Genomic DNA, 143,402 nt, shown 5'->3' with positions numbered 1-143,402 from the left:
GTGTATGCAAGGCTGAACTCATCTAATCACATTCAGAACATAGAATGCAGACTTATGGAGAAGGTCTAGGCCCAGAGAGGTTGAATATCTTATCTAACATCACACAGCTATTGAGTGAAGGCCAAGAAGAGATGCTGGAAACAAACCGTTGGGACCCCTGTATCAAGTGTCCAACCAGAAGGTGGGGCCTGAAAGGGATGCTAGGAGAAGTGGCCCGTCTGTCCCCCTGGAGGTTACAGAAGGGACACTCCACACTCAGAGGCATCAGGTGAACTGAAGATGGGAGGGTGATGTCCAGCACCCTCCCTGGGGCCCTCCGTGATGACCTGGCCTCTGCCTTCCAAGCACACCTCCCACCTCTTCTCTCGCTGGCTCTGCCCCTGCCACCCTGCTCCTCTGTTAGGGCAGCGAGTCCTTCCTACCTCAGGACCTGTCCTGTTCTTACCCTCTCTGCCTACAACATGCTGCCTTGATTCTTGCATGACTGACAGTTTCTTGTCATCCAGGCGCCTCATCTCAGACGTCACCTCCACAGGAGACCCTGCCTGACCACTCCGCTGAAATCGTCCTGGAATCACCACTCTCTGTCACATAACACGGTCACTTTGCATTTCTCTGAATTTACTACTATTTGGTTTTCTTATCCATTTACTTTCATATTATTGGCCTCCCAGCGCCCAGCAGTCTTCACAGAGCGGAGGAGGACTAGTACTGACCACTGGGTCTCCCAGGGCCTGGTGCCGAGGTGCCCTGAACAACATCTCTCGAAAGAGTAAGAGTTGTTAGGAAGACGAAGATGGAGGGAAGACCTTCTAGGACTCCAAGTGGAGGGAACAGTGGCTTTCAAAGGCTTGGGATTTTGAGAGGTCAGGGTGTGGCCAGCCATCTGGTATGGCTGTGGAATCCATGTTGAAATGCAGAGTGGAGATGAGTGGTCGCATGGGCAGGGCCAGTCCGCACAGGGTCTGTGTGCCTACATAAGGGCTTAGGGTTTATCCTGACAGGAGGCCAGTGCAGGACTGTGGGCAGGGCTGTCACTGTCAGACCCTCCTGTTTATTGATCAATTGGTTGAGCATGAAGAATGGATTCGATCAGGGGAAAGGCAAGAGGCAGGACAAGAGATTGGAGGGTGCTGCGTGTCTAGATGAGGTGACAAGAATCTGAACACTTGTTAAGCCTGGGCTGTTGCCCATGACTCTTAGGAGATCCTGTAGTGACCACCTTTTGTGCGTGTATATATTTGTTCTTCAGGCACATCGGCCTTGCTCTATTGGCAACAGGTATAGACAGTCCTTGCCCACCCCGTGGCATGCCTAAGGCATCCCACAGAGGGACAGTGGCCTGCTGGCTTGCTCTTGGCTGTCCTGGGGTGGTCTCCAGTGCCTGGGTGTTGACACCTGGGAGCAATGTTGGCCAATGGCAAAGTTGGAGGGTGAACACCTGAGTCTCCTCACACCTCTGGGGATAGGGATATACTCTGAGGTATATCCTGCACCATCCCTCAGATGTCCCCAGTGGATGGAGCCCCGGTGTCCATAGTGGTAACTTGGTCATTAAAACCCTCCTAGAGTGGATTCCTCCCTTGTCTCATTTCCCCCTCCCGCTCAGTTTTCCTTGATCAATTACCAAATGAACCACTTACATTCCCAACTTTGTCTCAAAGTCTACCTCTGGGGGATTCTAGCCTGAGAGACTGTCTGTGTCCGCACAGCCTGCTGTTATAGAACGTTCAACACGGAGAGGCTTACAAATGACAGAAATTAATTTCACAGTTTTAAAGGCTGGGAAATCCTTGATCCCAGGTGCCAGCAGATCTGGTGTCTGGTCAAGGGCTTTTTCCTGGTTCAAAGATAGCATCTTCCTGCTGTGTCTTCATGTGGTGGAAGGGGCAATGGGGGCTCTTGAGCACGTTTCATGTAACTTAATCCCTTCCCAAAGGTCTCACCTCCTAATACTATCACCTTGGGGTTAGGATCTTAGCATATGAATTTTGGGAGGGCACATATATTCAGTCCATAACAGATATTGTTCCTCAAATATGTCATGTCATACACAGTCCTGGTTTAGTGTATTCGCATTTTCTCTTTCTTTCAGTGTTACTCTTCCCTAAGCTTTCCAGACGTTTCACACATTCACCTCTTTAAATCTGTCCTGAGGTGATCAGTCAGGTTGGGTGAGGGTATGCTGAGGCAACCATCAAACCCTTAATCTCAGTAGCTAATGCAACCATGACTTATTTGTCCTCCCGCTACATGCTGGCTGGGGTTAGCCGAGACGTTCTGCTCCTCAGAGTCCACTGGGACCAAGGCTGATGGAAGCTCCACGGCACCACAGGTCCCACGATCACCACAGCCTCATCGAGGTTCCCTTCGTTTCTGCTCATATATCCCAGGCTGCAGCAAGTCAACGGCTGTACCTTACAGGTGTCAGAGAAGTGGAATTCTACCTTATGTCCAGGAGGCAGAGCGCTGGAAATGTTTGGTCAACAATCTTACTGATGTCTCCTTCGTCTCAGGAGAGTTGGCTCTGACACCCTATTTAAGATGGGACCCCGGGTGCTGGCTGTGCTCTGGGTCATGATGTGAGTTGCTGGTTATGTGTCCTTTGAGAAAATTTGTTGAGTGCCACACTTAGAATTCGTTCGCTTTTCCTTATGTGCATGATGCTTCAGTGAGAAGTTGGGAAACCTCACGGGGTGCCGGCCATGCCTTCCCTCCTTGTCCACAGCATTTATCACCTTTGACTCTCCTTCTCATTTGTTTGTCTCTCCCATTGGAATGGAAGCTCCACGCAGAGAAGGCATTCCCCAGGTTCCCCCCACCCCCTCATTTAGCCTTTTACTGCTGTTTGACAGTATCTGGTGTGTGGCGGTGGGCACTCTGTATGTATGCATTAAATAAATCAATGTTGGAACCAGATGTGATATTAAGAATATTTCATAACTAGAAGGCCCAGGCATGATCCAGTGGGGATGGCTGCTCGCTGGGAACCCCTGGTGCCACCTTATTGAGCACACGGGCTGGGAACCTGGCCCTGACGACTCAGCCCTGACTAGGAAATGAAACGCAGCAGCTGAAAACCTCATACTCTCTCTTTAGCCACATACTGAGCACAGACATTGCCAAGGCGAATGTCTCGGTTAGCATAGCTGTAATTTTTCAAAAGGAAGGGGAACTCACACCTCCTGAGCATTTAAACTTGTGCCAGGTCCTTGTGGCTGGGCCATTTATAGCTATTATTTAATTTAATTTCATGGCCTACGTTGTTTTATTTCAAAATAAAACTACATTGCAGACTCCAACCTTCTGTTTCCTCAGGGCCTCTCTTTCTGTCAGTGTGCCCACTTGAGCTTCACACCTGGCAGGTAAAAGGTGCTCTGGAGACCTCAGTGGTTGATTAAAGCCAGGCTGGGAAAAGTGGGCTGCCACGGGGAACTACCTGGGACAGGAGCTCCTGCCAAACCAGAGAAGGCCACAGAGGGAGCCAAATGGGCCTCCCTTCCTATCTGTGTCCAACCTCATCTCTATGTCCGACACCTTAGAAGGCTCTGTCCAAGGCTGAGGTTGGTCCAGGCCGGCCTGGAAAGCGGCTATTCTTTCGCCTCGTCATTATCGTTGTTTTATTGAAGCAGTGCTGGAGAATACTAAGCTCACTTTTTATGAATTTTGGCTTGCTTCAAGACCAGGCCTCTCAGTCTGGCTTGGAAAATGACTTTAGCATGAACTTCATAGACTGCCCGCGTTGTCCCTTCTTCATTCACTTATTGGGCTCCCCAGGACGTTGGGGAGTCAGCCCAAGAACTTTGCAGCATTTGGGTTCTGTTTTCCTTTTTAAAGATCATGGTTGGTGGTGACTTCCCCAGAAAATAAGATTCTTCAGAATCAAGAATGGATGATGGTTTCATTTCTGTATCCTTGTCCCACCATCCCAGAGTTTTAGAGCTGAAAAAAAAATATTAATTAAATCATTCAGAGGTCAATTGGCAAATCATTATTGGGCATCTTTTCATATTCCAGGTACTGAGTCAGGAGCTAGGGATGCAGGAAACAGATGTGTGTTTATTCCACTGGTCATTCAACAATTATCTACTGCATACGTACTGAGGACCCTACCCTGTGCTTGGTACAGAGAAAGCAAGACCAATAAGGAATGATCTCAGTCTTAAATCTTAGTGGTTAAGGACATGAACTTGGGAGTCCAAATTCCAGATGGGCCTTCTAGTAATCTGGGTGTCCCTGGACAGGTTAACCCAACTCTGTGTTTTAGTTTCCATGACTGTAAGATGGGTATGGTAGTAACCTCTTATCTTAAGAGATTGTTGTGGGCTGGGGATGTGGCTCAAGCGGTAGCGCGCTCGCCTGGCATGCATGCAGCCTGGGTTCGATCCTCAGCACCACATACAAACAAAGATGTTGTGTCCACCGAGAACTAAAAAATAAATATTAAAATCTCTCTCTCTCTCTCTCTCTCTCTCCCCCCCCATTCTCTCTTTAAAAAAAAAAAGAGAGATTGTTGTTATGAAATGATTAAATGTCAGGTTTGGGGAAGAGTATCTAGGAAGTGTTCATTCAATGTTAGCTATTATTTTGAATACTACATCCATTAATCTATCCAGGGAGACAAAGAGGTCAAATCCCATATGTGATAAAATCTAGATTGCAGGAAGCATTACGGAAACTTAGAGAACAATGAATTCCTCTGACGGAACAAGTTTCACAGAAAAGGAATTTGGGGGGATGGAAAGAGAGGATCGGGGGGGAGGAATTGGGGAAGGACAGTTGACAAAAGGGATGAGATGAGCAAAGACATGGGTGTTTGGGGGACCGAGATGTGATTCAAAAGACCAAGAAAACTGGAGGAGTGTAGAAGGTGAGGCTGGACCATCTTAGTTGGAACAACGGGGACCCTGGAGCCAAACAGACCTGAGTTTAAATCTTGGTTCTGCCACCTCACACTCTGATGCCCTCTGTAAGTTACTGAACCTCTTTGAGTCTCTGTAAAAGGATAATAACACACCCATGTCATACGTACAACCCCGACTTTCCAAGCCTTTCGACTTGGGTCATTGAGCTGTCACAAAAGAATCTTGCTTTTTTGTTATTTTTTTCCTCTTATGGAACTGCAAGCTAGTTTGGAGTTATCCCCAACTATTTCTAAATGGCCCCAAGAAAAACCAAGCCTGTGCTCAGAGGGCCCTGTGCGCCACATTCCTCTCTTTCCTCTGGCTCCTTTGAGCTGCTTCAGTTGCTGTACCAGGGCCGCTTTGGGTTCTCAGGTCTGCCTCGGCCTGTCTTGTGCTGCTACAACAGAAGAGAAAAGGATTGGATCATTTGGAAAGAAAATACATTTATTCCCTGCAGCTCTGGGGTTTGGGGAAGTCTAATATCTAGGTGCTGATACCTTCTTGCTGCGTCATCTCTGGTGGAAGGCAGGAGGGTGAGATAGAGAGCAAGAGATTGAACTTGCAGTCTTCACCTTAAAACCAGCATTTACCCACTCACAAGGGTGGAACCTGTGTGGTCTAGTCACCTCTCAAAATCCCACCTCCCAGTGGCGTTGTGTTGGAAATTAAGCTTCCAACACATTCTTTTTTGAGGGGATACATTCAAATCATAGCAAGGCCTCACAGTTATTTCAAACAACTCTTTTGGTGGCTTTCAGGGTAGCCCCTTTGTTCCTGAGTCCCCGGCATGAGTCAGAGACAGTTTGGGGATAGAATCCCATGCTCAGAATCCTCCTGCAAACTGTGATACTGTTCTCTTGCCTTCATCCTTCTCTTGTGAGGTTTTATAGTCTCTCTTCTAGTTCTTTAAGAACATGACTTGGGGAGTAAGATAAGTAGGTTCAAGTCCCAGATGGGCCTTCTTAGAGCAGAGTGATCCTGGACACGTTAACCCAACTCTTTTGTGTTTTAGTTTCCATGACTGTAAGCTGGAGATCATAGCAGTCCTTACAGGATTGTTGTTATGAAATGACTTAAATGTCAGATTTTTGGAATAGCATCTTAGGTCATAGTATCTTAAGATAACAGTACTTTTGGAATCGTATTTTTGAGTTATGTATGTTAGAGAGAAAGTGTATGAATGCATGAGCCATGAGCCCCTTTGGCAGTTTGGAAGAGCCTATGACTGTCTCCTCATTCTCAAAGTCATAGTCAAAGCTGATACTACTGGAGTTTGCTACTACATTCTAAATGGGGAAAAAAAAAGCCATACTTTGATTATAGGTTAGGAAAAATAAAGATCTAATTTTTTTTCCTTTCCAAGTTGATGGACTTCCTGAATTCTATCCATCAGCACTTTGGGATATGGGGACTTTAGAGGTCCCAGATATATTTTAGGTTGCACAATAAACTATCCTAAAGCTCATGGCTTAAAACAACAACATTTTATTAAATCTTACATATTTACACGCAGGAATTCAGGCAGAACCTTGCTAGATGATACTGCCACTTCACACGTGTTAACTAGAATTATTTGGTGACATTCATCTGATACCGTGTGCCTGCTCTGGAGCCCCCAAGAGACCAAAAACCAAAGCAGCAGCCACGAGTCCTCTCAAAAGGTCAGACCTAGAATTGGCATCAGGTTACTTCAGCCATATCCTATTTGTCAAAACACCCACAGGCCCAGCTCAGACTCGGGGGGAGGTGAAATAGATCTCGCTCTAAATGGGTGGAATGTCAAAAACTTATGGTCATCTTTAATTTGCCACACCAGATTGACTCTTGGCTCCTTTAAGGTGGCTTATTTCCCAGGTCTCTGGTCCCTTATGCACAGAGACTTCTGGCAGGCTAGTCCCATTGGTCTGATGGACAAGTCACATATGTCAAAATGTTAGGTCAAATATTATTTAAATGCCTTAGTTGTAACCCCCTTACATTCAAAGGACCATGCAAAGATCAAATATGAGAATTCATGTAAATCCCCAGGACAGAAACTCATGCTTGGATAATGAAACTCCATTTCTACCCCCCACTCCGCGCTTATTTCCCCCCACAAAACTATACCAAATACACTCAGAATTCAGAGAAGAAAGAGCTCTCTTTAAGTCAGACATCAGGAAAGTTTTTCGGGACTCAATAAGATTAACTAATATTTCTTTGGTGCCTTCTTACAGGCACATCTCATTTAGTTATCTTCTTTCAAGTCTATGAAGCTGTTATTGTTGTTTTCTCTTTTTCAGATGAGGAAACTGAGGCTCAAAAACATTAAATAATCTGTTCATAAACAAACAGTAATAAGTGTTAGGTGAAATTTGAACCCAGACACTGTGATTCTAGAGCTATGTCACAAATTATCCCAAATTTACCAACCTACAGCCACCGTGGAATTTACAAGCAGCATAGATGGGTATTAGGAACCTCTCATTCTGGCACAGGATTCTCATAAGGTTGAAGTCAAAGAGTCAGCTCACACTGTTGTCATCTGAAAGCTTAATTGGAGTTGAAGGATCTGGTTCCAGACAGCTGATGCACACGGCTGACAAGATGGAGCTGGATGTTGGCGGGAGGTCTCAGTTCCTCACCATGTGAAACTCTCCTGAAGGCTGCCTGAGAGTTCTTTCAACATGGCGACTGGCTCCCCACTGAGTGAATGTTCAAAGAGAAAGCAAGAAAGCAGTTGCAGTGATTTTTTTTTTTGTTGTTGTTTTTAATGATCTAGCCTCAGAAGTCATGCACCATCATTTCCATCATATTCTTTGGATAATACATATCAGCCCCATTGAGTGTGGAAAGGTGTTACACAAAGGTGTGAATACCAGAATGTGAGAGGGGGAGCCATCTTAGAGTCTGACTAACAATGCACCTGTTAGCACATAGAAGGTACTCAACAAAATATTTTGCATTTTTGGAATGGTATTGATAGAAATGGTAGATTTTTGAATTGAATCTAGAAAGCTGGGGAGTATATTAATAGTTAGAAAAGACAGATAGTATGAGTCGATCATTTTTCTTTGCTTCCTCATCCCTAATCTGTGTTTTTGGAGGGGGGGTACCAAGGATTGCACTCAGGGGCACTGGACCACTGAGCCACATCACAGCCCTTTTTATTTTTTATATAGAGACAGGGTCTCATGGAGACCTTAAATCATTGCTTTTGCTGAGGCTGGTTTTGAATTCATGATCCTCCTGCCTCAACGTCCCGAGCAGCTGGGATTACAGATGTGCGCCACCACGCCTGGCATCCCTAATCATTTTGATCATCATGAACTGACATCAACATTGCTGTTGTTATCACCATCATCATCATTGTCATGCTAGCGAAGTCTTAGACTATCTTTCGTAGGAGTTTACAATGTACGATTTCAAAGATATGAACAAAATACATTTGAGTTCACACATTTAGAATGTTAAAGCAGTGGCTATTTTCATGGAGTGAAAAAGTGAATTTACTCTGGGAAGCCAGTCTCAATTGAGACCTACAAAAGGAGGGAATTAGTTCTTTACCTGAGGGATTTGATGGAAATGAAATATATAAATGAAAGAGGGCTAACCCCAAATGTCCTTGCTGTGTGTTTCCTTGGCATCCTGAACCTGTAATTTCTTGTGAGTCAGGATGTGAAATTTGACTTTTGGTATTTTGGCAAAGTTCCCAAGAGTTGAGACCGTCTGTATAGTACAAGCTAAGAAATTGTGAAATGAGTTTTGTTTAAAAAATTCTTTGCTCATCATCCACAAAGAGGATATACATGGGGTACCAGGAAACTGACTGAGAAAGAATGGAGAGTGAGTAGTCTTGTTGAGAAAATTGTCAATTATGTGTGTGGTGAGGGTGAGGAGAGAGATGTCTCTCTCGCCTTCTTCAAAGCCATGTGAGAAGGGCCTCTGAGAATCATCTGGAAAAATCCCAGGCATTGAAGGGACTTGGAGACTGGCATCTGATTCATGCCTGGAGGGTCTAAAGGAGAGAGGCTGAAGATTCTTCTGGCAGCTTTGAGCTTTGTTAGGCAGGCACTTTAAGTGGATAAGGTCATCCTAGGGATTCAGCCTTGAGCTATTATAAGCTATGTTGGTGTTTGCTTAATGATTTAATGTGAGTGGGGAAAAGGGAGTATCTGAAATGATTTATGTTGAGTTCGCAGTTTTTATAGGCCAAATATCAGTCTGTTTTGTGCTGCTATAACAGAATACCACAGACTGGGTAATTTATAATTTACAGAAACTTGTTGGCTCACAGTCCTGGACTCTGTGAAGTCCAAGATCAAGGCACCCGCAGGTTTGGGGATTCTGATACCAAGATGGTGCTTTGAACGCTTCATCGTCCATTGAAAAGAAGTGCTTCATGTTCATAAGGCAGAGGTGGAAGGGCAAGGAGGCAAAGGGGGACTGGGCTCACACTTTTTTAAATGGCATTGATCCCAGTCATGAGGGTAGATCCCTCATGGCCCTACGATGCCTCAACGATTCCACCTTCTCACACATTCAAGTCATAGAGCCAAGGTTGAGAAGAAGGCTCAGAAGAACCTGGCCGAGTTTGGTCTAGCAGGGAAGCTGTCAAGGGACAAGGTGACCCCAACAGGGTGCTTCAACAGTAGAAGGTGCTGGAAGTGACGGGTGGGAGATTTGCTGGAGGAAGGATGGCCTATGTCAGGAATCACAGGAGGCCACTTCCATTAATAGTAAGAGGGAGTCGAAAGGAAGCCACTTGACAGCAAGAACCCTCATGAGACAAAGAAGCAACCCTTGGGCCACTGCTAAGACCAAGGACATCAACTAGTACACATGGTCCTACTTCCGTAGGGTCTTCTCATCTTCTTTTCCTCTCTTACCTCACCTTCCTGTCCTCTGGGTCCCTTGTCCTGGTGCCAGAGGAGCCTCAAGAGGCACAGTGAGTGGCAGAGGAGGGCAAGAATCAGGAGCCCCCACATCCCTGCTTCTCGACGGCTCTTACAGAGTCTGAGCTAGTCCTGGGTGAAAATGGGGAGAACTTTTTCACTGGATAAGAGTTTGCAGTCTTGACCCCAAAACATGGGATTTTATGAATTATCAAAAAATAAAGAGAGGCTATTTTCTCCATGCTTAAGAATGACGAGATTAGCGGCAGGCTCTATCTAAAATAGGTCAGATTTCCAGAACAGTTTTGTTTCTGGTTTCATTGCATCTTTCCAGAATAGGAAGAGAGGGCAGGTTTGAAGAGACAAGGACGAGAGAAATAAAATTGCTTTCACTGACTCCAGTTCATTCAGTAAGTTGGTTATGTTTATAAAAAATCTTCTTCTCTTTTGCTGGACTGTGAGCTCTACAAAGGCAAGAAACCATGTGGATCTTGCTCAGCGTGGGATTCCTGGCACCAAGCACAGTGTGCAAGTCATAGTAGGTGCTCAGTAAATCTTTGTTTCATTGCACTGAATTGAGTTGAGGGGTTTGGGTGAATGCAATGTCTAGCTGAGTAATTTAGTGAGAGACAAAGAAACCATACCTTTGCTCTGTTTAGGGTACCAGCAGGGGCACCATTCTGTGAGCTCTGAGCCAGTCCTGCTCTGCTGCCAGTTGGCTGCTTGTCCTGGGCGAGGTTATCCTGGGCTTCAGTGGTCTGGTCTAGAAAATAACAAGGTCAGTTTTGGATGGGCAAGTGGATTTCAAACGAGGCTGCAGATGAGAAGCATGTGGGGAACTTGGTGATCACACATGACTGGGACTGAGGTGTCCACAACAGGCCCCAGAATCTGCAGTTTTGGGCATTTCTTAGGTAGATCCGATGTACAAACATGGAATCACTGTTTAAGGTGATCTCTAAGGTCTGCTCATGACTGAAGGGTCCAAATCACTTTTCTTACCTGAAAAATGGGAAAAATCTTAGTATCTGCCTCACAGGGATGGCATCGGGAGCAGTTGAGATGATATATGTATAAAGGCTGAGAGAAGCTTCTGGCACATGCTACTGACTCTGAATAGCATCTCACTGATATTTGTCCTCCAAGTAGAATTGTCCACTTTAAAATTGGTTTTAAACCCCAAATAGGATGCCAGATCTTTTGTTGTTGTTGTTTTATTTTATTTTATTTCCTTACATATTTCTAGCCTGGGCCATGGGCCTTTTCCCTCTCTTGTGTTTGTAATTATTTTCTCTGCCAAATACTTTCTTATCCCATCCCACCCGCAGACCAGGCTGGTAGTTGTTTTCCTCTTCTACTGAAATCATGGACGTTCCTCACTCTTTGTATAGTTCTCCAGGCAAACTTCCACCGTACCCCCGAATCAATGTCCCCAGCACCAAGTGCCTAACAGAGCCCCTGGCATGCAAGCCAAGCTTTCTATAAATTGCAAAGCAAGCTTAATGAGGATTTGGGGCAGTGGGTGTCTGTGCTTCTGTGGTCAAGGGCCTGCAGGCAGAGGGGTTGCTATGGTCCTGGTGAAATGTTGACCTTGGTCACGCTCAGCTTCCTGGCTGGTTTTCATTGCATCTTGACTTGGCCAAAGTCAAACATTTTGTGCTGGGCCAGCAGTTGTGAAATCTTGGGCAGATCTAAGTGGTATTGTGTGTCTATTTTTAGATGTGTGTCCTTGGGGCCACAGAGAATGGGGGGTTCTGTGGTATTTCACTGCCTCTCTGGGGCTTTGCTGTCAGGGAGTTGACCTCATTTTTTACTCACCATCAGTAATTGACTGCAGAACCATCTCTGGGCTTCTCTAGAACCATCTTAGACTTCCCCCCCCTGCACCCTCCCATTGCTGAGCTGTGTACACACTGCCTGGATTCCCAGATGGAAGAGGAAATTGATCCTGGCTCCAGGTTCTGCTCCAATACCTTTCCCTATAGCCACCAAGAATAGGCTAAAGACCAGTGTGTCTCAACTCCCTGCAGGTCCCTGCTTTTGATGAGCTAATAGCAAAGGGAAAATTGGAATTGGAGAGAATGAAATTTGGAGGTTTGTTCCAAGGTTTGTCAGACCCTGTACAAAGTGAGTGGCAGAAAACATGGCTCTCGCTCACATCCTCTATTCTCACTTCCCCTTTATTTACCATCATTGTAAGACTTGGCCAAGTAGATTGTTAGCAGCCTGTTACTTTGCCTGCGTACGCTAGCAGGTTATAAATTACTATGGCCCAGGTACAGGGCAGGAGCTCAGATAATATTTGCCAACTATGAGTAAATTTTGAATAAGTTACATAAGGACTGAGTATCATTCACCATTTATTTCTAGTTTAACATGGGATTTAGTGATGGTAGGTGCTCTGTGATATTTGGGAATGAATGAACTTCAGTATCTGTGGTCTCTAAACCTGGCAGTGGATTCAAATGCTGGCTGGATAACCATACGGCCAAATTGCTCAGTTTCCTGTCTGAACTTCACTTTCTTCATCTGCAGAATAGAGGTAATAATACCTATTACACAGGGTTGTCTTGAGGGTAGGGAGATACGGTGCTAGTTAATGAAGACATTCAGTAAAGGGAGAGCCTCAGAGAGTCAATGAGGACTTTGGGAAGAAAAAGAAAACAGAAAGAAATTTTTCTGGGTGGTTAAAAATTTTAAAAAAATATTTATTGAGTGACATATTTCTCTCCACTCTCCACTTCTTTTGACTATCCAAATCTTCTCTATAGCATCGTCCCGACTCAAAATGTGCACGCTGATTGCAGATACTAAGTCTAAAATCCCTGGAGCCACAGGGGAGAAGGTAGGGACAACAGCAAAGATATGGTGAGGGTCCTTGAAGGGAATAGAGTTTTCCCAACTCTCTCAACAAAGTATTCCTCCCTTATCCACAGGGGAATCTTCCAAGACCTTCAATGGATGCCTGAAACTTCAGATAAGTCATAAATCCTGTGTTTGTTATGTTCTTTCTGTACATATGTGCTTACCTATGATAAAGCTTAATTTGTACATTAGATACGGTGAGAAATCAACAATAATTAATAACAAAATAGAACAATTATAACAATATACTGTAATAAGAGTTATGGTAATATAGTCTCTCTGGAATATTCCATTTGATATTTTTGAACTGTGGATGACCATGGGTAACTGAAATCACAGATAAGGGAGTACTGCTCCAGCAGCCATTATGGGTGACCCCTTCTGGATTAGAGACATGGAGACCCAGCTAGGAAGACTAGAGAAGGTTCCTTCCTGCCTCTGATTTTCAGCTCTGGGCATGTAGGACCCTTTGACTCCATGGAGGGATCCTTTACTGTAGTGACTTTGAAACAGGATACAGGTGATGGATTCAGAAGTCCAGTCCCAATCCCAGGACATTGGGAAGCTAAGACCCAGATTGGGAGCAGAGACCCAGATGCCTGGCCCACATCTGGAAGATCAGTCCTAGTTGTACCGAGGTAAGTAGGGTTTTTAGACTGTGACTTCTCTAAAATCCTTAGTGGCTGCAATCAGCATGCACACTTAGTGTTTGGACGAGGCTATAGAGATCTGGGTAGTCAAAAGGAGTGAAGAGTGGAGAGAAATATGTCACTCAAGAAATATTTTTAAAAATTCCCTAACTACCCAGGAAATCAAGTGATAAAGTTTACATAAGTATCAAATCTACAAGTGTCTGCCTTCTTCTAGTTATTCAATAGCCATTACTTCTTTTTTTTTTCTCCTTTGCTGGACAAATCAGAATGAAAGGAGCCCCCAACTCCCCATTCCACATCTAAATGACCAAGTCCAAAAATGTCGTGGCGTTGAATTTCTTGCGCTGGTTTCCAAGGCAAGAAACATACTGTTCTTACTGGGTGCCTCAGGAGAAATAAGCTCGGCCGATGATGCTGGAGAAGTTCCTCTCTGCCCCATCACCCAGCTCTCTGTGCTGGGAAACATGTTGCTTGAGTGAACTAAAGAGCACAAACAGAGGACCACCATGAACAATCTTTCCTTCCTCACCAAAGTGGAGCTGCTGGGATGCGGCCTGGGTGCAGGGAAGAATGCTGGACCAAGAGGCCAGAGTCCTGGTTCCTCACCTTTGCGCTACCATGGGTGGTCCCCGTGATTACGAACAAGTTAACTAATATGGCTTCAGTTTCCCATCCATCAAATGAGGTGTTTGAACCAAATTACCTCTAAGGTCTTGGCAGGGAGACTGAGGATGCAAGAAGAAATTAATTGGTCACTGCCCTTGTAGTCAGAGGACCATGCGTTCCTGCCCATTGCCATGAGACTCAGTGCTTCCCACGGATGTTGTGCTTGGACACAGACTAGCTTTGGTCAATGGAATGTAGGCAGATGGGACAGAGCCATCATTCAGCAGAATCTTTAACAGTGGGCTTCAGATATTAATCTGATACTTTCTACCAGGAGACTAAGCTTGGTTCCTGGAATGTGGTAGATATTTGGAGTGGAGCCACAGAGTGGACTCGATCTGTAACTATTACCTAATGTGAGTGAGAAATAAACCTTTGGTGTCATAAGCCACTGAAAGCTTAGAACTGTTTGTTTTTTCAGCCTTACCGAAAATGGACTGGTACAGTTTCCAAAGTTGAAATTCTGGTTCTACTTGCTCTAAAGCAGAACGCTCTTGGTCATTCCTCCTCTAGATGGCATGATTTTGCTTAAACCAGATACAACTGTATCCAGTCCAGGATCCATCTAGCCCATCTGCAGCCAGGGGTGCAATATCATCAGAACTCCATCTCTCTTCACCTCTGGATCTTGCTTTATCATGTCTGGAATCATTCTCAGATGGTATATTGGTGGCGAGAAGCTTCAGCATTAATCTCTTGTAAATCCAATCCAGCCTTACAAGGCTTTCACCAATAGGGTTTAGGCACATCCCAAGATTTACTCTGATTGGACCAACTTGGGTGACTCATGCTTGAAACAATCCCCACAATTAGGGGAACTGATAGGTTCACCTCTGAGCCAATCACTGTGGTTTAGGGAATTCTGTGCTCTGATTGACTAGGTTTGGGTCACATGGCTGGCTTCCTTGTTTCTAAAAGTTTCCTGGAGCTTGTCCTCCAAAAGAAATCTCAGCTGTCTTGCCGGAAGAAAGGGGATGGCTGTTGAGAGGGGAGTCAGCAAATGAGCATTGCACTGATTGTGTCATAAATAAAACCCACCCACAATTTTCAGGATCAGATCCCAGCTCTTTGACCTGACTTTCGCTGACTCATTCCCTTTCCCACCTCCAGTCAATCTTTTCCTCTCAGCAAGTCATTCTCTTGGAGGTCAAGAGACACCTGGATTGGACATTCTCTGAAGAACAATGACGACATGTCAGAACAGGATTAGGAAAACTGGTGTTTTTAAAATGTCTGGCTTGACTAACTCTTTAAATTTATGCACATGCATTATGTATTCTGGGTTCACAGAATCTCATTTGGTCATTAGGGCCCAGAGCCTGAATCTGGGGCCCTCTGTGAGGACAAGGCCCAGGCTGAACGGGGTTCCAGCCACACGCTAAACCTCTCCACTCCCTCCAGTTCCGGGGCCCTCTGTAGTCACACCAGTTACAGTTTCCGCAGAGTGTGTGCTTTTTGGAATCAAACATTAGGAAAACAACAAAATGGCACAAATTAGTACCTGTCCTTCAGCCTGAGCAACTTAGTGAGGCCCTAAGCAAGTGTAAACAGCCATAATTCTCCAATGACAGACTGACCGATTGGATTAAAAAGCAAGACCCAATTCTCTGTTGCCTGCAAGAAACACATCTCCTTGGCGAAGACATATACAGACTGAAAGAGAAAGGATGCAAAATAATATTCTAAGCAAACAAAATCTGAAAGCAAGCGGGAGACGCTACACACATACCTGGTGAAGCAGACTCCAAACCAAAATTATAAGAGACAAAGAAGGACACTACATATTGGTAAAGGGAACAACCCAGAAGAAAATCTAATTGTAAAGATATAGGCTCTAAACAATGTTGCACTCAGTTCCATAAAACAAACACTAATCAATATAAAGGGAGAGATAGGCTGCAAAATAATTTCAACACCTATCCTACTCTCACAAATAGGTCATACAAACCAAAAATTAAAATATATATATATATATATCAACAAAGAAACAGCAGAGTTAAACTCCACTGTAGATCAAATGGGCTTAACAGACAGCTACAAAACATCCCAAGAACAGCAGAATCCACATTCTGTCCAGTAGTTCATGGACCTTTCTCCAAAACAGAAACTATCTCAGGCCATAAAGCAGGTTTTAACAACAATAACAACAACACAAAAGCCAGAAATAAGTTCTTGCATCTTATCAGATCATAATGGAACAAACTAGAAATCAACAGCATGAGAAACTACAAATGCATGGAGACTGAACTTTTCAATGATCAGTGAGTCACTGAAGAAATCAGCGGGGGTGGGGGGTGGGGGGTCGGGCGGGGGAGGGAAACTTAAAAGTCCCTGGAGTCAAATACAAATGGAAATACAACCAGAGTCTGTAGGACACAGTGAAGGCAATTCTAAGAGGAAGTCTTAGAGTGATGAGTGCCTACGTTAGAAAACCAGGGAGATGCTGGGTGTGGTGGTGCACGCCTGTAATTCCAGGAGCTTGAGAGGCTGAGGCAGGAGAATTTCTAGTTCAAAGCCAGCCTCAGCAACTTAGTGAGACCCTGTCTCTAAAGAAAAAAATATTAAAAAAGGACTGGGGATGTGGCTCAGTGGTTAAGCACCCCTGGGTTCAATCCTGGGTATCAAAACAAAACAAAACAAAACAACAACAAAAACCCTAGAGAGAGAGCAAATATATACCTAACGATTCCTAATACCCTACTTAATAATGGAGAATAAAGGCCACTTATATTTGGAGTTACTATTTCAAGATAGGTCTTAGAAAAACAGGAACAAAACCCAAAAGCAATAGAAGCAAACAAATAATAAATTTCAGAGCTGAAACTAATGAAAAAGAAATTAAAATAGCAATACATATGATCAATGAAACAAAGAATTGGTCTTTACAAAGATAAACGAGGTTGATAAAACAAACCCTTCAAAAGAGAGAAAAGACATAAATGAACCAAATTAGAAACAAAAAAAGGGCATAATACAATAGATATCTCTGGAATCCCCGAGAATCATTAGGGACTGTTTTGAAAATTTATATACCAATAAACTGGAAAATCTTCAAGAAATGGCTAAACTTCTAGGCACACAGCCATCTGATTTTTGCCAAAATTGCCAAAAACATATATTGGAGAAAAGACAGCTTCTTTAACAAATAATGCTGGGAAACTGCATATCCATAAGCAAAAAATTGAAACCAGATCCTTATCTCTCACCCTGCACAAAAAGATCAACTAAAAATGGATCAAAGACCCTACTGTAAGACCTGACGCTTTGAAACCGCTGGAAGAAAGCAGAAAGGAAATCCTTCAAGACTTAGGCACGGGCAACGATCTCCTGAAAAAGATTCTAGTGGCACAGGAAATAATAGCAAGACCCTACCATTGGGAATGCATCTTATCAAAACCTTCTGCACAGCAAAGGAAACAGAGAGAGTGGAGGGACCGCCTACGAAACAGGGGAAAATCTTTGTCAGTTGCTCCTCTGACAGGGGATTGATTGACATCAGAATATATCAAAACCTCAAAACCTTAACCCTAACATCACCCCAAATCAATAAATGGGCAAGTGAACTGAAAAGATACTTCTGAAAGACATATGAATGGCTCATCATTATATGAAAAGCTGTTCCACATCTGTGGCACTGGAGAATGCCACCCAAAACTAAATCGAGATTCCATTTCTCCCCAGGCAGAATGGTTATCATCAAGAATACAAAAAGCAATAATCTCTGGTGAGCATGTGGGGGGAAGGAATCCTTATACACTGTGGGTGGGAATGTAAATAAGTAAAGCCATATAGACATCAGTATAGAGGTTCCTCAAAAATCTAAAAATAGAACTGCCCTATGATCTCACTACACCACTTCTCAGTACATAACCTAGAAGAATTGAAAGTCGGCACACTATAGAGACACCCGTATGCATGGGTTCCTTGTGGCATTATTCACAATAGCCAAGTTATAGAATCAGCCTAGGTACCTGTCAGTGGGTGAAAAGCTAAAGAAAATGTGGTATTGATACACAATGGAATACTAGTCAGTCATAAAGAAGAACAAAATCATATCATTGCAAGAAAGTAGATGGGACTGAACATCAGAATGTTAAGCCAAAAAAGCCAGGTATAAAAAGATGATTATCACAGGTTTTCCATCATATATGGTGGAATCAAGGGAAAAAATAATAACATGAAAATACAGAGACTATGGAAAGGAATAGGGGGAGGGGAGTGTCAGGGAGGATAACGGGGATGGATATAAGCAAAGTCTGTTACTTGCATGTAGGGATATGCCCCAGAGAAACCATTATTTTGTATAATTAAAATGCACTAGTAAAAAAAAAAAAAAGAACAAAAAACAAAGTGCTTTTCTAAATGCTGTTTCCTAGCCTTAAATGTGTTCCTTTTCCTTTGCTTGGTTGAATTCATGCCCTTTAAACACAAGCAACAAGTCCTTCAAAAGACTGTACTGGCAACACCTTGACCATGGGCTACTAATCACTTCATGTCTTGGATTCCATAGGAAAAAGTGATTTTAGAGATCATACAATAGGTAAGTTTCTTTATTCATGCATTAAGTAACAGTATCCAGCAGAAGATCCAGTAACTACTATGGTTTTGATGTAATGATCCAAATAATGTTATTTTGTGATTTTTGCCACCAGTGAAATAGGAAATGAGACTATCTGTGATTACCATTTGTGGCAGTCTCAGATAAAGCTACACACTGTGGGTTGTTGCCAACGTTTGTAACAGAAGATCACATAGATGTTGGTGAAAATTAAGATAAAGATTTTTTTTTTCTAATCCCCAATTCAGGGAGCCCCTCAATTTGATCTACAGGTTAATGACCTGGCTCTAGCTGGGTGTGGTGGTGTACACCTGTAATTCCAGTGGCTCTGGAGGCTGAGGTAGGAGGATCATGAGTTCAAAGTCAGCCTCAGCAACTTACCAAGGCCCTAAGCAACTCAGCGAGACCTTGTCTCTAAATAAAAAATATTAAAAAGGGCTGGGGATGTTGCTCAAGGTTAAGCACCCCTGGGTTCAAACCCTAGTAACACACACACACACACACACACACACCCTGCTCTAGTCTCACTTAGCTGTCCCTGACCCAGCATCTGGGTTTCTGTTTCTCCTTCCCTCTATTCTCTCCAGGCTGGACTGAGACATGTGGGCACTCTAAGCCAGCACTGCTGTGGATCTGGATTGTCCCCTCAGGGTCACGTATTACAGACTTGGTCCCCAGTGCAGCAGAGTTCAGAGGTGGGGCCCTTGGAGAGTGACTGGATCACTAGGGCTCTGACCTCGTCAGCGGATTAACCTGCTCAGAGATTCGTAATTTGAATGGACCATTAGGAGGTGGTGGAAAGTGTGAGAGGTGAAACCTAGTCGCAGGCAGTGGGTCCTGGGGGCGCACCCTTGGGGACGAAATCTTGTCCCCAGCCCTGTCCCCCTCTCTCTCTGCTCTCTGGCTGTCAGAAGCTGAGCAGCTTTCCTCTGTCCTGTCCTTGTGCCATGAAGTCCTGCCTCACCTCAGCCCAGTGCAGTGGAGGCTGCCACCCTGGACTGTTTTTCTGAGGGGTTTGTCTACTGACAGGAGGGTTGGGGGATGAGGGAGGATGGAAGGGAGGTTCGACCTCTGCTGGGAGCGCCCAGCCTCAGCACTGCTCTGCTGCTCGGTCAGGGTCAGCCCAAACTTCCCCCAGCCAGATCCCCACACTCTTTAGAAAGCCATTTGTGTTTCTAAATTGCCGATCAAACCTGTAAGTTTGATCCTTACAGGTCCAGCAGTGGAGGATGTTCTAGAAGCCTCTTTCTTCTGGGGCTATGTCTACTTCCCTAGTATTCAAATCACCTTCCCTTAGCCGCCCAATGCCCGCCTTTCCTTCCCGACTGGAGCACGGAAGGGCAGGCCTGGAGGGGGGAGGATAAATCGCAAAGCCAGCGAGTTTTTCTTCGTTTTCTTTGTCACAAGTGTCATCTGCTTAGATGGATCTTTCCCTTAATCTAGAGTGACAGTAATCACGGATCTGTAGCTAGTTCTCCTCTGGTGGACTGAGGTCAGATCCCAGGGAACACGTTATACACCTAAGATTTTGGGAAGAAAACCTTCTACGGAAAAGCAATAGTTAACGGTGAAGCTCTCAAGAATGAGGCCCTAAAATACTTGACGAGGCAGAGAATGAAGAAAGATTCATTTCGCCACCTGAGAGGGAATAAAATATTGGTTTTCATCTATTTGTTTTTACCACCAGAAGGTTTTAAAAAATTGACAAATGTATGCAGCTTGTTCATGGTTTTAGCCCGGGGCCCCTTTCACTCAGGCACTGGGGACCTCCAGCCCCATGGCAGTTTGGTTCCAGTTTAATTTGGTGACTTTGGGACAGGCTGCTCTTGTTCCCAGGATGCATTGGCTTCCTCTCGGAGCACCCGGCTCCTGGGGTTCTAGCTGTAGACCTTGGTTTATGGATGTTGGGAGCTGTAGATTGTGGGGTAGACCAGATGTCCTAGCAGGTGGCCCGTCTGTTTCTCAAGATATTTAAAACTTGAGAAAAGGCGGCCTACTTTAAAATGTCAGGGAACTTTGTGGCAAAAAAACAAAAACAAAAACAAAAACGAACAATCTATATTTCTAGAGTTTTGAGAAACGAGTAGGCTTGGCAAATGTGGGCTCGTTTTGCAGGTTCCAGTGCCTGACTGGTGTTGCGTGGAGGCCACCAAAGTTTCTGGGTGGGTCATGGTTCTCTGCTGGCTGTGGCCACCCTCTGCCCTCGATGCTGAAACCCTGCAGCCTTCCCTTTGAACTTGGGAAACAGGCCCGAACCGTCCGACTTGTGCCTGCCTCTCTGATCTCCCCTTGGGCCAGCCACAGTAACAGCAAACACACACACTGTGCCCTGGGAGGGAGGCACCATTACGGCCTCGTGTCACAGGGGAAGAAAGTGAGGTATGGAGGGGTCACAGAACTTGTTCCAGGAACACGGCTGGGAAGAGCCAGGGCTGGGATTCGAACCCAGGCGGCCAGTGGCTCAGAGGCTCTGCCCTTCACCAGGCTCCGCCCTCCCTGTGTTCTGGTCTCCCAGTTCCATCCTACCTCAGGCCTCGTGGCCGTGGATCCCCCTTCCCAGCTCTTCTTCCTGCTGGGCCCCGAGCTCTCGGCATCTGAGCTTCTCGGTCTCCTTGTTTAGGTTCCTTTTCTCTCACGCAGTGTCCTCTGACAGGGGCTTCTGGGATGATGACAATGCTCTGTTGCACCGTCCAGCATTGGTGGCCCTCAGCCACCCTGGTCATGGGCACTTGACTGGTGTGATCAAAGAAGTGAATTACTTATTTTGTTTCATTTTAATGAATTCAGTTATATTTAAATAGGGACCAGGGACAAGAGGCAACCCTACTGGACAGCCCAGCTCTGGGGTGTTCACCTCATGTTGGACTTACCTTCCCTTCGGGGGGTGCTGGCGGATTTTTCTGCTTCTCTCAACCACAGCTCACAAACCCCACAGGGTGGACAGGCAGCTCCTGCTCCCTGGCCCATCTCAGAATTGGCCAAGTGGACAAACTCACGGGCTTTGTCTCCACAGAGGAGAAGGTGTTATGGGGGGGGTCACCTGACACCCTAGGAAGGGGCCGACATGCAATAGCATGGACACTGGGGTCAGGGCTGTATTTGAACATGGGCTCCCAAACTTAGGAGCTCTGTGAGCCTCCGTTTTCTAAGAATTTTTCAGGAAAAAAAAAAAAAAAGGGAGATTTTCTGCCTCCGAGGATTGTGAAGAATCACTGAATTACTGGCGGTGATAACAGTCAGGATTCTTTTGTGAGTTGATGGTTCTGAGTTTCCCTTGTGCCTCTGCATTTGGCAATCTTGGCGAGCTGTGGCACAAGGGGTCAGGGCATGGGGGCGTGGGGTGGCCCGCGGTGGCAGGTGCCTCCCCAGCACCTGCTCTCAGTCACGAGTCTGAGTCGTGAAACGCTGTGCTTCGCCCGCCCCGTCCTGGCCCGTGCTGCCAGCTCTCCTCTGAGTCCAGCTGCAAGAACAGAGCCCACCCCCCTGTGGGTCGAGCCCCTTCTGGGGACAGCTCTGGGCAGCCGGGGCCTTTGTGGCATCCAGGGGGCCAAGCCCAGCAGAACCCGGGGACACCTCCTTCACAATAGGCCAGAGGCCCTGAGGCCTGGGGATGGGCAGGGCACCAAGTGTCCCCGAAGGGGCCGGTGACCCTGCCCATCGCTCTGGTGACCTTGCTGCTGCCCCCGACCTTGTTCAGCTCAACTAGCCACTGTGAGCCCAGTCCAGCTGTGAGAGGTCACCTCTCTCCCCCGAGGCAGGAGGCTTCTCCTTGGAGACTCCTCTTTGAGGGTCTTAGACTCTGAGGTCAGCAGGGGGAGGGGTGGAGGGGGGTGCGCAGGGGGAGGGGTGGAGAAGGGGGAGAGAACCAGCTCTGGGGGACAGGGGTCGTTTCTGTCCAGGAACCAGGACATCTGGGGATTTGTAATCTTGAGGCGGCCCTTGGTTCCAAGGTCACTCATACCAGTAGTGATCACCAGCATCTGTCAAGCATTCAGAGAACGCTGGGCATTGTTTTAATCACTTTGTCCTTCAAAATGGATCTATGATTTAATCCTATTTGAAACCTAAAGGAACCGAGGAACAGAGAAGTGAAGCAACTTGCTCAGAATCACACAGTAAGTGGTAGAGTCAGGATTCCAACCGAACAGTTGGACTCTGTAGCCCAGGTCTTTATGAAGTGATAAAGCCAGATCCTCTTATTGAGTAGGTAGTTATTGGGAGCATCTTTGAGGTTCTGGCACACCCTGCTCATTTCCTAGCTGGCACATTAGAATTCTAGAGAAGGAGCTTGGAGGATTTGTTCAAGGACTTGTTCAAGGAAACTCATGCCTGGACATTTGGTTGAGCTCCTGCTCCTGTCACGTACTGAGGGAAAATCAGGACATGTCTATGCTAAGGCAACCAGAATTCTGCCTCCAGGGTGCTGGCCAAGAGAGCCTTCAGCAGCCTGCAGGGAGATGCTCTGCGAAAGAAGAGTCCAGAGGGCAGGGAGGCTGGACAGCCTCTGGTGGACACACACCATGCATTGATTGCTGACCAAAGGCATGTTCTCTGCATCAGCCGGATCATGCGGTTTTGAGATGTCTGATCCAGGGAACTTAGAGAGCCAGAGAAGGGCTAGCTGCAGCCCCATTGAGAAAGATGGGGGTGGAGAGCTCAGGAAACCGGGAGGAGCGTGGTGTAGGGAGAGGCCGTGGACTCCAGAGATGTCAGTCTTGAGTACAGATCCGGCTGCAGGGCTGAGGGTGGACAGGTCATTAGAGACCATCTCCTCATGTGGACAATGACAGCTGTCCCGTGTGTGTGAGCAGACCTGGGTGGCGAAGCACCTAAACCCCTCAGGTCATCTCCACCTAGGGTGGCTAAAAACACTCTTAAAATCGTTAACTATGGTTCAAAAGTGTATCAGGTAATGTAGACGCTGTGTGAATGAACAGGTACGACTTGGCAGAAAGATTAGAGAAGGCTTAATTAAGTAAACGGACACAGATTTCTTTCTGCAGGACTTTTCAGTGTCTTTCGGTTCTGGATTCTTCTCTAACTCCATCTCCAGTCGAGCTTCTCAGGACTCCCAACTCTGACCTTTTTGAAGAGGACACTTTCCTTTTTATTTAGGTTTTGATAACTATTTTCCCCTTTATGTTAGAATCTAAGTCCTTGGCATCTCTTAGAGCACCTTGACTGTTCACTCCTGAGGTGTCTAATCGAGAGGATCGGTGTGTGTCCCACAAGGTGCCCTGAGGATAGAACAGGCATCGGCAGAGCTAGCCTCACCGTGTGCGGGTGACTTCACACACACGACCTTATTTTATTTGTCCTGCAGCCATGTGTCATTGTGTTATCCTCATTTTGTAGACGGGGAAACTCCTGCTCAGGGAACTCATATATCCAAAGCTGCCCGGGTGGTGTGTGTCCCTGCTGGGCTCAAAACCAAACTCCGGCGGATTCCGCAGTCCACGCTCCTGGAGTGGTGGGCGAGATGCAGAACTTAGGGATGCTGGAAATGAAAAGTGACCAAATACAGAAACGAGCAGCTGTTTGAGCAATGAAAAGCAGAGGAGCCCCAGAGAGAGAGAATGAGTTGCTGGCCCTGTGCGCTCTCCTGGCCAGAGTGCGGGGGCTGGAAAGAATTGAATAAATGAAGTTTATTCAAGTTTTCTAAAGTTGACATGCCAATAACATGACAACCTGCATCTAGATTAAGGGATGGAAAATGGGGGTAATTGAAAGAAATTGGCTCTTTCTGTCTCCTTTGGCTGCGCCCTGGACCTTACATGTGTTCACTTTGGATCAATTGTGATATTCCTGCTCTGTTTCTAGTTTTTTTTTTTTTCTCCTCTAATTTCTGAAAAATGACTTTGAAGCCATTTTCTGAGGAATGACTTGTTCCTTTTCCATGGGGCTATTTTAATGATTTAATATGACTTAGTGTCATTGACAATAATCCCTTGCATACTGGAAATCAACTCCTTTGGGGACAAAAATCTTGCTTTCTCTTCCATCCAGGGCTGACCAATCTTCTTTGTAAGAAGAATGAAATGGAACTTAGGAGAATTAAGAGAAGAGAGGGAAAAAAAATGGGAAATGCTGGAAGTCAAAGCGTTTGGGTCTAATCCTAACAGAGAAAAGATCAGAGGCACCACCTAGCTGTGTGTCATAGGGCAAATTTCTTAACCTCTCTGGGTATTGATTTCCTCATTTGTGACATCATCTCTTAAGATGTCTCTGTAATATTCCATAACTATGAGCCCATTGTGTGTGTACAAGATTAAAAAAATTCCACAATACAACCTTAGGCAAGAATGGGGTCCGCATATTGGGTTGGGGAGGGGATTTGGGTGGGGCTCTCCATAACATCCCTCTTGGAAGATTAGTGATGCTCCCCAAACTCTGGGTCCTTTGCCTTGCAAAGGACATTGGCACAATCGTTATTACAAGAGGGCTTCAGTCTCAGCCTGGACACTTTTCTTGCTGTGTGACCGGGCCAAATGACATCATTGTGCTTTTAAAAAGTATCTTGAGTATTGAAATAGACAGGATTCCTGCTGCCTATGAACTCTCAGGTGTTTCTTATCTCTAAGATGACTCTAAATCAGTTATTTATTTTTTGATGTGTAAAACTAAAATAATAAAACTCACTGTGTTTCGGGAAGGCTTTGGTGAGATCACATGTGAACAGTGCCCTCTGTGTAGCAAATGTTCAATAAGAAAATAACAGCCCAATGTAGGTGCTCAACAAACACCTGCTTATTGCCTGTGTGTTGCTGTGGCTTCCCACTCCTCCCTTGCCCCAGGCCCTTTCTGAACCACAGGCACCCACAAAGGCATTCTTCTCCCTTGCAAATGTCCCTATGGCCCACTTGCTGTCTCCTTTGAGCCTTTGTCCCAAAGCAGCTGCCCCTTCCCTGGCACCTGCCTGCCCAGCTGGCCATTTGGTCCGGCCAGTTTTTCCGACATGCTCTAGTTCCCACATTCCCAGTGAGACTGGAATTCTGGAAAATAGACAAAGAAGGAAAAAAATTTCAATCTTCATGAGTCTAAAACTAACAGCCAGATACAGTGCCCATAAGTGCTTAGGTCATATTCTCTCCCATTCTTTTTATCTACAAGAAATGTGTCGAAACCCAATTGGGGTCACAGGACACTTACAACTGTGCACCCTGACTTTTCCTATACCGTGGTAAGAAGCCCTTCAGGTGCATGGTGGGCATCCCCTACTCCATCAGAATGGATGGCCCACAGCTTCTCAGCCTTTTCCTTTTTGTCCATCTGGAATATGTTTGTGGAGGGGCCCAGACGGAGCCAGGCACCACTAGACACTTAGGATATATCTACTATTTCTAATATCATACATGATCCTGGGTTAAACAATCTTGAACATAAGAAAAGTTTTTTCAAAGTTGGAGATTATCTTCTTAGGTGAGATTCCACTTTCTCTCTTTCCTTTTAGGCCACCAGAGGTGAACAGGCAGTTGACTGTGGTTAGTGCAGAGATGAGAGGTCTCTGAGTCAGACCCATGGGCTCGGCCCCACTGACCAGGAATGGAACTCAGGGGCAATTAACCACTGGGCCACATCCCCAGTCCTTTTTAGTATTTTATTTAGAGACAGAGTCTCACTGAGATGCTTAGGGCCTTGCTAAATGGCTGAGGCTGGCTTTGAACTCCCAATCCTCCTGCCTCACCCCCCTGAGCTGCTGGGATTACAAGCATGCACCACCGCGCTTGGCCTAAGTTCTTCATGTTAGCACCCTCTTGCCTTCTTTTGAGATTTCTTGCAGCTATCACCTCTTCTCGAGTTCTGCTCCCCGCCAGCCTCGTCTGTGTCCCCCGCTCTCTGTTTCCCTCTGTCACCTCCAAGCATCACTTTGCAGAAGCTTCATGGGCCACTTGCCTATCCCTTACTCCCATTTGTCCCTGAGCTATCCATAGGGTACATTCCAAGACCCCAGTGGATTACTGAATCTATGAATATTACCAAGCCCTACCCACAAGCACTGCCATACTGAGACAGTAGGTCTAGTAACTAAGATGGCACCTAGTGACTAACGGGCAAGTAGGATATACATGGTGGACTCACGGGATGAGAGGGTGAGTCACATCCTGGCAGGACAGACCAGCATGGTGCAAGATTTCCTCACATAGAATGGTGTGCAATTTGAAACTTATTAATTATATATCTGGAATTTTCCACTGAATATTTTCATACTGCAGTTCCCATGGGTAACTGAAACTGTGGAAAGAAAAATGGCAGATGGGGGCATGCTGTAGTTTGGCTCTTGAATGTTTCCCTCAAACCAATGTTTCAGAAGGTGTGGTTAAGCCTGTTGTGTTGTTGGGAAGTGGAGTAGTCACTGGGAGATGGGACCTAATGGGCAGAAGGTGAGTCACTGGGCCATTCTCTTAAAGGGTGCTATTGGACCCCTTCACTTTCTCTCTTTCCTTTCAGGCCACCAGAGGTGAACAGACCTCCTTGTCCACATGCTCCCACCATGATGTACTGTGCCACCATAGGCTCACAAGCAATAGGGCCAAATGACCATAGACCAAGACATCTGAAATTGTGAGCCACAATAAACCTTTCCTTTTTATAAGTGGTTTATCTCAGATATTTTGTCACAGTGATGAAAGCTGATCAATACAGGGGGACTACGTACAGGAAAGAGGGCAGCCACCTGGCCTGACTCCTTCAGTTTCCTTGGGTCTCCCACAGGGCTGGGTTCATAGAGGTGCCCCCCCGCAAATGTATAGAATGTATTGATGAATCAACTCATTGATGAAGAACTAACTCAAGGACTGAAGCAGGAAGAGGTGTTATGATAGGAGCTTTCGAACTCCAGGGTCAGGCTGGTTAAAAACAATAACAAAAAATCCCTAAAGCTGACTGCAGTGGGATGCCAGATGCCAGATGGTATTGTGAGCATCTCCTCTCCATCCCATCCTATGGGCAAGCAAACATCCCAACAGCACATGCCTGAGGCTGCTATTCTGCCATCCTGTCATGTCTATGAGATTGTCATGCTCTGCTAAGTGAATAAGCCAATCCCCTAAAACCAAAGGCTGATAAGTGGAAGTTGGTCCATAAGGGGCAGAGGCAAGGGAAGAAAGGTGGAACTTTGGATTGAGCAGAGGGGAGAGAGAGGAGGGGAGGGGAAGTTGGAGGGGAGATGGTAGAATAAGATGGACATTATGACCTCTATGCATGGGTATGATTGCACCCTACGTCACATACAACCAGAAAAATGACAAGTTGTGCTCCATTTTGTATAAAAAAAAAAGCAAAACAAGATTGTCATGCTCTGCACAATAGCTGTGCCCATGTAAAAAGACAGAAAGAAGAAACAGGATGCACATTACATCCACTGTTAGGACGGTCAGGATTCCTATGAGGTTCTTTCCATTAAAAGACATATAATCATTATGATTAATAATTCTTTCTGTTAGATTTTGATATTGCAAAAATGCAGAAAGTTACAAAGAATATACTAAACCTCCACGTACCTATCACCTTAGATTACTGTTAGCATTTTATCTAATTGGTTGCAAATGACATCATACCGATGAAATTTTAAAAGTTGAAGATCAAGTCCAAGTCCTCTTTCTCCTTCTTTCTCAACTCTGTTTACCTCTCTCCTCCCTCTGCCTTCCACACCTCGTGTACCATGGGCACCTGTAATGGGTCGGGGGCTTTCTTCCTATCTGTCTTTTATACCTGACCCAGTATACTCCTGTACAACTTCTGCACTTACCTTAAACCTTAGAGAGAGTGAGAAAAACAAATAAGGTACTTTTCTAAGCTCGATTCCTCCTCTGTTAGATGGCAGAATGAGAGGCCACAAATCTGTTTAAGGTCTAGAACTTTCCAGTAGGCATCCCTCGGAAGAGACTGATGGCTAGACCTGGAGTTGCCTCATAGGGCGGGGTTAAGTGTCCAGTTGGAGTCCACATGTTGAGCACAACCAGACAAGTGACAACACTTGGCCCTCCATATTGGCCCTCCGCATCCGTGGCCTCTGCCGTCTCAGATTCAACCAGCGTCAGATTGAAAACGTTTGAAAAGAAATCCCATCTGCACGGCACATGTCCTCTTGTCATTCTGTTCCCTAAATAATGTCGTAGCACAACGGTTTACACAACATTTACATTGCATTGGGCATTGTAAGTAACTTAGAGATGATTTAAAGCACACAGAAAGATGTGCAAGTACTACCCCGTTTTATTTAAGGGACTTGATCATGTGTAGATTTGGGTATCCATGGTGGGGCGTGTCCAGAAACAAATCCCCTTCAGAGGCTGAGGGACAACTATAGATTTATAGTTTACAGAATCTGAGGTACCTCCTTTATAGAACCTCATGTGATCTTCCCAGAAGCCCGTGAAGACAGAATTTCACCCCCATTTCCTGGGTGAGGAAACTGAGATTTAGGTAAAGTGACATCTCAGATTACTCCGCCAACATCAGGCACAGCTGGTTGTGAACCGTTGGCTCCCAGGGCTCCTGAGACGAGGGACAGCAGCTCACTCGGGTCTGCGGGCCAAGGCTCTTGAGCTCATTAGCGAGGGCTTCTATTTGATGTTCTGTTTTCTTACACTCACTCATAATTTTTCTGAAAATTTTTCTCCTGAGGGCAACATTTTCCATCACGAAAGGTGATTTGTTTTGGAAAAGTCTGAGTAAAAACAGCTCTTCTATTTCTTGGTTTTCAGAGAATGGAAAAACACATGCTCTTCAGTTGTATTTTTTAATAGCTACTTTAAGAAAAAAGACACAGTCCCTCGTAAATTATTTCTTCTTTGTTAATCACCCCAAATGCCATCCAATTGTGTTTCCAGAGAATAACTGGGAATGGGAGTTAAGAAGCTGACTAATTTCTCAGCATATTTATTTACTTTCCGTATGAAATCCGCATTCTCTGTTTCAGAAAAGCAAACGTGCTGTTTCTCAACTTTGAATTACTTAACGTTATCCCTGGTCCAGGAGACTTCTGGGTGCTTTAGGGCATTTGGGTAGACTCGGTTCTTATCTATGACATTTTCAACTTCCAAATCTGGTAAGATGGGCAAGGCTGTAGGGAGCTGCCTGAACTAATAATGACTAGTACTGGGATAGCGCTCTGCGACTCGAAAAGCCGGTTCACATGAAGGATTTCATCAGACAGCCCTCTTGAAAGTAGGGGAGGGGCCTTCGTTGTCCCCATTGTACAGAACAGGCAAGCAGGGTGCTCAGTGACAGAGTGACTGGATGCAGTCACCTGACCCCCCCCCCATGGAGGTCATCTGATTCCTGGATCTCGCTCATGGCGCGGGGAGGCAGGAGGATCAGGGCTGGACTCCTGTCTCTGATGGGGACCACCTGGACATCCTTAACAAGACGGACACTCACCTTCTGTAAGCCGCACGTCCTCATCTGCAGAAAGAGCAACTAGAATCCTCCCAGAAGGGACGTGAGAGGACCGGCCACCTGGGGAGAGACCCCAAGAACCAACGTCTTCCATCAAGGTCAGCAAGTAGGGGCCTTCTGTGGGAGGACCCTGGGGTGTCTCAGGAAAACCAAAATGTGCACCCCTCCTCCCTCTCCTCGTCCCTTCCCTTCCTCTCTTGCTTCCTCCTTCTCTCCCCTCGCCCTCCCCTCTCTTTCTTCTTTACTTCTCCCGAAGACCCTGAGGCCTCTCATCTCTGCTTCTTATTTTCCCCGTGTTCTTCCTTTCCTCTTCCCGCGAGTTTCGCCTGCTTCTCTGGACACAGGATGCAGAACTGCCACATTAGTTCCCTGCCATCTTGGTTCAAGGGCCAAAAGTGAAGAGGCAGAATCTCCAAGTGTCAATGACAAAGGAAATCTCAATTGACCCAGCTTGGGTCGGGGTTCATGGAGATGTGGCCAAGGTGGTGTGGGGCCGGCCTTCACAATATAAGCTACAGTGACTTGCTTTTGCAAGTCAGGTACCCTGCCTGCACCCCTGGGGTGGCATTTAGTCTTCACAGCGACCCTTGGAGGCAAGCGCAACAAACCTCACTTATATATAGGAAATATACATGGAAAACGAGGCACAGAAAGATGAACCCGTTTGCCCAAGACACAAAGGTAATAAGAGGCAGAACCAAGATTCGCAGCCTGGTCTGTGTGACTCCACATCAGGCTGCGCTACCTAGGAGATAGTTACTGCTCATTTGAAAGTAAATGAGTGACTCCATCACGTTATTTGAAGATTCAAGAGAACAGGGGCACGCCATGGTCCCTTCGCAACCCGAGTGTATTCTGATTACAGATGGCTCATTCTTGGGTCCTAGTTTAAAGCATCTCTCAAGCCTGTCTCAGTTCTGTATCTGCTGGCTTTCCAGCTCCCCAATTCAAACCCCAGCACAGGACACCCTCAGCTGGATTCCACCCCCAACCCCTACAGCTGGCACTAAAGTTCTTCCCCAACACAACATAAGTGACAACACAGGACTTCACCCACGGGGGGCTGTGTCCTGTGCAGACCCTCATGTGATGGGAGGTCTTGGAGGGAGGGCACATGAGAGGCCTGCTCCTGACCACGGGGGAGTCTAAGTGGGCTGTGATGCTCATGGTTCCTGCTAGGGCCCCACCATTTGCTCACCTCTGCTTGGGCTGGGGAGTGAAGCGATGGCAAGGCATGGGATCCCACCCCGTTCCTAGAGCTTGGCTTTTTACTTGCTTATCTAGGAAACAGGTGAAGTGTGTTACATCCCATCTGACAGTAGGGGGCGCCAAGACAGCTCCTGAAGTTTCCTGGACCCTTGAGGCAGCGACAGAGACCAGGAATGAACAAGTCCCTGGAAACGCACACAGAGGGACAGCCTTAGCATCCTTTGGCTGGGCTGGTGCCTGTGTGAAGCGACCCTACAAGGACCCCAAGGGCTGGGGAGGCCTGTTTTCCCTCTGGGCTGGAAACACAGCCTCTGCCTGGAATGGGAAGACCTAGCTTCGTCCTCTGTGACTCTTGCTAGCTGTGTGACCTCTCGGGTTCCTCCTCTGAAACGGAGATAATGAGGGACACTTTACAGGTGTGTCCTGAGGATGGAATGAGATAATGGCTCGAGGACGCTTTCTTCCCTCTCCGGCCATCCCTCCCCTTCCAGCCTCCCTTGAGGGACATCTTCTCTCTCTGCCTGAGGGCCCAGCTCCAGGGTCATCACCTCCAGGAAGCCTGCCCAGATCCACCACAGCTGTATACTTCCCCTCCTTGGGGGCCTCCTGGCGAGGTATTCTGAGAGAGGCATTTGTCTTCCTGTCAAGTTCCTCAGAGTGATCGCACTTGATTAACAGTCCCCATCTTAACAAGAGGAGTTTTGCCTGGTCGGGCCTCTTTCTTCAGCCTCCTCTGCAGCTAGTGTGGCCGAGTGACCTCATTGTGCTATGGACGGAAGTTATGTGGGAAAATCTGGACCCTTAGTGAGGAGGGTCTGTCCCTTTCCCCTCTGTCCTTCTTCCAACCTGCTGGGATGCACGTTTGGTGGAGAGCCATGTTGGATCCCCTGTGGGAAGACAGTGCCATCTCCAGGTACCACACACTGGGGGCCTAACTATTGTTATAGATACTCCTTGCCCCACAGTTCTGGAGGCCAGAAGGCTGAGGTCAGGGCGTTGGCAGGATGGTTCTGAGGGCTACGGTGGCTCTTGCGTGCTCATTTGCTCCCTGTCTTCCCTCTGGCCACAGGCAGGTTGGACGAGGGCTCATCCACTCTGGTCTGACTTCATCTTAACCCGAGAACGCCAGCAACGATCCTGTGACAGATAAGACACTGAGGTACGGGGGTGGGCTGGGGACAGACGCGTGTTGGGGCACAGTTTAACCCACGCTGGCCTCCTAGTAGAATCTGCTGTACCCCCTGGGTGACTTCTCGGGGACCAAGGTCTTATTCTGCTAGCTCTGGGAGCTGCCTGGGCTGAGAATGGCTCCAGGTTGAAGGCAGTCTTTGGATCCGAGGTCGAACCCCTGTCCAAGGACTCATCTCCGTGGGTTTGAGGTCTCACCTGATCTTGGACATCCTGGGCACCCTGGCTTCCTGGCTCCTCAGGTGTTGGCTGGGACCTGGACCACCTCAGCCCCGCTCCTCCCTCTCCTCAGTCTGGCCGCGTACCCTCTTCCACAGGTGTGCATCCTGAGCACGGTCATTAACACACATCCTGCATGCGGCTCTCCGTCCACTTGGGGTCCACTTCTTGGAGCCCAAACTGTGACATGCCATGAAGAACCCAAAGCTGAGACGCATCCTGTGTCCCTGACACCAGGGAACAGCACTGTACGGATCACACCCGGGCTGTGGTGGGGGGGAGGAAGACAGCTCCTTTGTTCAGGTGGTTGCTCTTCTCGGTCTGTCCCTGAAGGCCAGCAGGGGCCATGGGGACTTGCTGGAATCTGCAGACGGTCAACTGCAATCAGCAGATTGCAATCAGTCAGACCGACTCTGACGGTCTTCCTGACCTGGATTTTCCAGCTTTTCATATTCTGTGAATGCAGCACAGTGGACAGAGGTGTCCCCTAAGTCCCTCTGGGCATCACTAAAAAATTCTCATTTTGGGGTTTTATCTAAGACATCTTAACCCCAGGAGGTCACCTTGCAGCTAGCAGGGGCCCCCATCTGCAGCAGGCATTTGGGGCACACTGTGCGGGGGAGACTCGTTGACCCTTGGCTCTGGCCTCGGTCCAGCTCTGAGGGCACCTCTTCCCACCTCGTTGTTTCTCTGGGCTTCAGTTTCCTCATCTCTAAAACAGGACGGAGCTATGTGAAAGTGCCTCACTCTGCCGGCTTCAGAAAGTTCCATGAGGCCAAATTGAGCCCAGATGAGGGCCTCGGAAAGGTCAGTAGCCCTGTCTAAATACACAAGGTGCCATTATCATGATTGGTTTTGACATTAAAAGGCTGTTTTGGTCACAGGTTGTGCGAACTGATGCTTGACAGATGGTGCTCCCAAGCGTTCCCAGGGGCCTTGTTACTGGGGGATTTTCCACTGAATGCAGTTCTCTTTCAAAGTTCTGTTTTGTTTTGAAACCAGAGAGCCAGCGAGGAGCCTGGGTTAATCCTGGATGCGGGCTGAGCAACTCAACTGGCTGAGTGGGGGCAGCCTTTGATTCAGAACAGAGCCTTTGGTTGACCTGGGGAGAGATGGTCTTTCAGTCCCTAAGACAGCTGGCCACGGTTGGCCACATGTGAGCTGCAGGCTTATTGAAGTTCCCAGAAGTTTCTGGGCTGAATGGAGCTCAATTCTTTGTCTTGATATATTTTTCTTTGGGGCAGGTGTCAGGGAGGGTGGGATGACAGCATATTGGAGTAGGAGGGGACTTTTAGCTACTTAGCTACCTTACCCAACTTTTTCATGTCATTAAGCATGATACATGGACCAGAGAGGTTTAGGATCTTGTCTAACATCACACAGAGAATTTGCAAAAGAGGAGGGGACTTCTTCCAGGTCTGGGGCTGTTAACCACCCTACAGAGGCTGTTGACAGCAGGTACCCAGAGGTCTTGTCAGAACTGGGGAGGCCAGGACTGGGACTGGCACCTCCCTCTGGTGTGGTAGATCCTTGTTAGATGAGCTGATACCCGGAAGTGGCCATGAGCAGTCACCTGGCTGAACCTGCTGTGAAGTAAAATAGAGCTGATGATGGTCTGAGGTCACTGCCTTCCGCAGATGCCCCAGTGCTGACCTGAGATTCCTTTATTACAGCCCCTCTTTGGCGCTGCCTTTCTAAGATTCATCTGATGAAAGTGCAAACACAGAATTTCCCTGTGCTCATGTGTGAAGGCTCGACCAGGTCACTCCACATCATGCACAACCACGAGAATGGGAAGCTATGCTCTAAGTAGGTCCACACACTTCTGCTGTCCTGGATGACTCCAAAGAACAATAAAAATAAAAAGTAAAGTAGATACAAAGAAGGAGGAGGAGGAGGAGGAGGAGGAGGAGGAGGAGAAAATGAAAATCCCTCTGGGAGCAGCAACTCCCCGCACCTGCCCCTCAGGATCACGGAGCAGGTCCTGCGAGAATCAGCCTGAGCCCCCTTGGGAGAAGGTGGGTGAGGGGAAGAGTGCAGGTGGGATGGCTGGCAGCTCTGTGGGGAGGCCCCTGCCTGGGTGAGGGGCATTTACCCCTCTTTCCTGGTGACCTTGGCCTGACTTCTGACTTGGTCTAGGAGCCCGGGGAGGCCAGATGCTCCTCAGACCTGCTTCTGACTCCTTCCACAGATGTGGGGCAGGGCTTCTGGAAGCAGAGAGACCTCCTGCCCAGTCAGAGGGTCAGCTGACCATCTGGCCTTTTCAGGGGCATCGGATATGTCTTAAGGGCCCTTCCCAGGCACGAGGCCTCAAGGTGGCGTTGGCAGAGAGCAGAGGTGGGGCTCAGCTACAGAGAAGGCCCAGAAGGTGTGGGGGAGGGTCCTTACGGAGGTGGAGGAGGCCCCTGCCCCTTGGGTGATTTCAGGGCCCGTGCCTCTTGGCCTCTGAATAATCCTGCCGCTACCATGGGCTCTCCTTCTTGTCAAGGGATAGGCATGTTTTGGAAAAAGAAAGAACATTAATAAAAATTTAAACTCATGTATAACATAAAAAATTTAGAAATCCGCTAAGGAAAAAACCCAATCAGAAAGCCATCTCCTATAATCCTGTTGCCCATAGAAAACCACTGTACACATTTTGGTTTGTTCCTCCTAGTATTTGGGTTGGTGTGTTTGAGTCTGACAAAAACTGCCTTTTTTCCTGTGCAGGTCTGGTCCCTGGAGAGCCCTGGCAGGAGGGATCCCAGTGCAGAGCGTCAAGGGATACAGGCACAATGGAGGTGCAATGGCAGCACCCCTGGGCTAGCGACAGTCCAAGAACTCACCTTGCCTAAGGATGTGAGGAGGGTGGAGAGGTTCTATGTGGACAGGCTGTGGTCACACAGCAAGCCCCAAAGAAGGCTCCATGGCCATGGAAGGAAGCTGCCAGCCCCTGCTCCTCACTGGAGCCTCCCATTGGCTGTGCAGTCCATGGGGACCAGCCTCTTTGGCTGGAGGAAAGAGAGGACAGGGATTGGCAAGTGAAGGGTCAGCATCTTCTTTCTCTCCTGGGAGGAGCACGTGAGGGGCCAAAGGGGACAGTGCCTTGGTGGGGCTACTCCATACTGAGTACAAGTCAAGGATGGAGAGGAGGCCTCTCCCCACCCGCCTCCGTCTGTCTCTCTCTCTCTCTCTCTATTGATCCTGTGAGTCTGTCTATAAATCCTTCTAGGAGACACTCAGGCAGCGCAGGTAACTGCTAAGTGCAGCCTTTGGAACCCGAGCTGGTGAGTCCTTGAGCACTGGCTGGACCACCTCATGGCTGTGTGAGTTTGAGCCAGTTATCTACCTCTCTGTGGCTCAGTTTCTTCACCTTGCAATGGGACCAGTGCTGACTGTGAGGAAGAGATGAGTGAACACTGAGAAGAAGAGTACCAGACACACGGACACATGGACCCACGGACACATGGACCCACGGACACATGGACCCACAGACACATGGACCCACGGTAGGTCTTGTTCAGAACCTGCCAATGGTTGAGTACTACTTTCTGCTTCTCTCTCTTTTCTCCGGTCTCCCCCCAGGCTAGATGCTGCCCCCTTCACCTCCTCCACGGCCCCAGGGATGACCCTTCAGAGGGTCTTTCTTTGGACTTTTTCTTCCAGGTCGGCCTTTGAAAGTCCTCCTTGGGAGGGAGGGATTCTCACGTAGGTGCTAGGAATTTGCCAGATCTTGGCAGGAAGGAGATGGGTACTTAGCTCAGAGCCTGAAAGAAAAGGGGAGGGAAGGAAGAAAGGGGAGGAGGTAATCACAGTAAAAGGCACTGAGGGAGGGTGGTGTTTGAGACCCAAGGGCCAGCTTGCCGGGGCCACCTGTGCACTCAGTTGGCCCCCTGGCTCCCTTCCCACCAGCCCCACTGCCCGAACTGCTGGGTGGCTTAGGGGACCAGCCATCCTTGCCTCAAATCCTCTTTCCCCCTCATGGGTACGCCCTGGGAAAAGTTATTTTTAAAAGCCTCGGTTTCCTTACCTGTAAAATGGGAATAACAACCCTTCATTTGCTTCCAGCAAGATTAAATGGATGATGCATCTATGTAGTTGCTAGAGTGCCTGATAGAAAAAAAAATGTAAAACAGTACAGGGCCATGAGAAATAAAGCCAAGCGACTTGAACGACATTTCTAAAAAAAAAAAAAAAAAAAAAAAAGAATGGCCTATGAGCATGTGGCGATCTGCCCAACATCATTCATCATTTGGGAAATGAAAGTCAGAACCATAATGAACTATCACTTCATACCCGCTCGGATGGTAAAAAAAAAAAAAACCCTCCACAAAAACACAGAAAATAACAAGTGTTGATAAGGACACGGAGAAATTGGAACCCTGTGCACTATTGGCAGAAATGTAAAATGGTGTAGCCACTGTGGAAAACGGTCTGCTGTTTCCTCAAAAAAAGAAAGAAATATGGGATTACCATATGGTTCAGCATTTTGATTTTTGGGTACACACAGGTACCCCGAAGAAATGAGAGCAGGAACCTGGAGAGATATTGGCCCACCCACGGCCACAGCCGTGTTGCTCGCAATAGTCAAAAGGCAGAAGCGGGCTGGGGATGTGGCTCAAGCGGTAGCGCGCTTGCCTGGCATGCGTGCGGCCCGGGTTCGATTCTCAGCACCGCATACAAACAAAGATGTTGTGTTCGCCGAAAACTAAAAAATAAATATTAAAAATTCTCTCTGTCTGTCTCTCTCTCTCACCTCTCTCTTAAAAAAAAAAAAAAAAAAAAAAAAAAGGCAGAAGCATCCCAAGCGTCCGCGATGGATGATGCATAAACAAGATGTGGCTGACGCGTAATGGAACGTTGTTCATCCTCGAAAAGGAAGGGCCTTCTGACAAATGGAGAAAGCCAAAGATATGACGCCAGTTGATATAAACCAGACACCAAAGCTCAAATGTGGTGTGACTCCACCTTGTGCAGGTGAATCCACGGGACAAGCAGTTTCCAGGGGGTCAGGGGAGGGGCTGGGAGGGTTATTGCCTGATGGATACTGAGTTTCACTTGAGAAAGATGAACAAATTCCGGAGGTGGACCGTGATATGTTTGCACACCAATATGAATGAACTCACTGAGGCTGAACCTTAAAGATGTCCGTAAACGTGGCAAACTTTATGTCATGAATGTTTTACCACCAAAAAGCAAGCACAAAGCAAAACCAGGAAATTATAATAACGATGTTAGTAACAACAATTATGTCCTCTTTGAAAAGCAGATCCTGTTTTATTTTTTTGCGGGGTGAGGGGTGGTGCTGGGGATTGAACTCAGGGGCACTCGACCACTGAGGCACATCCCCAGCCCTATTTTGTATTTTATTTAAGAGATAGGGTCTCACTGAGTGGCTTAGCACCTTGCTAAGTTGCTGAGGCTGGCTTTGAACTTGTGATCCTCCTGCCTCAGCCCCCTGAGCTGCAGGGATGACAGGCGCGTGCGCCACACCTGGCCTGATCCTGTTTAACATTCTGTTCTTCCCTGCCCGGTGCCAGGCTGTCAGTACATAAAAGCTTAAAACAAGGCAAAACGAACTCCACCTGGCCAAGAAGCAGAGGTACAGGGTAGTTATGTGGGTTTTCTCTTCCCCTTGTTCACATCCTTTTCTGCGTCCTTCTGAATGCAGATCCTGTGTCTTCTCACCATATGATTTCCTGGGCCTAGCCTTGGGCCAGCTTACCAGAATTTTTAAAATGCATAAACCTCAAAGGGCTCTTCCTAAGAGCTACTTGAAGAAGAAAAAAAATGCACCTTGAGGTTATTGACTTGGGGTATATAAAAACAGTGAGGCAAGGCAGAAGCTAATAAAAAAACCAGCCCCTCTTTCCTGGAGCATGGGAAGCCACCCCCAGTTTATTGAGATATCCTGTTGGGGAGCCACTCAGGCGGAGGAGCTGGGCTTGAGAAAGCAAGGTTCTTCTGGAAATGCAGAGTCCTTGACCATGAATGAAATCCAGACAGGTTGCTTCCAAAGGGACCAGCTTCATTCCGCTTGAATCACCTAAGAGGCTTTCCTGGTTCTTTGCTTCCTCCATTGAACATTCCTTTGAAAGGTTCTATTTCTGGGATACACAATAGTCACTTCCTGGTAAAGCAAGATTTGTCACAGGTTTGAGAGCTGCTGCATTAAAACCCTTGGAGATGGAAAGAGAGACCCCTTTGCCTATTTGGAGCCTTCTGGGGTCCTTTTGCATCTTTTGCTGACCAAGTGACTTTGGCCACCTCACTTCTTCATCCTTAAGAGAGTCTCATAGCCCTCCTTATGCAAACCAAAGTTATCGTTTGCTAACAAAGGACTCTAAAACTTAGTGGCTTAAAGAAGCAGCCATTCATTTAAATCATGAGACAATGTATTGATTGGTCGTTTTTCTTATCTGGGCTCACACACCTGCAGTATGACCCAAGGACTGGCTGCAAGATTGAACCATTTTGGGTTAATTATGGCCTTCAGGTCAAGGTCATGGAGTACAAATTTACAGGGGACCTCATACATATGTGTGAGATGGGAGGTCAAGAACAGTGGGTAGTTACCCCAACACTTATCTGTGTGGTATCTTAGAGCAGAGGTCCAGTGGTTTAACAGAGACCTTAAAGAAGAGTTTAGATTCCATGTAACGGTCCAGTTATAGGAAGCATAGGCTTGAGAGAGTGAAGCCACAGTACCAGTACCCTGGATAAAACCTTGGTGGGCTGGTGTCTTGACATCCACCATCCTTAGGATTTTACCTTCCTCCCGTGGAGCATTATGGTCTACTGCAGCATCACCTTCCAGTAACAAGGTTGGGGACGGCTAAGAGAGAAGGAATATCATTCCCTTTAAGGGCATGACTCAGAAGCTGCCCATATCTCTTTTGCTACATGGTTTAGAACCTAGTTACCTGGCTGGCTGGGCAGCAGGGGAGACTGGGGGACACAGGCTTTATTCTGGGTGACCATCTACCCAGAATAAAAATTAAAAGTCTGGCATTCTCCCACTTGGAGAAGAGGAGAAGGGGAAGCCTGTGGGAACCATGAAACTCCTGCTCCAACATAATAATTCCTACGAGTTGTTCCGAGGAGCCAGTGTTGGGGTGCATAGAAAACCAGGCAAGCACAAAATCAATGCACCCCTCAGTCTTGGTTTTATGAGCCATGAAAAGCCTTCTTGGTAGTGTTTTTAATTCTAAGGCTGGGGTTAAGAAGCCCACTTCAGAGTCCAAATCTCACCACTGAGTATTCATGTGCCCTGGGGTGAATCATTTAACCTCTTGGGGCCCCAGTTTCCTCAGATAAAATGGAGCTCATAATGTGGCTACCTCACTGCTGTGGAGTGAGTCAGTCAAGACAATCTGACTACAGTCTGGCGTGAATCAGCGTTCCACGTATCGTCATTACCTGTGGTCCCCACTGCCTGACGGCCTTCAGCGCCTGATTCCCTAGTCAGACCCTAGCTGAATTTTAACTTCGAGTGGAAACCAAATCTCTGAGGACCCTTCTCGGCTGCCTTCCCACCCCCAGCTTCTTTCCTCTTTCCTGCCTCCCACCGTGGGGCCTGGATGTACCAGGTACCCAGCCTGCTTTGCAGCCCAAGGTGGCTCTGTGATCAGGTTCCGTGGGGAATGCTGAGAAATGTTTCTATGGCTCCTAGAAGGACAGAATGACCCAGGAAGGGAGATCCCCTTTGTCCTGGATGACTCTCAGCCCCGCCCCTTCTTAGTGTGAGAATGTGACATCTGAAACTATGGCAGCTATCTGTAGCCACGAGATAACGATAACGACCCAAGGGATTAGGAAAAGCTAAGAATAGTAGAGAAGAAGAATAGAAGGAGCCCAGTGTCCTTGACCCCTTTGTTGAGCTGCTGAGCCAACAATTGACCTCCAGGCTCCTTGTCCTGGGAGACAATGGCACAAAAGCATCGTGGTTTCAGGAACTTTTCCTTGACCCCGCTGGGCCTGGTTGCTAAAAGAATCCTGGGGTCCAGGAGGAAGGTGAACTTTCCCTAAGGCTGCTCAGAAGAAGTGCCATACATTAAAAAGGCTCTTTCCTCAAAGGACCCACCAAGTGCACCCCCTTTTCTGGTGACTGCTTCAAAATGGACACCAATGGTTTGGATCTGTGCTTTCTGAGGTATTAAAAACAATTTAGAATCATACTTTTGGGCTTCAGTTCAGCTTTGTTCAGCATTTATTTAGCACCAACTGCATCAAAACGGCAATAGCACTCGTGGTACACAATGAACAAGAGACCCAGCCACCGTCTTTAAAGAGCTCACAGTCTAGCTGGGAGAACAGGCAGAGAAGCAGATAATGCCAACAGAACATGGTGTCAAAATTCAAAGGAGGGGATCCCGCCACAAGGCAGGAAGTGAGGGAGCCAATCAACGCAGGAGAGAGAAGAGCTATTGAGCATCACGTTTTGGTGTGTAGATTGTGTCTGAGACATTTAACTTGAAGTCCCAGCTCTAAGACCAATATCAACAGGTGGGCTGCCTGCCTCCTGTTTGATCAGCTTCAGCCTTTTAAGGTAGCCTGGTTCACACATCCATAAGTGAGAAAGAGACAGACAGATGGAGACAGAGAGAGGGATGGGGGAACAGGGCCAGCAAGGGCACCAATCAAACCATTGATCTAGGATCAACATATTAGGCTTTTCTTATTTGCAAGAGTGTGAACTGCAGTGCCCCAGGAAGCCAATTCTAGGAGAGAAATTCCTCACTACAGAAGCCCTGATGGCAGATGGCTCCAGAGCAGGGGCTGTGCTGACCCACCCCTTCACTATTTTCCTAGGTGACCCTTGAAGATCTTTGGCTAGAGACTCTGGATCACACTGCGGTAAGAACTCATCCTTATTACTAGATTCAGTCTACAACAGAGGCAAGAGAGCGACCATTCCTGCAGTGATTCTAGAAACCTTCCTGGACATGAAGGCATGGATAAGGCCTTTTATCCCAAAGCAATAAACTGGGTCTCCGCATCCCTGGGTTGTACATCTATGGATTCAACGAGACGTGAATTGAAAACATTTTTTTAAAATTTGTCTCTATAGAATAGGTACAGACTCTTGTTATTATCCTTTAAACACTCCAGTCTAGTGATTTTTTTGGCATAGTGTTTACATTGTATTTCGGTGAGACCTGCAGGAATACTTAGGTAAAGATAGTGGGGGCCCAAACTCTGTCCTTGCTGCATCTGTGCTGGGGCAGGTATGTGCCAAGGGGACTGCTCACCGACCGGCCTCTGCAGTAGGTCCTCGCCTGTCGCATGAGCTACCCGGGGAACTGCCCACGGCCTCCTCTTTCTCAGTGCAGGGACCCGATCCCCGGGGACCAGAGTCTATCGTCACTTGCCCTCGGCCCCATAGGAGTTGCTGGTGCTGCCTGGAAGAGAGGGCTGTCTGCACACCCCGAAGCCCAGGAGTGAGAGCTGGGCACGGCTGAGGGACTGAGCTGTATGGACATACCCCAGGGACACGTTCAGTTCCCTAAGTTCCCTTCCAACATGATGAAGGCCCTGAGGTGGCTGCTTTTTTTTTTTTTTTTTTTTTTGTTCTCGTAAGAGTAGTTGTGTGATGTGGCGGGAAGTATTGGGAGATCACTAATCTAATAAATAAGAATGACTACAACACGGTTAGCCCTTCAGAGTTGGCCAAGAGTTTTTGCATCTGACTTTTCAACTCATTCACCTAACAGACCTGTTGGGGAGCTCTACCCTTACTGTGATCTTACAGATCATAGGTAGCGACAGATGGCCTCCTTCTTGCTTCGTATCTGTTTTCTTCCATCATATCACCCCCCCACCCCCACCATTCCTCAAGGTCTTTGAGCTTTATTCTAGGAGTTTGTAAGTTTTTTTTTTTTTTTCTAAAGGGCCAGATAGTAAATAAATACTAGCAGCTTTGGAAGCTGTCCATACAATTTCTGTTGACACTGCACCCTGTGCCTCAGGGCTCCAGAGCAGGCACAGAAGGACACAGATAAATGGCATGGCTTTAGTCCAGTCAATCTTTCCTTAGGTCACTCAGTTCTGAATTTCATATGATTTCTCAGTGTCATGAAATATTCTTCTTATTTGATTCCCCCTCCCCCCAGCTACTTAAAAATGGAAACACACCATTCTTAGTTTGTAGAAGTCACAAAAATAGGTGGTGGGCCATAGTGGTCCCCCCCCCCCTCCATCTACCTTTATCTGTAAAGCCGGGGAGCCGTGACCCCTCTGTGTTAGACGTGCATGAATCTGAGGGCATCCCACAGATCCACCATCGCCCTCCTATCAGACTTAAAAACTTCTCTGGGTCTCAGTTTCCCCGTCTATGAAATGAAGAGTTGGTCGCTTCAGGCCTAAGAATCTGATAGAATGAATTTCTGCCAACATCTTCTCAATCAAGAACTTCCCTGCCCCTGCCCTGAGGGCACCATGCCTGCGGGGTCTCCCCTGAACACCCACTCCCTGCCTTTGGCCAGCTTCTTTTTCTCAGTCCTGGTTGTTAGAGAAGTTTTGCGCTTTGACTCGCCCAGAAGCAAACTCGGTTTCTTCTGTTGGAGAAGTTTTTCGAGGGCAGAGACTCAGCCACTGGGTGGTGCTGTGGTAAGATGTTTGTCCTGGTAAAGGAGAACTCGGGGTTTAAAGACAGAGAAGACAGAAGGTGTGTTGGGAGGGCGGGGTGTCCTCCACACCTGTGTGCCCACGCCCTCTTCATGTGGGCGGTGGGCGCTCTGAGTTCAGATGTTTCAGGAATCCTGAGGAGGACGGCTGTTTGACAGGGACCAGGAGAAGACGGGTCTGGTAAGGCCGATTAACCTGCATCCCCATTCCCCAGTTGTCCCTGTCTGTCCTGGACCACATCGTGTGTGATACGTGGCTTTCTTTTGGAGCCATTAGACATACAATCGAGTGGCCTTTATCTTTTAGTGAACTGACTTTTAATGGTGTTTGTGTGAGATGTGACATGGCTAAGGTGTCACTAAAAGCTGCAAGACGTCAGGTTCAAATCTTATTCTCTTGGCATATCATGTGAAGAGTAGGGAAGATCAAAGTATCTAAGTCCAAATAAAATGTCCTTCCAAGGATGCTTTTTGTGAACGCTGAGGGGAGGTGGTAGGACTTAGGACAGAGGACTGGCTTATGTCATCTTTGATCCCAACCCTGGCACCAGGACGGCGTCATCCAGGATGCTCAGTTCATACAGTGCTGAGTGCAGGCATGAGCAGCTGGGGGTGGAGCACCGTGAGGGGAGGAAGATCCAAAAGGTACCCGGTGGGCGAGGGGCTTCCAGGCAGGAGGCTGGGAGAGGGAGCTGGAGAAGCAGCGGCCCTTGAGAGGGATCCGGGGCACACTCCTCATCCGCCAGGAAGCAGCTAACACGTCCCTGGCCAGTTGGCCGTCTGGGCAGCCTGGCTCCACCCGAGCCCATCTGCCAGGCCCGAGGCTGTCTTAGGGCTCTGTGACTGCTCCAGAGCAGGTGGACACAGAGCTTCTGTCGTCACGGGCGCTCTGGTGACCTGCCTGGAATGTTCTGCCTCTCATTCTTGCTTTTAGAGCCTTAGTCCCTGGTGACAGTAAACATAACGGATGTGGCCTGACACTGAGCTGCCCCAGGTCCTGGCAAAGCGGGACCAAAGGTCCTATCTCCCATGGATAAAAAATACAAACAAAAACAGAACAGACAGATACAGGCAGTTCCGTAGGGGATCCAGGTCCCTGACCTAGTTTTTTTTTTTGTTTGTTTGTTTAGAATCAAATTACTTAGAAAATTATAATTGCTTACATAGTTGTTATAGACCTAGTAGAATAAATCTAATAATAGTATCCTATTTAAGCAGTAATGATGGCAGTTTCCATCTTGTCGGGGCTCACCAAGTGCTGATAAAGGCACTGTGCTGAGCATTCATGAACAGTGTCTTAGTCCTGTAAGGTATGTGTGAACCCTGCAGGATTTTACCACAAGAAGTGTTCCTCGGCAAGTGTCACTAGATGAGGGAGCTGAAGATCAATCACTTCCTGAGGTCATAGAGCTAGCAGGCGGAAGAGCTAGAACTCAAGCATCTGTCCATCCATCCATCCATCCATCCATCCATCCATCCATCTCACAAATACTAATTGAACACCTACTACCCGCTGGCTACCAGGGATTCATGTGAGAATAATAAAGATAACAGTCCCTGCTCTGTGGAGACAAACACAACACAAAGGTAAATGACATCCTGCATTACATGGAGGTAAATGCAATAATGAAGAATAAAACATCAACCAGAGGAAAGTGGTGGGAAGGGTGGGAAGAGAGGGGACTGTAATTTTCAACAGGGAGGCCAGAAAGGCCCCACAGAAAAGGTGATGGCTGAGCAAAGACATGGAGGTGCTGGGTTACTGAACCATGTGGATAGGAGAGAATTTTGCTGCTAATGGGGAAAACTAGCCAATGGGTGCCCAAGGAAGGTTTCTAGGGATTCACCATTTCTCTAAGCTCATTTTCAGTCTCTTTCCTAGGATATACATTTCCAGGTTGGGAAATAGAAAATTAGGGAAGAAGTTAAATGAGTTCATCCATCCATCCATCCATCCATCCATCCATCCATCCATTCATCCATCCATCCATCCATCCATCCAGTGTTTGTAAGGGACCCATTATAAGCCAGATCTCTACTGCCATTATAAAGAAGAGTTAAGATCTAGACCTGTACTTTAGGGTGTAGTAGCCCCTAACTACATGTGGCTATTGAGCACTTGACATGTGGCTATGAGACTTGAGAACTAAAAATTCTATGCAATTAAGTAAGATTTAAGTTCAAATTATACAAAACTTGAAGCAGTCTAAAAATGTTCTTCTGCTAAATACAACTTTGTTATTTTGTTGGGATTACATTTCAGTTTAACCACTGAAAATTTAGCTCTGTATTGAGATTAGTGTAAAATACACTACAGATTTGGAAGATTTAGTACAAAAAGAGACTGTGAAGTATCTCCTCAATGAGTTGTTCATATTGAGCACATACTGAAATGATGCTGTCGTGGACATATCTGGTTAAATTACATTTATTATTAGAATTAATTTCTCTTGTTTCTTCTTTTTGTTTTTAACAGAATAGTTGGAATTATAACTATTAACAGAATAGTTGGAATTATATATGTGGCTCACATAATGTTTTTGTCCTGGCCCTGGCCATTCCAGAGCTCCCAGGCGACTCGGGGAGCAGGGCACACAATGGAGTAATTGTAGTACCATGAGGTAGGTGCTACAATAGACCCAGGAACAGAAATGCTCTGGGGAATGAGGATTGAGCCTTCAGTTCTGTCCAGCGCAGGGTCAGAGGGGAGGTGGCATCTTCCACCAGGTCTCCTCTTTACAGGACAGGAAAGGAGGAGTCTCAGGCATTGGGCACAGCATGTGCAAAGGCCAAGAGGCATACATTGGCAAGAAGTGCCCCTGGGATGCAGGGAGCTTGGAGGAAGGAGGTGATGTGGGGTCAGGAGAGTCCTGGTGGGGTCAGACCAGGGAGAGAAAGAAAAGGGAGCAACACTCAAGAAAGGACAGGAGTGCCATTGGGACCCCTTCACGCTAGCCGCCATGCTTGCTCCCAAATCAGCCTATTCATTGACTCCATTGCCTCTTTGTTGAACACCTACTACGTGCTAGGCATTGTTACAGGTTCTGCTCCAGAATTATACACCAGGGAACAAGATGGACAAACCCTGTTCTCACAGAGCTGACTTGCAGGTGACATTGCTCAGGACAAGGAAGGGAGAGAACGAATCAAGGTCGGAGAGGTTGAATATCTTGGGAGAAGTCACATTCTGGTGAATAGTACGGCCAGGATTCCTTTTTATCTGGTCCTGGGGATTGAAGCCAGAGGGGCTCTACCACTAAGCTACATCCCCAGCCCTTTTTATTTTTTATTTTTTGAGACAGGGTCTCGTTGAGTTGCCGAGGCTGGCCTTGAACTTGAGATCCTCCTGCCTCAGCCTCCAGGATTCTAATCCTGTTTCTGCTGCTAATAGCAGTGCTCTTATTGCCCTGTCATGCTGCCCTGTGTCTGGCTAAGGAGTTTGGACTTTGTCCGAAAGTCACAGGTATCAGCAGAATCCTGGAGGAGGGGGACACAGGGTCAGATGTGCACTTTAGGAATGGATGATGGAGGAGGAGGGATGATACTGGGGAGATGGCCTAAGTATAGATGCTTCTTAGATTTGTCACAGCCACCTCCTCCTCCCCCTCGAATCACGTCCCTCCTTGCCCAGGTTTATTTTCAATGCAGTGACCAGGGAAAGACTTTACAAGCCCAAGTCTGATTACAACACTGATCTAATCAAAATTGGCCAATGGCTTTCTGCAGGACTCTGTCCTCCATAGACTGAACTCCTGTCACTCTCCTCCCATTTTGCTCAACCACAGAAGTTTTGCTTTTTTCTTTTGAACATGTCAAGGATATTCCTGCTTCAGAGCCTTTGCATGTACTAGTCCCTCTGTCTTGAAGATTATTCCCCAGATATCAAGATTATATACCCCTTGCTGTCTTTTTTGAGGTGTCTGTTCTAACATCAACCTTATCAGAAAGCCTTCCCTCCCCACCTCCATTATTCTCTATTCTCCTAAACTACCCAATTTTTCTTGCTGACCCTTATCACCATCTGACAGGCCAAGCATTTGTTTATCCATGGCTCACTGTCTGTCTGCGACCCTAATGAAGAAAGGGACTCTTGGTTCACTTCTTTATCCTCAGGACCTAGAATCATAATGGGCCAAGCTGAGCCCTTTGTTAATATTGTTGAGTGCATTAGTCTCCTCGAGGAGGTAGGAAAGAATTTTTTTATATTTCTTCCTACCCTCTGTTTAGCTCAGTGAAGCCACCAGCCGCTTCCTTGCAACCGATTGGAGGTCTCCTCCCACGTGGCCCAGAACATCCTGCACGTGATCTATCCACTCTGGGGACTTTCTGGGGGCCACTCTTCCCAGGGTGGTACCCGGTTGTTGTTTTCTGTTCTGGAGTCCTGCCAGTGCTTTCCCGGTTGATGGGAATTTATCACATTTCAGTTTCTTTTTTGAATAATAAAGTCTCCTAATGAACCCTTGTTGTTCCTTCCCTTAGGAGGAAGCTATCTTGTTTTTCAGTTTGAAGTTCAGGGCAGAGAAAACAAGGTGGATGGAAGGGCTGCCAGTCATCCCGTTGCCCCGCCCCCTTCACATGTATACAAAGGAAGGAGGAAAAGAAGGAACGTGCAAGGAACTTAGAGCTGAAATCTCCAAAAGGAATCAAGAATGTCAGTGCTGGAGGGTCGTATAGATCATCTCCTGTCCCACTGATTGTCCCCCTACTATGGTGGATACCCCAATGGATGCTCTTCCCAAGGGGACCCCTCTGCCATCACAATTACTAAATGAAGGACATAAGTGGCAGGAAAACTTAGTCTGGGTTATTTCAGTGGAATCCTGGTAGGTGACACCAATTCTATTAATAAAATTCTTGGAACGAGAAGTATTTCAGGTTTCCAACTTTTTTAGATTTTGGAATATTTTGTACATAATAAGCTATCTTGAGATGGGACCACGTAGAAGCATGCAGTTCCTTCATATTTCACATATGTGTTCTGCACAGAGCCTGACGGTAATTGTACGTAGTATTTTAAATAATTTTGCGCATGGAACAGAGTTTCCCTTTGTAGTATTGTGTTGGTACAGAGTGTCAGATTTTGGAGCATTTTAGATTCTGTATTTCTCAACCTGTTCTTCTGTTTCCAGTGTCACCTATCAAACCCGGTGAAGACTTTTTCTTTTATCCTTCATACATGAAATCATTCCAGTGGAGCGGTGGTAAAAGGTCTTGACAGCTGCCATTATTGGGTGCTGTTGCATCTCTTGCTGTTCTAAGTACTTTTTCTTTTTTTTTTGCAGGGAGGGCATTAACTAATGTAGTCCTTGTGTTAGGTTTTTCATTACAGGAAAAATATATGTGAGATAATAATAAAGTTATCAAGGGAAAACCTTTATCTTGGCTCAGTTTTGGAGGCTTCAGACTATGACTGATCAGCCCTGTTGCTTCTGGGCCTAGGATGAGGCAGCACATCAAGGTGAGGAGTTCCTGGTGGAATAAAAAGCTGCTCTTTTCAGGCCCCGGATGGGAAGGGGTGAGGAAGAGACTGGGTTCCCACAATCCCCTTCGAGGACACCCCCCCCCAGCGACCGACTTCCCACTAGGCCCCACCTCTTAAAGGTCCCACCACCTCCTAAGAGTACTGCACTGGGCGCTGGACCTTTAACACCTGGGCCTTGGGCAGTACTTAAGATCCAAACTGTAGGAGTCCATATTCCAGTAGCCTGGTTTCTCCCAAGTTTGGAGGCTGGAGGCCAGTTGAATGCTATGGACTGGGCTTAGTACAATGGCAGTTCAGGAAGAGGAGGCAGTCCTTCACTGCACCAGCACACCCTTGGTCTCCAATGCCTGGCACAGAATAGGAAAATACTATGGAATGAGTAAATTTGTTTTGTACTGTTTCAATAAGACTGTTGGATATTCCTCTTATTTGATCTTTGATACATGAAACACTGGAAAAATTCAAGGAAAACCTGATCCTGCCCTCTGTAATCGACTTTCCCTTGAAACAAGAAGATCCAAATACAAAAACATCATTTTTGGTTCTCATTGTTCCCGGGGCCACTACAGTTTTCCACTTCCCATTTCATGTGTAGTACAGACTTAGTGTAAGCTGTGTGTGTTAGTTATGGCAGCACTTGTGCAATAACACATAGAACCTCTAATTTCAGAGACTTAAGGAAGCAGAAGTTGATTTCTGCTCATGTACCAGTACAATGTCCTGGTCAGAGAATGGTGTTAATCTTCAAGGTGATGTAAGGACCCACGTTTCTTCTACCTTTAGCTTCACCACCCCCTGGGGACTTGGAGTCCTCTGTTTCCAGCTGAGGAAGGTGGAGAAGGCATAGAACTTTTTAAACAGCCTGGTCTCACTTATGCTCATGTTCCTCTAGCCGGAACCAGTGACATGGCCCATTTGGCCGCAAGAGAGGCTGGGAACTATATTCCCGGCTGAGGAGCTGTCAGCTCCCTATTGATGGAGGAACATGAGTCTTTGGTGGACAATTAGCTTTCTATTGCCATAGTGAAGAATATGCATCTCCTGCTGTTCTAATTGTCTGATTGTTGTTTAATGTGACCTTGCTCACCACACATCAAGTTAGAAATGTCATCATCTAGGGTAATGTTACAAACCTCATCTAGAAAGATGGAAGAACAGTATCAAGCAAAGCATGGGCATTACTGCACAAGCCTTGAGATGGTAGGCAGCTTGGAATAGAGGTCAGAGCAAAGCTTTAGAATCAGAGACACGAGTTCAAATCCTGATGCAGGCAGGTACTGTCTGACCACGGCAACTTACTTAAACTTTCTGAAACTCAGTTTTCTCTAGAATGAAATGGGAATCATAACACCCACCTTGTAGTTTCATGATGGTTAGAGGTAGTGTGTATAGGTGGATAAATGGCATTAATATGTTTCCTGAGCAAAGATTTCTCAAGAAAGCAAACACACCTTTCTTTTAAATTGATTTGGAATATCAAATGTAATCAAGGACAGGTAATGAGCCTTATGTAAAATATAAGATGTAGGACAGTGTGGATGTTATGCTTCCAAGTGCAGATGTTACAACTTCTTTCCTGTATTCAGCACAAAACCAGAAATCAGAGTCTAACCAAGCAGCATGATTAAATTGCTTGTAATTGCTCAGAATTCTAGGAGCTGTGGAAGAAAAGAAATAATATTAACAACTGTGATTCATCAAGTGTATTAGACCCCTTAAACTCCACACCAACCCTGTGAAACATATGGTGACCCCAGCCAATGACACATATATTGTTATCATCATCTACAAATGAAAAAACTGAGACAGAGTGGAAAAAATAATTGTCCAAGATCATCAGAGAAAGTGGTGGAACAGGGATTTAAATCCACTTCGTGTGACTCTGAAACTCACACTTTTAACCAAGGAGCCTGGGCCCTGGTTGGAGGAAATGCTTTCTCTGTGTGAAAACACTCACACAATGCATGATAACATCATGCTGGAGGAGAGTGGTTCAAATTATCAATGCTGTAGGAATTCTGGCTGGAGAGGAAGTCTCAGGGCTTGGGCATGACTGCATGCCAGGCATTGTACTGGGTGTTTTTCATCCTTCCCATTTAAGGAGAGGTGGCCTGGCATATATGGAAGTCAGGGTGAGCAAGAATTTTGGAACTGGATAGGTAGGGTTTTGATCCTGGTGCTGCAAAGTACTAGGCCATTCTGATATGACTTCCTCAACTGAATATAGGAATTATAACAGCTACCTTACAGAGGAGGGATTGTCATAAAATGGTACCAGCATATGATAGGTGCAGTCTATCAACAGACATGGATTAAGTCCTTTGCACTTGGAAGTATCAGTTAGGTTATGCCGCTGTAACAAACACCCATTAAATTCATGGTTTAATCCAAGAAAAGGTTAATCTTTACTCACCTGACTTTTCTAATACAAGCTATCTGGCAGTGTTCTACCACCTTTACCTAGACACCCAGGCTCTCTAACTCTGTACTCCCCTGATAGTCAAGATAAGAAAAGAGAAAAGCTTTTTTTTTTTTTCTTCCTTTTTAAACATTTATATATGACAGCAGAATGCATTACAATTCTTATTACACATACAGAGCACAATTTTTCGTATCTCTGGTTGTATACATCCTAACTCTGAAGTCTCCATGTGGAAAAAGCACAATTACTTGTGCCTTCATTCTATTGACCTCCGCAAGTCATATGGCCACATCTAATCTGAAGTGGGTTGGGATAGCAGATTTCTACCATATCTCAGGGGAAGGAAAAGAACAGAAGATACTTGGTGAACAATTTTAATTACTACTGCAGAAGCAATGTGTTTACCTGAAACACCTATCAGGTAATTTCTGTTTAAGAAGAGGAAACTGAAGCTTTGAGAGGTTAAGTCATTTGACCAAAGTCATGCAGTCAATTCACTGGGAACCAGGACTCACTCTGCATATCACTTACTTGATTCTTGAATTTACACACAGTTATTTGTATAAAACCAGAACACAGGGGTGAGAGTGTAACTCAGTGGTAAAATATTTGATTCCCCACACTGGGAAAAAAGGCAGAAACAGTTTAGGATGGGGGCAGAGAGGTCCTGCAAGTGTGGTGGACAGAATAGATTTGAATAAACATTAACTTTGCCTATGTATTATGTGGTAGCTCTTAGGGAAGACAGGAAGGGGCAGAGGGGTTTAACGTCAAGCATCAGTGGAAATAAAGTTTGGACAGATTGCTAGAACGAAGCAGAGGCACGTGTGTGGAGATATGACTGGGGTGTTTTGGGCCATTACTAGGGCTGCAGGGAGGAGTTTCCGGGGAGGAGGTTCCGGGGAGGGCAGGCCGTTGCCAGAGCCCAGGGGAGTCCAGTGTAAGGTGATAAGGGGTAGACAGGAGTGAAGACAGCAGGAATGCGGAGGAAGGGATGAACCTGGGAGCTGAAGAGGAAGCTCCAGGGCGTTCACTGGTGGAAAAATAAAGAATTGCCAGGCGATTTGCAGAACGCACCGCTCTTGCACCATTTATTAAAAAAAAAAAAAAAAAAAAAAAAATCCCCACGCCTTTTTTCCCCGTTGCCTTCTTCCTGATTTTTCCCTTTGGAGAACCGGGACAGCTCCCATGGTTGGAGGGTTCCTGACTGACCCTCACCTGGTGGGGTACGGTTGCTGTCGCCATCACCTGGATGTGGCCCTTCCAGTTAAAGGAAAACTCCCAAGGCTCCTTGGGGGCCAAGATCAAGAGGCCTGCAAGTCGCCTTTTGCGAGGCAAAGGGGATGCTCTGCAGGCCCGGGCCCCTGATCCATCCCAGGTCCCTGATTAGTCCACTGCTGATGGCTGCTTCGCGGCAGGGTGGGCCTCTCCGCGGATCCAGCTTCGTCTCCGTGCCATTTCTTCCACACCCCCAACTCTGCTACCCTCCCAAGCGGCTGTGCCCGCCGGAGTCCTGGACCGTGTCGGAGGGCCCCGGGTGCAGCCTCGTAGCCTCCCTTCGTCCCGACTCCGCCTTTCTTCGGGCCGAAGCGCCCCTCCTGGGGTTTTCCAGGGCGCGCAGTGGCCCCCGCAGGACGGAGGTGGGGGCCGGCGGGCGGGGGTGCCAGCCCGGGCGGCGGGGGGGGGCCTGACTCACCGCCTGAAACCGAACACCGCCGCGCCCCTCCCCCAGCCCAGCTCCGGCCTGGCGGCCGCCGCGACACCAAAAAGAAAATGAAGAGGCGCCCGGGCCCGTGGAGCCCCTGGCCGGACCGCGAGCGGGTGCCGGCGGCCCCCGGCTGGGTGCGCGCTAGCTTCCCGGGTCCCGGGCTCCGCGAGCCGCCGCCGCGCCGCCGCCTACAGGAGCGGAGGCCGAGCGGCCCGAGCCGGAGGCTGCAGCGGCGGCGGCCGGGCCGGAGGGCCCGCGGTAGCTGCAGTGGGTGAGCCCGGGAGCGCCCGGGGAGGGGGCGCCCCGGCTGGGATCCCCCGGTACCCCCGGCCAGCCGAGGACAAAGACCCCCGGCTGCCGCCGTGGCCTGCGCCGCGCCGCACAAAGGGCGAGTCGCGACAGGCACCCAACCCCCTCCCAGCCCGGGGTGGCCGGGCCGGTGGCGGCGGGGAGGTGGGGAAGCCCGGGCCGCGCCGCCCCTCGCTCCCCTCCCCCGGGGCCGCGGAGCGCGCCGCCCCCGCCCCCGCCCCGTCTGCGCGTCCGCCCAGGGAGGAGTTGGGGGGGCGCGGCGCCCCACATAACACTCCCCCTCCTGCGCTCGGAGCCACCCCTCTCCCCTCCCTCCTGCAAACACCACCGCCTCCCTGCCACCGCCGCCACCTCGCTCGACGCTCCGCAGCTCGCCGCGGCCGGGGGGCGGTGCGCCGACCGTGCGCGCCGGGGGCGCCAGATGTGCAGTCCCCGCCGCCGCCAGTGACCCAGCCGCAGCCTTAGCGGGAGCGGGCCGCCTCGCCAATGCTGCGGGGGCGACCTTGAGCGCACCCCGGCTTCCCACTGCGGGGACCCCGACACCCCGAGCGTTGTGCCGGGTCCTGCCCTCTGCAGCCCGGCTTTTGGACATGGAAGGGGCCGCTGCGCCCGCGGCTGGGGACGGCCCCGACCTGGGGCTGGGGGCGCCGGGTTCTCCGCCCGAGGCGGCGGCCCGGGCGACTGCAGCTCCCGCGGTGGCTGCGGCCCCGGAGCCCAGGAAACCGCACGGGGTGAAGCGGCATCATCACAAGCACAACTTAAAGCACCGCTATGAGCTTCAGGAGACCCTGGGCAAAGGCACCTACGGCAAAGTCAAGAGGGCCACCGAGAGATTTTCGGGCCGAGTGGTGAGTGGGGATGTTCCCGGAGGCGGGGGGAGCGCTGGCTCCTTGCAGCTGCAGACCAAGGGCGTGCGGGGCGGGAATCTGTGGGCGCTGGGGCTCTCCTGCCAAGAGGGGGCTTCTTGAGGGTCCCGCAGACAGACTCTTCATTTTCCTCCCGGGACCCCGTGACTCAGGCGTGTGTCTCTTGAAACACTTGTTACATCCTGTCTGCACATATTTTGGGGTGTTCTCCCCTTTTATCCAAACAGCAAAGTAGTGGCTAGGATATGTGAACAGTTTGCAGTTTTGGGACAGTAGGGTCTGCCTGCTGGACACATCAGATCATGCCCCCGAATGAATTATTACTCAGAAAGACTCATCCCCCTCAGCCCAGAGCTGGTCCCTCAAGTCTATGTCCTATAGTTGTCTCCCTGTCCCCCCGCCCCCCTGCCCCATTTACCCACAGACTCTGCATCCCTCCACTGATGCCCCATCACCCGATGCTGTCCCTGCAAAGGAGGGCAAACTCCTGCCTGTTTTTTAAGAGAGAAGGTTAGGAAGCAGAAACGAGGGCTGCTACTGCATGCCTGAGGATTGTGACAGTTTGCATAGTGACTTCTGGGAAGACTGAAATGCCCCCGGCATGGTAGCCACTCAGATGCAGCTCTTGAGTAGTGCCGCGGGCTCCCTTGTGTTTCAGGTCCTGACCTCAGGACTACTAAATTGCTTAAGGGGTCTGGCCAGCTGCCCTGTGACAGCTGAAACCTTGCCAGGGTGCCAGTACCATTTGCACAGCTCCAAGAAGTGCTTTGAGTGCCTTAGTTTTGTCCCCGTCTTGGTTTGTTGTCATTTTTCCTTTCTGCAGAACAGGCCCTTGAAATCCACACGGCTTGTGGCTAGAGAGTTGGGTTCAAAGTGACTGACTGTTGCAGAAAGATTTTGTGTGGTGTGTGGCAGAACATTAACATGGTTCTTTGATTTAAAGCAGATCAGATGTAATTTTAATCGATTTAGGGCCAAAGTCAGAAACTAATTATGAGGCTCCTTATGTGCACTTTTGGGGGTGTTTCAAGGCCCAGGGTCGCTAATAAATCTAACAGATGGTCACAGGGAAAGCAAAATGAGCTATCAACTGAAGTGCCAGTGTTGACATTTTACTTTTGCATTTGTGTAGGGACAGTTCTGTTGGAAAAAAAAAAAAAAAAAAGGGCTACTAATCAGCAAGGTCCAGCCCTTAAATTCTCAAATATCTGGATGCCTGGATAACTTCTTCATTTCTCAGATTTGGTATTTGTGTCAATACAACTTAATCTTATTATTTAAAACAAAGTCTATTATTGATTAATTGGAAATTCAGGATGGAGTCCTTTTTAAAAAAAGCTTCCTCTTTAATAAATGAATTGTGGCATGCAAGTTGAAACTTTACCCTGCCCAGGTACCATTTTTGCAGGTTGAAAATCCTAAAGAGGATATGGTTGGGAAGATGTCCTTTGAATAACGGGCTTTTGGGTTCGTAGAAGAGACTGAGAAATGCGCACTTCATTCATGCTTTTCTTCTGAGGTGATATTCCCCAGGCTGGATGTTGAATAAGCAAAAACTAAGCTTAGTTCTTTGCTTGTGTTGTCTTAATAGCTGTTGAAGAATCGCACTAGGAAGTTGGAAAGCATGATAATGAAAAACAGATGCAGTTCGAGGTGCAGGTTGAGGATGTGAGAATGTGAGGGGTTGGTTGGGAAGGGTGTGTCTGGGATCTGTGAAGGGACCCCAACACCTAAGAGCTAGGGAGTCTGCACTCTTTGAAAGAATGCAACCCTGTCTTATGGCAGACGCCTTCCCGAGCTTCCCTGGGGCTTCCTGTCACGCGTTCTTCCAGCTATCTGATCCACAGACTCAGTTAGAGCAAAAGGATTTGCATCAGTAGGCAGGAGCCTGTCTTTCTCTTTTGGTGGGTGTCTTGCTTTTTGTTTGCAGAAACTGTGAGCATTCCTCCAGGATTTTTGTCTCACGGCCACTAGGGGGAGCCCTGAGAACGATAGAGGCTCTTTTCTCAGCTGGAAGATGAGCAAGCCCTTACTGCGCAGCCCTAGTTGACTTTTCCATCTTGCTATTAATTTCAGAGAAATCTCTTGTTTTACTCAAAAATTATGTAAAGATTTTGAAGCTGGCAGCAGATCCAGTCACAGAAACTGGCAGTCCCCAAACTGCTTCATTTATCCATGGGACTGTTTTTTTTTTTTTTTTTTTTTTTCTGGATAGCTGAGCAAGATTCTCTGGTGAACACCTTGCATTTAACAGATGGGAAGACTGAGGTTTGGAGAAGGGAAAACCTTGGACCCAAGTCCTCCGCCTCCTGAGCACACTGCTCACAGATGGTGCAAGAACTGAAGTGAGAAACAGGAATTGTCAGGTGGAAAATTTTCTGTACTTGGCTGAACAGAAAATAATACAAAACACACAAACAAACAAAGAAAATCAGTTATTAAGTTGTTCTGCCCATTCAATGCCCAGTGATGCAGAATCTGTCAGGAGCAGTAAGAAATTTTGTCCAATGTATGAACATGGAGTGTTTTTCTGGTTCTAGGGATGCATGAAATATCACAACTTGCTCTTAAGGTTCAGTCGAAGAGCCTTGAGAGAGTGTGTCTTAATTCTGCCTATTCCATCTCTGGGCACGATGCTGATGTAATGTCTTTTAAAACCTTTCTCAGAAGGAGCAGTGGTTCTAACCTGTCTTGCCAATGAGTCAGGTGCTGGGGATCGCCAACATTCTTGTTGAAAGCAGGGCCCCTGCTCAGAAAGGAGAGACTTTTTTTTTTTAAACATGAGAATATTGTTGCCTTTTTTTTTTTGTGTGTGGGGGGGTACCAGGGATTGAACTCAGAGGCACTCAACCACTCACTGAGCTGCATCCCCAGCCCTATTTTGTATTTTATTTAGAGACAGCATCTCACTGAGTTGCTTAGTGCCTTGCTTTTGCCGAGGCTGGCTTTGAACTCTCCATCCTCCTGCCTCAGCCTCCTGAGCCACTGGGATTACAGGCGTGCACCACCGTGCCAGGCTAGAATGTAGTTGCTTTGATGGTACATCTGGAAGGGCCTTCTGAATAAAGCACACCAAGACCCAGCATCATTTTCCATGTTCTCTGAAATGCAGTTCTGAAGAGAGTTGCAGAGTCAGGAGCTTGGAGTTGACTGGTTCAGCCCTGCCCGTGGTCCAAGTAGCACCCCTTCACATCCTCAGATGCGGTCTCGCAGCCACTGTTTAAGCACATTCATGAGGCAAGGACTCAGAGTGGCTTGCATTATTGAGTCCAACATCAAGGCACTCTTGCAAAAAAGCTAAAAGCCCTGGCTTGCATTCAAGCCTTCACCTGATCCTTTCTAGCTTTGTGACTTTAGGCAAGCTGTGTGTTTTGAAACCTCAGCTTCCTCATCCATTAAGTGGGCCGCTAATAGTACCAACTTCTTGGACTTATGAGAATTGAATAAAATAATCTATATAAAGCCTCAAAAGGGGGAAATGAACCATTTTAGTTCCTCTTTCTAGTAGGGTTCCCCCCACCTCAAGATTTCAAGGCCATCAGAGAGACAGGATGCTTTGGACAATTAGCCTTATGTCATGAGGCGAGGGGTAGGGGAGATAATCAATTCTCAGGGGTATTAAATTAACAGGCTGGATTAATTAGGGAGGTGCCCACAAAGGAAGGTGAAACAGCCAGATTTGGATAGGATCTGAGCATGTTCCCGGAGTCTTGAATTTGGGCCTCAACTATTGCACAAGCTTTGTTTTGATACAGTTTTGGGCAGGGCTGTGGGTGAACCTCGGTGTCATCTTTTGTGGCATGTGCTTTCTTTGAGCCAAGTTCCTTGAACCTTCAGACTGCACAAAGCACTGCCCCAAACTCCAAACCCAAACCCACCCAACCTTTTGGGGAGAGGTGTCATGTGGTTGCCTCAGTGCCCAAGGTCAAGGTCAACTTTCTGCCAACACCAGTTTACCTGGTGTGTGGCAGTACACGGTGTGCCTGAGCTGGAGGCATGGTCTCTGGGATGGGAGGGGCTGGACTGGTGGGCATAGGGTGTCCTTGTCTACCAGAGTGCTTCCAGCCACCAAAGAACTATCTTAGGATCATAGGGCATCCTCACCTAGCAAGCCAGGTGAGTTGACCCAAAGTGAGTATTTTAAGCATTGACCCAAAGCTATTCATAGGCTGGTGATAGAAAACTGGAGATCAGAGAAGCAAAGTTGACCTGCTCAGCCATGGGGTGTGTGGCCGTCATATGCACGGTGGCTGAGGTACCATTTTGCAGCTAAGGCCCAAACCCAATTTCAGAGTGTTAGGGACCTTGGCAAATGTGTCATCCAAACTTCTCATCCTCAAGGTGGGAAACACGAGGCACGGAAGTGTTAACTGACTTTTCCGAGGTGGCACAGCTGGTAAGTGACTGAGCTGGGTTGAAGTTACTTGATTCATGGATTGGAATTTTTCTGTCATTCATTTAATAAATCTTGACTAAAGCAAGACTTTAGGACCTTGCTCCTAAAGAATTATAATCTAGTAGCAAAGATAAATGTACCTATAAATACTGGACAAATTTTTATTCATTCGACAAAGATTTATGTCCATCTGCCAGGTGCCAGTGCCAATCACCTTGTTAAAGGTGGAGACATAGATACGTGTAGGACCCAAGGAGCTTAGTGTCCAGTGGAAGAGAAAGAGTAAGTGGTCACCGGGCTGGGAATAACTCTTCCATGAAAGATGCGATCATTCCAGGTGGTTTTCAGGTTGGAGTGTGATGCCTTGAAGCTTAGTTCCCGGGATTGAGTTGACCCTGGGCAGGTGTGCACCTTCCCAGGCTTTCGAGCTTCTGTGGTTCCTACCAGCTGATATTTTTAGCTCAGGTGTGTTAACTCTGTGCGAAATGCTTTACAGACATTTCCCCTCATTGGGCCCTCGCCCTTGAGGTGTGCACTCCAGTTAGATCCATTTTACAGATGGGAGATATGACCCATCGGGAGGCTAGCGGATTTGCCGAGTGTCACACAACTGGATGGTGCCCAGCAGGCCTGTATTTTGGGAAAGCCATTGCTGCTAGAGAAATGGAGACCCTCCTTGTGCCGCCTCTAAAGTCGGGCAGGTACTTTGCCAGTGATGCCTGAAGAGTGGCCAAGGGTGATTCTTTTCTGGGGTGGGTTTTTGCTGGTGCTCAGGAAGAGGATGTAGAGGATGACAGACGGATGAATAGGGAGGGGATTTCTCCACCAGCTGAGAGGAGGTTGAAGACAACCCTTGGCTTGGGTTTCAGGAGACTGCAATGTGGGGTGCTTTAGGCAGAGGTCAGGTTCATGCATGTGTGTGGGAAAGGGGAGGAGGCCCATGGGTGTGCAGTGTTGGGAGGGAGTGGGAGGCCAGTTTGGTGAGGTAGGATGGAGGCAATATGATGATGGTGATGATGGTGATGATGATGATAACAGCTAACACTCCTCAAGAGCTTATGGCATGTGGGTATATATGAACTAATGGAGTCCTTGTAGCAATTCTGTTTTCATCCCCTTTTTCAGATGAACAACTGAGCTCCAGAGAGGTTAACTAGGTTGCCCAAGGTTCCACGCAGCAGCAGAGCCAGGGTTGGGACCCGGGCATGTAAACACAGAGACTTGACCCCTCTGGAGGTGCCCTGAGCCGGGTTCTGATCACAGCAGGGCTCCGTGCCTGTTGGTTTGGGGTGCTGGCTTGGAGGAAAGAGGTTTTCACAATAGTTGAGGTGTGAGAAGATAAGGATCAGGAGCAAATTAGAGGAGAGAGACAGTCTGGCTCTGGCAAGCTGACTGCTTGTTGGACCCCGAGCGTGATTTCATGAATCGGGCCAGGGTGCGCTGCACCTGAATGCACACTACATTCTTTGTTCCCCAGGTAGCCTCTGACCCTTGGATCCCTTGGGGGCTTCAGGGGTGAACGGGTCCACTCCTTGCCTGCAGACCGAAATGTACCCACTACCCTGAGATGTCTTCTTCTACCCGCTAGGAAGCAGCTGGAGGCAGGGGATAGTGAGCAGGGTATCTCCCTTGTTAGTCCAGGTCTAGCTGTCTTGAACTCCTTCCACATTGCCACCTCCCATCAACGCCTTGCCAGTACCAAGCACAAAGTAGGTCCTCAACAAAGCCTTGTAGGATGGAACTAACGGGAATAAACTGAGCAAGGGAAGGTGGTGGGAGGTGTAGGTGTAGGTGTAGGTTATCATCCCTGACCTCTGGGAGGGTTTGTTGGCAAGAAGGATCAAGGCCAGAAGTGAATGGCGGGCTATGTGATAAGGTCTGCAGAGACAGGCAGACCCTTCCTGCACGAATTCCTTTTCTGTTACACTTGCTCATGCATTCATTAGGGAGAGATGTATATCCTGGGCTTGTAGGATTTCTGGCCATAGCTTCCTGTCCTCAGTGGCTCCGGAATCAGACAGCAGAAGTCTCATTTGTCTTTCCCACATGAAAGTCCTGGAGCATCTGTAAGTTATGATTTGTGAAGTATCTGCTTTAAAGCAGAATGCATTTATCATCTTCCTGGCCCAGACGACCTTGGCGAGTGCAGGAATGAGAAGATCCCAGGCCCCAGAATGGGAGGGGCTGGGCCAGATGACCCACCGCAAGTGGAGTCTGGTTGAATTGATAAAATTCCCCTGGAAACGGCCCAAGAGCAGCCAGATGTGGGCTTCATGGCGAGACTCTTCGATAAACTTTTAACTGCATGTTAAAACCAGGGCTGGGCAGCTCCGCTCCTAGGTCTGCCTAGGAGAATGCAAACATGTGTCTGCATAGAAACCCGTGCACAATGTTTAGACCGTTGTTATTCATAAGAGCCCCAAAGGAGGAGCTACTCAAATGCCCATCAACGATGAATGGATACATAAAATGTGGTATGTCCATTTTACTTAGGAAATATTACTTATGACCTATTGCATAATTTTGCTTATGGAATATTTATGGAATGTTATTTAGCAATGAAAAGAAATGAAGTACTTAATGCATCCTACAATACAGATGAACCTTGAAAACCTTACGCTAAGTGAAAAGATCAGTCACAAAAGAATGTATAATATTGATTCCATTTCTATTAAATGTTTAAAATGGGAAAATCCATAGAGACAGAAAATAAGATTAGTGGTTGTCAGTCCTGGGGGTGGACTTGGTAATAAATGGAGATTAGCTACTAATGGGCATGCCTTTCTTTTTGGGGTGATGAAAATATTTTAAGAGTGTGGTAATAATGGTTGCACATTCCTGTGAATAGACTAATAACACCTGAATTCTACACTTTATCGGGTGACTTGCATGATATATGGATTATACCTCAGTGAAGCTGATATTTTTTAAAAAGTGGGGGTGAGGGAGGGAGTAAGAGTGAGAGTAGAAGACAGTACCATCGGCCCCCCAGATGCCATCCTGTGGACTACAGAGCTCTCATTTTGTGCAAGAAGCAGTATCTTGCTTGCCCTGGTCGAGAGAGAGAGAGAGAGAGAGAGAGAGAGAGAGAGAGAGAGCGAGCGCCAGGAACAGAGCACCTGAATCGACCCCTCATCCCAACCCTTGACAGCTGGGTGACCTTGGGCCATATTTTACCTCTGTTTTCTCATCCATCTCTTATTATATGGATTATTGGGAGGATTCAGTGAGGCTGTATGGCTAAGCCTGTTGTTCAGTGTCTGCTACATGGTAGGTACAAGCAAAGACTGTTGGGACCATGGCCAGACTAAAAGGCACCATTGTCTGAATTAGCAAGAGGGTATGTTTGTAAAGTCTCTGTCCTGCTGAAAAAGCAGCCCTCCAGACCAATGGCTGGTTTGTGGCTTGTGACAGCCCTGTGGGCCGATGCCATTCCTGTGCCCCTCAGCTATATGCCTTATGCATGGACTCCTTGAACTGGGTGCCCTAATAGTAGCTTTTCTCCACTCTTCTTAGCTACCCTGGTCACTAAGACCGATGGCAGAAGCTCTATCATAAGAAAGACATCACACCCGGGGGCCTGGCGCACCTTCTCTTCTAAGCTAGCAGTTAACCAGGGTCCCCAACAAAGTTAACCAGGTCCCTAACAATGTGCTTAGGAGTGTGGACACTTGAGAGGGGATTAAGACAAGTCCTGCCATTAAAATACCTAGAATTTATTTGGGGGCTGTGTGACAAATACATCATGAATATTTTGAGTGGATAAATGAAGTGCAGAAGGAGAAATCCTGGCTGTAGAATAGACAGATGGTCCACCTTTCTACAGAGTAGCTGCCGACCCTGGGCAAACTGTTTTCTCCGAGATTCTATCTTCCCGTTTAGAAAAGGCACCTGCCAGTATCCTACCAATTGGAATCACTCGCAGAATAGAATGTGGAATCTTCCAGTGCAGAGCCTGGTGCACAGAAGCTATTGAAACGAGAGCTAGTAGTATTATTTGAGGGGAAAGTGTGGAGAATCTGATGACCTTGCTGTGGCTCTTGGCTCTCCCTGTCAAAATCCTGCCATGAGTTTGAATGGGAACTGAGTGTGGATTTGCTCCTGCTCGGGTTTCCAGACCCTTCCTTCCTTATTCCTCTGCCCAGCTCTGTATCAGTCTCCCTCCAGCACATGGAGAGTGTGGGCTGGATTATTTGGGTGCACCTTTTCTCCCATGCTCCCCCATTAGGAAGGAAGCAGGGTGCTGTCTGGCTCTCAGGTCGCTGCAGCCTGGCCTAGTCTGGTGCTAGGTGTAGAGGGGATGCTCAGTGAGGGTGAATGAATGAACGGGCCCCTGCAGGAAGTGTGCATCAGCAGCCCGGAGAAGGAGAGTCCCTGAAGGCCGGAGGCAGCAGGGAAGGCCTGTGCTCCTTCCTGTTCTTTTCCCGGGGTCATGGCTCTGCTCACCGTGCATGCACCCAGGTGCCTCTCAGTCACGCTCTGCGCCAGGCAGGGCTGGAGAGGAGGGGGAGGCCGAGCCCGTCCCCAGCCTGCCTCTACCCTTGGCTGCTCTGCAGCCCCCAGGGCTGGGCTGCTCCCACACTTGCCTGTCTTCCTCTGGAGGTTCCAGCCCTTCCGCCCCCATCTGAGAAGCCCTGGCCATCAGCTCTGCGGCATGTGCAACCTCTGGATGCAAAAGGCATCTGCAGGCTTTCCCCAGCCTTTCTCCCCGGGTTGTAAATCAAGTGCTTTAAGAATTGTAAACCGGCTGGAGTGCAGAGTTAATGTATGTCTGGAAAAAACACCATCACGATTTGCCTTTTAAACTCGAGCAAAGAATTCCACTTGGTTTACTTTCATGAGAGGCATTGAGGTTTCCAGTGGGAAGGTGCTAAGAGGGGGCTGTGGTGGGTTCCGTGCCAGGAGCTGGTGGCGGTGGCCTTCCAGTGGTCTGGGCCCGACTTTCATCTTGGGGCTGAAGGATAGTTTCCCAGTTAAAAAAGGGAGCTGCTCCCTTCTCTGACTTAGCATCTCTGACGAAGCCTGTGCCCTTCTCTGTGTATCAAGCTTCCCTTACTCAAGTGGCTCAGGGGCCGCGCAGACATTTGACTGCAGCTAGCTACAATGCATCCCTGATGGATGTTGTCATTGTGCTGTGAGTTGGGTCCAGCTCATGTGTGCTTTGCCCAAACTGCCCAGGGATGGTCATGTCCCACTCTTCCACGAGATCGTGGTGGGGAAGTGAATGGTCCGCTCTGTGAGTGGAAAGGGAGCGTGTGGAGCCTGGATTTGAGCCCACTTTGAGCCTCCTGTGTATTCCGGTACAGCCATGCTTCAGTTTCTTCATCTGTGAAATGGGAGTGACTGTGCGGGTCAGTGAGGTGTGTGTGGTGTTCTAAGGAAAGTGGGTGGCCACCCCCGTGAGCATTATTCTTGGAAGGAGCCCTCTTGGTCTAGGCAGGACAGGCCTCAGCCATCTCCAGGCCTCTGGCAGCCTGCACATCCAGGTGCCCCTGTGTCCAGTGTCTTGCTTCACCTGTAAGTCAAGGGCCGGAGACAAGACATGCTCGGAGACGTCCCCCGCCAGCTCACAGGAAGAGAACCCCAGGACTCGCCAAACGGAATGGGTGAAATGCAGACTTCATTTCCTGTTGCTTGGTTTTTGGCAGAAAGACTCCTTGCTGGTGGAAGGGAGCAACTTCAGCTCTCAGAGCTGCTTTCCGAGTGTACCCATGGTCTCTGTCTGTGGTCCCTGTGCTGTGGCAGAGGTGAGGGGAGGGTGCCGCCTTCCCTGATCCCTGGTTCAGTCCGGTGACATCCCAGGCTTGCTTAAACACGTCCAGGAGGTCATTCTCAACTTGCCGCTGTGAGATGGAAAGGGTGGCACTCCTGACACCTCCCTTTTCCCTCTGTGGAACAGGCTGGTGAGGTAGCCCTTGCCTCCCATGCTGACACAGGGTTCATGACCCATCATGCTGAGGACCGTGCCTGACTCGGGGCCAGTTCTCAATGAATGTGAGCTGCGGTTACTGGAGGGATCTTTGCTCTGTCCCTAGACACTTCGAGCTCAGGGTGGCTTTGCAGCTGGTCTTGGTCAGGCTGGGGGCTCATGGCTGCCTCTGCTCTGACTGTATGTTCAGATCTCCTGGCAGGAACCATTGTCCTCCCTGCGGTTTTAGCCGTGATTCTGGAGGGATTCTTCATGCAGGGGGGGCTTGGCTCCTTGATCCCTGGTGACAAGTAACACAGGAGGTGAGACTCCAGGGATGAGGAAGAGACGAAGGAGGGGCCCTCTTAGTGTCCCTGGCCGTCTCCCTTATAGGGAAGACTCGGCTAGTTCATTTATTTCCACGCCTTTACTGAGCACTCTGTATTTACTGGGGCCTCTGCTAAGTGCTTTGCCTGCAGCATTGCACAGGCTCTTAGATTGATCCTAAAAGGGAACTGGGCCCAGGGCACAGCGTTTGCAGCTCGGGATGGTGGAACCCAACCCAAACTGCAATCCTAGACTGCTTCCCAAGGAGTAGGAATATCTCTGTCCCTTTTTCCTGTGACAGGTGTTCTTTCTGTCTCTTCCAGGTAGCAGGTTAAACAACGTTTATTCAGATATTTATAGAGCTCCTCCCAGGTGCCCGGTACTGCGTTGGGCATGGGGGAGGCAACTGAGAATAAGAAATAACCACTGCCCCAAAGGAGTTCACCCAACTCTTGATTCCAAAATGTGCATCTAACCCTCACTGTTTCTCGACCCTCCGTCCTTGTGGTCCACACTAACTCTACTTGCTGCTCCATTTAAGGAGACTGATCCCCACCCTCCCACCCCTTCCTTTTTTTTCCTTTTTGAGTCTCTCAGAACTTCATCACTTGGTGTCAAGCATCCATTACGCAGCCTTGGCTTCCTCGGTGTCAGTTAAAAGAGATGCCAGCAAATTTTGAAATGGTCCCTGAGGTCCTTGAGGCAGCGTAATTACTTGTGTGCTTCTTGGTAGCTTGGAAAGTGAACTCTTGCCTCGGGTAGCCGAGGTGGTGGGTGGGAGGAGGCTAAACGTTTCTCTGGTGAGCTCAGAGCCCTCAGAATGATGGCGCACTCTGGGGACAGCCATGGCACACTCCGGGAAAGCCGCAGCTTGCATCTTGGTTAGTGGATCTCTGTTTCCCAGGCAGAGGAAGGCGGAGTGCTGGGGGTGGGGGTGGGGGTGAGATGCAGCAAGCTCTGGGAGCAGGAATCCTAGAGTAGAGAGGAATTAAGGGGACTCTCACTTACTACATAGCATCCACCTTGGATGTGTAGGAAGGAGCAGGAGGCTTTCCTTTAACAATCCTAATAGCAGGGGACATTTATTGAGTGCCGAGTGTGTGTCAGGCACTGCACAGATGATTTGTGTGTGTGTGTGTGTGTGTGTGTGTTGCTCGGGATGGACCCCAGGCCTTGAGCTTTCGAGGCAAGCACTGTACCACTGAGCCACAGCTCCAGCCCTTCACTCTTTCCTATGCTGTCTCGCCTTTGAACCTGTGTGATTACTATGGACATTTTGCAGATGAGGAAGCAGAGGTTTTGAGGGAGCCAGTAGCTTGTCTGAAGTTACAGAGCCAGGATTTAGGGCCAGGCTGGTGCCTGACTTGGGAGTTCAGGATCATGACCCTGGCTCCAAGGCCTCTCGGAATGGTAGGCATCTGACGAACCCAGAGTTAAAGTTCAGAGAAGCCGTCTCTGTGCTTCTGAAAATAGCAGTTTGAGAACTTAGTCTCAAGATCCCAATCATGCTGTATCTTAAACTCACTTATGACCTCGCTGTGCCTATATCTGTGCCTGGCACACCATAAGAATGAAAAAAATGTTCAGTAACCACAGAGTGCTGTGTGTCGGAGAATGTCCTCAGGAGACGGTCCCAGTGTTGCCATAGCCTAAGTTGTGTGACCTTGGTCAAGATGTCCCTCTGTGACTTCAACTCATTTATCTGTTAGATGACAGCTCTGGGATAGATTTTTGTTGTAGGATTCATTATTCATTCAACAGTATAGATATTCATCAGCTTAAGATGATAAACTCATTATAGTCGAAATCATCATAAATAAATAACAAATGTGTTGAGTATGCTGAGTCTCCTGAACATCGTAGTTTAGCAACACAGTATGTAGAGGAGCGTCGGTCACCTGCCCTGGTGATCGTGGGGCTGACTGGGGGCTGCTACTGCCCAGTATCACGAGAGGGGATCCTGTATACGTCACTATCTGGGGGAAAGATCGAAATTTCAAATTCAAAGTCTGGTTTCTACTCAGCGCCTATTGCTTCTGTACCATTGTCTGGTCGAAGAATTATAAGTCGAACAATCAGAAGTTGAATGGACTTCATTTATTGAGTGCCTGCTGTGTCTGATGCTGGCCTCAGGCAATAGCGACAGAGAAATGAGACAGACCAGGTTTCTGCTCCCGTGCAGCTTACTTTACATCCTCTTCCACAAACTGGGTTTTGGGAGTCTTTATGTCTTGTCCCCAGATTGCTTCAAAACGGTACTTGCTAAATCTCCTCCACTTGTCTTCCTCTGCAGAAGGTGAATTCTGGATGAGCAGGGGTTCTATCAGTTCTGCTTACTGATGCATCCTGAGGACCTAAAACGGTGCCTGATTCATAAACACTGGTGACTTGCAGGCACGAGTTTTTGTCATGTCCATTTGGCTCATGAAATCTCAGCTTATAAATACTCTACTGCTAAAGCCCAAGGAGAAAAATTAAGGAGCCAAGGCCCATTTTCTAGAAAAAATACCACTTTTACAAATTAAGATGCAGCTGAGACAGGGAAGGTTTCTTATCCCCGCTTACAGAAGGATTAGCGAGCCGGTCAGGATTCCTTGCTTTTTCGTCTGGTGGTGCTTTTTGCAAACCACAGAGAAAACCAAACAAAAACAAAAACTCCTTTTTTCCTCCCCTCTTTGCTTGAAGCAGAAAAAGCAGTTGCTTCTTAAAACAGCTCATGAAGGAAAAAATTATAACAAATATTTAGCATTTCTCTGGTGGCCGCACAGTCTGAATTCTTTTCAGCCCCACAATGAGCTCTAATTTTATGAAATGTTTGGATTAGCCACCAATTTTCCGGTGGAATTTAGGAGGCTTGTATCCGTGCTTATGCTTGAAGCGAAGAAATCTCATAAAATCTGCTCGGTATCTCGGGCCCAGTGGGACATGCTAGCCAAGGACAAAATGACCATCAGCAAGTGATGGGGGGAGAAAGAGATCTCTCTGGCAGCTGGGGCCGGGCTCTGCTGACGGTGGTGTGTTCTGGAGCTGCAGTCCCCGGGGCTTGGCCGGCCTGCATACCACTTCCAACTGATCATGGGCTATAAAAATTCCAGCCCAAGAACAATGCCTTGTACCTGACCTTGTTCTTCCAATTCTCAGAGCCAGAGGACGTTAGGGCATCTGGTAATTGGGTGAGAGGCATTTGATAGCACGCGGATCTCTGGACGTCCAGCTCGTGGCACCAATGTCTTGTGTTCTGGTTTCCAGTTCTCATCTTTCCTCCTGCCCCTTGACCTGTCTAAGAGGGACACACAGGGCTATTAAAATCAATTACCATTCAGTGAAATGAAAAACTTCAGTTCTGTGGTTGCATTGGCCACATTTTAAGTGCCCAGTAGTCTACGTAGCAGTGGCTGCCGTTGGATAATGCAGAGCAGGTCATTTTTGTTATTGTAGGAAGGTTTGTTGGGCGTAGCCATGGTTGGTGCTGAGTTTGATGAAGACAGGGGGTTCCCCCTTACCCTGTTTTATTAAGCCTGTAGCACCTGCTGCTACTTGTAAGCATCTCTAAGGATCATCTTGTGTTACGTTGCTGTATCTCCCGTGTCCAGAGCAGTGCATGGGTGCTGTATACCCCTGATGGTGATTTTTAGAGTGAATGAATGAAGTCATTCGTCCGATTCAGTCTTTGTACGTGCCTGGCACACAGTGGGCCTTCAGAAAAATGGAATGAACACTCTTAGAGTCGCCCGATTGTCGAGCACCTGTGTCCTCTATTATGCAAGGCTCCATCCATACGTGAGGAGCAGACAGACGTGGGTCCTCTAGTCAAGGAGTCTATCCAGCCCGAGGGCTCGTAAACCTGGGGGGACAAGTAAATTTCTGAGGTACACCTGTTACTAAAATGCATCTTCTTTGGCACTCGCCCCGGAAAGTCTGATTCAGCAGGGCTGGGGTGGGACTTAGGACACCTGGCGTCTTCTGCATTTTGACCAAGTAGCTCAGGTGAGTGATGGGGGAGGTCCACAGTGGGAAGCTAGCTGCAGCATTCATCTGGGAGACACCAAGCCACTTCCTTCAGGTCACACTTTCCTGGTAGCCTGCCATGTAGTAATGACAACAGCTATGAATACAGAGCACTTGTGCACCCGTGATGTTTGTTCTAAGCATGTTCATCACTGACTTGAATTCCTCCTCACTGAGAGCTGCACACGGTTCTTACCCCCATTTGACGGGTGGGTAAGGCAAGGAGGAGGAAACCATTCGTCCACATGGACACCGAGTGTAAATGGGAGTAGAACCCTGAACTGCTGGGATTGACGGATCACACCCTCTGAACTTGGACCAGCTGCCTGCCTCCTGCATGCCAAGTGTGCCTTTTCTGCTAGTTTCTTGGAGTTAAGTTCAGGTGTATTTATCAAATGCTTGTTGAGGGGATTCACACGTGTGCATATCATGAGTTATGTTGATCTTCAAATGTCCGTCTCTGGTCTCTCAAGGAGTGTCCTTAATTCATTCAGGGGCCTTTCCCAGGTGGGCTACACCAGGATTGGGTGGACAGGAAGGAGGCCTAGGCAAGAACCTCCCGAGAAAGTGCCACTATCAGTGGAAAAGCCAAGCAAATCCTGAGGACTGAATTTTCCCTCCTTTTGCTCCTTGTGACTCAGTTGCTACTGTTTCACCCATTAGGGTGTCTGTGCATGCACATTAGGGGGTCTGTGTGCGTGCACATCCGTGGGCTCTGTGTGTGTGTGGCAGGATCCAACAGCCCATTCTGTTGGGCTTTTGTTCCTGCTCACTTTGCAGGAGGCTGTGCCCCCTTCCCACCCTTTTCCAACCACAGGCAGGACAGGACAACCCTTAGAGTTGGGAGCTGCCAGGACTTGGAGAGATGACGATGGGAGGGTGAGGTAGGTGGACCTGTGAGTGCGTGTCTTTTTCAGGGTGCGCTTCAGGAAGCTGCTCCCGTATTATCCTGAGTTTGTTTTCATTTTACAGTTCAAGAAATTAACACTCAGAAAGGGTGTCGAATCCGCGAGGTGGCACCAGCCTTAAAACCTCAAGGCCGCCTCCCCTGCTGTTGACTTTTCCAGCTGCGTCACTGGGTCCCAGTCCTCACTGAGCATAGGAGTGGGACCTTGGACAGAGGGAGGACTCAATGAGGCCATCTGGGGCAGGGGCCCAGGCATCAGTATTTTCAAGCAGCCCCCAAGGTCCCTGTAACGCACACTGGAGTCGAGAGCCCTTGGCTGTGGCATGTCTCCATCCACGCTGACCATGTCTCCATCCACGCTGACCATGTCTCCATCCATTTCTGGTTGAGCTGGGGCCTCGCTCCTGGGAAGGTGAGCCTCCCCTGCTCTGGCCCCCGTATGCCTTCTCCCTGGTCGTCCAGAGCCGTCCCTCCAGGCCGGGGCTGGGACCTTTTGCTCTCTTGCATCAGAGGCTGCCCGTAAATCAGCAGCTGTCTTGTTTTCTTTCTAGGCCCCAGTTGTGGTGACCTTTGTCTGTCTGTTTATTTCAGGGAAATAATTCCATCCTGCAAAATCGATTCCCTGGGGGCTACAGAAGTACATTTGGAGGGACTTCTTTTAGTGAGGTGACCTGAAATGGCCTCTCGGTAGAGGCGACAGCTGCTTCCTTTCTCCCCACCCCCTTTCCACTTTGCCCTCTGACATTGTCCTCGTGGTTGGAAGGCCTTCTGGGGGTGTTCTTACACAGGTCTCTGCAGAAGGTCTGCTTCTTCACAGTAATAACAAAAATCATAAGAACAGCTATGGACCCATGTGTACTACTCATGCTGGGCACCTTTCTGGGCATTTTCTGTGTCATCTTGTTGCACTTTATTTTCTCTTGGCGGTACTGGACATAAACATAAGACTAACATTGGCGTTTAATCCTGTCTAACAAGGGACATTTACAGTTTTGGCACCATTTTTGGCCTTGTTGGAGGATGAGGTGTTTTGAGAGTGTAGTGGCCGCCATATTGGAGGCAGTTAGGTTGCCTGGGATGGGGTGGGGGCTGGATTACTGAAGGGAAGGGTGCAGGGAAAAGCAGAGAGTACCTTAACAGCCTCCCCACGTTCAGACTGCCATGAGCTTTAGACAAGGGAATGGAGGATACTGGTTCATCCTGATGTTTTGGGTTTAAGTGGAAACACTAAAAAGTTAATAGAAAGCTGTAAATATATATTTGCAGGTGATCATAGCTCATGAGTGTTTATTTATGAACCAATGAGCCAATGAACCAAACCTTTTAAAAACTGTAACCATGCATGGTGGTGCACACCTGTAATCCCAGCAGCTCCGGAGGCTGAGGCAGGAGGATTGGGAGTTCAAAACCAGCCTCAGCAACTTAGTGAGGCACTGAGCAACTCAGTGAGACCCTGTCTCTAAATAAAATACAAAATAGGACTGGGGATCTGGTCAGTGGGTAAGTGCCCCTGGGTTCAATCCCTGGGACACCGCCCCCCACCCCCCCCCCAAAAAAAAAAAAAAGAAACTGTAGGCATTTCTTAAGGAAACCTTCCTGAGAGGTGGCTGCTTTCTTTCTTGCCTTGTTAAAACAAAGTCCCTTTTCTTGGTGTCTTCTGGTGAATTCTCCTAAATGGTCCTCAGTACCGTGTTTGGGAATCTGCATGTTTGCAATTTATAGTTTGTCTGTCTTCTCCCCCATCAACTTGTATTTCTTTTTTGCTTCCTTTAAAAGGTCGAATTTTCCTTTCCTTATAGCAAAACTAACACAGGCTTCATGCTGGACACTCAAGAGACAGAAAAACCTAAGATTAAAGGTGAAGTTAGTGCTCATGCCTTGATTCTGTCAGTGAGACTGCTTCTTGTTCTATTTTTCCAGCTTCTCTACAGATTTGCTGTGACTAAGCTTCTTCAAATTGTTTTGGTAGTATGAGGACCATCTGCAGGGACTTAGTTATGTGGATTCTGTGGCATTTTTTGGGTGCCTTTTTTAGGGCTAAACCTCTTCCTCATACTGTCTTGAGAGCTGAACAGGTCCTGAGAGTCAATCCAGAGAAGTTCTGTTCTCCTGAGTAACAGGATGACCCTCCTGGCGGGGAACAGGACTGGCCAGTGTCCGACAGTTAGCATGTGGCTGAGCTGGGTTTCATGACTCAAGGTCAAGGGCTTTTCCTATTTTCCTACCTGTTCCTTGTGTTTTTGGATTGTGGGTTATAGATATGTGGTTTTGAAATAAAGGAGCTATTTCTAGGTTTGAGAACTGAAATCAGAAAAAAAAAAACCTACCTTTATCTCAATCATCTGTGTCACTCAAGTGACAAATTTTTTTTTTTGGTGGGGGATGGGGAGTCAGAAGCCAAATTTTGCCCCCTCTTTAGCATTCCAGACCCAGCATCTGCTGGAGCATCGGTCTTAGATTAATACCGAGATGGACTCAGAAACACACTTGAAAGCAACTTGCATTATTATCTGTGCATAGCTTTCATTTTATGACCTGCTTAAAGATGCAGGGAGCATAAATCTTGGGAAGGACTGTCTTATTTACTTCTTCGTCTTTTCTGCAGATGGGATGTTCACATTAGAGACGGGCTGGCTTCAGTGTTCTGCTCTAGGATGTTTTAGCTGAACTGTACGAGTCCATTAAACAAATGGAAGAGTTTTGGGGAAAGAAGAGCAATGTCTCAAACCACATGTTTTACATGGAGAACATCTGGGGAATATTGGTATTTGTGTGTATGGTACATCAGAAAGCAGCTTGGCGGGGTTCCCCTGGGATGTTTCTGGCCCGTGGTTGCTGCATTTGACAGTTTTGTTGTAAGGGAAGGGTTCCTATGAAGGATCACCATCGAGCAATGCGTGATCCGGGAAGGAGTGTCCTTGTTTAGCCGCAAGCTCGAATTGTTCCGATTAGCCCCTCCACCAGCTCTTCCACAGCACATGAACGATCCAGTATCTGAGCTAGTTTTCCCAAGGCTTACACTCCAGAGAAAGGAAGAGTCACCATGCCAAGGCGTCACCCAGTGATTCCATAGGTTTGACCAAATATGGAACCAGGTGTGGCCCAGGGAAGCAGCTTTGGCCACAGACTCCAAGTGCCTGGGTTGAAACTTGGGCTTTGTGTTTATGATCTGTGGGAACTTGGGTTCAGTTTTCCCTCTCCTGCAGGATAAGTAGCCTGTCTTGTGGAGTGGTGCGGGGAGTGGAATCAAGTGGAATGGCATCCTATATGTTGGGGGGATCATTTATACCACACGGTACTGCATCTCCATGTGCAGAAGCAACGTGAGTCAGAGGAGTATCTGGGAGCGCTTTCTGACCTCAGCAATTTGTAGTTACTGGGCCAGGCTGTTAGTAGTGGGTGGAGGTGTAAGAAAGGATTAGGGCTTATAAAAATGAAGGCTTATGATGTGCTTGAGGCTGAATTCAATTAAACTCAGTCCATGCTGATTGCAGGTCCACTGTTGTGCCAGATTCTCTCCTAGATATTGAGGACTCAGAGGGGACAAGGTGGTGACGGTTGCCTGCTACCTCACTGACCATGAATAACCTTCGCTTTTGCTAGGTTATGTATGACTGCCGTTTAAGTAGCATGGACAGTGACTGGTAAGTATATTGTAGATGTGAACATTATTTGGCAGAGGACATGGCTCGTCTTCCTGTTCCTTTGGTGCATAATGACCCCTCTACCCCAAAAGGCAAAAACCTCATGATAATTTAATATGGCTTGGTTGTGGAGGGAGAGGAAGTTGTAAAAATTGCATCTGAGTGCGTCCCAAAGATGGCATTTTGATTAGTACTGGTCCAGTGAAATAGTCACAGGCCCATTTCCTGGCAAGAAGGACCGAGTAGAGTGTGTGTCCCACCCCAGGAGACCGGGGGTGGGACACACACACACACACACACACACACACACACAACGACATTGCCTTGACAATGGGGTGGGGAATTAATAATGGAGCAAAGTGAGACCCAGTTCTGGTTAGAAATGAGTCTCCTTTAGGAGCTGCAGGGGTGGAAATGGGGGCTTCTGAGGAGGCCCCCTCTGCACGTACGCCATGGTTTGCCTGAGTTCCCCTAACCACCCCGAGTTCAGCACCAAGTCTTTCATATGCTGTGCTCTAGACACCACTTGGCCCTAGGGGTGCCGTGGTGAATGAGAAGTAGCGATCGCCTCTGTACAAATAAAGGTAAGCCAGGCAAGGGGAGGGGACCCAGGCGTGCATCCCGGAGACTTGTTGCAGGGTGGGCCCTGTCCCGGGAGATGGATGCAGAGGATTCTGTCAGCTGAAAAAGTTAGCTGCGATGACAGAGTGTGGAGGGATTCTGGCAGAGGAAATGCCACGTGTGCATGTCCAGGGACATGGACCCATTCCCCCCTGGCTGTGCCTTGGGTCCCCGTGAGGGCTGCAGACCCCCTCCCAGTCTCCTCTGGAGTCGGGATCGAGTATTGAATACTGGATGCGTCTCACCCGCCTGATGGGGCAGCAGGAAATGCCCACCCAGGACTGAGGACCTCCCTGGGGGTCAGGCTGTCATCATTTGAAGCCAGAGACACTCCTGCAAGAGGCACCCTGGGCAGGTTTGTGGAACTCTAATTAGGCTGCTGACCAGCATCCAGGCAGTGGGGCCGGGGAGCAGGGAACCTGTTAACTCTCTGAATAATGAGCAATGAGAACCTCCCTTGCAAGGAGTGAGGTGCTGCTGCGCAGGGGAGATGACTGAGATCCCAGAGGCCCCGGGTGACAGACACTGCAGCCTCTGCCACCGCTCCCCCGCTCTGACATGCCTCGTGGCCGTTCATCAGTTTTCCAAGCAGAAGGAATTCCGTCAGGATAAAAATAACTTCTGACAAATCCCTTTCACTCATCTGCAAAATCATCCGTGGTGAAAACACGAAATAAAACGCAAAGCCTTGCCTCTGTTTTTACCTGTTATATTTCACCAGCTTAAGAAATTAAAAATAAAAAAAAAATCGATTTCTTTGTTCTGCCCACCTAGACCTGCTAAATCCAACAGACTCATTTCCTTTCCCTTTGGAAACCTAATTTGGCTTCTTAGGTCTTTTGTGTCCCTTGCTCATTGTTCCCAAGGTCAGCGATCCAGTTGCAGCCTGAAGTTAATATTTAAAAGCAGTATTTGCAACAAATTAAGAAATAATGGGACAAAACCCTGCCGAGTATGCTCATTCGTACGTGATAGCAAAGTCAGGCTTCAGAAACTGGAGCGAGGTTTGGACTGAACTGGGCTGAAAACAGCGTGGTGGCTTGTAGTGTGGGGACAGCCCCCCGGGCCTTGTGTGGAGGTGAAATCGTGTGCCATGCTGTGAGACATGTCATAATTTGCCAGCACACTTAGAAGTATCTGTCGCTCTCCGTCTGGTTTATTAATAATGCAGCAGTTCGGGGACTTCGTGGCAGCTGGAGCCTGCCTCACATATAAATGTTAATAACCCTTTTGTGGTGGCTTCTGTCCCGCTGCTAACTGTGGTTTAACATGGGGTCAGGGCTCTCGTAGGCTGTCTTGTTACAATTGCAGCATGGCTGTTAATTTGGTGAACTTGGGCCTATCCTTTAACCTCCCCGGGACTCAGTTTCCTCATTTGCCCAATAAGGAGGTGGGAGTGGAGCGTTGTAATCCACGCAGCTCTAATGTCTGCTATGATAACGATGCTGTTGTGACTTCTGCCATTGTTCCTGGGAGCCTTCTGCAGTGTCACATACCCAGTCTGGTAGGACCCCCCAGGTCAGTCCTGGTGTGGTGCTGCAGGATAATAACGGGAGCAGGAAACTAAGCCTGTGTCTTGATTAGCTGCGGACGTCTCCTTGGAGCAGCTACCTCCACCAAGTTGCTGTGATTGCTGATAGGACAAGTGCTGACACCAGGGTTCTGAGTGGTTCTGGCCAGGACTCTGCTGGGTTCCGAGGTCCATAAGTACTAGTCGCGCTGCCTTGGGCTTATCGAAGTTGCTGAAGAGCAGTAGCAGAGGGATCTGGGGCCAGCTTAGAAGTAACCTCAGCCCCTGGCTCATCCCTTTCCTTCCCTCTTTGGGACAATTGTAACCTGGAAGAAAAGCAGTTGCACTTAGAATTCTGATCTGGTGTTGAGTTTGGCTTTTGGAAACGTGCAAGGCTAAAAATAAACAGCAGCTTGGCAATCCCAGTCCTAGCTCAGCAGCCTTACGTTTGGAGCCTGGGAGTCGGACGCCGCCCGTGTTAGCATCTCATGTGTTACCGGGGGCCTTTGACATTCCCAGTGGTGTGCAGACTGTGACGTAACCCATCCCAGTGGCTTCCCAGGCCTCAGGGCTATGACCAGGGAAGTATTTATTGGAAGCGAACTTGCCATTTGACAGGGGTCAGTTAATCCTGGTCACTGAGCCCTCTGTATCGGTGGCAGTGCGTCAATTGCATTAGTCACTGAGTGTGCAATGTGACTCTTATTTAAGTTGTAGGATGGTAGCAGATGGCAGGGGCACGCTGACTTTGGTTTAAGGTGGTGGTTCTCAAACCTCAGCATGCCAGGTCTTCCCCCAGTCCCCACCACCTCCATTCACTGCATGCAGGTGACCCACTGTCCACACTTTGACAGAGCACTCTTCAGAGTCTGACTGTCCTCAGGCTGGCTGGCTGCTCTGTTTAGGTATTCACCTGGCACTAACTTTCAGCTGGCCTTCTTTTCCCTGGGTCCTCCCTGCTCAGCTGTGGTCACTATCTCCCGGTGCCATACAGGGAGTGTAAATCTGTCCTGAGAGTTCTTCGTCATTAGTTCCCTTCCTCAGTAAGTGCTTGGCGGGGACAGGCTGGGGTGGGGGGAGTACTAGAGAGTGAGGAACAGCTCTCTGTGTCCTGGCTCCCGAGCAGGCCCTGGCCCGGTCAAATGCAAATCGGCTTTGCTACTTAAATCTGGAAATAGAACACATTTTTCATGGCAGGAGAAAAATCTGCCTCATCTGGGGAACCATCATCTCTTTTATGGGAGTTTTGGGAAACAGAGGATTGAGAAGCCAGTTATGGTGAATGATGTTTATCAGAACCTCTGACAAGGTGAAAGGGCAGCTGGTGGCCGATGGAGGGTGCCCCTCTTTGAAGGCAGAGCTGCTCCCTGCTCCTCAGTGCCTCTCCTCTGAGCCTGTTCATACAACTTTGGCTTCCAACCTGCTCTGGTCTGAAAAAATATCCAGGTAACAACGTGAATCAACAGGCCAGGGAGGAAGAGAGGAGCCATGGGCCCCGGCAGGGTTGGCGTGGGCCCCGTGGGGCCTGTTGTGTCCTGGCAGGTTGCTGCTGTGTTGTCCTGACTTGGCCAGGCTCCTCCACAGAGAGCGGAAGGGTCATTGAATTAATTAGGGTCTTTGGTTGCAACACAGCCTTCTGGGTGGCATCGCCGTGGTGATCCAGGCAGAGGCTTTCTGAGTAACAGCCGTAGCGTGGCCCATGTGCAGGGATGCCTCGCCCCAGACTCTGCCCAGCTCCCAGAGGAGAGCAGGAACCCCGCACTCCCAGCCTCCAGCTTGACATGGCTGCCCGCCACCCCCTGCAAGTGGCCTCTGGGCCCTTGGTAAGAACAGATTCCGCGGCTGCTCTGACTCGGTGCCCTGCAGCGTGGTGGTGGAACGTGGCCGGGAGTGAGGTCACACCTTGTGAATGGCAGGGAGGCTGCCAGTGCGTGTTGCTGGGATTAGAGCGCAGGCTTGTTCTCACTAAGTGAGGCTAATGCCGTGTTTATGACCGTGTTTCCTGCGGCTGTGCATGCCCCCAGCCCTGCCTTCCGGGTCGTCAGGCCCTGCAAAACAAAAACAAAAACAAAACCACTTCAGGGGCTTGGGCTTGGAGGAAGTCCCTCTCACTGGGCTTTGGGAGCCCTTTTGGGTCCTTCGGGGGACTCCTGTCACCTGGCGTGGTTACTGTCCGTAGCACCTGTATCTGTGCCTCAGGAGGCTGTGTTCTCTGGGCTTAGCCGCCTGCCCTCAACTCTCAGCTCTACATTTGACTTGCAGCAGTGTTTTTTCCTCTGAGCCTCAGTTTTCTCACCTGTAAAATGAGGCTGTAGTTAGGACTAAAGGGAATAAGGTTTTCCTGCCTACAGCGAACGCATGCTGAGTATCAGTTATCACTGATGCTAAGGATATAGTCATGGACTTAAAACGTTGACACGTTCCTCAAAGTGGGACCTGGACCAGCACCGCTGGCAGCACCTGGGAGCTTGCTAGAGATGTAGGATCCTGGGCCCCACCGCACACCCCTGGCCTCAGGATCTGCATTTTAACAATCCTCCCAGGGAACTCCTATCGGAGAGTTCCAGATTATTGTCTGCCGCTGCCGCTGCCTGCCATGTGGCAATGAGGGAGGTGGTGGAGGAGGGCCATCGGCTGGGTTTTAGTTCTAACCTGCGTTTGCTGCCGTCTCCACGTAGGGAGTAGTAAATCCTTGGTTTCGTGGGAAACTGAGGCCTGCGAGGTTTGGGCTTGCCAGAAGCCACCAGCCAGGACAAGTCTGAGCCTTGACTCTGGCCCCTGCCCCACATGCACAGCAGCCACTGTGGGAGAGAGTGCTGGGAGGCTGCTGAGCAGGTGGGTTTTGGGGATCATTCAAAAAAGGAAAGTCTGCCAACCCAACAGAGGAGGCTGGGCTGGTTTCGGTTAACAAGAGGTGGGCACTGGCCGGGCCAAGTGTGCCTCTGAAGCAGGCGGCACCAGGGGCTAATTCACAGGGCCGTGGCCAGCCCTGCTGCTGCGTAAGGTTTAAACATTAAACTATAGGGTGGCCTTATTTAAAAGCAGACCATTTTATAAGGCACACGGTGCCGTCTAGACTTGGGAACATTTATGGAAGTGGCCGCGCCGCGCCGGTCGGGCTCCAACACCTGCCTCCCTGCCGCAGCCTTGCTGTGTGTGGGAACGAGGTGGATGGTTTTGAGGTGGGGCGGGGTTTCAGACATTTGGTAATCTCTTCCTGCTGAGCCCTTTCCTTACTTCCGTTTTTCCTTTGTCCATGTGAGAGTGGGAAAACAGGAGCGGGGTTTCCTCCACCGTGCGGGCGTCTGCACCTTTCTGTGGCAGCCCCTGGCCATTTGTGCTTATTGCACAAAAGGGCCCTGGCCTCTCCCCCGTCTCCCACCTGGAGGGCTGGGGCTGAGACAAACTGCTCCCTCCATGTAGGGTGTGTCTGGCACAAGGCAGGTGCTCACAGGGAGCAAGTGGTGCCCCGTCCCTGACTGTCGAGGCTGAGTGGGTGTCTTGGGACAGGCTTTTGATTCTGAGCAGCGACCCTTTGTTTCCCCATTTACCTGAAGGGGCAGCAATCAGAAGGCGAAGGGGGGAGATGGTCCTGGGCCTGCTCTCCCTCCAGCCTGGCCTGGGCCTCATGGGTCATGGTGCCAGTCGCGGTCCAGCTGTTCAGAGCTTCCTGCTGTTTCCGAGGAGGGTGCTGTTTAAAGACGGAGGACGGAGATTGGCTTGTCCTTTATGAACTTGGGGAATGAATGTGGTCTCTGTGCCTAAGACTTCCACTTGCTGTCCCTTGAGGAATGAGGAGGAGGAAAGGAAGAAAGGAAGGGTCACTCCTCCCTAGGTCAAAAAATGAACCCTGGCCCAGGCTTGTTCTTCAGCACAGGGATCGGCGAGGCAGGCACTGTTGCTGTTTACTTGATGAATGAGGAAAACTGGTGCACAGAGAGGTTGTGTAACCTGCCCAAGGTCCTAGAGCTAGAGAATGGTTTTAGTTAGCCAGCACTCAGAGCCATAGTCCTAGCCATTAGGCTGTACTGCCTCTCAGTGTGCTGGCTCGGTTTATCCTTCGGTTCTGTGAAGCAGGAGCTACATTTACAGATTGCCTTCCAACCCTCTGAACATGTCTGAACCTTTCTTAGCTCTCTGGTCCCGCAGAAACAGGCTCAATATGCTGCAAACACACAGAGAAGAAAGATAATTTTAACTGGTGTCAAATGCTCTAAAGAAGATAGAATGGGAAGGATGCAGAGAGGGGGCGGTGGGGTGAGAGGGTCAGGAGGAGCCCTGGGGAGGTGGCAAGAGGATGAACCTTGAATGACAAAGGATGCAAAGATCACAGTGTTTGCACCGCCTGCCACATGTCAGGTGCTTAATGTCAGGCTGGCTGTTAGGATTTGTCACTGTGTCCTTGGTTTGCCACTACTGGCTGGCTGCCCTCAGGTGGGTCCTGCATGGCTCTTGGGAGTGAACCAAGTCTTTTCCCTCCAGCCTTGGCCGTGGCAGGGTTCTAAGTGGCTTTCTAGCATTGGTCTCTTCCTCTGAAGTTTTCATTGTAGGGAGAGGGCAGCTTTTGTGGAGGGACGGCCGCTGTGGTCATTAACATTTATGGAGCCCTTTTAGTTACCGCAGTGCTGAGTGGGATTTGATTAGAATGTGGGCACTTTCCTTTTCATACCCAGCTAGAAGCATCTCCCGGGTAATTGCGCCGTGAGACCATCACCCCTCGCTCTCCACTGTCAGTGGGGGATTGACAGTGGGCTCATTTTCTTACCGCTAGAATGTTGCTACCCTCCCCTGACCCTGGATGGTGAAAGAATTTATTCTCATTGTAATTTGACAATAGGGCCTCCTGGAGGCCAAGTTCAGCTTGCTGCATAATCAAAGGGGTGGTTTCTACCCTTGGCCCATCTTTAGTTTATGGAGGAATGTCGGAGTTGGTCCAGCAGCCACCCACATCCTCCCCAGCCTGTGTGTGTTCACTGTCTGCTTCCTCCAAGAGCAAACTCCCAGGATGCAGTCCTAACTCAGACAAAATAAAGCCTTCCAGTCATGTCTTCACGTTTGACGTCAGCAGAGGAGGCTTTTCTTGCTGCATGCTGAATGGGGCTCTGGTGAGGGCCTGGGGTAGCGCTGAGCCTGGCACCTTCGTGAAAAGGGACCTTTAAGCTGGACGGCTCATTCATGTCTCTGCAGCTCCCTTAGCCAGCCACGGGATCCAGCCAGGATGGTGCCTCCGCTGGGTCCCAGCAGGGTGTCCTGTGCTTCATTTGTGCTTTTTCCATGCCTTGATTGCCCTTGTAGATAGGACGGCAGAGGAATCTGAAATCATCTTGCTAGCATGCCTGTCTTGGCAGTAGTAGTTTACAGGGGAGGTCCCTTCTTTTTTTGCCCCAATTTCACTATCCACCATGATCCCCACTTCCTTCTTTCTCCTCTCCTCTCCTTCCCTTGCTCTCTGCCTGCACTAAGTGTTTTCTCAGGTCTACTACGTGCCAAGTACACAGGGTAAGGACTGGCGATAAAGCAAGTGGTGAATAAGATCTCTGTTACTCCAGGGTCCAGAAGAGACAGACCCTGCCTTAGTTACAGGGAAGAGATGGATTGCACAGAGTGCAGGGAGCTGCAGGTCGGACTTGTTCTGGGAAAGGTCAGCACATAGCAAAAGCAGCAGCTTCCCAGTTCCCGTGGAGTCACAGATGGACAGACTACAGTTGAGGAGTGTTTGATTTCCAGCGCTTGATGGAGAGCTAGCCCCTGTCAGAAGTTACAGATGTTCCCAGATATGAATCCATTCCTGCTGTGCTGGACCTGTGGTCTCAACCCTGGGATAGTCAAGGTTTAGCTGCAGCTGCTCATAGAAAGGGGTCCTTCCTTCCTTCCTTCCTTCCTTCCTTCCTTCCTTCCTTCCTTCCTTCCAATAGCTCCATCCCTTTGTAAATCAGAGGGATGGGTGCTACAGGTGAGCTTTGAGGTCACAAGAGGGAGCTAAGGAGGCTTTGGGATGGGGTAGTAGATTGGTGGGGGGCTTCCTTGTTCCCCATGGGTGCCCCTCTGCCGTGTATTTTTGCTCCCTTAGAGTCATGGTGGATTACATGACCAACCAGCATGTGTATGAGCAAAGATGAATCCATTGGTAAATGTATTTTTCCCTTACTAGATTCCTGTTTTTAATGCCTTTTTATTTATTTGCTTCTTTTGAGTGATCGTTCTGTGCCTTGGCCCTTGGCAGCTCTCTGCAGTTTGGATTTGCAGACTACATTGGCAGAAGGCTTTTGGAATAGACTGGGGCTGGGCAGGGAGACTAGCTGTCACTCTCTTTGTCTCATCCTGATTTGTCCCTTGAGGAGCCCATTTGTCACACCACGAGCAATTGGAGATGTTTGGGCTGGAGGAGGGACATAGGAAGGATCTTGCTTCTGAGCAAGTGCATAAACACGGCACAGGCTGGAGTGGTGAAACTCCAAAGTTTGAGGCAGGACTGACCTCCAGATTGGCATTGGAATAGTGATTTTTTGAGTCACTACCCTGTAAACCAAGCTTGCCTTTCTTCTCTTTTCAAAGAACCTGGATTCCTACACCAAATGAATGGGTCCACGTTAAGCAGTGTCTGCTTTATGAAAAACAAAACAAAACAACAACAACAACAACAAAAAACTCCTGATCCCAAACCCTAGGCAGTTCAAACCTGATGTTTTTGTTGCCTGGAGAAGGGTGTTTCTTCTAGAAATGAAAAACCTGATAGGGGGTATTTTGAAGCTTTGTTTTGGTGATTGTCAGTTCTGCCAACAAGTAACATCTGTATTTATTTTCCAAACTCCGCCAATGGCTGATTTGCATCTGTTTAGTTCTCTGAATAACATTTCATTTCCTGACTTTATAGGTTGCTATAAAATCCATTCGTAAGGACAAAATTAAGGATGAACAAGACATGGTTCACATCAGACGGGAGATTGAGATAATGTCATCCCTCAACCATCCTCATATCATCAGTATTTATGAAGGTCAGTGGTTTCTTCCTTTCTTTCTTTCTTTTTTTTTTTTCACTCCTGTATCAGTTACCATTTCTCATACCATGGGGGCCGCCAAGACTTTTAGGTACTTGCCCTTCTGGGCCGGAGCCAAGTATTTCATGATGCAAAAATAGTCGGGTGTTATCTTTTATTTGGTTACCTTGAATGCAACCAGACACATGCAGGGCAGCTCATTTTGGTCATAAAACATCCCTGGCAGGCGCCTTTTTTCCATCTTCCCGGTTCTTTGGCTGTTGCTAGGCAACCCACCTTATTTGAAAACCGGTCTGTAAGACGGCCACGGTTTCTGAAAAATGGAAGTTTGCTGGGTGACCAGGAAAGACGGACATGTCTGCACTGTCCTTCCCCAGAGCCGATGGTTTTGCTGGTGGCTTGAAGAGGTTTTTCCCAAGTTGGGCTGTTGGAGTGACGAATGAACCTAGGGCCGGTCCAGGAAGCACCGGGGAAGAGGATCCGTGCCGCAGATGCTGCAGAAGTGGAGTCCTGATTGTGGTTGGTGTTTACACAAGAGCAGGCTGGGGGAGAGCCTGTAAAAAGCCTGTGCTTCAGTTCGACCCTGTGGTCCTTCCCGGGAAGAAATGGAAAGTATAAACCTCCCACAGCCTGTCATTTTTTTTTAATATCCTGTAAAGAAATTACACAAGCAATATGTGTTTATTACAGAAATGCTCAAAGGATAAATGTTAAAATTTAAAAAATAATTTTGTTCTAAACTCGCAAGTGTAGGTAGCGTGCTACACGAGGGGCAAGTTTTTCACGAACACTCCCTTTTGACCCAATGAGTGGAGTTTGATTGTAATCCTTGCTAAAATTAAAATGTAAAAAAAAAAAACCAAACAAAATAATAATAATAATATTAATTTGGTTCTAACCTCCAGTTTAGTAAATAATCTGTGTCTACATTTTAAATCTGTTTTTCTGTATATCGACTATGTGTAGTTTTTATCCAAAGTTATATTGTTTATACCATTTTTTAGCTTACCTTTTTTTCATTTGTTATATCACGTTTCTTCCTATGTCAATAAATATTCCCTGTAAGGACATTTTAAAAGGCTTTATAATATTCCATTTATGGACATACCACAATTTATTGAATCTGATTCCTTTTGCCAACCATTTAAGTTGTTCCAAATTTCTGTTATGGACAGAATTTTATTGTCCCTGCTGTGCATTATTTTCACTTTCACTTGTAATTATTTTCTTATGAAAAATTCCTAATCTTGAGCTTATTGAGTCAAAGTGTTTCCCCAGAATAATTTTTATTTTGTGGTGGAGACAGAAAAAGAACGTATTTTTGATTTCTGGTTTGATGATAAGAAGTTATCAGGTAAGGCTAAAAACCAGATGGTAACCTTAAAATTTTTAGTTTTCCTTCATCTGGTTCCTTGATCTTTTTTTGCCATTATTTTTTTCTGCTGCTTCTATCTTTGTTTTTTTATCTAGAAGTCAATGTTGATAATATGTTTTATCCTGATCTTTCAAAAGCCCGTTTTTTGGAGCCCTTGGGTGATAGCATTTTTTAGGGAGATTTTCATTCAATCATATATTCATTCCACAGACATCTCTTGCAGCGATTCTCAAAGTGTGTTCTCTGGGCCAGCAGCGTCAGCATCACTTGAGATGATGAGAAATGCATATTCTCAGGCCTTACCTGAAACCTGCTGAAGGGGAAGCAGTGGGGGGTGGGACCAGGCAGTCTCTGCTTTAACAAAAGTTTGAGAAGCATTGGTCTTTCGAGGGTCTACTTCCTATTATGCTTCCCGTGGGTGAGGTTGCAGATTTAAAGATGCATTTCATATGGATCTCATACTCAAGAAGCAATAAGGCAGGACAGAAAAAGTATCATGTGACAAGTTTTGGTGGAGCTGTGTGGCATCTCTACTGGGTCCTGAAAAAGAGATTTTTGCTGAAGAATTTGCAAAAGTAGGATCCCATGCTGGTAAAGCCAACATGAGTAGCTTTGCCTGGGTAGCATATGCCTGGTGAATGAGTGCAGTTTCTAGAAGTTAGAAGTGAGTGGAGATGGAAAATGAGCGCGGGTATATACATTCTGAGGGTTTTGAACCCCTTTATCAGGAGGGCAGAGGTAGCCTTCTTGCAGCACGAAGCCTCCAGGTTCTTTGTTGGGGAGGCCAACTGTGGTACTGGAGGCCGGCTGTGGAACTGGAGGCCTGGCATGGGGAAGCCTGACTTCTGGAGCAGCCCTGTGCCCTCCTTGGGAAGCAGACAGGATGAATGGAGAACAGGAAACCATCCCCCTGCCAAAGGGAAGGCCATAGAGGAACCTTCTATTACCAAGGTTGGATTGGCCTCAGTCCAGCCCCTCTCCCTGCTGGAAACTTTGAGAAGCCCTTGCTTTATAACTTTATAAAGATGGGCTCCCGTGTGAAGTGAAGTCATTTTGGGTGACTTGAAATAATTTCTTTCGAGGCCTCAGGAAGGAGTGTGGGTCTGGTTCTGTAGAACCCTTCAAGCAGGTTTTAGGGAATCAGCAGAGCTGGGGTTTGCACTTTGGTTGGGCTCGGGTTTCAGGTTCAGATCCTGCACCGTGGGCCAGATGTAAGACCTTGGGCAAAATGGTGGGCCTCAGCAGCCACACCCATAAAATGGGAATGACCCCTCTCTCCCTGTCATAGAATGGTTGATAGCATTAAATGGCATGATACATACACTGCTAAGCTGAAGAAAGATCATCCTGGGGCCCTGTGATCATCACATTTCAAGAGCTCAGTAGCCTCCTGTGACTAATGGCTACCATGTTGGACAGTGTAGATCTAGAACATTCCATCGTTGCAGAAAGTTCTTTGGACAGTGCTAGCATATGTTGTTTTGTGTGTTATGTGCATGGGTTCACCTTTTTCCTGGGCAGGAGGCACATAGCTTTTACCCAGAGTCCTAAAGGGATTCCTGGTCTCAAACTGGTTAAAAAGAACTCATAGCTCTCAAGTCTTCCATGACCTGCAAGGACCATCCTAATAAAAGGTGTTTTTTTTTTGTTGTTTGTTTTTGTTTTTTGTCCTTGTTCAGAAAACTCCCAGGGATTTAAATGTTAGTTTCTTAGAGATTTCTGGTTTCTGTTCCCTTTCCCTTCTCCCACGCAAGTTCTGTTTCTCCCACATCCACTAAATAATTGTGGAGGAGGGCAGCTCCCCTGCCTTCCCCGGGGGTTAGGAGCCGGCGATTGCCAAGGCTGCGGTCCAGCTCTCACACCTCTGCCTGTGACCCCGCAACCCCCGCCCCGTGACTTGAGCTGCTCGACTGCCTGGGTCCCCAGATCGGCCCTGAGAGGAGAGCTGCTGCTACCTTGGCTGGTAGCTGTCTGCCTTCTCCTGTCCTCACAGCATCTCCCTCTTCTCAAGGACACTGGTAGGTTGTCACAGATCGTGTGCTCGGGCCCCTGCCGACGACCTCATTCTAACTGAATCACCCCTGTGAAGCCTCTGCCTTCAAGCAGAGTCCCCTTCTGAGGCACTGGAGGTCCTGAATACTGAGGTATTTGGAGGAGGGGACCCGGGTCAGCCCATCACACTGGGTGTCCCCGGCAGCCTGTTGCCTGACTCCCAGCCGACCTTGGCCTTGACCTGCTGGCTCTGCCGCCAGTCCTGCCTGGCCTTTTCCGTCCTGCCTCCTGGCCCTTTGTGCAGACCTGGGCGTGGCAGGGGCAAGGGTGGTAGCCACAGTGGTGCTGGGACCCGAGTCTGTGAGCTTGTGTGCTGGTCTCCCTGTCACTCACAGAGGCGAGGGAACCTTCACTCGGAGCCTGCTTGGTGACAGGTCCCTCAAGAGCGCCGAGCTGAGCGCAGTAATACATTAATTTGCTTAGTGGAAATCCATGCCAAGCACCTAAGTGGCTGTTTGAACATTAGCCAAGTGAATAGAAGCTATTAAAGAACTTTACAGTTTCTCTTCAGTAAGGACCTTTATAATTACACACACACACACACACACACACACACACACACACACACACAGAGCCACAGCGCGCCTAACCCTTATAGTTAAGAACTGTGGGTTTTCATGAGGGAAAGGCGGTACCAACCAGTGATGTTAGAATATGAGCTCCAGAGAAGAAAGTAATCCATTATTCAAAAAATGCCTCCTGTGTGCCAGGCCCTAGTCTAGGCATTGGGGATATAAAGGCAAATAAAACAAATTCCCATCTTTCTTGGAGCTGATATTCAGGGAGGGGAGACAGGAAGTCATCCAGGTGAATGGATAAGGTGGTGAGGAGAGGTCTTTTCGACTGATTCTTGAGCCAAGTGATTTTTGAGCCACTGATGTTTGATCTGAGTCCTGAGTGAAGCAGGGTCTAAGCCTTTGGAGAGCTGGTCCTTCCCCTCAGAGGGAATGGCATGGTGCAGATGCTCAGAGGAGGGAAGGAGATTGTGTTGGTAGAAAGGACACAGGATCTGTGAGGTGAGGTAGAGGGTGAGGAGCGGTGGAGGAGAGAGGAGGTTGGGGAGGGCCAGATCCTGACCACAGGCACGAAAGAGGTGTGGGTTTAACCCCAGGAATGATAGGAAGCGACGAGAAGATTTTGAGAAGGAAGTGTCATTTTTTGAAAATTTACACTTTAAAAACAACAATGATAATAGCGAAGAGCTGTTGAGCGTTTACCCTGTGCTAGGAGGTATGCATGTATTGTCACATTTAACATTTTTCTCTTTGAACTGTTGACACTCCTGTCTTAGGGAAAGTTAGGCTTAAAGGCACATTCGTTTCCCAAAGTTACCAATTAATAAGTGGTGGATCGGATTGTTGAATCTGGGGAGCGATGGTCTGAAGCCTGTGCCCCTGATGTTAACAGGGAACTTTGATCTGCAGTGATTTCCCATCAGAGAAAAGTATTGTCCTAGAGCCTGTGACGCAGAGAACCCTGATCGTCACAGAGGTTGCCGTCTCATGTATCTGGAGCATTAAGCCCAGCTTGGTAAGTATTTTAGAAAACATTTCTGCCAATATCTCAGGAAGAATCTTGTGGTCGACATCCCATAAACTCATGGTTCCCACAGGCTCAACAAACCCGTGACTTGACTGATTCAACTCTGCTCACTCACTGAGTCTCAAAAAATGTGTCCTTGTAAAAGCAGACCCAGGGGTGAAGGTGATTAACCCTCAGATTTGTCAACTCTGGGTGGACACAAACCCTAACGGGCTCATAATGCTAAGTAAACAGGAGAGGGTAGACATGCACCCTCCGCTGTGTGGTAGGGTACCCTCATCAGGAGGAAATAAAGAAGTCTCAGCAGTGTCTCTGGGGTGGACCCTGGTTCCCTTCAAAGAAATTCCGCTCCCTCAGCAGGGAGGTCATTGACAATATGAAAAAAAAAAAAAAAACAGCGCAAAGGAAGTGCCCTCCAGAGCGTTCGACTTGGTTGCCTGGGATGGAAGAGATAAAAATGGTTTTGCCTGAGGTTCTGATTTCAGGACAGAGTTTAAACATCAAAGACACATTGTCTCACACATTTCCCCTTTGAAACCTTAGAAAATCCAACGGAACATCTCTGCTGCCCAGCGCTTTAGGGACACTGCGAATCCCATCCGCTAACAGCCCTGCATATAAGAGCAAAGGGGGGTGGGGGCGGGCTTCACTTGTATACCCGTGGTCTTGCTTTCTGGAAATCTCTTCCTGGCCCTGAGAGATTACGTCTCTAATTGACTGTTTGCTTTGTGATAGGCTACAACTGGGTGATCCTTTCCTCACTTCTCCTATCTGAAGTAAGGGTGGTCCTGGCTTCTGGGACCCGGTAGGAAGCCTATTTGGCATTTATTAGCTGTGCTCACTCTCTTTGTTGGAAGAGTTTCTCAAACTGAGAAAAAAAAAATGAAGCAGACAAACAAATATGCCTCCTTTGGTCAATTTCATGCCCTTGCCCAGCCGCCCTGGGAGCCTTACACATGCTGCCCGTGAGAAGGTGTGAGTCTGTATTCTCAAGGAGTCTCGGAATTCCTAGGCACTTTGGATGCATTTACTATTAGTGAAAAGTTTCTCCTGTCTTTGTAGAAATTGAATTAAAATATGCTTTTTCCAGTTCTCTATGCCTCCTTTGATTGTGGTAGAGTCTTCTGGAAGGAGATAGATATCACTCTTGTTTCCTGTTGCTCTAAAAATCCAGAAGAGCAGAGGAGAAATCAAGAGACGGGCTTGGTGGAGGAGTCATAGCACCTACTGTGTGCCACAGGCCCCCTACCTGTGATTGGGGCAGGGGTGCTTGTGTAAGATAGGTCCTCAGAATCCAACAGAGGTCTAGGAGTCAGAAGGTGCTGCTGTGCCATGCCCTGCTCTTGAAAAGTAACCCCTGAGAATGGCAGGACCCTGGTAAACTGCCTGGGGTTGCATTTGGGCAGTATTCTGAAAGGACAGAGGTCCAGCAGCATCAACATCAGCTGCGCCTGGCCTAGATGTCCTGAATCAGAATCTCTGGGTGTGGGAGCCCAAGGGGTGGGCCCAGCCCTTGGAGAGCATTCTGATGCACTCATAGAGAGAAACCCCTCCTTAGAAAGTCAGAGACCAAAGCAAGGCGGCTTTTGCTTGCATCAGTTATTTGGAAATGCTGACTATGGAAGCAGGCTTCGTTGTGCAATCTGGGGTGTTCAGGCAGAAAGACTTGCAAGCAGATCCTGATGTGGGCTCTTTGGAAGGCAGGGGATGGTCAAGTTGCTCAAACAAGATGAGTGGTCAGGAATACTCTCCACCGCTCATTCACTTATTTAGTCATTCATTCATTCACTCAGTCATTTGTTTTGCAAATATTATATTGAGCACTTGTGTTTAAGCATTGACCTAGTAGGGCAAGTATATAATTTACCAATCAAATAGGCTTAGGTTTAACTAAGCCCTCTGAGGCTTAGTCTCTTTGTCTATAAAATGGGCCATTATCTGGCTACTCCAGGATTAAATGAACTAGCTAATAAAATTGCTAAGCACAATGCTGGGATTATTAGTAAATGGTATCAGTTAATCCCGATGAAATGTTTTGGGGTCCATGAGTCGTCTTTTCTGGCTAGAGCCGAAAGTTCTCTTGGGAGGTGGCAGGAGAGAAGGCTGGGGCCAGATCACCCAGATTCGTGATTCTTGGGTGCCGGTTGCACTTTGGAATTTCATGAGGAGTTTGTAAGAGATGCTGATGCCTGGGCCTCATCCCTGTGGATTTCAACTTAATTGGCCTGACCAAGAAATATGGACTTAATCCTGTGAGCTAAGGGAAAGGAGGAGCCCTGTTCTAGAAACTTGTCTTGGTCTGATCATTTGTCATGAGCGAATTCCAGAGAAGCACACATGTCTGGCAGCGGCCACCAAGGAGCAGGGAGTGATACCTCTGGGCCTGGGTTCACTTGGCCATTGGGTTGCTGCCCTCATCAGGGACCCAGAGCCCCATGAAACAGTTTGTTGAACTTGGCAAGGTGGTGTATCATGCTGATTATGTTTACTCTTTGGAACCCATGGCGAATTGCTGAGCATTGGAGCACTCTTGAGCTCTGCTGCCAGATTCCCAAGTCCCACATGACGTCCTGCAACTGGACCCAAATTAAAGACTCGCCCCTGTTAGCCCCACAGAGCTATCTTCGCTTCTAGTCGTATGAACCAGCTCTTCAGCTCTGAGTCTGTCCAGCCACGTCTCTAATGAGTTTCCTATTAAGTTAGCTATTTGACCTTCGAGTGTATTATTTTCATTGTTTTCATATGATTACACCCAAGTCATTTTTCTAGGGGCCGGAGATTAGAAATAAAATAACCCCAAACTAATGCTACTCCCTGGCTGTCCAGCCTCACCCTCCTGGGTTTCCTGGAATTCAATATTTTCTAGTGCCTTAAATAATACCACTTGTACTTGAAGCTCATTTTTAAAGAAAAAAAAAGATTGCATTTAATAAAGGGTATTCTGAAATGGACTGGGTGGCTGGCCTGATTTGCTTAGGAAGAGGACAAGCATGTATTTAGGGGGTTCATAGAATACCTGAGAGGTGCCTCCACAGGGACCAGGCACAACAGGAATTTGGGAATTAAATGGGGAGATGGGATTTGATGACCTGTAACTTCGTTAGAAAGTCTGAGATGCTTGATTAGGGGAATTTGTGCTTCCCCCGGGCCTCCCTGATTCCTGACAGTGGGCTTATCTGACAGGTTGATATCTGTGCTGTAGATAGCACTGAGGCCTGGGATTGACACCTGCGGTTTGGACAGAACTGGGTATTGAAGCAGGTTCCTGGTTAAGGAGCTGGGCCTGCCTTTACCTCGGCCTCTGGGGTGGGCCACGCCAGTCCTTTGATATCTGTGAACCCTGGCTCGCCATCTTTGCCATTTCCCACTTCCTTCTGTGGGTGCCCATCCACTTCGAGGGCCCCAGTGCAGTCTCGGGTGTGGATTCTGCCAATGCAGATCCATGCTCCTGGCTCTGGTCCAGCACGTCCTCATTTGTTCCGCTTGCTCAAACTAAGACTTGCTGCCTAACGGTGGCAATACTTTGGATTCTTGCTGCCTGCTCTGTGCCGCCGCCATCCTCACAAGGATGACACGGAATAGAGTCTTTGTTTGAGCCAACGAAGGCACGAAGGCACAGAAAATGCCAAGTCAGATGCCCACGTTACCCGGCGGGTAAGTGGCAGAGCTGGATTTGACTCCACATAGTCCAGATCCATGACTAGGCCCCTAACTCAGTGAGGAGGGCTAGAATTTAGAGTTGACAAGACTGTCCTCAGAATGGTTGAGCTGTACGTGATGGGTCAAGCGGTGACCAAATCAGGAGGTAACGATGAAGATAGGCCTGGCTTTTCCACCTTGGCCAGGTGGTTGAGGGTAAGACCGCCCCCCACCCCCCACCCTGCAAAGTCCTCTGCTGAGGCTTCCAGGGAGAAAACTGAGGCTGTCTGCACAGAGGGATTTTTGACCCTGTGGCTGTTGGAATTGGGGACGCGTACTGTTTTCAGAAGTTCCCTTCATCGGGTTCAAGAGCTCTTGCTCCAGCCTGGGGTAGTTGTGAGAGGCTCTGATTAATTTGCTGGGACTCTCCCGGGTTCAGGATTGTGCCAGTGAGCGTGGGTGCTTGCAAGAGATTGGGGGAAGGAGAGAAGAGCTCTAGAGAGGGACAGAGAAAGACAGGGAATGATATCTGGATGGTTATGTGGAAGGACTGTGGAGTCCAGTGGCCAGGTCAGTGTGGGGCCCTTGAGTCCCCTCTTCCTTACAAACCCTGTCTGTATCCTGGCCAGGTCCCCTCCTTCCTAGGATTTGTGATTGGGAACCCGACAGCATGGACAGTCTTAGCAGGAATGAATATTCCTTAGCCAGTCTTCGGCTTCCCCTCTTCCGTGGGAGCCTCTACCCTCGCTTTCCCTTCCTTCTGTCTTCCATGAAGTCTGTTGCTGGTGGTGTGTGGCCCTGTTGGCCGTAGTTCTTCTTGGGCATGCCCGACAACATCCAGGAAGAGTTTAAGAAAAGACAACAAGTGAACCAAAAAGCCCTCCATTGTGCAAACCAGGAATCCCAGGGACCCAACTCTGACCACCTCGTTGACCATGGCGGAACTTGTAGTCCAGTTGGATTTTCTTGGTAGGCTGCCGTGGGCTTCCAGGCTCCAGAAGTCAGAGGACCATTGTATGAAACCGTGAGTTCAGGAGATGTTTGAAATTGAGTTGTGGCGAGGAGACATTGGAGGATTAACTTCTGCATTGTTTAATTGACTTAATGAGGTTGCAGACAGCTCTTTCTAGGAAAGGTCCCTCTGTTTCTGAGATGAAAATAAGCTTCGTTCAGTAAGGATCCAGGGAGAAAACTGAAAGGCGAGAAAACTTGCCTTTAGAAAGAAGTTCTGTCCAAGAATTAGGGCAGTAAGAACAACACTGCTGCCCCGTGGCTGAAATAGCATCTTGGAACTAATTTAGGAGATAGAAAGGGAAGCCGTGAGGAAAATTCTGACTGGTTCTCTCTTAGGTCTCTGGTGTTTTTGTTTAAAACCAACAAACGAATCTTCCTCTCTTGAGGTTCCATGTAAACCAGACAGCTGTCCTCCGTTTCCACAGGAAGAAATCCTCCATTTTTCAGAACCTACTCTTCTCGAGCATCCCATACCTTGGTCCCCACTGTCCCCTCCTTTCCTGCTAAAAGGCCTGACGTGCTTTGCTGTCAAGTAGCCAGTGGATGGTTAAAAATCCCAAGATCTCCTCACTCATCAGCATGTCTCCCGGGCCAGGTCGTTGTTTTTATAATACCCATTTTTCTCCAGTTATACAAGTTGTGTTATTAACCCCGAGGGCAGCAGTCGGGAATAGTTAGGAGTCGGGTAATTAGCGTGGTTGTGAAAGCCAGGCAATCAGAAGGCAGAACTGGACTGTCAGAGGGAACATCTGATGAAATTCAGAGTTAATTTGGAGAGGCAGCTGTTGCTATAGCAACCAAGCCCTACTCTCCCTTGAAATGGAAAATAAACAGAAAACATGAAAAGTAGTTCAAGTTGGTGTCTGGGAAGAAGGAAGGCCCTTCTATAGAAGAAAAGGGCGAGCGTTTGGGTATTTCAGGATATACTGTAACAGTGGTCAGATTATCTCGTTAGAGCAAAACCCGGTCATATCGGATGGCTTGGTTCCATGCCCGCTTTTTCAAGGCATCTTTGGGCTCATTTCGCTGATGTTTCTCTCTGGTCATCGAGGTGCTAAAAGTCTGAGCCCTGCAGGTTAGCTTTTGGATGATTTTTTTGTAAGTTCTAGTTCAACTGGAATCAGCCCAAAAGTCTGCCAGCAGTAGAATGGATAAATAAACCCGAGTTTAGCTCACAATGGCGTTCTCTATCTCAGTGAGAATAGACCATCTTCAGCTTTAGGACAACATGGATTATTCTCTCAAACGTTATGTTGAGCTATTGAAGCCAGACGCGAAGATATATATATATATATATATACACACACACACACACACACTACGAATTGCATTTTTTTTTTAAACTTCAAACGTAGCAAAACATCCATGATATTGGCTTATATTCAGCATATCCAGACTGTTGGCTTATTTTCATCCCTGGGCAGGGGAGATGGTTAGTGACAGAAAGAGGACATAGTCGGAGGTTGGTAAGGTACTGGCACCGTTGTTTCTTGTTGTGAGTGCTGGTTCTGTGTTTATAAAGTAGGGATAGTATTGATATAAAATCTAAAATCCAGACTGCCCCAGAACCCAAAACTTTCTAAGCACCAACATGACTCCATACATAGAAAATTCTATACCATGAAATTTTGTTTCATGCACATAATTATTAAAAAATATTGCATAAAATTATCTTCAGGCTTTATTTATAAAGTGTGTATAAAACACAAATAAATTTCATGTTTAGACTTGGGTCCCATCCAATTATGTATATGCAAATATTCCAAAATCTGAAAAAATCTGAAATGCTTTTGTTCCCAGGCATTTCAGGTGAGAGAAACTCAGCCTGGACCCGTTTCATAGGGATCATTGTGAGGGCTGAACGCTTGAGACCATGGCTTGTAGTCCTTGTTCATTGACAGTTGATTGTGTGTTTAGGGAAGGAGGTTCACTGTCTGGGGATCTGGGAAGAAGTGACCCTTGGACTGTTTCATAGGTCCGGGATCCTGGATGCTCTCCTGGCTCTCTCATCTCTCTCATCATTCTGGGCAGTGTTTGGTCAACTGACTGCCCTGGGGCTCCTGGTGGGCATTGAGGCCTCCCTGTTCCATTCATAGTCCCTTCTTCCCCTTCTCCTTCTCTGGCACCTGCCAGCGGCTGGGAGCGCTCCGTTTGTTCCCTTCTTCTTGCCGCCCCTTCCCCCTGACTGGTCTTCCCTCCCTCTCTTAACCTGGCAAAGCCTTCTCTTATGATCCCCAATGCCATCCACATAGTAGGTGCTTTGCAAAACTTAGTTGCTTTACCCAAACCCAGGCAGCGCCCCACATGGACCTGGCCTGGTGCCGTGGCTGATTCTGGCTGGGCCAGGTTTCTATTCAGGGCCCTGAGTCTCCTGGTAGGCCTGGCATGTCAAGGGCCACAGTTTTCCTTACCATTCTGGAGCCACTGGGCTTCTGGGTAAAACTGTCTGGCCAAGAGACACAGGCTTTCATTTTTTAGAAAGGAAACCCTTCCCAACTGGTGGAAAATAAGCTTTTGCTTAGTGACTAATAACATAAACACAGACAAGATTTCTGGGCTTATAAATAACCAGTTGTAAAAGTGCCCAAGGATAGCAGCCCATTTCTCCAGAAGAATGGCCGAGAGTGTTCCTACCACCTCGCCGATAGTGACCTTAACCATGGGCAAGGAGCCTTGGGCTGAGGGTGCGGAAGCTGGTCATTCTTCAGTGCGAATTCCCAAGGCCTTGCTCTTATAAATTATATATCCTAGACTTCTGGAAAAATAATAGGTGATCGCGACGTTCCTTCCTGCTTGAAAATCCTGTTTTTCTGTGGCAGCCATAACACATTTTAAAGAGCCTTGCGGTCGGGGAGAGGAAGATCTTAGGGATTTTGTTCTGCCGTAGCTGCCCAAGAGGCAGGTGAAGTATGATGGGAATGGCTTCCGTTGGCTGAGCACCAGTTTGGGAGGCGCCATGCTGAGGACAGACTCATTGAGTCCCCCTAGGACCATGTTTGGAAATGATTAACCTCATTGATCTGATGAAGAGAAGTCAGAGGAATTGATGTGTATGAATAATAATATAGAGGCCAAGAGCTTGGAGTCTGCAGTCAGACTGCTGGGGCCCAGTCCTGGTTCTGGCTGTGCTCTCTGAAGCTGTGCCCATCAATCATTAGCCTAACTACCCCCAAGGGTGGTGATCTGTACTACAAGGATACTCAAAGGACCACACCTATATGGCAGAACTCATGTAAAATGTTTATTAGCACGGGGCCTGTGCATAGTAGGGCTACAACACATGTTGCTATTCTCAAGAAGGAACTCAAGAAGCTTCACCCCTTTGGCCACACACTTCCAAGTCTAGAATTCTTACTTGCATTTAGCTCACGGAGGTTGCCTTCAGGACTGTGGCCTTGAGACTTGGATTGCTTCCTATGAGCCCGGGTGAGGGATGAGAGTCGCTGTCCCAGAGCCAGGCCTGACCTGGTGGGGAGTTCTCTGACTGGGTTGACAGCCCACAATATCGAGGGGCTAATTTTATCACTGGGATGCCACCTGCTTCCCACAATGGCTCCTGACTAGGTTTTCAGGGTGTCAGTAGGAATACCGAGGTGGCCCAGTTGACCTGCCGAGGTTCAGTGAAGGAAACCAGGGAGAGGGCAACCAAGGATCAGCATTTCATTTGTGTTTGACCCTGGAACCTTCTTTGCCCAGGAGATCCTACAGAAGCCGTGCTCCAGGGCATGTGCACGTGAAGCTATTCCTCAGCCTCCTCACCTTGCAGCCAGTAGAGAGAAAGGCTGGAAACTAGTGAGGATGGGCTGGGGTGGTGAGCAGGACTCTTGTACAGGTGGGACCCACGGGACTTGAGGGAACGTGTCTAGCGGGTTATCATCCTATTGAGCTGTCCTGAACTGGATTGTGCTTATGTCTCCTTGATGCCTAGCCAGCCAGCTGGAGAGAAGGAGCCTAGTCCCTGAAACAGCCCCAGAGTCTACACTAGGCTGTGGCCTCCACCGCCCGGTGACAGTCACCAAGGGGCCAGTGATGACTTTGGCCCCTTTAAGGATGCGCCAGACTCGTTGGGGTGTGAGGCCCTTGTTTATTTTCCGGTCAAAGTCTTTCCCCCTTTCTACATTTCCTGCCTTTTTAGAATGAGAAAACCTGCTGCCTTTTCTGGGGCACATCACTCCGTCATTTTAGAGCCTGAGCCACACGCCCGAGGCAGCCTTTCCAGTTTCCAAAGTTTATTGTTAATGGAAAGTGCACACTAGGCTGAAAGCCTGGCAGGAGCCGAAGCTGCAGGGTACAGCGGGGCCAGCAGTCGCCAGATCAGCCGGTTGTGTCTGGCCGCGCCCTCCTCCTCCTGCCTGCCTCTCCCCTCATTTTATCACAGAGGTGGCTGGACTTAGAGGAGCCAAAAAGGAACCGCAGGGGCCTGAGCTTCTAGCAACCAGTGACAAGTGTGGGTGGAAGGAGACCCAGGCCTGGGACCTATTCCAGTTCAAGTCAGTTGTTCATTGGGTGCATGCATGTCTGTCTGTCTGTCTGTCTCAGTGCCAGGTGCTGGGGATGCAATACTACTAATAGCGCCAATAATAGCTCACATTACTGAGAGCCTCCTGTAGGTTCAGGCTTTGCTCTGAGCATTGAACATAGCTGGTCTCAATAGGATTCTCCCAACAGTTCTAGGAAGTGCTGACTAATGTTATTCCTGTTTTAATAGTGGCCTAGCCTGAGGCTCAGAGAGGAGAAGCAACTTGCTCAGAGTCCCACAGCCAGTCAGAGGCAGAGCCAGAACCCTTCTTAGGAGTATCCGATTCCGAAACTACAGGTTTTAGCTCTCTCAGGCCAGGTTCACAGTCTAGGGGGAGGCATTTCCCAGAAAACAATTGAGTGTGCTTTGAAAGTGCTAGGGGGTGGGTGTCTGCCTGGCAGAGTAAGAGGCGGAAGGAGGCCTGGCGGAAGGCACATTTGAGTGCAGTCTTGATGGATGAGTTGGAGTTTACCTGCAGGGAAGACAGGTAGGGGGAAGGCCAAGGGCAGAGTGGGAAATAGCTCAGAGTGTGTGTGTGTGTGTGTGTGTGTGTGTGTGTGTGTGTGCGCGTGCGTGCACGTCTGTGTGTCTGAGCAATTGGTTATGCATTGGTATGTGTGGGGGGCCTGATGGGAATAGCAGAAGTTGATGAGGTGGAGGAACATAGGCTGAGGTTCTTCAGGGAGGGTCCTGGGTACCCCACAATTTTATACCACATCCCTCTTGAGTGATGGATTTCAAAACAATTGTGACTTCTCTTGTCATGGCTCTGAGGAAATCTTGGGTGGAAGCCCAGAGCACAGAGCAGGTAGCAAGGTGGAGGTGGTGCTGAGGACCTGGAGCCTGGCCTTCCCTCTGCTCCCTGCATTGGTCTTGGATGTCTGCCTGGAACCCCCAGTTTGAATGTGACTGCTGGAGAGCCCCAGAGCTGAGGAGAGCAGCACTTACAGACACTGGGGGAGGTGCTGACTGTGGTGATGAGGAGGTTGGGAGAGAAGGGCCAGAGCTGGAGGCAGGGACCCGGCTCAGGGGCATCCCGTCCTTGCCAGGAGCCAGAGCCAGCCTGATTCCACCAGCGCTGTCAAGTATCATAACCTCCATGGACCTCAGTTTCCTTGTTTTTCAAATGGCGAAATGACAGATGCTTCCCCAAGAGCTCACCATGAGGTTCAAATGAGTTTGTGCAGGTCCTCAAAACTTACATGAGCCTGGTGCACAGTGAGCACAACGTGATTATTTTGTGTTGTCCAGAGACCAATTGTGAAGTTGGAGTTTATTCATTAAATAAAAATTAGGGCTGGGGTTGTAGCTCAGTTGTAGCTCAGTGTAGCTCTTACCTAGCGTGAGGTGAGGCCCCAGGTTTGATCCTCAGCACCACATCAAATCAAATCAAATAAAGGTTCAATTCTTAAAAAAAAAAAAAAAAAAAGTTACTTGGCCCTATAGTATGGCAGAAAGATAGACCAACCCTCGTTACGTTCAGGTGGGAGAAATACGCAGAAAGGATGTGAAATAGGGGTCCGAGGGGCCCATCGGGTAACACAGGACTCAGGGATGTCCCCATTGGGCAACTTTGGGTTTTATTTTGAATGAGAAGGGAAATCCAGATGGTTTTGAGCAAAAAGAGGACAAGATTGGGCACCTGTTTAGGGGTGAGGGTAGGCATCAGATCCAGCGCCCGGTCCTTGTGGAGGGGCTGGTAGGTGACGGCTGTGTGTTTATTGCCCCCCTCTGCCCACAGCAGAGCTCCCCTGGTGGGAGGGGGTTGTGAGGAAGGATCTTGGCAACGGTGGTGTTGGTGTCCTCAGAAAAGAACCACCTTTCCCTCGATGCTTCGAAGGCGTGTCCGCTGACGCAGAGAAGTCCGTTGTCCACCCGGCTGGGAAACTTGCCCGAGTCCTCCGGGCGTGGGGTGCGCTGGTTTGTGTCCTGATCCCTTGATCGCTCTTTGGCTGGCTTCACCCCCATCAGCGACATCTCCGCCGTCCTCTCTCTCACTCTGCGGTCACAAGCGGGCTTGCTGGATAAACGGGGTATTTATTTATCGCTTTTCCCCCCACCGCAGTGTTTGAGAACAAAGATAAGATTGTGATCATCATGGAATATGCCAGCAAAGGGGAGCTGTACGATTACATCAGCGAGCGGAGACGCCTGAGCGAGAGGGAGACCAGACACTTCTTTCGGCAGATCGTCTCAGCTGTGCACTATTGTCACAAGGTACGGCCCAGCCTGACCGGCAGCCAGGGCCACGCAGGGCCCCGTGGATGTGTGATTCTTACCAGATTATACAAGTGATACCTGTTCGTTGCGATATAAGAAGAAAATCACGGCTATTCAAACTCCCAACTCTAGACCTCTCTTGGCTGCCTGGAAAGGCATTCACGGTCTGGTCTTTCCGTGCTCTGTGTTTTATTCTTAGGTGCCGTTGGGAAGCACCGCTGACGCTGTTTTCATTATTTGAAGTGTGTGAACACTTGGATTCTGTATGAATGGGGCTTTCTTATGTCTAATTAGGAAAGCCAAGGATGTTACAGTGTAAACCAACAGCTCCCAGGGTTCAGAACCAGACAAAAGCAGGTACCTTGTATTCCAAAAGCAGGTACCTTGTATTCCATCCTCCTCCTCCGGGAGATGTGGTTTTGAGCATTTCTGAGTTCGGAGTGCCTCCCTGAAGGCTTGGATTAGGACAAGAGTAGCAGAAATACATGTTGTCATTCCTCTCCAGTCAGTGCTTTTGGAGATATTAGGAAATGTCACAAGGAAAAGAAAACAAGCAGCCAAGATCCTACTATAAACATGGCAGCCGGTGTGCTTTTGAGCGCGGCTTCGGCTGCACACGTCCCTCCTGCGGAATGATGCTCAGATCCTGCTCCCTGCGCTTTATCCACACAGCTCCCTAGAGGACAGTTGGATCTATTGCCAAACGGCCCATTCTCATCTTTCGGCTGGTTCTGTGTCACTGCAGTTCAGCTTCCAGCCTTGCCAGTGTGCCTGACGGGAAGCTCACACAGTGTGGCAGTGACCCGCTTAGGTGAGGCCAGTGTCTCTGGTCTGCTCTGTGGTTCACCTGTCACCTGCCCCAAGTCCTGCTGAGCCCAGAGGGACTGCCCCCCCTCTCCCCTCCCAGCTCTGTAGGAAGTACCCTGTGGTCCTCAGGGCAGGTCTCCATCACTTTCATGGGTCAGAGGACCTTGGCCCAAGCGCCTTTCCAGCGGGGGATGCACACAGACAGGCGCGGCCTGGGAGCCCCGCACTCGGAGCTGCCTGCAGACGGCTCTGCGCCTTCCCTGGGAATCCCGTCTCAGACAGACGTGGTCTGGGCTGCCTGGGACGTTAGGCTTTCACACAGCAGAATTACATTCCGACAAAGAATCCCCCTGCTGGTTTACAGGCGCTGGGGGAGAATGGATTCCAGTCATTTTTCCCTTAACCACACAGCAAGTGACTAATGCTCTCTTGTCCCTGTCGCTGGCTGGGGAGCATCATGACAGCAAGAGCAGCCCTGAAGGATGGAGGTGCAGACCACCAGGCGGGCGCACTTCTTTCATCTGTCAGACGTCCCCACTTGCTCAGCCTCCTCCTTCCTCTTTCTCTCTCTCTTCTGGCTGCTTCCATTCAGTTTCCCTCCTGTCTTCTCATTTCAGAATGGTGTGGTCCACCGGGACTTGAAGTTGGAAAATATACTACTCGATGACAACTGCAATATTAAGGTAAGGCTCTTGCCTCGCTGATTGATAGGCAGAGTCTGGGTTGCAAGGGGCTGGGGGCGGAACCCCCTTTGGGCTGCAGCCTGGAATGAATGAGGCAGCCACTCACTTCCCTTGCTGCAGGCAGATTCCGGAAGAGCTTGGCTTGAGCTCTCAGTTTAGTGCAGTTCTATCCGACCATCATTAATTGATCTCCTACTATATGCCAGACTGTGCTTGCTGCTGGGGTGTAAAGAGATGACCGAGATACAGTTCCTGCCCTCAGGAAGCTCCTAGTCTAAAGTTATCCCCCCAAAAGTACTTAGCACCACTAACACATATTTCATATGTATTTCACATCCCTTAAATTCAGTCTTCATGACACCCATACAAGATAGGAACTGCTATTTACATCATTTTGCAGATAGGGAAACTGAGGCACAGTAACACAGTGGTAAGTACTGGAGTTAGGATTCGAACCCCACGAGCCCAAGTTCATGTCACCAAGTTGGTTTTGCTAGCAGGGCCCCACATCTCCTACTTCTCCCTCCGACCCTCTCACCCCTGACACCAGCCACAGAACTGGGAGGCTGACCAAATTGATGGTGGTGTTGGCTGTTGGGAAATTGCAAAGGATGGAGTTTACTTTTATGGGGAGTATTATTGCTGGCTGCCGTCGGAGCTGGAGAAAGCTCTCCTGGCCAGCAGGGTTCAAGTGCCTCCTGGGGAGCACTGTGAATGTCCTTTTGATCACGTCTGCAAAATAAGCAAATACGGTTTCAAAATAAACGGAGCTCGCTGCGTGGGTTTCATTATGAAATGGCCTCAGTATTCCCAGCACCAGCAGGAGCCCTCCAATTGGCCACTTGTGACGTTAGTGCCTTATCCCTGGTCCCCGGACAAAGCATGGGAACGGGTTTGCACCCTTGTCTCTTTTGTTGTTCTTGGTGTCAGTGGTGGGGTGCGCAGCGAGACAGTTCCCGTGCTTGGAAGGATGGAGTTGCTTTTGTAGATCACGGTGGCAACCTCTGGTCACCACCACCCTTTGAGAGCCCCTGGAAGCCACATCCCGGTGACCTCTTGTTCTCCCAGAGTAGCTGACCTCAGCTGCACATTTCCAAATAGTCCGTAGAGTTCAGAGGAACTACTGGTCAGTTTCCCTAGGAACAGGAAGTGAATGCTCAGGATCTTTCCATTTTGGGCAAAGTGACTGGATTATTCTAGAAGGAGCACTAAATGTGGTGTTAGAAAATTCTGGGCTGTGTGACTTATTAGCTGCTTGACATGGGGAAAGCCACACAAACCTGTTTCCTCCTCTGTAAAATGGGCAACAGTCATGCCCAGCGGGTTTGCTGTGGGCTGTGAATGAGATATCCTCTCTGTTCAGTTTTATTAACTGCTAAGAATGGTGTACAAATGAGTCAAGGTTAAGAGTTTTGGGGATGGATAGCCCGCGTTTGCATTGCCACCCTGCCCCTTACTAATGGAGGGTTTTAGGTCAGTTATTCATTGGTCTAAGTCTTTGTTTTCTTATCTGTCAAGCAGGGATGCCTCTTCCTATCTCTGGGGATTACTGTTCATTCATTTTGTTCATGTGCATTATCTGTGTAGTTACTGTGTGCAGTGCCCTGTGCCCAGTCCTGGGGCATCAGTAACAACATGGAAAATTTAGACAATACGATAGTGAAAGTGTTGGCGCTTACTGATGCTAGAGGAGAGCCACCAAGTGTCTGGGCCTGGAGAGGGAACCGAGAGGAGGCCATCTGGCTGAAGGTGCTGGGTCCTGGGGAGTGGGGGTCAGATCCTGCTATAAAGTTGGGTCCCAGCCTTCTAAGGGCTTGTGTCATCGACCTTGGTGACTTTCTCTTCAGATTCTTCCTGCCACCTGCCCCCAGAGCCCTCAGAACTAAATCCAGTCTTTACAAGGCCTGGAATGTGATCCTCTGCCTGGGGATTGTGTTCTGTGCTGCACTGTGACCTCTTTGTCCTATGATGTAGTCCCAGAAGTGATAAGGCACATAGCTTCCTGCAGAGTCATAGAATTCCCCATGGAGGAGAAGAATGGTTAGAATTTTGACAGCAATTGTGCAGGGGACAATGGGGCAGGAGCCTGGAAGGATGGCCCATATATGCAGTAAGCAAGATGGCAGTGACAGGGGACCAGCTCCCAGGGACCAGCTCCCTCGACCTAGGACCCTCGTATGAGGTAGGCAAACAGCACACACAAAGAAGAACAATAACATTGAGGTTTGGACATGTCTTTGTCTTTTCCTTAGAAATTTCTACCCCTGGCATTTCCCAAGGTAGAGTATGTGTGTGTGCGTGTGTGTGCACACACACAAACACACACACACAAATCAAATCTCTCTCTCTTTTTTTTTTTTTTTTGGTTCTTTCTCTGCTTATGCAAGGAATCGTAAGGTCTGAGAATCCCAGAGCTTGAAAGGTTGTCGAGAATCACTTTCCAACCCCTTCTTTTAGTGATCAGTCTGAGTCTCAGTGACGTGTTCCTGATCACGCTGTGAGCCCGAGGTAGCCGTCTCTGTTTCCCGGGTGTGTCAAACAGGGCTCAGCACACAGTAGGTACTGAGGAACTGTCAGATTATGGAGTGAAGGAATAATGGGCCGGGATTAGAACTCACATGTTTGACTTCCAGGCAAATTCTCTTTTTCTTCCTCTCACACCCACTTCCAAGGTTTTTGAAAATGGACTTCAGCTGGTGTTGATCTGTCTTCCGGCTGTATACCCTCAGCATTTCCTGACTCAGCGTTTTGGCGAAGCGTGTTTAGAAAGGGCACTTGCTGACAAAAGCAGCCAGACACATGGCCACAAGCTGGTCTCCCGTGTCCATCCCCGCTGAACTGGGGGTCCAGGGCACAGATGGGCTACCCCCCGGCGATGGGAGCGGCAAGGTCCTGCCTCGAGGCTCTGGGGGAGGTGCCTCTCTAAATGCGGGTCCTTCTTCTGCGTCTAGAGGGTGGAGGGCTTGGCCCTCTAAGGATGCCACTGGTTTTAAACTTGTGACACGTCGCTGCCATCTTGGTGTGGGCCCTGTAGCTTGCGCCTCTCCTCTTCCCTGGCTGATGTTGATTTGCCCAGAGCACATCTGGCCTTGGAAATTATTTATCTGGCCGCTGCCAGAGGGTGTGGTTTCTAAAAATACTCACCCAGTCCGTCGGCAGAAAGAATGAGAGCAATGCGCTGGTTTGGGTCGCATTCCGTGCTCTGTGGAAGCATGGACTAAAATAGCACCCGGCATAGCATTAATTTGCAATTAATAAAAACGGGCCAGATTCACATCCCACTCTCTGGGAGAATGGAATGCCGACAATTCCCAGAGAAGACTCCTGTACAGACGCCTCCCAGTGAGAAGAGGGCCCGGCACCAGGGTCAGCTAACCTCCGCAGAGAGGGCTGGGAATCTGGTGAGCTCCCAGGGCTCGGGGTAGAGGGGCATAAGGGAGATGGCCTGCTGCCCCCAGTGACAATGGAAGCGCTGCTGTGGCTAAGAAAAGAGGCTTTGAATGGCCCGGGACAAGATGAGATAGAAACCTCCGGGTTTTAACAAGACCGAGGCTTGGGATCACTGGGATCACGGGCCTCTGGGCTTTGATTATTTGAATGTGAGAACTTGGCATTCCTGCACTAATCAATTCATTTGTTCATTCATCTCTCCACTGTGTGTGTGTGTGTGTGTGTGTGTGTGTGTGCGTCCATGCATTCACTCACGTAGTTCTGCACTTACTCATTGAGCAGTTGAACATCTGGGTGATATTCGATCGTAAGTACTTAGCGAGTTCGCCCTGTGTTTTTGGCCCTGGGCTGGATGCTGGGGATTTAATAGTGAATCAGGTGACCAGGTCCCTGTCCTCTTGGAACTCAGAATCTGGCAGTTGTTAAACCGGCAGTCGTAATGGCCACAAGAAGGACCCAGAGGTAAATGAAGAAGCTTAGGTGCTTCCCGTCATGGATTTAGGATTTCCAGTCGGGGGTGCAAACCAATAAGTAAATGACGTCATTGGTGCAGAAAACCCACTCAGGTGAGGTGGAGCATGCAGGTGCTGATTTAGCTGGGGAGGTCAGGGACTTGAGCTCCTCCGTCCACCGAGCTTTCTCTGGCTTCCTGACCCGGCACACATGCTTCTGTCTGGAAGGCCCCCCCCACTCTTCTCTGCCTGCTGTGCTTCCAGGAAGCATTTTCCGAATCTGATCCCTTGTGCCATGGGGTGTGAAGTGCTGAAGGAGCTAGTGGGTCTGTCCAAAGGAAGGGCCAGAAAGCCTTTGTCGAGGAAGTGGTAATAGAGGTGGGTTTTGAAGGATGGATAGGAGTTCAACAGAAAGGCATGTGACAGTGGCCTTTCAAGGGAAGAAACCACAAGGTCAAGAATAGGGCATAGGGAGTGGAAAGGAAATTAAGGAGCCAGGTTGCTCCCAGTTGCTTACTCCTCTGATCCCCAGGGCATCCCCCCAGGTTTGATCACCCGTATCTTGCAGATGAGGAGCCTCCTGCAGTGAATACTTGTGGGACTGGCCACAGCCATGTAGCCAGCACCTGCCTCTAAGTTCTACCCTTTACTGCCAACCCCCCAATATGCCCCCAGTCCAAGAGAGCCCTTGGTAGGAAGGCACCTTTTAGTACTTGCCGTAGTCCGCCTTACCAGGAGGCTTGCCGACAGCTGTCTCTGGGAGAGAATCTCCGAGGGCTTGTTGTGGTGGGGGGCCAGGCGTCCTGAGTCGCAGTGGCTGGAGCAGGTGGAGGGTGCCAGAGTCCTGTGTGCAGTGAGCCGCAGGACTGCTCCTCCGCTCCCCTGGGAGGCGGCCTCCCGGATGTGCCCCTGGGCAGCAGCTTCTCCAGGTCTCTGGAGAGGCGGTGTGAGCGGAGACCTTCTGAAGATGAAAGCCCCACGCCTCTGCTCATTGCTCCACTCCCTACCTTCAGTTCCTGACTGCAGCCGTCATGGTGAAGCCCAGCAATTAACTGGGAGGCCGGAAGGGAGCTATGAGAGTGTCTCCCTGGATGGAATCACCCATGTTCTCGTCAGCCACTTGAGAGCAGTCACTCCCCTGGGTGTGAGCTTTAGGCCAGAACAGCCCTTCGCCCGTGCCTCAGGCGAGCCATTCGACTCCTGAGTGCCTCGGTTTCCTCATCTGCAAAGTGAGGAAGGCCTTGTCGTAGGTTAGTTGTGAGAACTGAGTGCACCGAGGTAGGTGGTGCTCACAGATGAGCACGTGGCTCTCTGAAGAGCTGTCACTATTATTATTATTACCTCATTTAACCTGACTTTGGTTGTCACAACACTGTGGTTAGTGCTACTGCAGTTCCACTTCCCAGCAAAGGAAACGGAGGCTGGGAGAGGTTAAAGTGGTAGCAGCTCCCAGGTACTGAAGGCCTGCTGTGTGCTGGGCATGGTGTAAACACTTCACTTGGCTTCCTACCAGTCCTCCCGGGTGGGTTACATGATCATCACAAACCCGTTGTACAGGTGGAGAAACCCAGGCTCAGAGTGAGTCCCCTGGAGCTTGTGTTGAGATGCAGGTGAGTGGGCTTGGGCAGGGCCCTCAGTGCCCCTTTCCCGGATGCTCCTAGCTGATGCTGATGCTGCTGGTCCAGGGACCTGATTGGAGCAGGGCAGATTGACTGACGTGCTGCAGGTTAACTTTGGTAAGAGGTGAGGCTGGGATCTGAACCCAGGTCCTGAAGCTCTCCATCCTACTACACAGCCTGTCCCGATGGACACGCCTGTTTCACACATGGGTGATGATAATATTCTGTGGCTCTAGTGCTTTCAGTACAAAGTTTGCCCTGCTCAGCAAACAATGGCTAAGTCAGTACAACCATCGGTATTATTGCAATGTCTATAATTCACAGTCAGCCGGAGCCAAGATTGTGCCAGAGGCCTTACTCGCATATTCTGCAGCCCACTCAACACCTTTATGAACCGAGTTCTGTCATGAGTCCCATTTTGCAGCAGGGGAAATCAAGTGGCCTAGCAGGTCCTACCAATTACCTAGGAATGACGAGGCCGAGGCTAGCCCCAGGGTCCCCTGGTTCTGGTAGGTCAAGTGCCACAATACTTCCTCTTAGACACTACAAGTGGCTGTCAGGCTGTTGTGTCTGTTGTAAGCACCTCCCTTTATTGGCTGTCAGTATTAACAAGCTGATGCTCCCTTTCTTACCAGGTGAGCTCGTTATTCGCAGTGATCTGCAGTTAACCCTTTTTTTATGGTGGTAAAATATACATCAGGTAGCATAAAACTTACTGTCTGTAGGTGCACGGCACAGGGCATGAAGCAGGTTCACACCCTTGTGTGACCATCACTGCCCCGTGGTCCATCTGCACGGCCGAGTCTCCACACCCATCGAGCACTGAGCCTTCTGCTCCCTGCCGCCCTGCCAGCCACTATTCTGCTTTCTCTCTCTCTGAATTCGTCGGCTTGAGGGACCTCATATCAATAGGATCAGACAATATGTGTCTCTTTGCATCTGGCTTGTTTCACTTGTGCCCTGACTGCAGGGTGCCCCTGGGTTCTAGCGAGGTTAATCCTTTTGAAATGTGACAAATCACTCCCTAATTTGTCTTTTAAACTCCGAGCTTCATGAGCTGGGCACCCCTCTAGCGAGGATTGGTAGTAACTAAAGCTTCTAAAATTCGGGCCAGGGGCCTTGACTTTCCCATTCCTCTGCAGAGAGGTGGAGGGGCAGCACCACTCATAGAACCAGGAGGCTCTGAACCAGGACCAGGCAGGGAACAGGCTGCACAAGCGCGGGCACAGCTGGTACCTCTCTGCAGACCTCGCCAGGGTGCGGCAAGGCGCTGCTCTCAAGCAGAGCCTGGTGGCTTCCCTGCTGGGAGTCCCCTCAACACACAGCTCACATTCTGTCACAGAGAACCTGGACAGCGGAGACCCCCATGTTCATGTGCTTGGTTTTCTTCTCTGTGACCTTCAGCAAAGCGTCTTAGGACCCTGAACCTTCAGCTGCTTCGTTTCCAGAGCAAAAGTCAGGAAGAGCATCATTAGGGCCCTTTCATGTGGAAACCAGTTCTGGGATGATTGTTTTTGTCTTATTCCGTTGACATTTAACATTTCCAGGACTTCAGCTTTCCCTTCCCTCTGCCTTTTCTAATATCCTTTTTGCAATTTGACTTAGTGTTTTTACTTAGTTCAGGTGGTGCTTTCAAGTGATATTTATTGGAAAAAACGCTAATAATTACTTGTAATGAAAAAACCAGTATCACCTATTAGGAATAGAAGACAAGTTCAAAAATAAATATAACAGAAACCAAAGAGCATCATTAAATTCCAGCTTGATCCGGTTGCTGTGAGGCGGAGGCCTGCTCTCTCTGACACCTCTCTGGAGGGGCTCCAGACCCACTGTGGCCCACCTGAGGCCTTCTCTTTGACTCGGGTCAAAGGACAGAAAGAGAACCCAGCAATGATTAATGTATCATTTTGCAATTCAAAGCTGCTTAATTCTGTGATGGTTTGGCACCTAAACTTCTCCATTCTGTGGCTAATCTGATATTGGGATAAGCTCTGCGTCAAATACATTAACTTTCCGGATTTAAAGGTGGGAGGCAAATATTCATTTAGTTCCAGTTCTATGCCAGTTACTACTGTAAACATTTTATGAACTTTGTGTCGGCTTCACCACGTCACTGTTGGGGTGGATAATTTTCCTGCCCTCATGTTACAGATGAGGAAACTGAGGCTTCTAGAGTGGCCACATCCCCTCTAGTCATGGGTGCTGTAAGCTCCATGTGGCATTAAATCTTGGAGCTAAAGCCCACGTTTGACTGGCTCAGGGTTTGAGAACTCTGTGCGTGTGTTGATTAATACTGCTTTTTCCGTTCAAGTGCCAAGAACATGGGCTAATCTAGATTTCTATTAATCTTGTGTCAGCAGTAATGACAGTTTTACAGGAGAGGCTGATAAACATCAGTCTGGGAGGATGGGAGTGGGCCACAACGTAAACACACTCTCCGGCCCAGCAACAAGGGTGCCCAGACCCGCCGGAACCTCCCGGTGTGGTGCCAGCTGCACGTGTGCTGCGGGAGCCTCTCAAACACACGTGTGTTTGGAAGCGCCTACGTGCCCCGGGCCCTGTGAGCTCCTCTGTGGCTGCAGCCAGAGCGAGGCTGAAGCCTGAGGACCTCTTGGGATCCCCAGGACTGCACTCTTTCCATTCCTCTTCTGATTGACAGGGCACACTTCATAAAGCTCCCAGCCTACTTCCTGTGAGCGAGTCAGGGGCCTTGATAAGAAAGTGGAATTTGGGGCAATTAAGTGCAATCTGAGCCCCGAGAATGTGTTTTCTGAGGGTGGCTGTACACCAGCTGCTTTCAATGACATTCCATTCATTCAAGGATGACTTTTTTTTTTTTAATAAAATAGGCTTATTCTAGGGGCTTCGTTCAGAACAGAGCCTCAGTGGTGTTCAGGCTGGGCTGTTCTCCGGGCACGCAAGTCACTCATCTTACTTATAAGCCTCCAGTGGAAACCAGCCTGGGGAATGGCAGAAACCCACAGGGACTCTGTGTGCAAGTCTGACTTGAAATGTGCAGGTGGCCCCAGGGCAGCGTGGCCCAGAGACACAGGTGTTTACATTGCGGCTTACTAGTTACATCTTGGAAGGAGAACCTCATCTCCTTCTTTTAAATGGTGGCAAAATATCCATAATGTAAAACTGACCATTTTGAAGTATTTTTGTCTGTACAGTTCAGCAGCATGGAGGACATTCACATTGTTGTATGAATGTGGTTTTTATAGGATTAGAGAATACAACAGTGCCTGTGAATCATGATTTGTTCAATAAGCAGTTAATTTTATTACTATCTTTTTGCATTATCTGTTAATTGGCTTGTGATTTTCAAAGTAGAATGCATACTGTTCAAAATATAATGCTTGGTGGCAAGTGTTTCTTGGGTAGGGACAGGTGCTAAGCACTGGGTGATTACAGAGATGAGAATGATCCCAAGAAGCGTGCAGTACAACTGATGTGAGGTGAAGTGCACAAAACTTGTGGTTTATGAAGCACTTTTGTTCTCAAGGTCTTGACTTGCTTTCTTATTCTCACATTAATTCCATGAGCTAGAACAGGGTAGGATCATGGATTCCTATTTTCTGGTGGCTCAGCAGAGGTTCAGAGTTGCTGAGTGACCTGCTCAGTGACAGAGTTTAGGCTGAAATATGAGGACTCAAAGCCTGATGCTCTGTGTGCACTTTATATTGGGTCAAATAGAACTCTGATCCGAGTGTGGGTGGATAAATAGTGCTCTCAGTTGTGTAGGTCAGAATTTCCCACAGTGTGATGCCCATACTACCACAGATGCAGTGTGATTTGGGATAGACCACGGAGAGACAATTTTTAAATTAATAGTTATACAATAGTCTCCCCTTGTTCAGGGTTTCAGTTACTATGGTTTTAGTTACCTACAGTGAATCAGGGTCCAAAATCATTATATTGAAAATTCCAGAAATAAACTATTTTGTGTATTTAAAATTATGTACCATTCGGAGTATTGTGTTGAAATCCTCTGCCATCCATTTGTATCCTGTCTGGGAAGTGAATCATGCCTTTGTCCAGTGGATCCACACTGTATATGCTGCCCACCCATCAGTCACATAGCCATCTTTTTTTTTTTAAATTAATTTTTATTGTAGGTTGTTCAAAACATTACATAGTTCTTGATATATCATATTTTAGCCATCTTATTTATCACAGTGACTATTGTAGTATTGAAATGTCTGTGTCAAATGACCCTTACTTTACTTAATCATGGCCCCAGAGTACAAGAATATGATGCTGGCAATTAATCTTATTACAGTATATTTTTATAATTGTTCTATTTTATTGTTAGATATCATTGTTAATGTCTTTTTGTGCCTGTTTATAAATTAAACTTTACCATAGGTATATATTTATGGGGTAAATGCAGTAGGTATAGAGTTTGGTGCTATCTCAGGTTTTAGCATTCACTGGGGGTCTTGGAGCATGTTCTTCACAGATGGTGGGGGAGCTATAAATGCTTTAATGTTCATCAGAAATATCAAGCAGGTGTCTTTGTGGGAGTTATTTCTCAGAGCAAGTCTCAAAGTTCAATAGAGAGTCCATATGAAGAGTAATTGTAAGTAACAGAGCATGTGGTCTGCAGATGTGGTGGAGCTAGTAATGGGTGCTGGGAAACCTTGGCCCCCTTGTGCTGAATTGTCCTTGGATGGAGACTCAGACTAGAGAGGAAATGGCCCAGGTGCCCTCATCTGCTCTCTTTTGAACTGGTTTAAACTGGTTTGAACTGATGGCCAATGCTAACAAGTCTTGTTGGATCTTATTCTCTTTATAGATTGCTGACTTTGGGCTCTCCAACCTGTACCAGAAGGACAAGTTCTTGCAAACATTTTGTGGGAGCCCCCTCTATGCATCCCCCGAAATCGTCAATGGGAGGCCTTACCGAGGGCCAGAGGTAAGCAGGCTGCCTGGTGTACAGGGGGTGAGGCAAGAACTGGATCTGGGAAATTCTTTGAAAACCCAGAAGAGAAGCAGAGAAAACTTGTCTTCATGTGACCAAAAAAAGCAATAAAATCTACACTGGGAGAAAATTTTTAAAATCCAGGAAAGCCCAAGAAAAACTAAAGTTGCATGCCGTCCCCCACCAAGAGACAGGAACTTAATATTTTTGCGACTCTTCTTTTAGAGTTTTACAGTGTAGACCTCTGCACTTCAAGAATAATTAAGATCACAGAAATAATTGGGATCATCTAAAAATAGTTGAGATCAAGTTAATAAAGGGCAAGATATCCATAATGTGACATATTTTATATATATATATATATATATATATACACACACACACACACACACACACACATATAAAGTCTATCTTACCCTTTATTAACTTAAAATTATATTGTGACATCTTCCAAATTTATTATCATTAAAAATGATTTGTAACGACATAATGTCATATTGTATGAATATGACATATTATATTTATAATCTCCCCTAGATTTGGATATTCAGCTTTTCCATATTGTATCAAAACAAACAGAACAAATGAGCAAAGAAAGAAGAAACCCCTGACTCTTCAAGTGAATATTATTTTGCACATATTTTTAATAGCATAAGTATTTCTTTCTTTTTTCTTTTTTTCCACATTTTTTTTTTATTGGTGCATTACACTTCTACATATTTTGGGGATTTGTTGTTACGTATTCATATGTGCACACAATGTGACAAAGTAATTTGACCAGTATCCCTCCCCAGTGCTCCCCACCCTCCGCCACCCATTCTTGGTTTCTTTCTTCTGTTGATCTCCCCTTTGATTTATTGGAGATCCACCTCCACCTTTGTTTTCCTTTTTCCTCTCTAGCTTCTGCATATCAGAGAAAACCTTCTGAGTTTGACTTATTTTGCTTAACATGATGGTCTCTAATACCATCCATTTTCTTGCAAATGTCATAATTTCATTTTTCTTTATGGCTGAATAAGACTCCATTGTGTATATGCACCGCAGCATTTTCTTTATACATTCATCTGTTGATGGACACCTAGACAGGTTCCATAGTTTGGCTATTGTGAATTGTGCTGCTATAAGCATGGGTGTCACTGTAGTAAGATGACTTTCCTTCTTCAGGATAAATACTGAGAAGTAGGACAGATGGGTCCTATGGTGGTTCCATGCCTGTCTTTCAGGAGCCTCCACTCTGATTTCTGTAGCGGTTGTACTAATTTACAGTCCCGCCAACAGCAGGACATGTATTTCACTAAGGAAATATGTTTTAATGGCATTTTCTATTTCAGGAGAGATGTGTTCCTCTGTATGCCTAAAGCTTTCAGGGCTGCTGCAAGATGTATACGTATAAAATGGTTATTTTGAAAGTAGGTTAGTTGTGTTCTTCAGAAATATCTGTGGGTGATGATTCTCTTTTAAGATGGTTCTCTTTTACAGAGAGGTTCATCCACTTAATATTCTTTAAATAGCAGCTGCTCAGTGTGTGGAAATGTTTTCTTCTAAATATTTATCTATTCCAGAGTGTTTGGGGCAGGGCTGGGGGGTGAAGAGAAGGATACCAGTGTCTCCACCAATTCCCGAAGAGAAAGTCTTTTAAAACTAGACTGTAAGGGAGGAGCATCGGGTTTAGTTTACAAAATTGCAGGAACTCAATGCTGTAAATTTATCTTAGGCAATGAATGCTGCTGTGGTGATGATCGGTATCCGAGGTTACAAGCTGGGGATCGCTGATCTGGCTTTATTTGGCCACATTTGTCCTTATAAAAAACTGAACAAACATTTAATAATTGGGAGATTTCATAGAAAAGTGTGGTTTCTGACTTCTCTTTGAAAACAAAAGGTGGTGGTGGTGGTGGGCCCTCATTTCTACATGGCAGCAGTGATCCAAGGAGAGGTGGCCTATCCGAGATGTGTGGGTGCCCTCTACAGTGTGTGTATCTCCAGCACTGTGCATTGTACCCCAAATTCTTTCTTCCTCTGTTCATGTTGGTTGTGTGCCTGACTCTTGTAAGATTTCCATTGGAAGCCCCCCCAATCCATTTGAAGAAGAAACAGGAAGGAATTGATTCCCATATTAGGAATGAAGAGTCACATGTCCCAAGTTTTACCCCCTGGAGAAACCTTGTAGCTGCCTTGTGCCTCCGCATTCTCATCTGTCAAATGGGGCTGAGAATAATCCAAGCCCTACTTGCCTCACTACAGTGAGGATCAAAGAAGATAACCTACTTAGGAAAGTTCTTCCATAGGTCAGGCCTGCATTATGATCAGTTGTCAGGCTGTGATGGGATCCTGTCTGCCAGGTGCTACATTCAGTTCCCCCGGGCGTTGGGGGTGACTGCTCTCATGCTGTGATACTGATGGTCTGGAACACATCCCAGGAAACTATTTCTCAGCTCCTCTGTGTCCTGTTTCTCTGCTCCAGGTGGACAGCTGGGCCCTGGGCGTGTTGCTTTACACCCTGGTTTACGGAACGATGCCCTTCGATGGTTTCGATCACAAAAACCTCATTCGGCAGATCAGCAGCGGAGAGTACCGGGAGCCGACGCAGCCCTCAGGTGCGTGCCCTGTGGAGGGGGTCACCTCACCTGCCCGGCTCACACTCTGCTGTATCTGTGTGTCGTGAGTCGCCCACCTTCCTCATTCATCTTTCTGGAGAGCTGCCTTTGGCACAGCTGGCGCGTGAGGCTGCTTTATCCAGACTTTCCCAGGTGAACTCTGCAGAGCAGATGTTCCGCATAGCAGCCCGGGGGCTGGTCTCACTGTGTGAACTTGGGCAAGTCAGCCTCTTGGATTCAGTTTCTCTACGATATACGAAGTCCCTTCCAGCCATGTAGACATAGAAGCCACCCTCCCTGGACTGTTAGTGCCATGAGGGTGCCCCGTCACCTGACTGCTGTGCCTCTGCCCAGGTTGGCTTAGGGCTGTTTCACTATCTCTGGTTGCATCACGACTCTCCTGTTCCCCAAAACAAACTCAAACAACTGCTAAGTGATGTTATCCCCCCGTCTCTGGGTTAGGCAGGGCTCTCTGGCCTTGCTCGGGGCTGCTGCTGGGGCTGACTATCACACCCCTCAGTGCTTGTCCCGTGGTGTCTCCCCACGGCCTATCGTTCCAGGACAGAGCCTGGACACGGCAGCTCCAGGCTCTAAGAAGGAGGGAGCTTCCCAGGGAGGGAGAAGGAGCTGCCAGTGTTCTTACTGACGTGGCTAGGAAGCCGGCATGCTCTACTGGTTAAAGCAACCCAGGTCATAAACTCCATCTCTTCATGGGAAGGCAACATGTGTGGACAGTGAGAACGTACAGGCGGCCACCGTGGAATGTAGTTAACGCAGGCATTTCAGTTATGTACGTAACGTACACACAGTCGATCCTCATTAGTTATGTCCTGTAAAGTTGCTGCAGTCACCCAACCATTGCTTCTAGGGAAAATACAGTTAGATGTCCGTGAACTTCCAACCACAATGTATTTGTCTGTTGATCAATGCTTATCTTATTTTTTGTATATTTATTTTTAAAGTCCCTAATTTAATATGTATTATTGATTCTTTAACCTCATACTCCATGGCCAACGGCCCTTTTGCTCCTGTCTGAGCAAAGCGTGTAATGTATGTTTTTTTTTTCCCCTCGGGGCACAGGACAATCTTTTTTGCACTTGGGGACACTTGCACCTGGGGACATTAGAAAACACTTCGGTAATTTGTTTGGGTCCATTTTAAGTGGCAGAATCCCAGCAGAAAGTGCAAAAATGTGAAAAACATGGCACAAGTAGGCTGAGAAAGGGACAGTCGTTGATGGTCTGAGAGTTGGCACATGTGTGCACGGTGACAAATGCTTCACGATCCGTGTGTGTGCAAAAACAACGGCCATGGAGCTGCGAGGGTTGATTGTGGGATTATAGATACATTTTAGTGAGTAGGAGAATTGGCAAATATGGAATCCGTGGATAATGAGGACTGACTGTTGTCTATATCGATATGCACATGTCTATCTGTCTGTGTGTTTTTTCAATAAACCAGTCTGTTCTTTTTGGGGGAATTTCAGGGTGACTTCTATGGTGGTTCTTATTTACCTCACTAGCTAACTGGTGCCAATGAAATCTCTGGCACGTTGTAGGGGTTTAGGAAATGCTTTTTGAATGACTGAAGGATCACCCTATTGCTTTTCAGGGGTGCCTCTCACCCCAGCCCCATTGCTGGGTCTTTGCCAGCTACTCATTGCTGTACGAGTGGCTCAGGGAGGCGGCAACTTCCCAAGATAGAATTCATCTCCCGTGGGGGCTGCATGGTTTGATCCTAAAAGTCAACTTATTGGCTGTGGAAGTCACTAATTCTGTTCTGTAGCCTCCTGAACATCTCTCTGGGCCTTTCCCCCAGTTCTCTGGCAGCAGAAATTTGCATTTTTTTTTTTTCCAAATGGGCTGTGAACACCTGATAGCAGATACATATCAGCTGCTGTCTGACCCATAGCTCGTGGATACAGATGCCACTTATGTCAGACAGGGAAAGAGGTGAGCTCGCTGGGTGCAGCTCTCAGAAGCTGGCCAAGACCTCAAGGTGAGGCCAGCTTTGGGGACAGCGGCTCTCCCTGCCCAGGTGTGTCAGGTAGGAGCCTCTCCTGGCACAGGGGATCTCCTCTCTGTGCTCTGCCTCCAACTCCTTTTTCCCAGTGACCACGAGCGCTGTGTTTGGGTGAGTCCACCTTCAGAGGAGTGACAAAAGCCATGGTGATGGACACCTTTTCCTTGGAGTAAAATGAGCTTCACCAAAAGAGTAGGGGTCCCTGCTTGGGTGGGGTTTGAATTCTTTGGCACTTGATGAAGGCCTGGGATGACAGAAGTTCAGTAGTTCCATGACATTCCTTCACTCATGGAAGAACAGGCCAGGATGTCATGGCCTGTGCTTCAAGTCTTGATTCTGCTTCTGATCTGCAGTCGGGAAGGCTTGGGCTTCTCGCTCCAACGTGTAGCTGGACCCGACCTGCAAATGGTGTTTTTCCCCTAATGCTCCTGGTAAACTCCAAGGCCCCTGCGCAATGGCCTGACTTTTTCTGTCTCTCGTCCCCTAGATGCTCGAGGACTCATTCGGTGGATGCTGATGGTGAACCCCGATCGCCGGGCCACCATTGAGGACATTGCCAACCACTGGTGGGTGAACTGGGGCTACAAGAGCAGCGTCTGCGACTGCGACGCTCTTCACGACTCCGAGTCCCCGCTCTTGGCACGGATCATCGACTGGCACCACCGATCCACCGGGCTGCAGGCTGAGGCGGAAGCCAAGGTGAAGGGCTTGGCCAAACCCGAGGTCATGCTGGAGCGACAGCGGTCGCTGAAGAAATCCAAGAAAGAGAATGACTTTGCCCAGTCTGGCCAGGACTCGGTGCCCGAAAGCCCTTCCAAGCTGAGTTCCAAGAGGCCCAAGGGCATCCTGAAGAAGAGATGCAACAGTGAGCACCGCTCCCACAGCACGGGCTTCATCGAGGGGGTCGTGGGTCCCACCTTGCCCTCCTTTAAGATGGAGCAGGACTTGTGCCGGACGGGTGTGCCCCTCCCGAGCTCCCCCGAAGCAGATGTGCCAGGGAAACTGAGTCCCAAGCAGTCGGCCACCATGCCCAAGAAAGGCATCTTGAAAAAGACCCAGCAGAGGGAATCGGGTTACTACTCGTCCCCAGAGCGCAGCGAATCTTCAGAGCTGCTGGACAGTACCGAGGCGATGGGCGGTGGCCTCCCCTCCCCCAGCCCCCCGGACCTGGCCAGGGTGGCTTCTCACAGCCTGTCCTGCCGGAGGAAGGGCATCTTGAAACACAGCAGCAAATACTCAGCAGGCGCCACCGACCGGGCCCTCGCCAGCCCCGAAGTGCCCACACTGGAATCCTTGACAGAGCCCGGTGTCCCCGCTGAGGGCCTCTCCCGAAGCTACAGCCGTCCCTCCAGTGTCATCAGTGACGACAGTGTCCTGTCCAGTGACTCCTTGGACTTGTTGGATTTGCAGGAGAACCGCCCCGCCCGCCAGCGCATCCGCAGCTGCGTCTCTGCTGAAAACTTCCTCCAGATCCAGGACTTTGAAGGACTCCACAACCGGCCCCGGCCCCAGTACCTGAAGCGGTACCGGAACCGGCTGGCAGACAGCAGCTTCTCCCTCCTCACGGACATGGATGACGTGACTCAGGTCTACAAGAAAGCGCTGGAGATTTGCAGCAAGCTCAACTAGCCCTCCAGGGCACCGGGGATGGGGTGGGTGGGGGCGAGGGAGGAAGGGCCGCAGGGCTTGTGCCAACAGGCTGGTGACCTCTCTGCTGGCCGGGACAACAGACTGAAAAAGGATTGGCGCCGTCTGGCTTGGCCAAGTTTACAGCCTTGAGCCAGCACCTAAAAGGGAGAAGCAGGCGCCCAGCCAGTTCTGCCAACTGCTAGTCAGAATTTGGGTCCTAATTGGCATTTGCATACGGCACCTCCTAGAGGACCAGCTGCCCAGGGAGGGTGGTGTTGGCTGGCGCTTGGTGGGAGTGGGGAGCAGACGGGGAAGGAGGCATTTCCCTAGAAGTCGTCCGAATGCTTTGGAGAAGGGCAAGAGAAACCAGGACCATCTGCTTTGGATGAGCCCAAAGAGCTTCTCCTTTGCTTCTAACATTAGCAAGCTTGATCTGACTGCATGGGGCTGGCAAGATTTCAGCAACCCGAGCTTGAATTGGTGATTGATTGATAATGTCTGTTGGGTGTGTTGGTTTCAGTAGCCGCAGAGTGCTGTGACTGAATAGTGATGGCTGCCACGGGAAGGGAAAGGGAGGCAATAGCATTCATCTCTGACCTGGCTGAGCCCTGGGAATTAGGTGAAAGCATTCTGTGGGATCTACATTAACTCTTCCTGCCACTACTGTGGCATTAGTTAATTTGCTAGTCTACCTTGAATGGAAAACAGGGCTTTGGGCAGAGACTGCTCTGAACTCTGCTAGGGACACAGAGTCAGCCCATGGTGATCCTGTCTCCTTGCTGTGTGTCTTGCTCTTCAGCAAGAGAGTGGACAGGGAGAAAGAAGGCAGTGTCAGAGGCCGGAACTCTCGCGTGTTCTAGCGCACAAGGCCTTCTGTGGCCTTTGCACAGTTGAACGGAAGTGGAAGTTCACTTGCAAGAGGCAGCTTGTCTCTTCTCTCATGACTTAATAGTAACTGGAACGCTGCCTTTTGCTTTGGATTGGAGGTGACATTGTCCACAGTCTCTAAAGGATGACTGCCTGGCTCAGTTCCTGGCTCTGTCCACAGATAGCAAGTGGTCTCCCATGCACCCAGGAGAGAACCCTCAGAGGTGGAGGAGTTTGCTTCTGGGAATTAGCCTGTAGGTGGAATATTTGGATGAAGAAAGGAAAGTCAGACAGGAGGTGCTTTATTCCCCAAATCTAAGTATTCTGTCATGGTTTTGAACGTTGACACCAACTCCTGGGCTTTAGGGAGAAAGAAAGTTTGATCCATTTAAACGAATAAGGTGTCAGAAGAGCCGAGTGGGTGAGAAGGAAGCATAGAGGAGAAGAATATTTCTTTAGGAGTCATCCAGATGGTTCTGGAGGAGGCAGAAGAGAGGTGGCAGGACTCCCTGAGCGCATTGGGAAGCCAGATCATAGCTGACAAGCACTCCCACAGGGGACATCTCGGGGGGCAGAGTCTCTGAAATTACCCGTCTCTCTGGGATGACTCTAGTTTCTAGAGGTTTAGGAAAATCAGAATCCTTATTTCAAGGTGGTCGGTTTCATAGCTGCTTAGAGCCGGGAGGACTGATCTTGGGATACCGTCAGAAAAACCAGAATTCACTAAGAACATTAGGATGACATCGCCCTTGCCTTCCGGAGATGGTTCTGGCTTGTGCTTTCCTTCAGGTCGGGCTGAGCCGTGTGCTATGAGAAGCTGCTTAGTTTCCTTTCATTCAATTCCACTCCTTGCTCAACTCCAGTAGAGTTTAAAAGGGACAAAGATCTATAGAGGGCGAGTTGTGTTTGGGAGCATGGGGGTGCTTGGAGGGCACCCTGCAGCCTCTGAGCACTCTCTCTCTCTCTCTCTCTCTCTCTCTCTCTCTCTCTCTCTCTGCCTCTGATCTATAGTCTTTTCTGACCAGCCTCTCCTGCCAAGCTGCTGGCCCCAGATCACACCCGGCCTCGCTGACAGCTGGCGTGTGACTTAGGTGTTAACACCCACCTGCTTACCAGCCAGTGTGTTTTTCCCTTTTGCCAAGTGATTGCATCTGCTTAGCATTTTCCATGACTCTAATCTTTAAGTGAAAATGACACTATTAAGGAAAATCATTCCGCTCCTGCCTCCCAAACACCTGCATGTTCTCTTTTGTCAATAAACTTGGTGCATCGTGGCAAAGGATATGCTCCCTTCAGAGGCAGAGACTCGGAGTCCAGACCTGGTCTGCCGCTAGATGGCTGGTGGCCTTGGGCACTGCCGCGTGGGGGCTGTTCTCCTCTCCAGCAGGGCTGCAGGGTGGGTGGGGTGGGGTGGTCTCTCAGGCTCTGTCCAGTTCCGACATCCTTCTGACATCCTCTGGTTTCTGGATGTGATGTCAACTCTCCTTTCAAGGAAAAACTTTGAAAGCCTCTGCTTCCTGACCAAGCTCTGTCACCCCGCCAGCCAGTCCCCAGCCAAAGAAGTTGGGCTTGGTCCATTTCCATGGAGTCACAGGCGAGGACAATTTGATGACCTGCTTTGGAAGCAGGGGATGGGACCTCCCTCTCCTGGTCCTTCCTTGCCTCTGTGGGGTTTTTTGGCGTCTTAGTTTACACATCTGCCAAAGGGGTAGAATCATACTTCTTTTTACAGGTAAATTTCAAGGCAAGATCAGTTTTCAGGAAGTGCTTCAAGACCCCAGGCAACAGGAAAATACTAAGTACCCTCTGAATTTCCATCCCTGTTACCAGGTGCTGCTTCTCCGAGGAGCACTTTCCAGGGTGAAATTCAGGCGTTTTGCCCAGGCCTGCTGTCTTGAATACAAATGTGAATGATCGACTGACTGCTTATTGCCAAACTGGAAATGTTCTGTAGGGATTTACTGGCATGGTATCATTCCTAGGAGAAAAAGGAAAAAAAAAAAAAAAAAAAAAAGGGAGAGAGAGAAGGAGAAACTTGACTGCACATTTAAAAAAAAAAAAAAGAGAATCCGTGTTGTGACTTTTTATTTAATTTCTATTTTTTTTTTTGGTAATAAAAAGTTGACTTTTTAATTTGAATTTGTCTTTTTTTAATTTATTGGTCTGAAAGGCATTTCAAAGGTATTATAATAATATATTGGTGTAATTTAATTGGTGCAACGTGCTTTACGGCTCCAGTCAAAATTGGTTTTCACTCGTTTGATTGGTTTGGGAACAGCCTTCGGGGAGGAAAAAAAAAAAAAAGCTGGATAACCACCCAAAGTGTTTGTATTTTTCATTGGAAACTGATTTTTTGTTTTGTTATTTTTTTTTTGGTTGTTTCTGTTTTTATTTTTAAATTAAATAAATGGCAACGAACTGAACTGGGACTTGCTTCTTTATTTACTCGTCTTACTCAGTCAAGGAAGTGACACCGTGGGTGGAAGTCCTGGAAATCTACCCAGGCGGGCTCAGCTACCAAGGGGGAGTTTATCCAGAGTCCTCAGAAGGGGCCGCAGCCCACCACGGGCTGGAACCAAAGCTGGAGAGCAATGGGAGCCTGGAGAACTCGGTCTTCTCTCTCCTGCTCCTTCCACACCAGCTTTATTCTCCTTAATGTCAGATGACATCCAACCCTACCCTAGCATCAGCGGGAGAGAGTCATGCTCTGCGGGATCCATGCAGGAAAAGTCTGGCCAAAGAAATGACAGCACATGTGTCCTTTGCTGGTCTCCTGGAGGAACATCAGATGAGCGTGGTCACGTCTCACGTTTCTCCTCCCTGGTTGGGTGACCACCTTGACCTGCCCAATAACTTCCCAATTGACATCTTCTTGGTTATAGTTTCCAAGAGGGATGAATGGCCAGGTTCCTTCAGCGTCATGGAAAGCTAACCACTTAGCCAGCCTGCTCCCGAGCTTCCCTGCCCACCCCCTCCCAAGCACTGTCCTCTTCTCCCAGGGCAGACGGGTTGTTAACTTGATTGATCAGGGTCAAGAGCAATGGCCATGTCTTCTTAGAAGCGGCCACTGTTGTGCTTGTAATAGCATCCCCAGTCTCATTTTGCCACCATTTCTTACATGAACGGACCCCCTAGAAAGTTCTTGGAAAGAATGAGCAGTAGGGTGAGATTGAGGAGTCCCTGGGTCCTGGCCATCCTCTCCAATGGAACCAAATTCTACCCTGTACCAGACGTGAGAGTCAAGCTCTGCACCCAGGGGTGGTGTTTCCAGGTCTGTGCAAGCAAACTCTGACTTTGCAAAGAAATGACAGTTCATCTTCTGGAAGAACCTCAGTCACAGCACAATAGCAAACAAAACTACAGGATGCCCAGTGACATCTGAACTCCAGATAAATCATGAATAATTTCTGAGGGCATTTTTTAATGAGTGCATTTTAGTTAAACATAATGTTGGGGTTCATTTAGACATAATTATACCTAGAATACCATTTGCTCTCATTCAGTTCCCAGTACTTCCCATTTCTCTGCTCTTCTCCCTTCGTTCCCTTTCTGCTGACCTTTCTTCTATTCATTTATAGTTGTTTAAAATTACTGCATTATGGATATGCAAAAAGGCGAGATTCACCGTGGTGTATTTGTGTATGTACGTAGGAAAGCTGGGTCAGGTTCATTCCACTGTTTGTTCTTCCCTTTTCCCATCCCTCCTTCCTCTCTTTCATTTCCTTCTTCTAATCCACTGGTGTCCTATTTAATCATGAGTAACTTTTTAATGTAAGTGTACCCCATCCAATATTTGGACCATGTTTATACTGAAAAAATTCATTACCTGAAATTCAGATTTTACAAGGCACCCCATATTTTATATGGCAAGCTAATCTGATGGAACTTCAATGGCTAAGTTGACCAGGTGCTGGGCATCATCAAGGATTGGCTGATGATGGTGGCTTACTGGATCAGAACATGTTGGTGCCTCTCATGGTGGGCTGCAATGGAAAGGTTCCAATTCCAGCCTGGACTTGACCTTACTGAGTTGAATTGCTACAACTCTTTGGGCCTCAGTTTTCTCAACTGTCCAATTAATTGTTCTCTCACCGATTTCTAACAGGGCTCCTAAGGAATGAGAGAGTTTCTGTGAAGTTACCTATTATATCTTGAGTCTAAAGCTCATTATGAATGGGAAATAGTAATCCTCTTTATTACAGGGCAACATGCATTGACTTTTTGACATGTATTTAAAGGCAACTTGTCTGATCTGCAGACTCTTCATTCTCGCTGCCATCATTACCTGGGAAGTCATTTGCTGAGGAAGGGGCTGGAAGGTGAGACCTTTTGGAAAGACATAATTCTGCATCCAGACCAAGGGAACTGCTTGGGCTCAGCTCAGTGGCTGGACCAAATGGGAGGTATGAAGGTCAATAAGGGAATGGGGTGACCACAGTGGCAGAGGTTGACATGTTTGTCAACTGTTGGTGGAGTTAATGGACAGTGGTTACTTAAAGGAGGAAAACTGAGAAAACATTTACTGAACTTCTGCATGATACTCACTGCATCTGTGGTGACAAGTGGCAGTAACTCACTCAGACCATGTTAACTACCAAGAGGAATTTCTGCTTCATAGAACTGAGAACTCCAAGAATTATGTCTCGGGCACAGCTGGATCCAGGGCTCAAGGGAAGTCATTGGCTGCATCATTCACTCTCACTGTGAACTTCCTTCTTAGGATCTCTCCATGGGGTAGCAAGATAGTTCTTAGCCACAGTAAGTTTATGAGATCCTTTTAGAATGTCTTCTGGAGTCAGGGGGTTCTTACTGTCCTAATTGTTATGGAACAAGGAAGGACTATGATTGGCTTTCCTTGGGTCACATGGCTCCTTATGGCCCAGTCAGCGTCCAGGGGAAGAGGCACTCTGATTGGCCAGTGTGGATCATGTGCCTACTATTTTGTGGTGTACTTGCATGACATCTCCTTTAGAATCACACACTGGGAATGCAGATCCATCAACGGGATGCAGAACGGACAAGGAGTAACCCACGTTAATCACAGGTCTTTAGCATTAATATACTCAACTATAAAACAGCATTAAGCAATCCCTAAGTTTTAGAGTTACTACAGTGATTACATTAAATAAAGCACAGAGCGGTGCTTGGTACATATAAGATTTTAAATTCATATGGCTGACCCCAATGAAGACAGCAGTAGTAATACTACACAAAGTAGATACATTTGTTAGAAAGATTTCAAGCTGTAAGGTCATCTATAAAATCATAAAATTCAGCTGAAATTGGTTAAAACACTACCTGGGCTTTATTAATAAAGCTCATCTTGGGCTGCGGATGTGGCTCAAGTGGTAGCGCGCTCACCTGGCATGCGTGCGGCCCGGGTTCGATCCTAAGCACCACGTACAAAACAAAGATGTTGTGTCCGCTGATAACTAAAAAATAAATATTAGAATTCTCTCTCTCTCTCTCACTCTCACTCTCACTCTCTCTTTAAAAAAAAAATAAAATAAAGCTCATCTACCTGGAATCCCAAAGGTGGGATAGATTTCATGGTTACTAAGGTCTGGTGGGAGAAGTGCACAATAAACAAGTAAATGAATTAAATATCCCAAATTACATGTAGAAATAAGTGCTATGAAGGAAATGAATGGGGTGCAGGGATAGAGAAGGGAGAGGTTACTTCCCGTGGAAAGTGTTGTCAAAGAAGGCATCTCAGAGGAGGTAAACTCTGGTCATAGATCTGAAAATAAAGAACTAGCCATAGGAAAAGAGAGCACGCCAGGCAGAGGGAATTGTATGTGCCAAGGTCCTGGGGTCTTCAAAACACAGGGTTTTGCAGGGTTAATTTCTGGTTAGTTGGCATGGGAAAATCACAGTCCAGGGAGCCTGGTGTTTTGTTAAACATGTGTGGCCACATTCTAGTATGGTCTGACTGTGATCATTTATGACTTTGGATCCTTAATTACAAATGACTGCTTCCTTCAACAGGTGGTCCCCAGACGAGACATATGCTGTGATGTGCAATTTTAAATGAGAATATGTTTCCATTGCAAAAATTCACTGCCAATTTATTGAAATTTATGGAAAGGATGTTTTTAATCCACAACACAATCATGCAAAGCTTGAGGCATAGAAATGGAGCAGCAGTGATATTATATGAAGACATACAAAGTTCAGAATAATGTTTTGGTGTCACTAGATCTGCCCATAAGAGTACCATTGTCTGATTCCATTATGAGATTGTAGGGGAGAATAGCGATTAAATTTACTTTAAAATCGTGGCAATTATTTTTCTCCTGATGAAAAGTTCATAGTGCTCATCTCTACCTGACTGGGGAATGAATGAATATTCACTACATCTTGGCCTACGTTCTTTGGCCTATGCTCTGTGCTAGTTTTTGTTGGTGAATTAGTCTGGTTAGGCTTTGTTATGCTGAAGTAACAAATAATCCCCAAAATGTCAGTGGTCTAATACAGAAAGCAATTGTCTCTTCCTTTCATTAAGTCCAGTACATGTCGGGTGGCTTTCAAGTAGGCCCACGGGTACCTGAGCTTCTCCCAGCTTTGTCTCTGCCATCACAGGGGTCTACATGTCTGACTCGGTGACTGAGAGACAGCACAAGCTGGAACCTTTAAAGATCAGGGCTGGCTGTGGTGTGTGTTGGCTATTCCCATATCCCACTGGCCCCAACGGAGCTTCACGGACAGTCTTCCTGTCTATAGAACTTAAAACATGGAAAATAAAATGACATCAGAGGAACACTTACAGTATTTCTGTCTCAGCTTATTTTTGCTTCCCATGAGGAGCCCCCAGCACAAAGAAAAGGGATTATTGTTTGTATTAATCAAGGACTTCCTGAGCAGTACTCTGTGCCTGCCCTTTAAAATGTATATCATCTCTTTTAATGTTCCCTTATCTCCATTTGTACGGAGGCGGAAACAGCTTTGAGAAAGTGCAGTAATTTGCCCAAATCACCCAACTCTCAAATATGGAGCTGGATTCAAATATGGGCCTGGCTGACCTCCTTCTGAGCTCATGCTGTTAATTGCTCTGTTGAGCATCTGTGATGATCCTGCTGCGACTCAGTCTCCTTGACCATGAGCCCCAGCCTGTCACCATCCCTGTTCATATAAAAAGCATTTTCCTACAGAATCTGAGCAGATATCAGGAAGGAAGACACAGGCCCAAGTTAGTACATTCTCCAAAGAAATATGGAGAGCAGAACAACTGCCCCTGACTCCCACGGATCTCACCTTCTGGAAGACCCAGCTCTAATGGGTGGATTAGTGGAATGATTTGAGTTTTGTAGCCACTCTGGGGTGGAGTAAGGTGAAAGGGCTCATCTTTCTCCATGAGCATCTGTAATGGCTCAGAACTCACTAGAGGGGACCCGGGGCCCTTCAGGGTCAGGAGCCTTGCGCTCAAAGCTGTGTATTCATATAGCCCAACAAGGCTCCACGTGCTCTTTCCTGTGCCCCAGCTCACAGCAATCTGCTCAGAGCCACGTGGAGGCAGGATGCCGGGCTGGGCTGTGCAGACTGGCCTGGGGTCAGGCACCTGGCCATTTCCATCACACAAGAGGCAGCACGGCACCCGGTCCTCCCAGCCCAGAACAGGGGGATGCCCCAGGGCTTGCCTCAAGTTGGTCCTCCAGAGGAACGCCTCGCTGTCCTGCGAAACCAAGGGTCGGGGGCAGTGCATTTCAGAGGCAGCTGGAGAAAAGGGCTCCAAAGAACAGCTCGCCCGAGAAAGCTCTGCAAATTGGAATTTGTGAATCACCGAAGCTGAAAAACCTCTGATTCAGCAGTGCCGAGGGCATTCCAGAAGCTTCAGCCATCGGCTTTGGAGCCCAGACAAAAGCCTGTGTGCAAAGCAGAAAGCCAGATGCAGACCTTAGAACTAGCCCTGCTGGTCTGCTCCAGAGGAGCCCTGGCTGTGGGTTCCATCCCTGCGAAGTACAGATGGTCCCTGGCCGGGGGCCCTGCCTGGACCGGCTGCTCATAAACACATAGAGCGGGATGCCATCATGATGGAGTGAAGGGACACGGAAGGCTGGGGATCAGAGGAACAACCCGGAGCCTCACGCTCGGGTACCTTCGGGGTTTGGATTGGTGGAACGTGAGGCCAGGTTGGAGCTCCTGATTGGAAGAGGATTCCCAATGGAGTGGAGGTCAGAAGAGGCCAGTGCTCCCCAAGGCTGCAGTGCAGTTGCCGTCAGTGCTTCCACGAGGGTCTGCCTGTCCTCGTGTCTTCCACACTGGGCGGCCTCCCTGTGATCCCATGGATGCACTCAGTGCCCGCCAGGTTGCCGGCAGCCCACAGCCTGCACCTCGCGGCTTCCTTTCTCCCTCTCCTCCCTGCCAAGCCGTCTCTGCCTTCTCTTGCTTTGCCTTCATGTTCAGCCTCGCGCTCATTCCTTGAGTGTGACCACCGTGGCGTCTTCTGGCATGGACCCCTGGATCAGTCCACACCCTCTGCCCACCTGGATGGTCTCCTTGTCTGGCCTGGTGCCAAACACATGATGGAGAACCATCCTTTCAAGCCGTAAGAAGCTGGCGGGCTTGGTCCAGCACAGACGCCCACGCTGAGCCGGAGGGAGTCAGGGGCTCTCGGTTCTGCTGTTTGGGATCTTCATCCATTTATTTTCCCCCTCTGGACTCCATTTCCCTCGTCTGCCAAGGGAGGGGTGGATGGGGTCAGTGATGTTGGAACACGGTTCTTGGAATCCTCCTAAGGGATAATCACAGGAGACGAAGTGGAGAGGAGAAAAGAAACTGTCAACCGGGTCAGTTCCACTTGATGTGCGTTCTGTGCCTCTTAAGAAGACTCTGTTGGAAGAGTAAGTCATGGAAACCCCTTTAAGAGAGTCCTGAGTGCTAGAGCCCTTGCGGGGGGTGTGCTGGCCAATGCTGACCACCTAGCTCTCTGGGGTCAGAGCAGCTGGGTGGCAGGGCCAGGATGTGAGGAGATAGCACTGATATCTGTAGGATGTGCCAATTTCTGTGACATAGATACGCCCATTATGGCCAATTTCAAGATACTAATGTGGTACCAACCAGCTAGAAAAGTTTCTGGGAATATCAAATTTGGCTCTGGTGAGGCCCAGCCCCCTGGTGTTCTTCCCAAATGCTGTGCAAGTGGAAATAGCTTCTCCAAGGCCCTTGGATTTTCACTGCATGGGTAGCAGGTGTATTTTGGCTCATTTTGACAGTCCTCCTCCCTATTGCTTTTAGGCTCAGAAGCGCTCTGCCCCTTCATAAGAAATGCTTTTTGCCCCGTTTTATTAATTGAGTCACTCAAACAATATTTGCTACAAGTGCTGTTGGAGGTGTAGAGGAATTTAGTGGGGACTAGAGGTGTCCTGGCCCCCAGGAAGACCACTCTAGGGATGAGCAAAGGTGGCAGACAACACACGAATCCTGCACTGTGTTGGATGGTGATGTGATGAACACAGAAAGCAGGTTTGGAGCAGGTGGGCACTTGTCGTGGAGTGGTCCTCTTTTATTCTGGATTTTACTAGACTTGGCCTGCATTTTCTTCTTCTTTTTCTTTATCACAACAACCCATACGACTGCTAGCACTATTACTATACTACTACTATCAATGATAGTATGCCAGGCACCGTGGTGTGCACCTGTAATCCCAGTGGCTCTGGAGGCTGAGACAGGAGGATTGCAAGGTCAAATTTGCAACTTAGCAAGGCCCTCAGCAACAACCTTTTTTCAAAAAAAAAAAAAAAAAAAAAGAAAAAAGAAATAGAATAGCTAAAAAAAATGGCTGGGAATGTGACTCTGTGGTTAAGCACCCCTGGGTTCAATCCCTAGTACAAAAAAATAGTATTATTATTCCCAGTCTGCATATAACTACGAGTAGGTTATGTATGTGTGCCTTTCAGGAAGCGGAAGTTACCTACCATAAAACACGCCCCTTTTTAAAGTGTTCAGTTTTGAGGAGTTTTGAAAATATAGACACCAGTGCGACTGCCACCACAATCATTATGTAGGACATTTGCATCACACACCAAGTTTTTCTTATGCCCCTTTGCAGTTAATGCATTTTTTTTTTTTTTTTTTGGCTGTAGCAAAAAGGCTAACTTGCTTTCTATCACTTCAGGCTAGATGATCCATTTCACGTGCATGGAAGCATGTCTTCTCTAGTCCTGCCCATCTCCCTTCTTCAATTCAGCACAGTATTTTTGAGATTCCTCTGTGTTACTTTAAGTGTCCATAGTTCACCGCCTCTGGCCGCTGTGGGGTTCCCCACACACCACTTTCTCTATTAGACTGATGTAGTACTTGTCAGAAACTTAAGCCTGGACGTGTGAGGTCTATTTTAGACCCTTTGTTTTTTGTCAGTAATTTAGCATCCATTTTGCCAAAATCACACTGTATTGGTTACTGGAGCTTTATAGCAAATCTTGAAGTCATATAATTTTTTCCTCTTTTAAAAATTATTTTGGATCTTTTAGTTCTTTTGTATTGCCAAATAAATTTCAGAATTCACTTGTTCATTTCTACAAACCAGCCTAAGGTTTTGACTGTGGTTAAAATGAATCTATGCATCATCTGTGAAGCAATGACATGACATGTTGACAGTATTAAGTCACACAATTTGTAGGCTACTTATTTGTGTCTTTAATTTCCCTCAGCATTTTCCACTGTGGAAATCAGTATGGAGCTTCTTCAAAACACTAAGAATGGAACCACCGTGTGATGGAGCTATAATACTCTTGGGTATCTATCCTAAAGAATTAAAGACATCCTTATGACGGTCGTACATGCATACCCGTGTTTGTAGCCGCACAATTCACAACAGCCAAAGTCTGTGCGGCTAGTCTAGGTGTTTGTCCGTGGCTGAATGGGTAAAGTCAATGTGATATACATACACAATGGAGGTGTATTTGATCCTAAAGAATAATGAGATCCTGTCATTTGCAGGAAAATGGAACTTGAGACCATTATGTTAAGTGAAATAAGACAAATTCAAATTCAGCAAGTCAAGGGTCCCACGTTTTCTCGATAGGTGGAAACTGGAGAGGAAAAAGAAAGAGAAAGTTCCGGGGGGAATCTCATGAAAATCTAAGGGAGATAAAGAGACGAGGTAGAGGAAAGGGACTAGGGGGGAGAGAGGGGAGGGAGAGGGGAAATACCATGAAATGCTATTGGCCAGATTATATTGTTTTACTGTTGTGTGCATCTACAAATATGTAACAATAAATCACACCATTATCTATTACTACAATGCACCAAAAAATGGAAAAATATAATTTAATTTTATGACTATGTTAAATTCACTTAATAGTCCTTAGTAGTCTTTTGAAGTTTTAGAATTTTCTTTGTATATGGCTGGGTTTTCTACATATAAAGTGTGTTCTACGTCTTTCTTTCTAATCTATTAACCTTTTCTTTCTTTCCTTGCCTCATTATAACAAAACACATTTAGTGCTGGAACTTTCAATATGGTGTTGAATCGATACAGAGTGAGTGAATATCTTTGCCTTGTTCCTGCACTTGAAGGACAACACTCGTCTTTCACCCTTAAGCATGGTAGCTATGGATGCCCTTTACCAGGTGGAAGAAGTTCCTCTCTGTCCCAAGTTTGCTGAGAAGTGTTTTGTTGTGGTTGTTATAAATACTTGTAGAAGCGTGTCAAGTACTTTCCTTGAATGTATTAAAATGACTATAATGATTCTTTTTCTCCTTTACTAGGTTAATATGGTGATTGTATTGATTGATTTTTTAATATTAAACCAACCTTGCATTCCTAGGATAATTTCCACATTATCAATGTTGTGTTGTTCTCCTTATGTATCATTGGATTTTGATTTGCTAATATTTTTAAAGGATTTTTTTAAAAATGTGAGATATTGGTTAATAAATCTCTTTCTGTCTCTCTCCTTTTTGTAACATCTTTGTCTGGTTTTGTTATCAGCATAATGCTGACCTTAAAATGGGTTGGGCTTTGTGCTCTTCCTTCCTATTGACCAGAGCCTTTGTGTAGGACTGGTGTTATTACGTCTCTCTTTCTACCTTCTCTGGTGCAGGGGATTGAACCTAGGCCCTTGTGCAGGCGAGGCCAGCGCTGTATCTTGAGCTGCTGCTCCCCTCACCTGGTATTATTTCTTCATGAAATATTGGTTTCGTTTCCAGTGAAGCTGTTTGGACCTGGAATTTCCTTCACGTGGAAAGGTTTTAAATTATGAGTTGAATTCCTCTGCTTGATCTAGAGCTATTTAGGTTTCTGTTTCCTCTTGAGTTGCTTTTGATGACACATGCCTGTCAAGGAATTAGTCTGAAGCATTTAGGTTTTTTTCAATTTTTGGCATGATTTTTTCCCTTAAGACTTTATTATTTTCCTTTTTAATTTTTATTGGATTTCTAATGATAACCTTCTTTGTTTCTTAACATTTTTTTTTTCATTCTCCCTCTTCCTATCTCTTTCCCTCTCTCCCTCTCCCTGTTTTCTTACGATTTTATCAATTCTATTGTTTTTGTTTTCTCAAAGAATAAAATTTTGGATTAATCCATTTTAAAAATATTGTTTAAAACAACATTTTTCCCTTCCATGCCGCAGTCCGGCTGCAGCAAAATAACTGGGGGGTGGGGGGCGGTGATGAACGGCTTGTGTAGATCAATACAGCAGGAGTGGGAGCCGTTTTTTGTAGGACAGGAGGGGTATTTATACATTCCACACAGCTTATCTAATTAACATAAACTAGATACAACAGTCAGCCAATAAGGAATCTCCACACTTAATGGCTCGCTGGCGTTACTTCACAAACCACTCCCTCTGGCATTTTGCCAGGTGCCATCCTGACTTGTTTACAGACTCTAAAACTTCCACTTGGGTTTTTTTTAATATTTATTTTTTAGTTGTAGTTGGACACAATATTTTATTTATGTTTATGTGGTGCTGAGGATTGAACCCAGGGCCTTGCTCATGCTAGATGAGTGCTCTACCACTGAGCCACAACCCTAGCCCTTCCACATGGGGTTTAATTTGGTGTTTCTTTTCTTTTTTTGCAGACTTTAAAAAGCTGAGGTCATCAATTTTGATCCTTCTTTCCAAATATCAATGTTGAAAGCTGCATGTTTTTGTCTCATAACTGCTAAAGGTGCATCCCACAGATCTTGACATGTTGTATTTTAATTTTCATTTGGTTATAATATTTTCAGATTCCCTTGTTGATTTTTTTTCCTTTTCTCTATGGGTTATTTAAAATTGTGTGGTCTAATTTCAAAATATTTTTTTTCCCCTCCAGATAACTTTCTGTTATTGATTTTTAAGTTAATTCCATGATAGAGTAACACTGTTTAGTTTTAATCCTTCTAACTTCATGGAAACTAGTTTTATTCCTAATATCTGGTCTAACTTAGTGAATGTTCCAGGTTCAGTTGAAGAATATTCAGCGGTTGTACTATTGATCTAGTAAGTGTCAGTTAAGTACAGATGGTTACTGAATTTTGGTGCTTTTCTTCTGGCAACAAAGAAAAACCTCTTGAAGCATCTATCTATTATTATGGAATTATCTACTGCCCTTATTCTTTTAATTTTAATTTTATTTTTTGAGGGATACTGGGGATTGAACCCAGGGTACTTTACCACTGAATTACATTCCCAGATTTTTAGGGCCTCACTAAATTATTGAGGCTGGCCACAATCTTGTGATCCTCGTGTCTCAGCCTCCAAAGTTGCTGGGATTACAGGCATGCACCACTTTACCTGGCTTATTCAGCTTGTTCTTCTATTTTGAAGCTGAGCTATAAGGTGCAGACATTTATGATAGTATCCTTGTTAAACTAATGCTTCAACATTATAAATCAAGTAATAAATACTACTTTCAATGAAGTTGGAAGATAACATGGCCATTCTAGCATGTATATGACTAGTGTTTGCACAGTAATAGCCTTTTTGTCCCCCCACCCCCTCAGAACTATGGATTGAACCTAGGGCTGCCCTACTACTAAGCCATATCCCCAACCCCTTTATTTTTCATTTTGAGACAAGATCTTGCTATTTGCTAAAGCTGGCCTCAAACTTGTGATCTTCCTTCCTCAGCCTCCCTAGTTCCAGGTGTGTGTGTCACTGTGCCCTGCTTTTATTCTTTAATTTTTGTCTAATCCATGCTTTTATTTTAATGTGGGCTTCCAAGAGATGGAATATAGTTGGGTATTGCTTTTCATCCAGTCTGAAAATGTTCTCCTTTTAATGGGGCTATTAAGACCACTTAATGTCATGACTGATGTATGAATTTAAATCTACCATCTTTCACTTTGTGTTTTGGCTCCTTTACCCCATTTTTTTCCCTGTCTTATTTTGGTGTAGTTGAGAGATTTTTTAAGCATTCTACTCTCTCTCTACTGGTTTGGTATTAACTATTCCTCAGTGCTTTGCCCCAGGGCTCACAATACCCATCTTTAACTAATCACTATCCACTGTCAATAATACTATGCTACCTCATGCATAATGAGGAACATAATGTCATGGTACACTTTCATTTCCCCTGTTATTCTTATAATACATTTTGCTTATGTTTTAGACCCCATAAGACATTGTGACCGTTGTTTGTTTTAAATTATTACCTTTTAAATGATCTTTTAAATAAATAAACAGAGTTATCTTAAAAAATACATGGAGGAGGGGCTGGGGTTGAAGCTTAGTGCTAGAGCACTTGCTTAGCAAGTGTGAGGCACTGAGTTACATCCCCAGCACCACAGAAAAATGAATAAGTAAAAGATATTGTACCCATCTACAACTAAAAAATATATATAAGTGGAGGAAATATCTTCTATACAGTCCACAATCTTACATTTGCTGTGTTTTCACTCCTTTGTGATCCATTTTTCTTCTTCTTGAAGACCTGCTGACATTTCTTCTTGTGAAGGTCAACAACTTCTTTTTAGCTTTTGTGGGCCTTTAAAAATTTTTATTTCAACGTCATGTTTGAAGGACATTTTCAGTGACTATTAAATTTTAGGTGACAGTTTTGTCCCCCCAAAATCATTCTGTACCTCCAGTTTGCGTGGGTTCTGATGACAAGGCGGCCATCACTTTTCTCTGTGTTCTCTATTTACAACAGGCCTCTGGTTCTGTGCAGCAATTTGATTGGAATTTCTCTTGATCAGGTTTTCATTTTCTCCTGTTTTTCTGCATTGAACTTTTGACAACTCTTAAGTTTATAGTTTTCATCAAAATTTGGATTTTCAAAATTTGGATTCAAAATTTGCCATTATGAATTCACATTTTTAAATTATTTTCCCCTTCTTCCCTCCCCTCCTTATAGATCACTTGGTACAAGTATGCTGTGCTATTTTTTTTCCTAGTGTTTCTTTTGTTCTTAATTTGTAGACTCAAGTTTTATTTGAGGCATTGTGTGTTTGTATCCCTAAAAGTTCCATGTGGTATATGTGCATATGTATCTCTTCATTTTGGTCACTTTTCTATTTCAATCTTTGTTTATTTTATGTACACTGATGTTTTGAGTCCTTGACAGGCAATTCATTCCTGTTTATAATTTGTATATTTTTTTGGTGATTGATTTCCCTCTTTTGTGAATCAGTTGTTCTTGTTGCATCTACTAATTTTCTCATTGTGTGCTGGGCATTGTGCATTTTAGAGTATCTTGTTGTATCTTGTTATATCCTTTTCAAGTCTTAAGCTTTATATTGACAAGTAAGTTATATGCAGTTCAGTTTAATTCGTTTGATACTCAATTTTGATTTTTTTTTTTTTGGTACCAGCAATTGAACCTAGGGGTGCATAACACTGAACCATATCTTTAGTTTTTTTTTTTTTTAATTATTATCTTGAGACAAGGTCTTACAAAGTTGCTTAGGGCCTTGTTAAGTTGCTGAGGCTGGCTTTGAACTTGCAATCCTTCTGCCTCAGCCCCCTGAGCCACTGAGATGGCATGCACCATTTCCCCTTGCTAATTTTGATATTTTTAAATAGTTAACCTCTGCACTCAGTGCTAAGTTAGCCCCACTATTAAGGTATAAACTCTTAGGTGTTATTAAATTCCCTGTCCATTCAGCAATAACTCTTTACTCTGGTTGGTGAAAAGTTGACTATTTCTCCTCGTAGATCAGCTCTGTAATTGTTTGGTTGAAGTGCTGGTGATTTGTCTTCTGTTGTAATTTTGTCCAGCCTTATACTTGCACAGATTAGTATTCACCTAAAGACCAGAAGGGCCCTATGCAGATTTCTGAAGCACTTTCTTTAGTACCCTGTGCCTCCAAATCCAGCTACACTGGCCTCTTTGACCTCTGTCACCTGACTTGTTTGGATTCATCCTCCTGGTCCGTCCATCCAGAAACTGACTGGAAGTCAAGCTGGAGCAATTGTAGGATTTACCTAATTCCCCCCACCCCTAAATACTGGGGATCATGGTCCCATGTGGGTGTTGTCTGGAATTTCTGGAAACAGTTGTATAATATATCTTGTTCTGTTTTATAGTTTGTTTTTTTCAGTGGGCATGGGGAATTTCACAGGTAGAGGCAAAAGTTGAGGTTCCTTTGTTCACTCATAGAAATAGCTGATGACAGGCTGGGCGCAGTGGCCCAAACCTGTAATCCCAGTGACTCAGGAGGCTGAGGCAGGAGGATCGAAAGTTCAAAACCTGACTCAGCAACTTATGGAGACCCTGTCTCTAAAAAAAAAAAAAAAAAAGGACTGGGGATGTGGCTCAGTGGTTAAGTGCCCCTGGGTTCAAGCACTGGTAGGTGTGTGTGTATGTGTGTGTGTGTGTGTGTGTGTGTGTGTGTATGTATATCTGATGGTAGGAACCGAGGTATGATGGTTTGTAAGTTAAAGTGACAAGTGACATTTTCTTTGTAAGTTATCATGTCCTCCATCATTATCAAGGTCTCCCCCTTTTTGAATCACATTCTAGAAAGAAGGCAGATAAGGATTAAGTCGGTGAAAAACCAATTGGGATTCTTGTTGGAGATTATGGTAAACAGGACTAGCTGGGGAGTGGGCTGTTACAGAGGGCTTCTTCTCAGAGGTACCCTGCCAATGTGCCTCTTTCTTCCTTGTGAGTGGGTGAAGCTCTTCATTTATTTTCTCACTCATTCATTAATTTTATCATTTATTCATCCAAGATTTTTTTCCTGAGATGTTCTTTATTTTTTTTTTAATTAATTTTTTTTTAGTTCTCCATGACAGTGGGATGCATTGCAATTGTTATTACACACTGTGCCCAGGAACTGGGCTTTGTCTTTTTCCTTTCCAGACACTGGCCTTTCTATTGTTTGTTTTTTTAATATTTATGGAACACCTACTGTGTTCCAGGCATTAGTTTTTCTTTTGCCACCTCCTCCTCCTCTTCCTCCTCCTCCTCCTCCTCCTCCTCCCCCCTCCTCCTCCTCCTCCTCCTCCCTCCTCCTCCTCCTCCTCCTCCCCCCCCCCCTCCTCCTCCTCCTCCTCCTCCTCCTCCTCCTCCTCCTCCTCCTCCTCCTCCTCCTCCTCCTCCTCTTCTTCTTCTTCTTCTTCTTCTTCTTCTTCTTCTTCTTCTTCTTCTTCTTCTTCCTTTTCTCTATTCCAAATCTTCAATGTGATCCTGTAGGCAAGACCTGCTCAGTGACATTGTAGGGATGTCCCCCAGGACCCTGGTGGAGGTTCTGGGTAGTCAGAAGAGCAGTTAGTTTCTCTTTTTCTATTGAAATAAAATCCCAATACCCCCGGGTGGAATCACAGTGAAGTCGTTGTCAAGATAAACCTCAGCCAGTCATTCATGTTTCAGGAGAGACCCAGCTCAGTGCTGTTTGGAAAAACCCTGGTTATAGGAACTGATTGCCAGAGATGGAAGGTGCTGAGAGACCAAGGGAAAATGGATCAGTCCAGGCCTGCTCAGAGCGCAGTTCCTGAGGGATTCATGGACAGAAGCATGGCCTGGGCAGCAGCAAGACAAGGGGATCCCTGCACCCCAAGGCTGGAGGAAGCGGGGTATATGCTAAGTTAGTCAAAGATGGACCTTGGGCAACTGGAATGTATCTGGCTTTCTTCAAAAACCATTAACAGGTTTAATATCAGTTAAGACACAGTCTGAGCATCAGTAACCGAGCACAACACGTGCAGATGACCATCTTAATGAATTTGCCCCGTGAGGCTTGGGATGCACACCAGGGTTACCTGGTGGTCAAGATCCTTACAACCAAGATGGCTGTGGACCTGGGGTTTCTATGGATCCCTACAAACATTAACTGAGAATGAGAAGAGGGAGCAGCAGAGACCTTGTGGGAAATAGGAGAGGGTGAGAAAACAAAGGAATTCTCACTGGACAGGAAGCAAGAGACAGACTCTTATCATTTTGCCTTTGACTGAGCCTTTGCAGTGTGTGTCCCTTTCTGGCATTCCTCAGTCAGGGAGTCACCTAATAAAACTAAGTGACCATTTGTAGGTTACCTCTGCATATATTTTGATCCTTGAAGCTTCCCTGCCAATAGACTCGGAGGTCAGTATTAATACTGCCAATGGAAAAGAAGGCTTGAGAAGGAAGATTACGGGCTCAAGTCATCCAGGTGGTACATGCGTGGTCTGAGTTTGAACTCAGGCCGTCCAGATCCAGAGGTTCTGTTCCAATTCTATTCTGTCATCCAAGCACGCAGAGTTGCTTGCTATGGCCAAATACTTTCTGTCCTCATGACTGCTGCCCTCAGTTAAGCATCTTGCACATGCAACCTCTCTGCAAAGCACCAGGTCTGGGTTCCAAGGTCATTTGTACTCTTTGCATGCCATCCAGATGTTTGGTGCCAACTTTGGGAATGATTTCCTCCTCTTTGTGGTTGGTTGATTGGAATAGAAGCGAGAAAGCGAGTCGGGCCAACTACTGCCCGGATGATGCAGAAATGACAGACAAAAGGACCCAAAGATGTTTGCTGAAAACTCTGCACAACATCTGGGCAACCGAACTTCCTGCTTTTGGGGGGAGCAGGAAGTCAAGGATAGTGGATCGTTGGGTTGACGGCTGCCGGAACATAAAGTAGACTGTGCTCGCAGGGAGAGGTTTTAAGGCTGTCCTTGGGAGAGGAGCGGTGGAAGTAGATGGGTAAATGCAATTAATGCATTTCCTGTCTCCCATGATTTCTGTTTCCACGGCTGCACTATGTAGTAATTCAATAAAGCTGAAATGGCAGGAATGTCTGAGTTTTTTTTTTTTTTTTTTGAAATAGGCTCCTTGTGGAGGTTCCATTTCAGTGCTGGTTTGAGAGTGAGATATGAAGGGCCTGTTTTCTCTGTTGGCCTCTACCACCTTGCACTGCCCGCTGCCTCTCCACTTCATTCATGTCAGTATCATAGGTCATTTACTGAAGCCTTCCTGCAGTAGTTCTGTGGGAGACCACTGGGGTTTCAGGGTCCACTAATCCTTGTCTTCACAGCGAGGAAGTGTACGCCTCAGTTAATGGTCTCTCTTTTCCTCTTGATGTAACAGGAGACCTTAACTCTTTCCCCTGGAGGTCATGCTTGGATTAATGCTTGTGGCCATCTTCCTATGTTACACCCCAGAGACCATGGGACACCTTCTTCCCGTGTGTGTGTGTGTGTGTGTGTGTGTGTGTGTGTGTGAGAGAGAGAGAGAGAGAGAGAGAGAGAGAGAGAGAGAGAGAGAGGACTATGAAAGTAAGTGCTGTGTGTACTGTAGCATGGCTGGATCTGAGTCTAGAGTCCTTACAGCAAAGAGACCCAAGGCTTTGTCCTGCAGAAAGCTACCCCTTTGCGGGGGCTTCATTTGCTTGATTTGGGTTTCTGTTTTTGTACCTGGCAGATTCTTGACTGATACAGTTTCCAAGAATAATGTGGGATTAAAAGACAAGGAAACTCCTGGTGGTAATTAATGCAAATTTGGTTTCTGCCTTCATGTTGTTTGTGGTCCCAGGGGGACCTGCTCACCTCGGCTGTCTCCTATCGAGTTCTTAGCTTCAAACACTGGAGGCAAATTCTGGTTCTTTCAAGCAGGGATAGAAGTAATAGAAGGCTATCTAGTAAACACAGAACTTTTAGGAGGGCCCTAGACCTGGAGACTACGTGGGCGGAAATAAAATTCTGTTGCAGAACTGAGTACCAATGGGGAAACCTCACTGGCAGCCCAAGTGGCCATAGGTATTGTCCCGTTCGTTGCCCACATGACAGGGTGCTTTTGAGCACAGGACAGTAATGACACAACATTTGTCATGGCTGCCTCTGAATATTGCAGACATATCCATTGTCTTTCCCAAATGGACTTCATGCGAGATCTGCCTCAGGGTCTGAGTGTGACATGGGTGTGGCTAATTGGAGGAGACTGGGTAACATGGCTGAACCCTAGTGGCAAGGGCTGGGGACATCTTGTTTCTATAGTAACCTCTACCCTGTGTATGCGTCAGGGGATAGGGACTTCTTCAGACACAGGAAGGATGACAAATATCCACAGTGTTGACCCTATTAGAGAAGGACAGGTTTGAACCTATAGCCTCAAGGGGCTTCAAGTGCAAGAACTATGGAGTGGTACAGACTGGACAGGCTTTACCAAGAAGGCTCATGTGACACATTTCCCAGGACACTCCACCCAACTGGGGCTGCTTCTCTTTTGTTTGAAAGTTACCTTTTAGTAAAATAATAATAAAAAGGGATACAAAATAAATTTCTAATCTGAGATTCCTAACAATCTCACTTTGCCCCAGTTCTGACTCTCTGGAGTGGCCAATCCAGGAGTCAGCCTCGTTATTCACTTAATTGCTAATAAGGCAAAATTAGAGAGTGTGCAGCAGCCTTTTGGCTCTTCCCTTCCAGTGAACTCTAGTAACAGGCAGAGAAGGTGGGTAATCCTATTCTCCCCACACGGGGCACCGCACCTGGGCCCCAAGAAGAAGCCAGAATTCCTGCAGATGGTAAACTGGAGAGCAGCCTGAGATGGTCTTGGGTGGGCTGGCTCTGGGCACCCTTCCTGGTCTCCCCCGACAGATAATTGCTCTGTTCCATGGGGGGAGCTAAAGTCAGGAGGAGCTATGTCCTTCACACCAAGCTTCTGTCCTGCCAGGTGGGCAAAGGAGTCCCCCAGCCTTGGTCACAGCAGGTTGGAACAAACCCTCTTCTGCTCGTGTCCCTCACTGAGGTTTTAGTCTGGGTCTGACAAGGTGCAAAGCACTCACACAGATGATCTCGTGTAATCTTCATGACGATCCCATGAAATATCCTAGGAAGCAGAACTTATGTAGTGTTCACTCATTGCCAGAACATTCCTAAGCTCTTGGCCTGTATGTTTTCATTCATTCCTTACCTGCTTTTGCCTAGATCTGGCATGAAGTAGGATAGGGTTTTAATAGGACCATTAGGACTGTTAGGAAGGTGTGGGCAGGGAACAGGGCAGCTTGGGGGGATCTTCAGTACCCAGGAACAGCGACAAAGCTGTGAGGAAGGAGCAGCCACTGGACTCTAGAAGACAGCTGTGTCCACAGGACCTCCAAGACCAGAGCTGTCCCCAAGAGAAGCAGCCAGACAGAGGCCACCCTGCAGGGAGGGAGGGAACCTAGGAAATGACTTCCTGGGTCTCCGGCTTCCCTCCCTCTGATCTGCCAGTGTCCTTGACCCACTAAGCCTCCAGAAGAGTGTGGGGTGGGGGGCAACCTGTGGGTGTAGTTGACATGGGTCAGCTTCCAAGCCCCATGGCAAGAGGAAGGCTGGGAGCTCTGCTACAGGAGCCAGGGGAGGTGCACAGCAGAGGAGCTGGCTCCTGTGCAGGCAGAGCGTGCCCAGTCTGAAGTCCACAGTTCCAAATGCTCCCGAATCCAAAGCTTTTTGAGCACCTCCATGCTAAGTGGAAAATTCTACATCTGACTCATGGGTCAGTTGGAACATAGGTTCACTAAAAAAATATTGTATAAAATTAACTTCAGGCTGTGGATAAGGTGTTTATGAAACATTAATGAATTCTGTGTTTGGACGTGGGTCTCATCCCCAAGATATCTCATTATATATCTGCAAAAATTCCAATAAAAAAATCTGAAATTCAAAACATGTCTGGTCCCAAGCATTTCAGATAAGGAATATTCAACATGTATTCCTATCTATGGATGAGGAAAACAGGGCTCTGAGAGGGCACATTTTGTCAATAAGTGGCAAAGTCACACGACAGCCCTCTGACTTTATAAAGCTCTGGCCCTGGGGACTTTGGCTGAGCTTGTTTGTTTCCGGAAAGATTTCCACAGACTTGTGTGTCCTGCTGCAGGATGGAGACCCACGTTGATGGGGCTTCTTACTTTGTGCCAGGCCTTGTGCTAGGAATTTTACCCACAGCAGGCCTGTGATAGTTATCCCTGCTTCCATTCCTTATGGGAATAATCTGAGCTTCAGAGAGGTCAAATAATTTGCTCAAGGCCACCCAGCTGGTTAGGAAACTAGCCTAGGTGTTTCAGATTCCAATGCCCATCATCTTTTCACTGTATATCTGAGCAGGAAACCAAAGAAGGAGTGGAAGGGGTGAGAGGGAGCTCAGGAAGAGCTGTGGTGGGCACGTTCCAAGATGGCAGGCACGAATGGAGGAGAATTCAGATGGCAGTGCCCTTTTTGGGCCTGAAGAGCATAAGGCGTGTGGGCAGGAAGCCCAGGGTGCCATCTGGAGTCTCCTAACACCCCTGAGCAGACTTTATTTTTGCAAACTTAGGAGAGCAGCCTGTGCTGGTCTGCAGCCTCACGCGGGGTAGGGGGCGGTGCTCAGTCCTGTGCTCTGGAGGCAGCAGCTGGCATCGGGGAGGATTTTGTAGCCGGTGGAAACTGGAAGCCGCATGTTGGGCTCAGGCGCTCTCCAGGCTTCTCGGGTTCATGGTGTTCAAATCAAAATCATTTCCCCCCCCCCAGCAAACCGGTTTCCCCTCCTCTCCTCACTGGTTTTGCATTTTGCTCACTGGCCCAGATTCCCAGGGATGGACAGCTGGGAAGAGGCCCCCACCCCCCCAAGCTGGCTCCGACCCCTCTCCACCTGTCCTGGTCCTCTGCCTGGTTCCACCCTCCTCATCTCTCTCTGAGATCCTGCAAGGCTTTCCGAGCTGAGTCCCTGAATGTGTTCTCAGCACCCCGGGGTCGGAGCTCACTTGGAGTCGTTTTCTAGTCAACACCAACTGTCATGGCAAGGAGAGGAAATGGGAGCATTTGGGGCACTTCTGGGAAGGAGGGGCTGGTGGGCAGATTGACAGCTCCCCCGAGTTTCCAGGTCTAATCCCCAGGGATCTGAATGTTATTTCCGTGGCTAAAGGGACTTTGCAGATGTAATTTAGGCTGGTATCAGTTGACTCTAAAATGGAGAGATTATCCTGGATTACTTGGCTGGGCCCTGTGTAATCACATGAGCCCTTAAATGCAGGAGAAGAGGGCAGAAGGGAAAGGCAGAGAGAGCTGCAGTATGAGAATTCAATGTTCCCTTCATGGCTTGAAGGTAGCAGGGGCCACAAGTCAGGGAAACGGGAACCTCAGTCCTACAGCTTCAGGGAACTGAATTCTGTCAATGACACCCATGAACTTGGAAGTGGGTCCCGCCCCAGAGCCTGCTATAGGGAATGCAGCCTTGATTTTGGTCTTGGGAGGCTCTGAGCAGAGAATTCAGTTTTGTTAGATCAGACTTCTGAGCTACAGAACAGTGAGATAATCAATAGCTGTTATTTTTCAGCCCCTAAACTTGTGACAGCCCTAATGCAAACCAATACAAATAGGAAATGGATACAGGGGGACACTCCATGCACTGCACACCTGCTGCTGCCCGGACACTGGGGAAAGTGCCTTTGATGGCCAGGCCAGACAGGGCTCTGAGGCACACACCACAGAAAGGAACTTTGACTGATTTAAGTAGAAAAGAAATTTATGAAAGAATATGGGGAGATCCTAGAATCTCCAGGAAGCCTGGAAAATAAGGCTTGGGAAATAGCTGGGAACATGAAGGAAACAAGGTGGCCAGAACTAGGCTGGAATTGGACCAGAGAGGCAGCTTACTGTGTTGACCACAGCGGCCATGACACAGGACAGGCAGGGGCTGCTACAGACAGGTCAGGCCACCTGACACTACTGGGGACCTGCTGCCATAGAAAATAGGATGGTCCTGCTCAGGATTTGCCAGAACAAATTCACCCTTGTCCGTTGTTATGGTTTGGATGTCAGGTGTCCCCCAAAAGCTCACGTGTGAGAAGGTTCAGAGGAGAAATGATTGGGTTGTGAGAGTGTTAACCCAATCAGTGAATTAGCCCACTGATAGGGATTAGCGAGTGGTAACTGAGGCAGGTGGGGTGTGGCTGGGGGAGGTGGGGCACTGGGGGTGTGGCTTGGGGGAATATATTTGTATGTGGCCAATGGAGCCTCTCTCTGCTTTCTGATCCTCACGTGAGCTGCTTCCCCGGCCACACTCTTCCGCCATGATGTCCTGCCTCACCTCGAGCCCCAAGCAATGGAGCCTGCTGTCTATGGATTGAGACCTCTGAAACTGTGAGCTTCCAAGTAAGCTTCTCCTCCTCTATAACTGTGCTGACTGGGCTAAAAAGCTGACTTGAACACTCTGCTTCTGTGGTTCATGACTTTGAGACTTGAAATCCTGAGCAGGTGCATCTCTTCCCCGCTGGCCAGAAGGTTCCAATGCTGGGTGGCCACCAAATCGCTCACCACACATGACAAATCTCCTCCACATCTCATTTAAACCACAGAACAATCCAAAGAGAGGCTACCACCAGCCTCATTTCACAGGTGAGGACCCTGAGGACCCAGGGAGACAACGCCACTTTCCCAAGGTCCTGAGTTTCTCCAGAGCAGAACTCAAACTTGAGCCGGGGTTGTCTGAGTCTTGGGCATATCATATAGTCTGTCCTTGCAGCGACTCCAGCAGGGTGAAAGTTCAAGGTCAAATCCTTCTGAGGAAAGAAGAGGCATCTGGATCTCATGGTCCTTGGCTCGGAGGACTCTGGGGAGATGGCTGAAGGGGGCAGTGGCCAGGTCCAGTTCTGATCTCGTTACTTGTGAGGCCTGGGCCCAGCCAAACCTTAAGCCTTTATTTTTTGGTGCAGTGTGCCTTCCAGCAACTGTTCTGAGCGGTCACTTTTGTGACTGTACAACATGAGACATGGTCTCCACCGTGTCAGGATGAAGCATAGACAAGGGATGCTGAGGACCTGCTGCTGAGGCTGTTGTCAGGAGCCTCCTCCCCTCTCTCCACCCTCCCCCTGCTCCCCTGACGGCTGCCCTGCTCCACCAAGCATCGCGAAGGGAAATGGCAGGGGTCCCCCCACTCACCCCAGCCGCTGCCTGCACATGCTGGACTCAAATCATAGCCAGCTGTGATTCCCAGTGGGTGGGGGTCCACCTGGTGTGCCCCACCTAGCATCCCAGGTGCACTTCCCTTCTCCTGCCCCATGTCCTTCCTGCTCTGAGCCAGGAGAGCCTGAAGGTCAGGCTCAGTGGAAATAGCCAGGCACAGACCCCAGAGCAGGGAAATCCCACTAAAACTGCCTCTGGATGACCCTCAATCAAAGCCATCTGTGAGTGTGACTTAGTAATGCTGATGAGACTTGGTTCATTCAAGCATTATTCATGGGAAATATGCAACATGCACGTTTAACACAGACATTCAAATATAGAAAGTAAACGTTCAAGAGATAAATATTTGATACATGTTGCACACACTTAGGGCTGTGCAATGGAGAACAGGAATTAAACAAATGGATTGTCCAATCCCTACTCTGAGCCGGGCATCTGACACACATGGTCTTATTCAGTGTGCTCAATGGCCTCTGAG

General features: G+C 47.7%; 1 protein-coding gene across 1 annotated transcript; it reads left to right on the top strand.

The window, feature by feature from the left end:
• The first annotated feature begins 53,179 nt into the window (after positions 1-53,179).
• Nuak1 (NUAK family kinase 1) lies at positions 53,180-116,797 on the top strand. The gene is made up of 7 exons (XM_076855056.2): positions 53,180-53,909; positions 82,123-82,243; positions 98,453-98,604; positions 100,032-100,097; positions 110,417-110,536; positions 113,007-113,139; positions 115,649-116,797. Exons 1-7 carry the CDS (start codon positions 53,652-53,654, stop codon positions 116,788-116,790), a joined length of 1,992 nt encoding a protein of 663 aa, XP_076711171.2. The 5' UTR covers positions 53,180-53,651; the 3' UTR covers positions 116,791-116,797.
• Positions 116,798-143,402: the final 26,605 nt, after the last annotated feature.

This window comes from Callospermophilus lateralis, chromosome 4 (genome assembly GCF_048772815.1).
Source record: "Callospermophilus lateralis isolate mCalLat2 chromosome 4, mCalLat2.hap1, whole genome shotgun sequence".
Taxonomy (NCBI): Eukaryota; Metazoa; Chordata; class Mammalia; order Rodentia; family Sciuridae; genus Callospermophilus; species Callospermophilus lateralis.
Note: the sequence above shows the minus strand (reverse complement) of the source record. Positions and strands in the feature narration are given on the sequence as shown.

Coding starts and splice junctions, on each gene's coding strand:
- Nuak1 (XM_076855056.2), top strand. CDS start 53,652: ATGGAAGGGGCCGCTGCGCCCGCGGCTGGGGACGGCCCCGACCTGGGG. Junction 82,244..98,452: donor TATCATCAGTATTTATGAAG/GTCAGTGGTTTC, acceptor CCCCCACCGCAG/TGTTTGAGAACAAAGATAAG. Junction 98,605..100,031: donor CTGTGCACTATTGTCACAAG/GTACGGCCCAGC, acceptor TTCTCATTTCAG/AATGGTGTGGTCCACCGGGA.